The sequence below is a fragment of the Molothrus aeneus genome, chromosome 1 (assembly GCF_037042795.1).
Source record: "Molothrus aeneus isolate 106 chromosome 1, BPBGC_Maene_1.0, whole genome shotgun sequence".
Lineage (NCBI taxonomy): Eukaryota > Metazoa > Chordata > Aves > Passeriformes > Icteridae > Molothrus > Molothrus aeneus.
Genome location: NC_089646.1, coordinates 144150010 through 144271905, shown reverse-complemented (window position 1 = coordinate 144271905; position 121896 = coordinate 144150010). Strand labels below are relative to the sequence as shown.

General features: G+C 42.0%; 1 protein-coding gene across 5 annotated transcripts; it reads left to right on the top strand.

Moving 5' to 3' along the window:
• The first annotated feature begins 1009 nt into the window (after positions 1–1009).
• CYRIB (CYFIP related Rac1 interactor B) lies at positions 1010–97796 on the top strand. 5 transcript variants are annotated; one of them, XM_066566406.1, is made up of 13 exons: positions 1010–1125; positions 55440–55518; positions 67356–67392; positions 80582–80664; positions 86439–86560; positions 88265–88370; positions 89387–89523; positions 90150–90227; positions 90319–90435; positions 91561–91640; positions 92763–92889; positions 94458–94528; positions 96923–97796. In XM_066566406.1, exons 4-13 carry the CDS (start codon positions 80592–80594, stop codon positions 96984–96986), a joined length of 975 nt encoding a protein of 324 aa, XP_066422503.1. In that variant the 5' UTR covers positions 1010–1125; positions 55440–55518; positions 67356–67392; positions 80582–80591; the 3' UTR covers positions 96987–97796. The 5 variants fall into 5 exon arrangements, with proteins under 5 accessions (XP_066422503.1, XP_066422521.1, XP_066422512.1 ...); XM_066566424.1 differs by lacking the exon at positions 80582–80664 and adding an exon at positions 79473–79555; XM_066566415.1 differs by lacking the exon at positions 1010–1125 and adding an exon at positions 22005–22125.
• Positions 97797–121896: the final 24100 nt, after the last annotated feature.

Sequence of the window (121896 nt, the reverse complement as noted above, 5' to 3'; positions counted from 1 at the left end):
CCATTGTGACAAGACCTGGGCCTTGGGGGCTGCAGAGTGGACCAAAGCATCACAGCCCCCCACCAGTGAGTAAAGCTGGGAAGCAAAATGCCATTTAGAGAAATTACCTTAAGACGTGTTACCCACACCTAATCCCTGTCCCTTCCTGAAAGGGATTGATGGTGCAGGAGAACAACAGCATCTGTTGCTGGAGGGAGAGCTTCCTGAGGAGCAGATGGAGAGGCCGTGTCCTGTGGGGACCCACACTCCTCCTGCAACCAAGATGTCATCAGTTGTCAACAGGATGGAGAAGATGAAGAAGGAACAGAACAAGGTGTCTCAGAGATGTCACAACTGCTCTGGACTCTGAATGTAGCTCTAGAGATGGAAGGAACTCTTAGGGTTTAAAGGAGAAATTAGTCTTGATGAGTTTTTCTTTGATCCTCCAAAGCTAGTCTTGCAGACAATGTCTCACTGAAGTGGCTTGGCTGCCAGGCTGGATAACCAGGCCCTGACCATAGCAGGGACACCACCTGCATTTGGAGTTGCCAACAGCCCTCTCCCAGGATGTCGCTCCTTCCCCGGGCACAAGCCTGCAGCCCCAGGTGCTGCTCGGGCCGGGGCAGCTCCAGCAGAGCCTGCAGCCAGGAGACCGGTGGAGATGGCTGGGTTTTGTTACACACATTTGAAACCTGCAAGGTGCTCCGGCATGTGGCTGCTCCCTTCCCCTGGCTGCAGAGCCTCGCCCGTGCTCGGCTGTGCTGTGTGTGCGACCCGTGAGGGCAGGGCCGTATCTGGCTCCTCACGAAGGGTCTCTCCTGGCCCCCCGGGACGGATGTGGGGGCTGATGCCAAGGCTCTGACCTGCCCCCATCCTTCACCCCCGGCCCGGGGGGTGAGCGCCCCAGAGTGCCGCTGGCCCGCGGGGGCTGCCCGGGGGAGCCGCGGCCGCTGCCCCGGGGCGGCGGGGAGGGAGCTCGTGAGGGGCCCGGGGATCGGGGCCGGGCGCGGCGAAGGTGCCGGGGCCGCCTCTCCCTCCCCCCGCGCCGCTTCCTTTTATATCGATGCGGCACCGCCGCCCGCAGCCACAACCTGCGGCCGTGACGCCGCCGGCAGCCGGAGGGACGAGGCTGCGCCCCGTGCCCAGGTAAGGGCTGCCCGCGCCCCCCGGGCGGGCGGAGCGGGGCGCGGAGGCAGCGGCGAGGGGCGGCTCAGCGGGAGCGAGAGGGAGATGGGGATCGCCTGAGGAGCCGGGAGGAGCCTGAGCGGAGCCGTGGGGTGGGCGCCCGTGGGGAGCCGCGGGGCGGAGAGGAAGGGGGAAGGAGCCGGGGCAGCCCCCGCCCCGCTGTCCCCCATCCCCGGGCGGGAAGGCGCAGCCCCCGCAGAGGATGCTCAGCACTGCCCGGGCAGCTCCGCGCCTTCCCGGCCGCCTCCCGCGGCGCAGGGTGTCTGTGGGGCCGCGGACAGAGCACCAGGGCGGCCGGAGGCGGCTCTGGCCGAGCTCTGCTTCCCCCAGGGCACGGGGACTGCGAGGCCGCCCGGGCCGGGAGGGGCCGAGGGGGGTGTGCGAGGGGTGATGGGCCGGGCACGGGGTGTCCTGGCAGATCCAGCGAGCGCTGTGACAGCCCTCACACCAACCCGCACCATCTCCAGTCACTGCCGATGGAAGCCGAGCAGCCGGGCTGGCCGGCCTCAGGAGGAAGCCATGGCTCGGTCCTGTGTGCCATGGGTGCTGTGTGTGGCCGTCCTGGGCTGGGAGCAGCACCGACCATGTTAGATAGAGGCTTTTTGTACAGATGCTGGGTGCCAGGCCGGAGACTTATCATGCGTCCTTGTTCATGCAAATCTTGTGCCTAAAAGTTCAGCCCAGCAGGCAGAAATGTGCTGGACTGGCTGGTGAGAGGGTGAGCGTTTCTGCTTTGGGGGATCTGGTACTTCCTCATCTGGGAGGAACGGTGGTGTGGTTGTGATCATGACTCTGTGTGAAAACTACCCCGCTCTTGAGCAAGCTGGCGAGTTTCAAAAGGGTTAGTGCTTAAGCAGAATAGCACAGAGTAGCCCCTAAACAGTGAAGATTACCTGGCTGTACGGTTTGGAGCCAAGCTACCCTTTTGCAATTTAAAAATGAACTCTTATCCCTAATAACCATTTTTAATATACATAAAAATGTGTACATTCTTTAATTTAAGACCCAAACAGCCATGAGGATGATGCTTATTCAGTGTTTTGTTAGTGATTAAAACAGTAGAAAGGCCTTTTTTTTTTTTTTTAATTCAAGCAAAGAAAACCCTGCATCTGCACCCCAAACTGAGAAGTGCTTTGAAGAGATGTGGGATTTTGGTTGAAGTTTAATGTCCTCTTTGTTTCAGAGCTTGACTGAAAATGAGGTTGGCAATGGCTGCTGCCTGTTTAATGTTGAGGAGGAGAGAACTGATGCTGTGGGGAGGTGGGGAGTGTTCATGGTGCCTACATGTGCTCTGAAGGACTCTCTCAGATGCACACAGATGCACACTATCTCTGATGCACACCCTGGGTCATTTCAGTTCTTGGCTGTGCTCAGGGTCATCTTGCCTTAGAGAAGGGCAGCATTGCCTGCATGGCTCCTGCTGGGTTCCCTGCTCAGCAGGGATCAAGAGCCTGTGCCTGTCCAGGATGCTCTCAGCTGCTGTTGCAGACAGCAGTCCCTCCCTGCTGCTTGCTCTTGCTCTCTGGAGCACTGCTCAGGCCGGGGGCCTCACCAGTGCATTCTCTGAGAGGTGTCACCGTTTGCTTTCCCAGGGTGGGTGATGTGGTTTCCTCCATGGCTCAGCAGGAGCCCCTGGCATGAAGGAGCTCCAGAGCAGGTCTGAGGCAGTGCTCTGCAGGGAGACTAGGAAGCACAGCATACAGTAGAACAGTTGTACCAACAGGACTTTTAAAGACAATTCCAATAAAGTCCAGAGCATCCTTTTCTCTCTCTGAGATCAATAGTTCAGACTGCTCAGCAAAGAGTGTGTGTGATGGATTTTCAATAATCAGCACAGCACAGCTCAGGCTTGAGGAAAAAATTGTTAGGCCTCATTCTGTGCCTCTAAATGTGAGTGTGCCCAGCAGGAGCACTGGGAGAGGCTGATGCACTGAGGGGAGTTATAAAACGTTAATACTGCCTCTGAGCATGGAAGGGCACAGCCACTCTCAATTCCTATTTATTTCTTTGTACTCAAAGGTATCAGAGGATACACAGTGGCTCACAAAAATAAAGACTGGTATTTGAGATACTTCCTGTGCTTGTTGGAGGAGAACAAGGCCCAGAGTATTTTGAAAGTAAAAGCATATTTCCTGTGAAAAACTGCTGAAGTGACGTGCGAGATTGTTTCGGAGCTGGAGGCACAGGCGATGATTCAGGCCAGCAGCGTTGGCAGCTGGGCTGGTGTGGGGCTGAGGGGAGGGTGCTGAGCACCAGCCTGTCTAAACCTGCAGACAGGGCACAGGTACAGCCTCCTGTGCTCCTCTTGCTGCCCTGGGAACAGGAAGACAGGCTGTGTCCTCTGGTTGCAGACAGCCTCAGGGGCTTGATTAGGGACTAGAATTTGGTCTGCCAGCAGGTATGAGCAGACCTGCTCTGGTTGAGTAAGTACATGCTCCAGAGGCTCCATAGAGAACCAGTGCAGGTCTCTGGGCACAAAGGTGATTCCATTGTGGTATCAGGACTGCTTCTGTAAGCTGAAGATCATTCCTGCATTGCTCTCTCTACCCTGACTTAGAAAGTCTTGTCTCTGAGGTTACTTCAGTCCAAGAGCTGTCCTCCTGATAGTCTGGTTTAGGTTTTCATTTAGTGCTTATCATGGCTGCAAGCCTGCTTATCACTGAATCACTGCCCCCATGCAGACCTGCACGGTTCCACAGGGAGCTGAATCCAGCTCTCTGGCTCCCAGGAGCCTTCTCTCCCCTGCAGCAGCTCAGCTCCAAGGGAGGAGGTGGCTGGGAGCAGAACACAGCCCTGACAGTCTGCTGGAACACAGTTGCTGGAGCTGGTTTTCAAATCTGCAGCAGGGCTGTATCTCACAGTGGGTAGGAAGCACTTTGCACGGTGTCTGCAGTTACTCAGCTGTTGGAAACCTTTGTTCTGTGCTGCTCTGTGTGGAGCTTGATATAGCTTGGATTTTTTTGGTTTTTTTCATTGGTGCTTGAGTTCTATTACTGTCTTTGCTGGGTGTATTTTAAAACAAAAAATGCACACATGAATTTATTCCCTGGAGGTCTTTCTGCACTAGAGATGCTCAAAGTGAGTGTGTGACCTTGTGGTAATAGGTGGGATAAGTCTAATAGGTAGCTTTGGTTTCCATTCCCAGCAGTTTTTCAGGCAGTGCAAGCTGCTTTTCTACCATAAAAATTCATTTGTCCTAAAAGTTCTTTCTAGAGCTGGGTTTGCTATCTGTTTTGCAACAATGCTCTATGATTGATCTACCCCAGGGTACCTAGTGGACAAACTCATTTCTCAAAGGCTTGCTGGATAGAAAGGGAAAAAAAAACAAGTCTTCTGACTACAGCAGAAAACCAGGCATTTTATCTGAGTCTTGCTAAGACAGTCTTTGTCTCAGCTGAGAAATAGGACCCCCCCAATCCCAAGCATCTGCCTTGTTCCCAATCTCGAGGTCAAACCTCCTGGCCACAACCCTCTCTATTTAAGAAAAAGATGTAGACACAAGTTGTAATCTGTGCTATGAAAATCTAATCTGTGACCTAATTTGTTGTGATACCATGAAGAACCTGTCAGCAGCAATCATCGTAACCCGTGGCACGGATGCACTGCCGGCTTTCCAAGAGAGCTTGCTCGCCCTAGCCCCAGAGGAGAGGTGTCATGCCCAGTGAGTACATTTAGGCTCCTCCACTGACAAATCTGGGAATAATACAACTCTCAGGTCACTTTTGTTATTCTTTTAAATATGGAAATGGTATGGGCAGTTTTGCTACGAGTGAAGGGAACCTCTTCTGAGGATCCCTGTGGAGCAGGCTGGTTTGAAACACGTGGGAAGGAATGAGGTGTAACCAAAACTGGACAGTTTTCTGTGCATGCCATAATAGCTGTTTACCTGTCTGTTGTTCATTCTCCATGGCCATGGCAGCAGCTTGGATGAAACCAACTCATTGGGTGAGTGGTTAGAGGAGGGACCTGTCTGAATAACTTCTCACCAGTGGGAGCTGCGGTTGCGTGGGCTGATTCTCACAGGGCAAAACTGGCTGGCTTCTGTACAGCCCCTTTGGGCCAAGTTAGTTGTCCTTTAAGGAGAAAAAACAAGATCTTTTTTGGTGTACTGCTGAAAATACAGCACTGTCAATCTTGCTCTGCAAGAGTAGAGAAGGAAGGAAAGGTTTGCAGGTCAGGAATGCACATGTAATAGGCTGAAAAACTGGCAACTGTACTCCTAGGTCCCTGCATGGCTACATCTGTCAGGGAAAAATCTTACCTAAGAAACTACTGCTGTATCAGAAACAACAGAGCTGGGCTTCCATTTTGATTGTTCTAGAAATTGCTGTTTGATATTTTTTTAATATTATCCTTCAAATGCTTTCCTTGAACGTACTAAATTAAAATTTACAGAGTCATGCAGTCTGTTGACAACTGCTAAAATCCATGTCTGGTTAGAGAGACCATCAACCCATTTGGATTTTGAGATCCAGTAACCTAGATCCAGTAAAATGCATGTGCATAATCTGCTGCCTCCCTTTCTTGCCCTCACTGGAGCTACCTGTGCTGCTGTTAAGGCATTAGCTCTTAAGACATCTTCTTTATTTTGAGCCTCCCCTTTATTTTCAGTGTTTTGTTCCCTAGCATACGTTGGGTGTATGTTAGCAGAGAATACTTGGATTCTGGTGGCAATTTGTGTGTTCTTTTTTTTTGTATTTCAGTGTACTTTTACCCACCCTGAGCACTCAGAGCTCAGGTTTCAATGTGTTATTTGTTGATTTTTGTTCACTCCAGACTTTTCCCTCCACCCACTCACTTCCTCTCACAAATGTTTCCTCATTTCACCACTTTTTCACACCCATTTCTAGCACAGGGTTGCCTCCCACTGTGGGCAGGCTCAGCACTTCATCTACCTCAGCACTTCATCTACTGTTCACCTCTGCAGGAGATGGGTGACAGATCCAGGTGTGAGGGGAGGAGCAGAGGGAAGAGAAGGTGTTTGTCCATGTCAGGGGAAAGGCACAGTGGCAGGGAGAGGAGGTCTGGGTGCAGGTGTATTTTTGGGCTGCAGGACCAAAGGCATATAAGCAGGGTGGGTGTATGGGTGGAGGGAGTGAAGGTAAAGAGTGCAGGTGGTTTTATGTGTGTGCTCTTGATGGGGCACTGCACAACCTCTGTGTATGAATAGCTGGGAGACAGCTGGGCATGCTGGGCTGGGACCTCTGAGTTTTGAGGAAGGTGCATCTCCAGACCACAAAGCAGCCTGGCCAGAGGCCCTCAGCAAAGCACAGGCAGCTGAGGTGGCACTTGTGATAGCTTCAATTTTAATGTGCAACTTTGTTCTGTCTGCCTTTTATTTTTAACAAAAGGTTTCTCACCTCCCCTTGGACAGCACCAATTTCTTAAACCACAAGGAGTGCATCTGGCAGCTTACAACCTGTTAAAAAGAGGAAAATATACCATGATGAAAATAGCATGTCTGTAGTTTTAAATTAGGTAAGGGCTAAAATTAGTAGGAACAGGCCTGTCTGTGTCTGTACAAACCAGCAGAGAATTAACATTCATCTGATGCTGAGCAAGGCAAGCAGAGGTTTGCAGCTCACACTTCCTTCGCCTTGTCCCACTCCTGTCCTTGCAGCTTCGCTTCCCCGCAGGGCTCAGTCACCAGTTAGCAGAAAGCTGTGCACATACCACTAACCTTGTGCCAATACTGAGTGCTACTTTCAGCACTGTGAAGTGTTAGCAACAGCCAGAGCATTTTTGCCACACTCCTTTAATTTCTTTGCTCAGCTGCTGTGAGTGCAGCTTTGGATGCATCATGCTAAGGTCAGAGCCCTGGATGTGGCCTGAGTCCCATGCTGGGGCCCAGATCCACCCACCATTTCCTCGGTGAGATAGGAGCCCCCAAGACACTTGTTTTCTCTTCCCAGCTGTGGTTTACTTTCCTCTTCTGTAATTGTGTTTCTGTTAACAGGGCCGCAGTAAAAAACAGTTGCTGAATTATTTACCTCACTAGAATAACTCTCGGGTGGTTTGGCTCTTTGCAGACTATTTTTCATCTCACACCTTCATGTCGTTTTCATTCGCAGCATGACCCATGCAAACAGGTCTATTGGTGCAAGCTAAAGTGTGCAGCAGACTGGTGGGGTGATGTATTTGAGGGAGGGAGAACAGCCAGAGCCTTCACCTCTCCCCCTCCTTCCCTGGCAACTGCCGTGCTAGGCCCTGTGCCCACTGCCTAAGTCAAACTCCTGGGAGTGAATATTCTTTCCCCCCTAGCATATCCAGAGGAATCAGAGGTCACTTGGAAATCAAAATTAAACAATGCCCTAGTGCAGCTTTGAAAAGTTTACTCAAAGGGCTGGCGTTGCTCCAGTGCGGTGAAACTGGCGACCTCCCTCCCATAACAGCTCCAGAGAGGTCTCTGGTTTGGCTCTCAGTGGCCAGAGGTGGCTGCTGAGCTTCACCCTGGGTGGCAGGGCTGGATTCCCACTCCTTGCACCATGCTCCCAACCAGAGTATGCACAGTGCAAAACCAGGGAGGGCTGGACTGCATCAGGCTCGTTGCTGCCCAGAAACCTCTTCAGGGGTTGTAGTGGAAGCTTGTGAAGTGTCCAGGCTGCTTCAGGCAAGGGACAGGGACCATCCCCAAATAGGAAAAGGCATAGAAGACCTGGACTTGGCTTGTTTCCCTGAGTTATGCCTCCTGTGAACTACCCCATGGAGGGACAACTGGAAGCTGTCTCTGCAGGCCTCACCCAGCAGCATGCTCCTGGCAGTGGACAGCTATGTGATACATGATTTATGTTCCACCAACTTTGTGTCTTGACAGAGACAGGGGACAGAGTGTGATGGGGAGTATCTCTGTGGTCTGCAATCTCCATGATTTGGGTTTCCATGGTGGTTTGTCTGGATCAGTCCACAAAACTCATAGATAAAAACTAGGAGCCCAATTCCCAGGACTCTTCTGGCAATCCCAGAACTGAGGAGAGCAGATGCTCCATTACTCCTGTGAATCCTAACTCTCACTGCAGGACTTGCTGATGACTAAACTCCATCTTCTGTGCTTTAGTGGGTATGTCAAGCATCCTGCTTACACTGAAGCATTTCTTACATTAAGAAATATTTACTGTTCATGTTAGTGTTCTCTTAGTGCACTCTGAGTGTCACAGATATGACTGGCAATGGCCTACTGAAATCCCTCAAATGTGAATGAAGAAGCCACTCCCATCTCTATTTAAGGACTGGGACCATGTTTCTTTCCCAGGATTACTGCCTTGAAAAGAGATGGTCTTAGGAGTGCCTCCAAGCTGCAAATCTTATACCAGGACTTCTTGTGCCAAGGATTCACAGCTGATACATCCTGGTTACTGGTATTACTATAACTGCATTTATGAGCAAAACTTGCTTTAGGTCCACTTGCACCCATTCTAGGTCTGCTGCTATCCCTTCTGCATGTCTGGACATGACATGAATCACAACACCTCTAAAATAATTTATGCATTGAGGTATAAATGCACCTAAGACCTGTAGCTGCTGTTCATACCAAAAAAAAAAGCCTTTCAAACTTTGTGAGGTTCTGTTCCGTCTGTCATCTGTTTTATTAAAAACTAAACTACCTGATGTGAGGAGCACTTGGTGGATGTACTCAGAACTCTTGTTCTGTGGGAAAAGGCCTCCTGTGTGGGGACTGTGTCACCCCACGTGCTTTTGCACAGGGCTTCCAGATTACATAGCTGGCACAGGAGCAGTAAATTCTTCCTCCTGCAATACCAGTCAGTTTGAGGAAGGAAGAAAGGAGAGCAGGGATCCAGAAAGACAGTACTATGTTCAAGTGAGCACGTAGAAAAGGACTGATCCTGATAACCTTGAGTGCCTGCTGAGCCCACTGGCAGGCTGGAGCACTTATCCAGAGCCCTTGGAGAGGACCATCTGATCCAAGGCAAACAGATCATGCCCTATCAGCACATTGCCCAGTGCTGCATGGGTTTGGAGCTGTTCCTGGGAAGTTTTCATAGACTTGAATATAGTTATTTGCATGTTGAACAGTGTCTGGGCTTTTCCTCTTCCTCTTAGCTCTGTTGGGCACTGCTGTACAAGTGTCTGCAAGGGAAGTTGTGTTCTCAGTCAGTGCCCAAATTGGTGTAACTTCCCCTGGACAGTGGCTCCCAGAACTGCAACCCTGTCTGCAGTAGCCCTGCTGGGGAAGGGGAAGAGCAGAGGCTGCTCTGCAGGGGGACTTTGGTGAGGAACTTCCCCTGTGTTTGTTCTCCTCCCCTAGTTCCTCATGCATGAGATGATCCGAGTCCTCATGTTCCCCGTCAGGTGACATTCACCAGCTGGGGTTTCTGCAACAGGGGATGCTCATGTCCCCTTGAGGGGAGCCATGGGCTTCCTGTGAAATGCACTGTGGAAATAACAGCACACACCCCACCCACATTACTGCCCCTGTGTCCTGCCTGCCTCAGCCTCTCTTCAGCCCTGCTGCTGGGAGAGCTTTGGGGGGCAGTTAGAGGTGTCCTTGCTTTCTGGGGGAAGCCAGAGCCAGCCCCTGCTGGCCCTGCCTGCTGGGGTTCAGCACAAGGAGCCCTTTCACTCCCCTCTGATGGGAGCTGCAGCACCTGCTCAAGTCCAGGGAGACAGGAGGGAGGTGAGCCATGTTTCTGCCCCCAGTGCCCTGCCTGCAGCCATGGCAGTGCCCCCAAGCCTTGGTCCAAGGGCAGGAGGTGGTAGTTCACACCCAACTCTGACCCACCAACTTGCCAAGCTGGTCTTCCTTCAAAGTTGCTCCATATCTGCTTTACCCTCTTCTGCAGGATGGAGCCCAGACCAATATTCAGGCTTTGCTGTGTTCCCTCAAGGTTTGACCTACTCACTCTCTGTCAGCCAGTTGTGGGTGTGTTCTAAATATTTGTTTAGTTCATCCTTCTCATATGTGCTGAATAGTTTCTGAGCTGGAAGAGCTGGCAGAGCATTGGCCTGGGAACAAATTAAGCTACCCCCTCTTGCTATGTTTTTACTTTGTTTTGTTTTCTTTCCTGCACTGTTTTGTTGGGCTCCAATACTATGAATTTCACTGACATGAATAAAACACTGACAATTTCCCCAGTGGATCTCAGCAGGATCAGAACTCTTTGGAGATGAAAGCATATCAGATTGTGTGAAAGACATATTTTCAGAGGTCACTGAAATTTGGTCCCTTGTTCCAGAGCCTCCTTTTACCTTAGACACTAATATTGCACGTGCAGTAGGTGAATTTAGGTTCCAGCCCCATGAGAAGATACACTAGTTAATACAGAGAACTTTAGAAATTGTCCTTACTCTCTCTGATGTAATTTTTATCCCTTGAGTGTACAGAGATTAAAAGATAGTTGATGAGCATACTAAACATTCATTGCACATTTCTCTTCCAGTATCCAGCTGACCTCAAATCTAGAATGAAATGAATTTGCATTTGTTTCTAAAAGTATCTTATTTTGTGAATCAAAATGTCAACACATTTGAAAATGGTCCCACATGAGACATTTGTATCTCTTGGAGTCTAAATTGCTGGATCAATGTCCCATTAATACTAAGGGTGTTTAAAGGACAAATTCTCTGCCTACTGCAGTGAAAATTTACCCCGAGGTATGACATTTCACCTGCCACTGAGTATAAGACTGTTGAATATAATGGACCGGAATAGCAAGATCTGCACATGCTGCCAGCAAAAACGGGTGAGCAGCAGATCCCATTACAGAAACCTTCCTCTTTTTTTTTTTCCTCCTCCTTTTTCAGATATTTAAACTTGCATGCTCTTTGCAGCCTAAATTGCTGCACTATTCAGAAGCTGAGTACAGTTTAGTCATGTAACATATGAGTGGATAAAGAGATCCCCAAAAATCTTCCACTCAAAAAGATGCAAGGAAATGAGAGCACCTGGGTGCACGCAAGGTCTTATGGCACAAAGCCTGGCTCCAGCCAGAGCACGGAGCTATGAGCCCCATCACATGCTGTCCTGGTGGCAGCTCTGCTGATAGACAGGGCTTTGCCACAGCTCATCCCTGCCCTCACCAGGGCTCTGTTCTGGGGGAGCAGAGGACAGTTGGCAAGTCTCAACCCCCTCCTCCTCACATGAAATACAGAGACAACTGGACAGAGCTATCAGCAAACTAAAGCACTGCAAATCCTCCGAAGCCAGGGGCCCAGTGAAGCTGAGCCTCAGGCCAGGCATGTTTACCCGAGGAAGTGCCAGCATAGCCCAGGAGAACATACCAGAAAATTGCACCACACTGTCCCTCCCTTGCACTGCCACAGAAGCCAGATGCCAGGATGGAAAAGCACCAGGAGATGAATAAAAAAGCTTCAAGTGCCAGAGAGCCCTGCTCAGCCCTACCTTCTGCTGCAGGCCATCTATGCTTCCCAGCATTCCCTGGTCTCCTGCCAATTCCCATCAACAGCTGTGGTTTGTGGTTGTAATGCTCAGCATTTGTCTCCTCTTTCTCCTAGCAGACCTGCCCAAAAGCTGGATGTGCAGCATGTAGCAGTTCAAAAGTCCCAGGACTCCTGGGATTGGCTTCTAAGTATGAAAACAAACCTTTCTTTACTCCTTTATCTTCTCCAAGGCCTGAGACATTGTAAGTGTGGGTTTGTAAGGCTTCTGGGTCCTTCTGATGGCGTTTGTGAGGAAAGGTTACATAACACAGTGCTTTACAATACATAATTTTCATTCTTTTAAAGAACAAGAAAGTGCCAGCAGTAAACCTAAAGCTGGATTGCCAGCCCAGAAGCAGCCTGCTTACTGCATTTAGCAGATGAAATGTTCTTCACTCCATCATGCCTATTCCCAGTTTCTGTGTCTGTGTATTGCTGTTGAGGCTGCAGCTTGGGTAGGAACGGCTCCAAGATGTTAGCAAGTGTCTGTTAGGAATCCCACTCCCTGTTTCAGGAGGCCCCAGAAGTTCATTAGATGTTTAATAGCTTCCAGCCACTGCTGTGCTGGATGGACCTGAACTGGTGACCGAGGGGGGAAAGGTTCTCTCACACATTTACAAACCCTGAGGCATCTGCTCCCCAGACACAAATTTGTCTAATTCCCCTAAACCACTGATGATCTGCCCTGAAATGATACTCCCATTCCCTTAGGAAATCCCTTGGGTTGATATCAAGTAGATAGTTATTTTTGGATTCTTTCCCAGAGAGAGTGCACTGTATTGCTCTGAACCCTACACACCAAATAAATATATCATCCTACTGTAGTAAAGGTTCAAAAAGTTTTATTGAAGGGGAAACAGATTATTAATAATTAAGGGTAGTTCACTGTATTGGTTTTGAGCCAAGTAAAGCTAATAGAGCTTTTTTTTTAAGAGCAGAGATAAACGTGTATAATATTGAGACTGAATTGATTGCAGCATTTAATGCAACATAAAGTCAATTAATGAATTTCAAGGGTTAACTCTGCATTAAAGTGAAACATGAAGCCCACAAGCAATGTATTAAGCATTTTTAAAGATTAGCAAAAGCAGACAAACAAAAAACAAACCCACCCCTTTTTGATTAGTAAATGCCTGTATTTTTTTTCTTTCTGAGGGAGAAACTCATATTACCAATTTTACTTCTTTTATCCTAAGGCTCTGGGTTATTATATGTATGTGTGTACTTTTCCCTCACCGCCTTTTAGTATACAATAAAGCCTTTACAAGAAGGTGATCAGTGATTAATTCTAACAAAATCCTCCTACATCTCCCTGCAATATTCTCGGGATGGACAGGGGTGTAGAGGGAACAGTATTGGAAAACACTTTTGTAAGAAAGGCTCTAAATGTGGAGAGTTCTAAACCGCTATGTGTTTGGACCACCCCATGTTGTTCACTGTCTACCCAACACTAATTTCTTAATTTAAAAGTATATTTTCTATTTCTCTGCAATATCAGAAGAACATGACATGGAAAAGAGAAAACAGGATCACTGGGTGATTAGCTGTACTAATGAGGATGAGGAAGGTTTTAAAACATTCTGCACTGAACAATTTCAATGTTTATCACGGAATAAACCTGCAGCCATTCCTTTTCACTGACAGACATTATATTGTAATGTTGTCCCTTTGCAGCCTTTCCCAAACCATCCAGTTCTTCTGAAACCTTTGTCCAAGTCCTAATATGACATGAGGTCTTTTTCTGCACCATGGTCTCCTACTCTCTGCCTTCTTTCTTGGTAGCCATTCAGTCTTCCAATGGGCACACATGCCCCTCTTTGCCATCTGGCCACATTCAGGTCCTGAGTGCAGCCCCCTCTGCACTAAACCCAGGCTTGTCACACTCAGCTGCAAAACCTTTCACAAGCTCAGGGGCAGAGTCTGTCATCCAAGCAGCAGCATGTTGTGCCTTAGGACAGAAGTGACCCCATTAAAACCATTTAGAAGCATGCACACTTATGACTGGCTCACTGCCCTTATGCCTCTCCTTGCTCTCACATGGTTCCCCAGGCCCTCTCACATTCCTGCTTAAGCTGGTCTTCTTTGAGCAAACCACAGAAATGTTGTATTCTCTACACTGCCCCTACCAGCCTTTTAAAGTAAAATTCAACTGATAAACAATTTAAGATTAAAATAATAATGGCAACATAATGGGAGCATGAAGGAGGAGGTACCATTTGTCTTTTTTTAGAAGAGAAGAAAATATAATTGAAAAATAGAGTCCTGTGAACACTGTAACTAATGAATTGTAATTTTCTACTGATTTGCACTCCATGTGGCCTGCATTTCCCACTGGATCTTTTTCAGTGCAAAACTTCTCTGCTCCTCCCTGTTTTCAGCTCCCTCCTTCTCTGCTAAGTTCTCAGTGCTTCTTCCACTGCAGCTCCCCTAGTGTCTCTCTCACATCTTGCCAGTCAGGCAGGAGATGACCCAAGCAGGTTAACTGGGCAGTATACACGTGTTGAGTATCAGCACCACAAACCTGATTTCCAGGGGAGTGCAGGCTGTGTGTCCTGGGACAGGAAGAATGGCTACCTGGCATAGGCCAGGGGCTCACAGGCAACCTGGAAAACAACTCAGAGTGATCAGCCTCACTGCACAACACATTACTGTGTGAGACACTGTACTGCTCTTTTGTGCCCAGGTTTGTTGGTTTAGGACTAACTTGGTTGTAGAAAGTGTGTACAGCAGATCTCAGCACTTGTGTTTTCCTCTCATTTACAACTTAGTCTGCAAGCTGCTGAGAGCAGGAATTGCACCAGTGTTTTTTTAAGGCATTGTACAAATATTTCCAATTTAGCTTTTTGCATATGAAATTACTAAAGTTTAATGGCATCATTTTAGGCACTTAGAAGTTTTCAGAATGGGAGGTACCACTGCCAGGCTTCTTAGCCTTCTTGCTTAAAGTCATATGAAAAGTCTGAGGTCAGAAATATGGTCTAAGCTTCAGAGTTACAGCCTAGCACCTCACAAGAGAAGACTATTTAGCTTCTTTCAGGTTTTTAGCTTGTTCACTGTCTGAGACAGGAATCATTTAGAATCAGGAGAATATGAGCATGTATTTAAAAAGTCCCACTGGTTTGTGATGCAATCCTGCAGAGGTGGTGTGGTCATGGGGAAAGCTGTCTAGTCTGATCATTAACATAATAGGTACCTAAGCTGTGACTCCAGGAACCCAGATGTCTCAGATGGGACTGAATCCAGATTGCTATAAACAGGCAGAGAATGTTTCCCAGCTCATGCATGGGGTTTATCAGCTGGACATAAAAAGTATCATCTTTTAATCAATTGGGAAAACTCAGAATAAGTTTAAGCAATTACAATGTGCAATACCAGCTTTACTGTCTTTTCTTGCTAACTGAATATTAAACAGCTGTATCTGGTGCTATATTTAGCCCTAGGTGCCATATTCCTGCTCAGGAAAAAGGAAGAGAAAGACGTCTGGTGTGCAGTGTTACAGCTCCTCAGCAGAGGAAGTGTTTAAGTGCCTGCCTAAATGCTTTGTTTCATGGAAGTGTTCATCTGCACCCAGTCTGTCTCTCACAGATTACAGCACAGGAAAGTCCTGGCTTTCCATTTCCTCTGCTAGCAAACTCTTCCTTGCAGCTAGAGGGACTTGTGCTTGTGGGACCAGTAAGGACTCTATTTCTGTCCCTCGAGCTACCCAGGCATCTTAAAATGATGACATCTTAATTGTGCTCAAAGATTTTTCTTCATAACCCAAACATGCCTACCATGAGGGTGATGGGTGACTGGGAATTTCTTATCCCACAGAAAAAGAGTGCTATCTAACCACTGCATATGAGGTCATGGGAGAACCTGCAAGAAAATGTGTGTACTGATGAGAAAATGGCTTCTTCAAAGTTCTTTACATTCAGCAATTTGTTACACTAAAATCATATTAATGTCTGCTGCTCTTTGGAGCATATTGATGGCATTGTGAAACAGCAGAAGTATAAAGGTATACAACAGATGACTGCATCAAAACAGTGTAATTTTAAAGAGGTAGATGCAGTCGGTGAGCTAGTAACTAAATCATAGTCTATTTTTTCTCTCATTATTCAGTAGCCTTGTACTCAATATCACTTAGATCATACACAAAGATAAATTTGGTTTATAGAAGTTCAAGTGAATGCTGCAGAACCAGTTGAGGTTTTAATTTACTAAATTGAATTCTAGTTTTCAGATGGGACCAAACAGTCAGGTCCTTTCAAACTGAAATAGTGGTACAAGGGCAGAACAGCAGCAACAGTGACACTGCAGTGCTGTGAGGTGCTGAGCCCCTCAGCTCGTGGTTGTACCACTGGAGCTCAAGGAACAATCCTATGGGGTGCAGCCTGAGATGCTGTCCTTGCTCATGTCTTGCCCAGCAGTGCTTAACACTGTTCCATGAAGTCCATGTTTACTCACTGAATTTTTTAATTGTCCCCTGAGACTGGTGCTCTGCAGAGCCCTTCCCTGAGGTGCTTTCATTAAGTTACCTATTTCCCCAACAGAAGATTGCAACTTCCCCTGTGATGTGAAGAGGAAACTAAGAATAGCTGTACCAGAGGAAACAGCTGAGGCAAAGTGAAATGGTCTCTTGACAACATCCCTTGGTAACACCTAGACACAGCCCCAAAATCACTTATGAGCCAAATGCTGTTCTGAGAGCTTCTAATAACAAATTAATTAAGCACTTTGGAGAAAAAGAAAAAAACAAACATTCACCAATAAACAAAATCCCTGCAATGATTACATCATGACAAAGGATGGGATCAAAGTAAAATACCAGTCTCATGCTCCTGAGGTAAGCAGAAATCTCAATGAGATCAATGAATATTTGTTTCCATCAGGGCAGCACAACTGTGTCAAAAACTCCCAAATCAAACCTAAATAAAAAACTGGGTTCTCTTCCAGAGAGTCATGAGACAGTTTAACTCTCTGGGACATTGTCTTCCCTGTTCTCTGAAACATTGATTCTGTCCATTAACTGAATACTACTATGCTGCTGATCTGAAAAATTCAGCGGGGAAGAGAAGAAAAGATAATGTTTGTGAGAAAGTTCCAGTTCAGATATATATTTTATTTCCTCCTGTGGTCCTGGGGGTTTACTTTGTTTAATAAACTGGCTTGACTGGGGCTAAAGGGAGGTCAAGTGAAACTCTGCCACTCTACACCACCTGATTTGCAGCCTCTTCTGACTTGGTGAAGCCCTCACTTTTAAGTAGCACTGACTGCTACTCAGAGTGAATAAATACAGTGACATTTAGGAGTTTACAGAGACATTTAGGAGTTTTGCTGGAGAAAGGCACCTCTCAAATAAGCAAAGGTGATGGCCCAGCACCTGCCTAGGTGATCACAGCTTTTCCACTACTCCAAGCACAGACACACAGGTGCATCTGGGACTTTTCCTCCAATGAGTGCTGTAAGTTCAGAAGTGCAGTTTGTGGCCATGACCTCCTAAACTTGGTGATGCTGGATTATCTGAGTTGCTTAGCAGGCCTCTTCCCTTGCCAGTGTGCTACCAGCGTAGGTTCACCACTGCAGCTACTCAAAGGCTTGTCAGTGCAATGGAGTCCATGTGGAGATCACGGAAGAAATTCTGTATTTCACAAACTTTTATAAGCAGCTTAAAGATCTCAGAGTCTAATACTGTGTTCTGCTCTATTCTGCAGTAGGTCTACTACTCTAATTTATCTTTCTATTTTCCAGTAGAGATAAAACATGATTAAAATAGCTGCAGTTCCTCTTTCCACCTTCCTCTATGCTTATTGGTCTGTAATCTTCTTCTAATGCAGGCTTAACACCTGACATTTTCTCTTTTTCCTTCCTTTTTCTTCCCTGTCTCTCATATAGATGAGCTATATTTTTGAGGTAAGGCAGCAAAATGTGAAAATGTGAAAAAAAAAAGCTTTATTTTGTAAAATCTCCATTATTCTTGATCATAGTACAACTGACATGGCACTGAACCTTCCTGTGTTATTTTACCTAAGGAAGTATTCATTAATTGAGAGCATGCTGTGTGTTTTAGCTGAGGCTCCCCACACGAAAGGGAGCTGATCACAGGAGGAACAACTGCATCACCAGATGAACAAACTGTGAAATAATCTTGGACCTTGTAATGGCAGAAGAGGAGATGACTGATGCAATTAGTCACGTGAAGTGACTGGGGCATTGCATGAGGAAATGACAGAATTTCACCAGGCCTGTCAGGGTAAAAAGATTGAACTCCAGAAGCATTTCAGTTTTCCCACTTGCCACCCAAATATCAAAATGACCTTTTTTTGAGGGGCGGGGGGGGAGGCATTCTGAGACTGTGAGTGTCTGTGTCCATGCAAGTATAAAACATTCTAACTCTGGCATGACAGTATCTGGAAGCACTTCAGGGATCCTTATGAAGTGATTTGACCTTGGCTTTTTGTTTTGTCTGCATTTCTGGAAATTTATGTAGATCGTTCATGTTTTGTTACAACTGTTTATATTCTGAAGAGCGACATTCATATCAGAGGATTTGTACTATCTAAGTGAAAGCCCTGGAGGACTCTGTGGTATAAATGCGACTGCCTCTGCACTCTACTACTGTGGCACTTGAGAACGTGGGGAAATCTGGGCAGGGGAGGGCAAAACCTGACGTTGGTTTTATCTGAAGTGAAAGGTGCTATGAGCCACAACCCTAACAAGGCAGCCCTGCAAAGCTGCATTTCTTCCATTCTTCACATTTCCCATAAGAAATTTCATCTTTAACCATTTCTTTAAAAGAATAATCTTTAGCCATAGGATGTTTACTTTCTATTTTCATCCATGTAATGGAAGAGCTATTGCTGTCCTCCCCCCCAGAACAAACAGGGCTGCTGTCAGTGGTCAGGGCACTCTATTGTCCCTGCTGAGCACACATGGCACAGGGTGATGGTCACTTCTTTTTCCCTTTGGACTCTCTCCCCTAGGCTACCATTAGGTTGAAAAGCAACCCAAGTATTCCAACAGTGCATGGCACCTAAGGGCAGCTTTGCTCCTGTGGCTTTACTTGTCCATCTGGCCATCCGTATATAAAGTCAAATCATCTTTTGTCACTGATATATACACACAGATATGCAATACAAATACATCCAAGAGTAATTTTAGAGCTTATTAATCTCTTCTTAATGAAAATGCTCTGATATGTTTCCTTTCCTGTCAGATATACCTACCTGGCACCAACTATCTAACAAAATCCTCAGGCATTTAGCAGCATAGGAACAGTCATGTTCTGTTACCACTCTTTTATTCTATATACTAACCAAAAAATATAGTCTTTAATTCTATTTTATTGTTGTTGTTTTGGGGGTTTGTTTTTTTGGGGGAGAGTTTTAATATTTATTGCAGTGATAACCTGCAATAAATATAAATAATTTTAAATAATTTTAAAATATTTTTGCATTCAGAAGAAGCAATTAAGAAATTAAAAGTTAAGGCAGAACTAAAAGAAAATTGCTGGGTTTTTTAGTCATACAGCATTTTCCACAGTGTTCAATGATTTTTTATGCTTCAATTATTATGTGGGATGTGGATGTCTTAGTGTGCAACTGCTGTTAAAGCATCAGTGATGCTCAGCATCTGGGCATTCTTGTACTTATTAAAGATGTGAGATCCAAATCAAAGGTATCTTACAATTTTGGAGAACACTAAGGACTATATATTATGATAAACCTGCTCATGGTTTCAGTAGGAAATTTTCTTTGTCTAACCCCACCCTGCCAAGCCCCAAGTGCTTTATAATGTTATGAGCAACAACAACTGCTCATCCCTGAGGCTGGTTGTGTGTGTGCTCTTTAGTTCTGTGCAGAAGGACAGAGCTCGATAGTACAACAGGTGAGGCTCCTGGTTTCTATTAACCCCAAATGGTAACAAGTCCAACATTAATTCAGAGCACAATCCTGCTTCCCTTGAATGCAGTTCAGTGGAACCTGGATCATCTCCTTCCTGGCACACAGACCTGTAAAGCCCTGTAGACTTTAGAGAAGATGAGGATGTGGTGCCTCATCTCAGGAAGGAGTGTGCATCGATTCACACCTCAAAATTTGTATCCACTGCAAAAAAATCCTTTCTGTGGCAGAAGTGAAAAGCCATGTCAAGCATTTGTTCAGCCACTACACAAATCGCACGCAGGCAGAACTGGAACTTCCGTCATTCTGCTGAAGGTGCTGCTGTGAAAATCTTTTCTCATACCTTCTTCGACATCTCCTCTGCTTTCTCCAGTCTGTACGAACCTCCCAGAGCCTCCAGAGCTTGTCTGAGCACTCCCTTCTCCCTGCTTAGGTGAAGGCAGTGGGCAGGTATGTGGTGCACCAGCCCTGGTCTTGCCTGACTGCTACCCAAGGACCAAAACTGTGGTGATTTCCTTTGAGTTCACCAAACAGGTTTTGCAGCTGAACTATACTCACAAATTGCTTCCTTCATATCCCAGGATACTCTTTTAGCTAGAATACTTTAAAGTTATTATAATCAAACCAAATATCTTGAATCCTAATAAGTTAAAAACAAACTAAGTTTATCAGATTAAGTTGACATATATGTAGGTATGATAATAAAAAGAGAATTACATTGACATATAAATAAATCTCTGAGCTATTTTCCATTTTTGTGCTTTCTCAGTGGGCTTAGGAGTACCTGATATTCACTAATATTTGTCACTTAACAAACTGCTATCAGGCTTTGAAGAGGAACTAGTAGAAGTGGTTGGACTGTGAGGTGGTTGGTTTGTCTCTTGCAGACTGAGAAATACCCTTTGATTAGAGCTGTGTTGATAATGTTTTACTATTGGAGGGTGCAAGTTTTGCACTGCCTGGCTGTCGCTCACTTAACGAGCTGTGAACTGCCCTTGGTGTGAGAACAGCTCAGTGTGAAGGCCAGGTGAGACTTCATTGCAAAATTTAGAAAAGCATTGTGTGGATTCCAGGTTACTTTAAGGAAAAAAAAAACCCAAAAAACCACAAACAAACAAACAAGCAAACAAAAAACAAAACAAAGGCAAAACAACTTTTAATCGTTTTCTAAGTAGGTCTACATGGAATTTTACTAAAGCAGCAAGCCCTGAAACAAGGTACTTGTGCAATCCTTCTGCTTTGGCAAATTTATGCACAGCAGGAGAAGGAGTTCAGGGTGTGCTTTGTCCCTGTTTGAGGATACCAAAATCCAGGGTGAGATATAGAAGGTGGAACCTTCATAAAATCATAGAATCACAGAATACGCTGAGTTGGAAGAGACCCATAAGGAAGACTGAATCCAAATCCTGGCCCTGCACAGAAAGCCCATAATTAAGTCCATGGAATGTTCTTAGAATATGTTTTTGTGTTTGTAGTCATTTAGAATTATTTATGCTGGAGAAGACCTTTCAGATCATTGAGCCCATTCATAAGCCCATAACAAGGTCACTACTAAACCACAACCCCAAGTGCCACATTTACATGTATATTAAACTCCTCCAGTGATGGCAACTCCACCACTTTTATGGGCAGCCTGTTCCAACGCTTACAACCCTTTCTAAGAGGAATTTTTCTTCCTCAATATCCAATCTAAACCTTCCCTGGTGCAACTTGAGGCCATTTCCTCTTGTCCTGTCTCTTGTCACTGGGGAGAAGAGACTGACCCCCACCAGCTCCTGTCAGGGAGCTGTAGAAAGCCATAAGGTACCTTCTGAGGTTCCTTTTCTCCAGGATAAATGACCCCATAACCCCATGTGCGGTTTTGTGATTTTTCAAGATATTTTGTGTGTCTTTTGCATTTTCGCGGAGATGGAGGTAGAAAGCATTCCAGGATCAGCCTGAGCGCAATGGTATGGGGTTCTGGCAGTGCTCACTGAGGGATGGAACTTTCCACATTTTTTTAATAATTATTTACTTATTTGTGCTTTGATCCACCCGGCAAGACATTTCTGAACGGCTTTGAGTCATCAGCCCCACTTTTCCCAGAAAAGGAGCACCCCATCTCCCTTCCCAACCTGGCTCTGCTAACTGCAGACACTTCAATTCCCTAGCCCGGCCCTAGAAAAACCCCAGACCCACACAGCGGCTCAAGCACCGATGGCTAACGCTGATTGCTGTATTTGATAACCTGTGCCGAGGGCCGCAGGAGGACAGCGGCCCCTTTAAGGGGCTGCCCCATTCACCGCCTCACCCGCCTGCCCGCCCGCCTCTCTTTCGCTCCCCCGCCCGTGCCCGAGACACTGGGAGTCGAAGCAGGTGCATGCGCAGTGCGCTGGCGGCCGGGCGCGCTTGCGCAGTCACCTGCTGCTGGCCGCCCCCCCCCGGTACATCCGGGTCAGCGCACGCCCGCCCGCACGGCCGGTGCCCGCGGTGCTGTGCGGCCGCTCCCCCCCCCCCCCCCGCTCCCCCCCCTCCCCGCGCGCGCTCCCGCCGCCCGCGCGCGCTCCTGGCGCGCTCCCGCCACCCACGCGCGCCGCTCCGTCGCTGCTCCGGCCGAGCGGGGGAGGCGGCGGCTCCGCTCCCGGTCCCGCTCGCGGTCCCGCTCCGGATCCCGGTCCCGCATCGCCGCGCGCGGGGCGGCTCGGTGAGTGCCGGGAGGGCGGGAGGGGCCGGGCGGGGCGCTCGCCGCTGCATCCCTCGCGTTCCCTCGGCGCCGGCGGCGCGACCCCCGCCCCGTTCCCGCGGGGCCCCCGCTCCCCGCCCGGCTCCAGCTGTTGCTCTCCCCGCTCCCTCAGCGCTTCGCAACTTCTCCCGTCCCGCCGCCGCTTCCCCCCGCACGCCGAGCAGGGGCCCCAGGGCGCGGGGAAAGCGGCGGCCGCTGCTCCCTCGCCCGGGGAACCACGCGGGTCACCGGGGACCGGCCGCCCTGCCCTGGGCTTCCCCGGCGGCTCCTGCCTCCCGTGGCGGGCACTGGGTCTGGTTCGCGCCCGGTGCGGGCGGCTCCCCGGGATGCAGGTAGTGCGGCGGGATGCGGGATGGAGTGACAGTGTTCATGGATAACGGGAGGAGAGAGCTCCTGGAGGGACATCTGCAGTCCTTGGGAGTGCGGCTGAACATGCAGCGGGTTAAGCGGATACAGGCATTTGGAACACAGTGCCAAATTTGTCATGGTTGGGGTATCCTGCAGGTATCCTGCAGGTTTGTGTGCAGCGCTGTCATGCTGGGGCTCTAATTCCAGGTGGGGTTAAGGTGAATTTGGAGTCTGTAACAAAAGAGTGTTGTTTCTAACCTATTCATTATAAACCCGATAAAATGAAATTTTAATTCCATTATAATTTTCTCCCATGTAATTCAATGATAAGGATGCCTGCAACTTAATTTATTGTTACTTTTTAATCTGGTGTCATATCTCACTTGGTAAAAAAATACAAGAAGTTTATTCACAGAAACATTTGAGACCCTGAGGAAAGCAAGAGACTGTGTGTTATGAAGGTTTTTGAAGTTTTTTTTCTCTATCTGTTCTATAGCATCAGCATCCTGGATCCAAATGTCAGCAACAGTGTGACAGCTGTCATACTGCTGTGATAGTGGAGTATTACTAACATTTAAAATCTGTCATTCTGAGTTTCTGGTAACATAATATGGAAATACAAGCATACATTAGCATGTATGTTAATCTTCAAACCAGTAAAGCATTTTCTAGATTAATCTGATAATCTGAATTCTTCCTTATCACTGTTTGTAGTGGTAAAAATTGCAAAGTCTCTTTTGCTCAAATTCTCCCCCCCTCACTGATGTAGAATTTTCTTTCTTTGTGCTCTGCTTGGACTTTAAATGCAGCTTTTAGTTAATCAGCATTTTCTGTTGTAGGTTGTGTGTTGGGCAGCCTGAGATTACTGTTGTCAAAGTTGGAACATGGGTTCAAACTTAAAAGCCTCCTCCTGACAAATATCTTTGTTCAGCAAGGTGTGTTGTTTTGCAGACTATATCTTTGGTTCTGTGTGGCAGGCTTAACAGCAAAATCCTAAACCACATGAATAAGATACTGCTGTTACATGAAGTTGGATTGTTTCTTGCCTGGCATACAGAGAGTATTCTATTGTTGAAACAGAAGCTTTGAGTAGGAGAGAAGATAGCTTTTTATCCCAGTCAGACTTGTCAGATTTGTTATTGCATATATTAGCTGTCTGAGAGCAGGGGCTGTGAAAGAAGTGATCCCAGGATTGTTTTAAAATATCCCTGTCAAGAAATACCATGATTATATGAAAGTAAGGAATGAATTTGATCCCATCTGTTATACAAGTTCCATTTGTCATCAGGTGCTCTAGATTTTCTTCCTTGTTTGCAGTTTAGCTGGGGCCACCTGAGGGGACAGATTATAGAAGAGTTTGTCTTCTGAAAGTCCCTGCCTCTTCCTGTGACAACCTTCCCTGCTCTGGCTGTGGAAACCTGGTGTCAGCCAGTTCTCTTCTTGCATACAAAACTATCCTGTCCCTTTATCTCTTTATCTGGGTTTTGTGTGAATCTTTCTCTTGATAAAGAGAAAAAAAGGAATCCATTTTTTATTGTGTCTATCAGTAGTTATATATATTTCCAGAAGAATCAATCGTTAAATTAATTGAATGCAGTAGTTTAAAGACACTAATGGGGGCACCTTAAGGTATCTGTCATCAGACCTCTAACAGTGCTTACTAAACACTTGGAATTAATACTGTAAAGAGACAGAAGGGCAGGGAATATTTGTATTGCAAACTACTGAATTATTGAGTAACACAGTAACAGAAATTGTCTCTGTCATTTGGAAAAGCATATGTAGGGGCCACTTTGGATTTCTGCAGCTGCCTTGTCATGGTAAACATAAATGCAGATTTTTTTTCCTCTCGCTGTGTATCTTGGAGAATACAGACACGCAAACAGCCTGCAGTCCTCTTTTTCTTGTTCCTGCCTGCCAGCTGGGGGCATAGATGGAACCAATGCATGTCTTGATGTAGTGGAGACAGGCAAAATTAAAGCCTGTGTGCAAGGAGTTGGATTTGTTTTTTAAGCAGGTTTGTGTGTGGCTTTTGTAGTTCGTTTGGTTGGTGGTTTTTAGGAAATGATGGTACTTGTGCAAGTCAAGGTTGTCACCTTTGCCTGTCCTACCTACAGGCTTGTTCTCTTTAATGATACCAAGAGTTTCTGTCTTTGATGTAGATCGGCATAAGTTGACAAGAATGACTCCTGTTCGTTAAGGTAATGTTAACTACCCTGAAGTACATTACAAATCAGTTTTATGAGACACGTTCATTGTAAAAATGTTTGAAAATATATCTTCCTAGCTGAAATATTTTGAGTGTTGTCAAACTGCATCTCATGGATTATCAGCTGTCAAGCAAATGTGCTACAGGCAAGGCATGCAGCTCATGTGGATATATGTGCTGAATCCACACAAGGCTTGAATGTCAATGCCAACTCCTGTGCTTAGAACCAGGATGCAGAGAGTCATCCTGTTGGTCATTTTGGTCCAACTGAATCCCTCCAGTCTGTCAACGTGGCTTCAGAGGTGATGGGAGTGTGGGGACTGGGGATATGAAGGCAGCTCTGCTTGGATTGGAAAGAGTTAAGCACTGGGGATCCTGAAGCATTGGTCCTGCTTACTAGCTGTGGCACCTGAAATATGTGCATCAGTTAGGCAGGGTAAGAGTTATTTCAAATAATTTTCCAGCTTTTAATGTTGGCCACTTGTACCATTTGAGTCTTTTCTACTCCCATTTGTTTGCATTTATTGAGAGCTCTTTAAGTAAATGGATGGTCTTCTTGCACACCTCTTAAATTTTCCTCTATTATTAATCTTTGACTATATAAACTTTACTAAGGAGTATCAGTATTTTCTTCCTTGTGATTGTGGAAAATTTAACACCTCTACCCAGTGTAGAGAAATCTGCATTTCTCTTCATGTTTACAAAGACAGGGACTTACTTGATTGCCTTTAATTTCAGGATCTCTTATAAAATCACCTCAGTTTCCCCCGTCTGTGATTCAGGAATGTTCTCTCAAGTGCCACAAGTTGGCTGCTGCAGCTGGCAGAGTGTTTCCAACTGTCTAAAATTTGCTGAGAGCAATAGGCTCTTACACAGGCACTGTTTTACATTTACAGTTCCAGTGCTTACTGGGGATACATGTTTTGCAATCATATAAACAGCAGAGCTTAACAGAAACCAATGACAAACAATGAGCAGTTTTAGAATTGACTAGGTAAAGCTGAAAGTATTTTTAGCTGCAGCACTTTCTCCTGTGTTCCCCATCCCCTGTGGTTTTAATTGCATTCTGCTTTTTAGAAATGGCAATTTGTCCTCCCTGTCACGTGAAAGCCTGATGTACAGAGAGTACCTTCACTGTGGAAACAGTGAGACTAGTTACTGGCAAAGCATAATTGAAAGGTGTAAGGAAAATGATACATTCTTTGGCCTTTCACTCATGATCATTTGAATTTCAGGGTAGTTGTAAGACAGTCATGGTTGTGAGGTAAGGACTGACCCTGTCCTGCTCAGTATGTTCATGTAGCTTATGAACTAAGATCTGTTGTTATAACCTTTGTTGTCTCGTTATGCTGCCCTCTTCATTTACTGTTGCTCTTGAATATGGTGATATTGATGAAATGTTTAGGAATTGATTTCTGGTTAACTCTGACAATGTTAATGTTGTTCATGTAATTGATTTGTAAAAGTATTTTTGGTTTCAGACTTATTATCTTTGAATGTTCTTTAGGATTGCTTTTTCAGCCCCTAGAAAAAGAATTTTTATGATTCTAGTACCAGACTAATGTCAATACCTAAAGTGTTGACTAATTTGTGTGTGTGGGAAAGGCTGTTTTTTACCTTCTTTGCACTAACGTAAAGTTCTGATGCTGCATTTGGGGAATGGTATCTGACTGACCAAACCTGACTTTTTTTTTTTCTACTACATGAAACCATTGCAGGACTGTAGGAAAAACTGGGGACTAAATATCTCTGAAATGAGGAGATGGTACTTACGTACAATCTTCAGGTGTGTAAAAACTAGTTTTCTGTAATAATGTTTGTATGGGAGGATATATTTTTATTCTTCTACTCCTGTTCAGTGAAAATGCTGTATGGTTTGTGGTCTTGATTACTAAGGGTTGGACTGATTCTCTGGCTTATATCTACAGTGCTTGGGATTCCCAGGTGGTCCCTGTGCAAATAGTGTGACTGGGTCTGGGACAGCTTAGCTTGTGAGATTTGAGTGCTTTCAGTTTGGTGTGGCTGTAGCTACAGAAATAGCTTGCCTTGCAAAACAGGCCTTCTGTCTGCCACCCACACCAAAACCTAAAGCTTGATCCTGTAGGCAAGTTAATACGTTTATCTGGGAGGCTGATTCCATCAGCAAATGCTTTACCTGAAATTGGTGTCCACCAGGCAAAAAAAAAAAATCTTATGTTGGTAATCACTTTATATATAAGAAAGTGCAGCAGAACACTGTCCTAGATACATTTTTAAAAGCACTTTTTACTTCAGACTACAGGGCTTAAATGTTCCCTGGTAGCAGGAGGCAGTTCTGTGAGCAAATTCTGTTTAACTGGCGTAGTTCAAAAGACTCTTAAATTCAGCCAAGAGGCAATTCTGGTTCTCCTTCAGTCCTAGATGATTAAATTAAATGGAGTGTTAGCATGAGTAACTTTTTCTGGTGTACTACACAAGGTAATAGATGAGTTCCTAGGAGCCCTAGTTGTAAATTAGATGACTGGAAAGCCCCGTTTCTGTGTCTAGTGGCTGTAGCAGTTGAATAACTTCAAAAGTTGGATCTAATTGCGTATTCTCCTAGTCAGGTGTGGCACTGGATGATGGCTCCTTCTCCTTTTTATTACAGCAGTCTTGAGGGTAACATCCTCAGGGAAACGGATTTCTTGCCTTTTTGTGTTGCACAACAAAGGTGTTTGTTTCAGCCTCTGATGTACAAATCAGTTTGACCCTCCATTGAATAATAATAAAAAAAACCACAAAAAACCAGACAGTCTTCTGAATTCTAGCACTGTTATTCTGAGGGAAAAAAAAGCTATAAGAAGTAATAAGAAATACAATCATAGCAGAGGTTTTTGTTATTTTGTGGGTGTTTGGGGTTTTTTTTTTTGTTTGTTTTTTGGGTGTTTTTTTGGGGGGAGATGGGTTTGTTGTTGTTTAAACAGAACCTTCCTGTTTAGTGTCCTTGAAAATGAAAATTCTTAAGCAAAATGCATTCTGGGCATGAAAAGACAGTTAATTTCTTGTTGTATTTGCACCTTTTATGTGCTGAGACATATGGTTACTTGAAACTGTTCCCTTCAAAGGTGGAAGTGAAATAAGTAACCACTAGACTCCATGAGGCTTCATTTCAAAGATAAAATTGCTGACCTTTTACATAAATGAAGATCATACAGACAAGAGAGAGCATTGTGTAAGGGTTGCTTATGGAAGCAGTTAATTGATTTGGAGTTTAGATTTCCTGCTTCTGTGTGAGGAGATGTGAATTTGTCAGCTGAATGTACAATTGAATTGTATGGTGGTTTGAAATTTTTTGCTACCGCTACTTTGCTTGTTCCCATGTATATCTGACTAAAGTCATGTTCTCCTAAGCACTAAAATAGTAAATGCTTTATCTGTTCTTACCTTTGCATTTCAGAGTTCAGAACTAATTAATTCAGAAATAATTTCTTAGCAGGAGTAACAGAATAGCATAATCTAGTTGAAGAACCTTGAAGTTTGGAGGGCAATCCTACAAGAACTTTCAACTAGTATAACAAAGCCCAAGTTGTTTTCTTATCTCTTCTGAAGTTTATGGTTTTAGGTGTTCAAAATTTTTATGGGGAAATTCACCATTATTCTGTAACTCTGGCTTCTTAATAAATGTGGGGTAGAATTGTGTCCCAGTAGGAAACTCACTGTAGTTGTGACTGGCAGTAGAGTCTAGTAAATGGCAGTGTAAGACACTATTGATTAAGACCTAATATTTTGAATGTGACATAATATTGATGTTAATATTGTGTCAGGTTTTCAAAGGAATTTCAGTCAAACTACTTCAGTAACTGCCAAAAGTGAAGCTTGGGAACAGATGTTGTAATGGGAGTCTTAAAATTTGACAGCTCTTCAAATAACTCTAGTGTGCCTCTGCTTTAGAGCAGAGTGTTTTTGCAGGGCTGATGCCTCTAGCTTTGCTTTTCTTCCTGTTCCTAGTCCAGAATGGGCCTCAGTTTGACCCCATTACAGTCCTATGAAAACTCATGCTCTAATAAACATGTATCCAGGCATGGAAGAAGAAATGGGTTTGGATGGTGAGGAGAGATGGCAATTAACTAGGAGGAGGAGCAACTTGCTTTGAGTTGAAAGCAGGGAAGAATATGATTTAGGATCTGGGACTGAGTTAGGCCCAGGTTGATGATAATCTAGCAGAGAGGTTGGGTTGTGAGCTCTTTGGCTCTGTGGAAAGTATTGGTCAGTACTGAGGGAGTGTGTAGGAATGATGCTGCCTCTCACCCAGCATCTTGGGGACATCTAGGAAAATGAGGACTTGCTGGACAAAGAAAATACGTAAAAGAGAGCTGATGGGCAGGGAAAGGTGGACAGGAGTAGTAAGGGTAAAAGCCAGGATTTTGTAAAGAAGGCAGAGAGGTCTGTTGGACAAGGAATTTGTGAAGATTAAAGTAGAGTTAGAAAATCTGTAAGGAAGGGACTACAGTGAAATAAACAGAATTTTGTCCATTGCCATTAGTATCCAATGTGTCTTTACCACTTTAGCTTAATATGTATCTCTGAGTGGTAAAAACTGGTGTTGTGAGCAAATGGTTCTGATTCTGGTCATGAGCTATGTAGTTACAAGGATGAATTATCTGGGCTCATCTCTTGGTTAAGAATTTATACTATTCAGCTGCAAAGCAGTGCTCAAAAGTCCAGAAGTTGCACAGAGCAAGCAGCCAGGAATACATATTTGTAGGCCATTTCTTCCATTAGTACCTTGCTTCATTGCCCCAAGTGTCTGGTGCTAGTTCTGTCAACACAGTGTTCAATAGTATGTCCATTGCTTCAGGCTGCACCATGTTCTTGCTAGATTGCTCCAGAGAAGCACTTAATTTCCTCATGGACAGTGGTGCTGCTTTCTGTAAAGTTATTTATTATCAGAATGGTCTAGTGAGATGAGGAAGTAGTTTGCTTCCTATTTCACAGGGGGAGCGAAGGCACAGAGAAGTTCAGTTAGTTTTGCATGGTTAGAGATGACTGTAACCTGACTTTTTTTTGACTGCTTTACATATTGCAGTCACATCCCCATAGAACTTGCTACTTTTCTCTTACTGATATTCCCTTTTAATAATGAATTCTAACATCACACTTATTTCTTGTGTCTGTGGTCTCTTTGGGCATGTAGCTGCCCTCATCGAACCGGACAGCAAGGCAGTGCTCTAGATCCTGGTTGTTGCAGCTGCAGGACGTGGCCATTCAAAAAGGCAAAGTTGTTTCTAGTTTCTTCTTTTGTAACTATGTTGCTTGCTGAGAGAAATGAGGAAGTGTTAATTCCGGCATTGGGTGACTCTAGAGAATTTGTACCCTGGTGTTAGTAGCTCCTTGAAGCATTTGGTATTGATGCATTCCTTCTCTGTTCACACAGCTCTGGGGCCAAACTGGCACATGTTGTGAAAAGACACCTACTTGGTGTTTAAGTGTTATGGAGAAGTTGAAGTGCTGTTGCAGCCTTATTAACAGAATTGTGAGCAATGAATTTCTCTGCTTCATGAGGAGGGAATGAGGGATGAGCTGTTTTTTCTTTTTCAGGTGGGAGTCTCTCAGTTGTCCCCATTGCTCAACTTATCTGTTTAATTTGACAGACAGTTCTGTCCTGCTGTCACCACTGCACTCATAAGTTCTTTCTGTTTGGAGACCCTTGTGGCTTCTTCAGTTTCTCTATAGAAATGAAACTGTATCAACCAAGGTAAGAGGTATAAAGCTGCTGTTTCTTCTGTCAGTAGAAGGAGTGGTAAACAAAGTTTTTGCTACCCTTTTGTGGTTTTTGACGGTTTGTTTTTGTGGGTTTTTAATTTTTTTTATTTATTTTTATTTTGAATCATGCTCATCACTCAGTTTTTCTTGGAAGCTTCTTTTTCAAAGAGAAATACTATGAATGAAGTTCATTCTGGTTAGAAAACTATATAGTTAAAAAAAAAAGAGAAAAAAAGGAATAAATGTTTATTCCTTGGTAAAGAAAAGACCAGTAGCCTCTGCTGCTAGAGTCATGGTGTTTTGCCTTTTCTTATGTTGGCTTATGTTCAGTTAATATTTGGCTGACCAACTTTTCAGCTTGGAGGACTAGAAATACTTCTGCTATAGAATAAATTTACTGGAAATTTGCACTCTCTTGAAAGTGTGGCATTTATTGGTAACAAACCTCTCTTCAGTCTTAGGTTAGAGAAGGGAATGACCATGGGAGTGCTTTTGATCTCAAGAGTCAGTCTGGGTTTCATAGAAGCACAGCTGGCTTCTGATGTGATATTGGGAATGTGACAAACATTGGTCTTCAGACCTGAGGTACTTTCATGTGGAAAGGGACACATAAACAAAGATTTTAAACAATTAGAACCCCAGGTGCTGTTTCTGGCCTTATGTAGGCTTTTTATGTGTTTAGTTATGTGATCTGTCAGCTCTGCCCACCTTTGCCTCTGTGGGTGGATTTATTCAGTTTAAGTCTCTCCAGTTCAAGTAAGAATTGTAGTGACACTTTATAAAAGAACATGAACTGCAACATGCTGAAGCACAGCTACGTGTGGGTGAGTCAGGAGAGAGCTGGAGTAGCAGCACTAGAAAGAAAAGGAAGTACAGTCATGATAAAACTTCATTTTAAAAGGGGGAAAAAAACAACCAACCTAATGAAAAAAAGCAAGTCAAAAGCCATCTGTCTCCAGAGGATGGAATGCAATAAAGTGATATAGTTTGTATCTTGGTTACTCTCTGTGTGCATAAATCTGTAACACCACACGTGCACCCATTGCTTGGTGTGTCTGCACACTGTGCAGGGAGTCAGCTGGATTGTGTCTCCAGACACTACTCAAGCAGGGCACTTTATGTCTAAAGCAAATTTGAGCTGATGTAGAACCCACATGTACTTTTAAGAAACTAATATTTTAATTGCCGGTCAAAATACTTCAGTGATTTTTAAGCCCCTATTTTGGTGTACAAGTGATACAGCCTTTGCTCATGTTCCATCTGTTGAGGGCAGGTCCTCCCAGCCAGGGGACAGGCATGCACACACTCCCTCATCAGGGCACTTTGTGTTGCTGACAGTTGTCAGGAAATAAAAAATGCTATGTACAAAAAAATTCAATTTCTCACAATGTGTTGGATTGAAAACACTGCCAGAATGGTTCAGTACTGCATAATTTTGTGGTTTTGATGTATATGCCATAGCTTCAATGAAGGAACTAAAAATCACTCACTAAGTTCCAGTAATTTGTCTTTAGCTTCCACAGTTACATGGCTTTTACTTCCTCAGAGAACATGTCATCTTTGGTCTTAGCATTTTAGCATGTTAAAAAAAGAAGTTGAAAGTCAAATGCTTTCTTTAAAATGAAAAGCACAATTGTTGTGCTTAGAAATGGTCTATTTCCTGGTTCTGAATCAGTGTTTGACAAAAAAAAAAGCCCAACAAAAAAACCCAACCAAACGTATTTACTTGGTAAAATGTTGTTCTGCAAAAGGATTGGTGTTTTGTTTGTGTCATGGGTTGTAAATGAGCACAAATTTCATTTCACAGTTCAAGATACTTCTTCATAACTTAATCATGAGAAAGATAAGCTATTTTATGTTGGTACTTCAGGGTATCTCTTTTCAAGGACAGTGCTCTATCTTATGCTACAACTTCTTGAAAGTCCAGAGACAGAAGAAAATTGAAGACAGTGAGTGAAAGCCTTGTTTGATATGTCTGAGCAGTCATCATAGGGCTTTATAAATACCCTAATTCTTTGAAGTACTTGTGTTGTGTGTCTTTTTTTCTTGATTTAAAGCTGGTTTATTTAAGGTATTTTTTTTCTCCTTGCCTTAGGCAGTCCCAGAGTATGAATTTCTACACTTCATCTGCTGCCCTTCACTGCAGGAGGGCACCTCATAGAAGTATTTTCTCTCTTATCAGGCGGTTATTGTGTGTAACATCATCTCTGCCTTGCTGCTGTCAGCTGTGCTCTGCCTCAGGAATTGCTGAGGCTGCTCTTGCAGGGCTGGCTCCTAGAGGAAATGTGGAGGCTGTGTCCTGCCTGCAGTGCTGTAACACAAGTCACTGAAGGTGGGGTTCATGCTCCTGTTTTAGGTCTGCTCAGATAGTTTCACTCTCACTGCTCTGTCCTTCCTTATCATCTTTTATTTAGCACTTACGTAAAAGGCTCTTCTTGCTTGTACTTCAGGAAATATCTGACATAGATAACATTCTTTGTGTTTTGTTTTGCTCTTACCAGCCATGCTTTTTTCTGCTTTATGCTTCCCCTGAATGCTTCTATACCAGAAAGTTTAGAGTAACTAAAAAAGCTATAGTAAAGTCTAATTGAGTAGTACAGTAGGTCTGGTTGTTATCCTACTGCTTCTTTTGTTTAGCATCATTAATATTTGTAATCAAAGCTGAGGCTAGAACTGCCTGAAAAGGAAGCTGTTTGAATTTTTCATAGAATCATAGAGTGCTGTGGGTTGGGAGGGACCTTAAAGATCACCTAGTGCCAAGCCCCCTGCTCCTGATGGAGAACCTGTTTATCAGCTCTGAAGTCAGGGTCAGTCAGGCCAGGAGTCCAGAGAGGTTTTCTTGGAACTGTGTTTTGGAATTGGGGATGGCTTGTTGAATAGGACAAATAGGACATGGCTTCCTTTCTTTTTTTTTTTTTTTTTCTTTCTTCCTTTATGCTGGTTCTCAGGGTTTCTCAGTACTTGTAATTGGGGCAGACTGTAATAGTCTGGTTTGCATTTCTGACAAATACTTCTTTTGGGTCTGGGTAAAGTTTATAGTGCAGAAGCAAACTTTTCTTCTTTGTAAGGAGCCATGAGACACTACTCTTTTCCAAAGCAGTGCTTCCAGGGGAAAAAAAAATACTTTTGCAGTGAAACTGATCTTCAAGGTCAATACTTCAAACTTTTCTAATATCATTTGAGAAGAACTAAATTCAGTATCTACTGCCTGAGATTTTACATTGGAATACATTTATGCATTTCTTGGTTATATGGCAGGAATTCTAAAAATCTGTCTTGGCCTTTGTAGTTTTTCTTGAGCAAGTTTGAAAAGTTAGGCTTTTTTTTTTCTTAGGTGGAATCAATATCCTTCCTCCTCCAAATTTTGTAGGTTGCTTACAAAAAGAAGCCTGTAGGTGAAGTTTGTCTCTGACACAGGAGCCCTGTCCTCAGCCTGGAAACTTGGTGATAGTTTCTCCTTTGCCTATAGCACCTGTGACAAGTAGTTGACTCTCTGTACTTTATGAAGTGGGACTGATTTAATCTTTAAATAGAAACAATATGGTCATGGTTTTGAAACATGCTGCATTGTTGTTTTAATAGCTAGCTGCACTTCAAAGAAATTATTTTGGAAAACACTTGTAGAGGTTCAGCCCCAGAACTATCCCACCTTAGTGAGACTTGCAGCTCTTGCTATTGAATTACATGTATTTTATCTAACCTGTGTTTATAGAAAACTGCAGCACATATAAAGATTGAAACAGTAATATTGGTACCTTTGACTTACCCAGAACAGAAAAGATGGAAATGTGTTATCGAGCCTATTTGCCTGGTAATAGGGGATCTGTTCTATCTGCTTATCATATTTATAAGAAAATTATTATATTTGCATTTGTCTCATGGACCAGCTTCTGACTCGCTATGCATATTCTATTACATAATACTTGTAAATATACTATTTATAATACATCAATATAAAATATACATTTAAACACATGATATTAAATACTCTGGGATATGCAAATAATTTTTTCAGAATTCAGTAGATGGAGTATGCAATAGAAACAGCTGCACCAGCTGATCTGAGATTTTTTGTTTTGGTTTGGTTTCGTTTTTGTCGAGTGAGATGCTCTAATCCCAGTTGCTTAATTGTTCTGGTCATACAGATGTGCAGGGTAGGTGATTTGAAAAGGTCCATCTGTTTCAGTGTGATGAAAAGAACTGTAGTTGTCTATTGCATAAATAGAAGTAGTCATCTAAGCTTGGACTTAGCTAAGTTCACAGTTCTGCTTGCCCCAGCCTGTGTACTGGTTGGGCCACACAAAACAGGCTTGTGAAACTGGTCCAGACTTCAAACAAACAACTTGTGGGCTTGTAGTAGTTTTAACCAGTCAACTTAGCCATGTTAGCCCAGTGGTGTTGCTGTTGGTAGAGCACAGGAAGTAAGGCAAGAACTGTTTCATCTCTGGCAATCCTGGCTTAAAATATTTTATTTAAAGTGCTAGAGAGAGCAAAGGAAATAAATACACATCTTAATTTTATACTTTTGAACTTGCTGTGTAAAAAGGCTTTGTCTTTATAGCTAGTTGAACTGTCTGCTTTCTCCCATGTGAGGGTGGTTGGGTTTGTTTTTTTTTTTTATTTTAGTTTAAATGCAGTAAATAGAGTAATTTGTATTCCAAATGAGGAATTTGTCTGCATTATTCACTCATAAATGTTAACGCCTTTCATTTATCTTGGAAATCCTTTGAGAAAGTTGTCTGGCTGTGAAGAACATCAGGTTTTGCTTTGAGCAGGAAAAAAGGTGTGCAGTGCTCTTGTCTGACACAGCAGAAGATGAGCCAAAGAATTGAGCTGTGGCCTTTAGCAGTTCTGTATCTTCCCCTGAATGCAAGGCTTTTCTGTTAAAGGGTTTTGTTGGTTTTTTTTTTTTTTTCTTTTACCATGGTTTTTAGCTTTCTAAAAGGAGACCTAAGGATGTGACTCAACCTTGCAGAAGGAAGGAAACATGAAATGTAGGCTGCTCTCCTGTTCTGAACTTAGAGCAGACCTTTGCAGAGGGCTCTGTATTGTTGCTAAATAAGTGTAGAGCTGCTGCTCTACTGTGCATGGCAGACAGGGAGAGCACAGCAGTGTGAGTGTTCTGCCTTCATGGGAAAGACACTGCATGTAATGACATCTTGTGTGTCACTACAACTAAAGTAACCTACCCTCTCATTTAAATCATCTCAGTCCAAAGGAGTATCAAATCCCATTCTTCCTTCCCCATGTTTTTTTGGTTGTGGGAACAAAATGCTCTGTATCCTTGCTGGTGTGAGAGGAGAGTTTGAGGTGGTGGATTAAGGTGTGCAAGCAGGAGAAGTGTGGATAGGAGGATGATAATACTGCTGGTTCTCCATTTTTATAGATACTTTAATCATTTTGTCACTTAAGAGGTCTGAATATGATTATTCCTGTCGTCTGTTCCAACATAAATTTGTATTCAATACAAATTTAGAAACCGAAGTTGCTATCATAAATACTAAACTTCTTGGTTTATGGTAGTTTTCTTTGTCTAAAATAGTATGCTAGCTAAGGAACAGAAGATGTCTTTCTTTTCTTTATTCCACTTTTTTTTAATATAGTCCATAGCCCCAGGAAAGATACCTTCTTCATGGCATTACTCTAACTGGTTTTGTTTTCCCCTGACTGGGGGGATGGACAGTGTACTGAAGTAAAGTTTTATAATAAGTAAAAAACCGAGGAAAAAACTCCAAAAAGTCAGCACAAATCACAGCTGGTGGTACCTCTGAGCCAGGGTAGAGACTTGCACAACCACACAAGCAGTTTCTCGTGGCAACTGAGGCCAGTGGCTATTCCCAGTACTTTGGTAGTAGGCACAAAATTTTGGGAGGCAGCTGAGACCTGGTTGATGGCTGATCCAGGGCTTCTGCACTACATTCTTGCTCTTGGTCTGTTGTGCTCCAAGTGGAGCTACAGGGTAAGTGAACAAGGGGAGACCTTCAGGGAATTGAGATGAAGGAGAGCAGGTGGCAGAAGATGGACTTTGTTAAAGCTGCAGCCTTGTGGGCTCAGTGTTGGATTAATGATGTGTTCAGGTGCCATTTAATAAAGTACAGTCATCCTGGGCTTTAGGAATAGATCAGAGAAATTCCTTGAAGCTTCTGTAGATCAGCCTTGTTCTAATAAAGTTGAAGAGTCCAAATGAACCAAACTAAACCCTACCATACCATCACTGCCTTTTTCTGCTTGTTTGCAGAGATTGTGTCTGCATGGATTTCAGTAAATGGTTGACCTGGTTTCTTGGCTAGCAAACTAACATATATATCTGTTTTCTGTAAAAGCTGGTTATAGACCAAACTGATGTGTAAGGTGATTGGAAATCTTAGCATGTAAATGTAGTTTACTAAACTGAATACCTTAGACCTTGATTTTAAGGAAATTGAAAGGCAATGTGGTAAAGGTGTATTTAATAAATTATATAGCACTGGCTGACAGAATCAGGAGCTTTTCTTCACAACACTGGAAGTTGGCACCCAGTTATCAGGCAATATCTGTAATATAAATCAGGCTGTTTTTTCCCCCTCCCCTCATACAGTACCTAACTGGGCTGTGGCACTTGCTGTCACTATTGGTTGGAGAGGCTGAAGATGTTCATATCAAACGTGCAGGGGTAACTTGTAGTTCAGGCAGTCTCTGCATTACCTCTGAAGTGGTCCCAGGGATATTTCCCTAAATACCTGCTGGTGGACTAGGTGAGCACTTTGTGTGAATCATTTTGACTGTTTATACATTGCAAAAAACACCCATTTGCATTTATTACATATGAGTGTAATGAGTAATAGTCTGTGCTCAGTGTCAAGGTCCTTTAACATTTAAAGAGAAAATTCAGGGCTTTTCTTTGTCTTAGGATTTTAGCAAGTATTGAGACAAAGAAAGGATATTCCATGAAAAAATCTTGTTACAATGAGGATATTCAGATTTAAGTAATGCTTGAGTTTATAATTTTTGTAAAAACAGGACGATGTCTGTACTTTTTCTTGTATCAGTGCTGAAAATCAATGTGTTTAAAGCTAGTGGTAGTACTGTTGTGATACTGATTGTGAGATGTTTTTGACACCAAAGAATAGAGAGGGAAACCAATCACCTTTTGTTATTAAAGGCTACTAGATACAAAATCCTGTACCTTGAGAGCTGTTTCTGAAGTAGCCCTAAGTGAGGATCTCATATCATTCCTGTGGTAGTCTTCATTACAAAGGATGTTGAATGATTATTCATGTATCACTTTTCAGGATGGAAGGTGATTTTCTAAAGCTGCTGATGTGGGGCTCTAATCAAACTCCTCATCACCTACATACTGTCATTAGTCAACTTGTTTGCATTTCTGCTCTGCAAATCCAAATTTTGTGACTGGGTTAAGCTTCAATTGGATTTTTTTTTTTTTTGCTACTGTGTTCAGCAGGAGGAGTGGGTTAACCTGCTGAATGGAAAAGAAACAAGTTCTCCCTCTTTTGTTTGTGTGATGCTAACAGTGCTAAAAGTGGAGGGAGAGAAGGGCAGGAAGAAAATACTTGTTGATTAACAGCTACTGTAATTTTCAAACAGAGCTGCACTTACCCTGTTAGTATTGTTTCGTATGGAATTGTACAATTCTGTATAAAGGTAGTGCTGTATTTATTTTGTGGTTACTTTTTCATGCCAGTAGTGTTTTCTTTCTTTTGTGAGAATACTGTAAAAACTGAATTGTTGATACTGATCTGCACGAAACAGAACTTGATGGGTATTGCTGCATGAAAGTGGGATTTTTCTGCTACCAGATGTAGTTCGGGGTTTTTAGTTGTAGTGATTCTTGTTTGTAGCTAAAATATTGTGTAAACTGACTTTTTGTAGCTATTTTGGTGGGTTTGCTTTTTTTCTGACATTAATAGCCTGTGTGTAGTTCAGCATGCTACATGACAAAATGAAGAGTAAAGGGAGTAAAGGTGCAGCAAAAACTTAAATAAAATAGCACAACCAACTTCCCACTACACCACAGCTTCCTACCCATCCCCAGCCCCCCAAGCTCCACCTCAGGGCTGCTGTGGGTTTGATTCCCCCAGCCCGGTGCTGGCTGAGGGAGCCCTGCACTTCCTGTGTGGTTTTGGAAAAGTGTGTTATGCTTTCCCCCCACTCTTCTCCAGCTGCCAGGCTGGGTCAGTGACAAGGCTGTCAGTGATGGCTGATCCCATCACATCTCCTGGGGTGCTCTCCTCATGGTATTGAACTGCTTGAGGCTCAGGTCACTGTGGGAGGTGTCAGGGATGCTGCAGTCAGCAGTGAGCAGCTCTGGGCAGTGAGGGCAGGCCAGTGCTGTAGTGGGAGATGCCTCTGCCAGAGCCAGTCCCATGGGGACATTCCTGGGAGCATCCTGGCTGACCAAGAAGCACTCCAGTACATCTCACTGGCCACTGGAAGGTCTCCTGCTGGGTTCCCAATAGCTTGGATGTGGAGGGCAGCACAGTGTCTGAGTATGTTGCTGCCCAGAGCAGCATGAGTTTCAACAAGGACAAGTGCAAGGTCTGGAACCTGGGTCCAGGCAAGCCCTGATATTGATACAGGCTGAGGGATGGAGGGTTCAGAGCAGCCCTGAGAGAAGGACTTGGGGGTGTTGATGGATGAGAAGCTCAGCATGAGCCACCAATGTACACTTGCATCCCAGAGCCAAAGTGTCCTGGGCTGCATCCCAGGGCCAGCAGGTCAGGGGAGGTGGTTCTGTCCCTCTACTCTGCTCTCATGAGACCTCATGTGGAATACTGTGTCCAGCTCAGGAGTCCTCAGCACAGCACAGACATGGACCTGTTGGAGTGAGTCCAGAAGAGGCCCACAAAACCAGAGGGATGAAGCCCTTTTCCTTTAAAGGCAGGTGGAGAGAGCTGAGGTCGTTCAGCCTGGAGAAGGCTCTGGGGAGACCTTAGAGCACCTTCCAGCACCCAGAGAGAACTTGTGAGACAGATGGGGCCAGACTTTCATCATGGGCCTGTTGCACTAGCACAAGGCCAATGGTTTTAAAATAAAAGAGGTCAGATTTAGACTAAGGGAGAAATGTTTTACAATGAGAATAATGAAACACCAGCACAGGTTGCCCAGGGAGGCAGTAAATCCCTATCCCTGGTAGCATTCAGGGCCAGGTCTGAACAAGCTGATTGAGTTGAAGATGTCCCTGCCCATGGCAGGGTGTTGGACTAGATGATCTTTAAAAGTCTGTTCTAACCCAAGCCATTCTGATTCTGTGCTTCTTGGCAGGAAGTGATGGCTTGGGAAAATCTGTTTTGAGATGTTTCTCTGATCTGGTGATGTGTGTTGGTTTTGCCTTATGCATTCGTGGTCTGAGTTCTGTTTTTGTTCTGTTGAGTAGTTCAGAATCAGAGAAACAACTTAAATCAAGTTAATTTTTGGACTTGTCAATGTTTTGATCTGTTGTGTAGCTTTTGCCCTCCTTTACTATTAGGAAAGAAGCAGTAGTTGCATAAACACATAGTTTAGTCTTCTCAACTGGGAGAATTGAAATGAACTTTTCTCCAGCTAAAAATGATGAACAGTTTGGCCTAATCTGAAGTCCATCAGAGGCAGTCAATGACATGTTGTCAAGGAAAGCTAGAGTTTAACTCATACTCCTTATGCTTTATATATTCTCTGTGCTGTCAGGGAAAGTAGCTTGGGAAACTGTAGGCATATGTACTGCTGGCAGTTATGGAATATCCTAAAGATCCAAGATTTTGTTGATTTGTATTTCATGTTAAACATGAGTCCTACCAAGAAGTTAAGCAGGACATCCTTCCGGGATCAGATTTCTTTCAAACCAATGCTGTGCTTCTGATCCTTTCAGAAATCTGTTCCAAATGTGACGTGTCTCTGCACTGTAGCCATTATTTAAGACCTTGCTTTACTAACCTGTTGTCTCAAAGCAAATTTGTGTTAAGTACTGGTCTCACAGATAGTGCTGACAGACTGTTCTGTTTAAATAAAATTGGAAATCACAGTCTTTGTAGTTGTGTCATATTCTCAAAGAAACACAAACTCTAAACTGTATCTTAGTATAAAACTGGTTTAGATTGTGCATGTAACTGAAACAATAATTTTGCAGTACTTGTAAGTGACTTTTTTTCAACTTACAAGGATTTTGATTGCTGACTAACAGCTTTTGGTGCACGTGTGTAAAGATGAGCAGGAAATGATGGCTGTCCCAACTGCATGGCAGCACATTTTGCTGGCTACTGTTTAAGTAACTGACACAGTCCTGTAAAAGGTGTCTGGGGAAATGAAAAAAAAAATTACACTTACCAGCAAATTCTTTTTGCTGTTATCTGTGTTGTACAAGGAAAAATACTTTTTTCTTTTTATCTCAGTTTTCATTAAGCACCACTTGGTTAGACCTGACTTTAGACATCTACATATAAAACTCCCTCATGAGAATGGACTGTATTTTTCTTCCCATGATACAGCTTGAAGTGAGGTTAAGTAGGAGGTCTAGTAGGCCTCAGCTGTATGAAAGATAGGTTAGAAAATAGATAGGTTAGATAGGTATGAGGGCTAGAAAAAAGAGAAGGAAACCAAGCTAAAGCTCAGCTGATAATAAATCTCTGGCATGTAAACTCAGAAGATAAGACAGTCTCACTGTGTAAGTGTTCATGGTGGCAGAGCTGAGTTTTATGGGGAATTTCTGAGTACCTGACAGTCTCTGTGGTGTTGCAGTCTTTAAAGAGTAAAGCCAATGGGAAAGAAACCTTGATTTATTCCGAGGAGTTGGGAGGGCTTGTGTTGAATAAACATGAAAAGTAAAACTGAAATCTGTTTGGGTATGCAACTGTAACATGTTGATTGACTGTCATGCTTTTTGTGTCAAGGGCTGTGTGTGCTTGGGGTTGGAGTTAGGCTGAGGCATTGGTGTGAATGGCAATGCCTTTGGAATTAAAGGTGGTTGAAGTTGCACTTTTAGCTCTAATCTGTAAAGAAGAAAGTTGAGATTCTTTTTAATGGTTAGATGGTGGAAAGGTGTAAGTGTATACAGATATTAAATCCTGAAAGTATTTGACAGGCAGAACTCCTCTGTTGTATCACAGACATTGATGGAATTTTGACTTTGGTGAAAAGACAGGCTGCTACATAACCCATAACTACAGCTGCTTTCTTGGAACCAGTTACATCATTTACAGTATGGCTTTAACTGTGTTCCTGGCATGACAGCCTTCCCCCTCCTGATTTTTATATTTTTTTAAAATTTCCTGCTTGCTCAGAGCTAACCTTTCTGTGCAGTACAGCAATAAAAGATGTGTCTTCCTGCCTCCCCTGGGAGATAATGGGGACTGGTGATAAAGTGGTTAATATTGCCTCCTACCACTACCTCTGTCCAGTTGCTCCTTCTCAGCTTAAATAAATTTGTAGTAGTTCTGTTCAGAGTTTATAGTTCATTATTTTAAATTTCAGTGGTTTTAAGTCTCAAAACCTTCTATCTCAAGGCTTTTCCTCTGACAATATCAGGCTTGTAAAGAAGTAGCAATAATTCTTACTAATCCAATCTCAATAAATGGTTGTCAGTGACAAGTTACTTGTGAGGACCTGAATGCGTTATGTCTGTAACTGTCCTAAGAAATTCCAGCACCCTTCATGCTTTTAGATGTTTTTCAAAGAAAGAAAAAGCTGGTAATTCAGGCCAGTTAACCTTATTTTTGTTGGGAGGAGAAGTGAGCATTTTCAGGTCTGATGACAGAACAGATCTTTAAGGTAGGAGCCACTTACTGTCTTGCAGATACCTTTTATAGGATATCCTCCCATCAAAGTTGTGAAGGCAAATGCTTTAAATAAAAACTTGGAGATAAATTTAATCCTGTGATCTTTGTCACAAGCAATCTTCACTGTCAGAGTAATTCAGGAGTCACATGAGATTGATTGCCCTGATGCCTGCCTTTGAATTCTGTACAGTTGTGCCAGTTTAATATTAGTTTTGTATGTACTTTAGAATTAAATGGGAGACTCCCTTCACCTACAAGGAGGTATTGAATTCATCCTTTTTTTTTTGCCTGCTCATATATGTACCACAAAATTGCCTTAACAGTTTGTGTGCTATCTCCTGAATGAAAGCTTCCAGGGATGGCATTCCTTGATTTTTATCTCTTTTCTGCCATGGAAAAGAACAAACTGCCAAGACTTCTTTGACAATTAAAAATACTCCTCTGCATTTCTTTGTAATTATAGCTACCTAGAGACAGTGTAAATTAAAGTATCTTTAACAGTACATGTACATTAATCTAGACTGACTGCACAGATACTGGGACTTGCTTAACTTCCCCTTTTAGTCAAGTTACAGAGGTAAGCTGAAAGCCTGCCTGCTCTTAACTGTGATACAGTACAGCTGTAAAAATTAATGTTTGGAGTAGTTCCGAGTTAAGAGATTTATAAGAACAAGGCTGGTAGCTGCAGATACTTCTTCATTTTCCCCTCAGGTAAGTGCAAAGTTTATTCATATTTGAATAATTTGCCCAGGGGCTTACTTCCATATACAGAGATTTCTCCCAGACTTGTACTATTTGGCCTGGTCTCTTCTCCTCAAATACTTGTAGGACATTTTTTTTGTCTTTCTTAACTAAGCTGTGGATCTGGAGTTGCTTGCTTTTTAATAGTGTCTGTTTTAGCCTCTGAGTATCAATTCTATAAATAGGGAAAAGTAGACTTGGTTAGAATTTTTGAAAGCGGAAGCAAAGTCTTAAGCGTCAGTCATTTCAGAAGTGCTCATTTTCTATTGAAATATCCAGCTAGGCATTTTTTAAAGAGTAAACAGGCCAAAAGTAAGTTTTTTTTATTCTTCAACACACTAAGGAGAAGGCTGAAAGCTATGAATTTGCATGTTGGGAATGGTGTTTATGGTGTTGACTTTAAACTGTGTTGCAACCCTTGAGTCACATGATTGAATATGCCTGATAACAGTGCTTGCACACCAGAGGAGCCTGGTGAGGGTGAGTGAGCAGGCAGCCTGGTGGCAGATCCAAAGTCATGAACAGTCACATAGGTAATAGAATGTATTAAAGCATTATTAATACTGTCAAAAGATTTCATATGATTTCTGATGAAAGGGGGCAATAGATTCAGGTTAAAACACTAAACTGTTCTGTTGCTCTCTGTAGAACATGTTTCTCTGTGTTAATTTAGGAAGGGTGCTGATGTGGCTGAGTGTAATTTAGAGCAGTTTTTATGTAAAGAGTGCATGATGTTGAGGGTTCTTTGCCTCATGGTTTTTTCTCATTGTAAGTATCTAAAATGTAGTGTAAGATGTGAAATGTATATCCTGTATTTAAGCATTTTATTTACTTACAATGGAAGTAAGCATTTTATTTACTTGCAATGGAAAATTTGACAGCCATAAAATTGATGGTATGAAATATTAATTCAATTTAAGCAAGAAATTTTAGAGCTATCCTTCTTTTGTGGGTGCAAGACAGCAGCTTTGTAGGAATGCAGAGTGCAGTAACTATAAAAGTTTCCTTCAACAGCAGCATTCTAAAGAGTAGAATGTATCAGGTATAAGCCATCTGTATGCTGCTTTCTGGCTGTGTCTCTTTTTCTGTCCCTTTCCCCCAGCCCTTTTTTGTCCCTATCTGGTCTTAAGTACACTTCTTCTCACCTTGTGGATCTTTTGAACTTCCTGTTGCTCTGTGTGTGATGTAATTCTGCCTGAATTTGTGTGCTGAGGAATGGTCCTGTTTGCCATTCCCCTCTGCTCTCGCAGTTACACGTCTCAGAGGAAGTAAAGTCAGTGTTCTGCCTTTGGGCTGGCAGAGTTAGGGCTTATTATGACAAAAAGTAGGAAGAGCTGCAGTTGGAAGGAGGTTGAGAATCACTGCCTTTAAGCAGTAGCTTTTATTGTCTAGTAGAAAAGTTACAGCTCTGTTTTCTGAAATAAATCTGCTTCAGTGGCTTGGCACTACCCCAATGTACCTTTTTGGTACAGTGATCCTTGACATAAGTGAGTGCTGAAGCAGCTCTTTCCCATTCCAGGCAGAGTGCTTGGTGGAAGAAACTAAAAGTCTGTAAAATACTGTTTGATAATTCCTTATGATAATCAAAACTTTGGTAGTGAGTACAAGAGTTTAAGGTAAGGAAGACATTATTTCCTCAGAGTTTATTTTCCTACCACGTGTTGCTCTTGTGGTGCCATGTGTGTGCACAAAGGCAGCACATGAGGGTCCAGAAACTGCCTCAAATACGAGATTTCTCAGTGAATTAGTTCTTGTTATCATTGTTTTCCAGTATTACCCGGATGTGATACCTCTTGGGGCAAGGTCTGTGTGCCTGAAGTTACAGGTCTTGTATCTTCTCTCGTGATACATTGTATTTGCTGGTTTCAGGGTAGGCAGGGGAACACAGCTGCTCATGCCCTCTGCCATCTGTCAGGAATGTGACTTGGAACCAGAGTTAGTGATGCCACTTTTCTGAACTATCCTTGTTTCCTTGCCTGGCTTTTGAGAATGTTTTTCATGGTCTCATGAACTGCTTAATGACTTCTCTGTTTTGTCATAAGCATGGTATTCATGATCACAGAGGATAGTCTGGCTGACTAGCAAAACAAAAAGCTGGTTTTACTTTTCCAGGTGTGGTTTATTCTTTACTAGTTCTATAGACTTGTTATAGATTCTTGTTGTATGAGAGAGGATAGAATTTGTGGATCTTGTAAATGGTCTAAGCACAAATTTCTTTTGCTTGAAGGCTTCTTCCATGGGAGCAGCTTATTCTATAAATTAAATACACTTACTAAACTGCAAATTGTACATTTATGGTCATTTTTCATCTTAGGAAATTGTCCCAGTGCAGGTTCAGTGTTGTTTTTTAAGTATGTTCTAACTACTGGAGGTATTATGACACTCCTCTCTGATAATCCAGCAGTAGCCACTGTTGAAGTTGGTTGATCTGGATGAAACTTTTTTCTCCTCAAGCACATTGTTTAAAATGTGCATCCTTTCCCTTTTTTAAAAATTATTTTTGTTATCTTTGTGAAAGGATAGTCTGATCAGCAGTTTGGAGCACTTGAGTGATTTTATAATTAAAATAGTCTTAATAAAAGATTTTTTTTTAACTATGACATGCGTATTTGAAGTGAAGTTACTGGTTATGTCCAAGATTAGACTGGACTATCTCAAATGATTAGTTAACTTCTTACTGTCTGTCAGGCCTTAACTTAAAGGCTTAAGAAGCTCAAATTTTCAGCAGTAAAACAGTAACTTCCATTATTTTTCAGGCTGATGGATGAAAGTTTAACATGAATATCTGTGCTGGATTGGAGTGCAGTTTCTGATTTTTGGAGTCTGTATTGCTTCAGCAACTTTTGTCTGTAATGTGATATAGTGCAGAGATTTTGGGGGTATTCTGCGTGTGTGCTTCACATAGAGTATCCTCACTGACTGCCTGGGAGTCACTAAACAGCCTCTTCTGTGCTTATGCCTTTATCCATTGCTGCCCTACCAGCTCTTGCTGTAGCAGAATTCAGAGACAACACACCTGGCTAAAGTCCTTCTCTTAGTGTCGAATGTTTGGCCTTATCATGAGGGAAGATAAGATAAGGAACTGAGGTATGGCAGTGTTAATTACCTGGAAGCAAATAGGAAGTCATAGTAAAAAGCAGGGATCAAATGCATATTTCTCTAGTTACTGCAGCAACTGGACTGAGTTTCTGTAGCTGAATGACTCCTCATAAAACATGTTTATAAGATAGAAGCAAAGTTAGTAATAGGATATGGGACTCCTTTAGTTTGTCTGCAGTGATACATTAACTGAAAGTACATGCAAGTGAAACCTTTTCGTACTTTCAGATCTGGAAGATCTTAGTCATTGTTGGTGGCTTTGTTTTTAATATTGTTTTTGCTGATACTTGTATTTTTAAGAAAATAACAATTTGCACAAAAATTAGATGGAGGCCCTGAAGGCCATTTCTAGATTTGAGTGACACAACAATGAATGAGTTAATATTTGTCCTGTTACTAAATTATTGAAAGCCGGATTATTTTTTATTTAAAGACAAGAAAACTACTGGAAGCCTCTTGTTCATGCAAAGGGGTTTTGCACTGCTCTTTGTGAAGTCAGCCCTCTTTTTGTTAGTGAGCTTTCTTTGGTGCTTATGACAATACCATTAGGCAAAAGAAATTTTCTAGTTCAGTCACAGTGAGAAGCATATCTTTGTTAACAAGATTTGTCCTTATGTAAGTCTTCATACTTCCTCTGTCTTGTTTTTGTCATATTCCAGTATTCAGAGATTGCTGGAAAATGTCTGTTGTTGGAAAGGTCCTGCTATAAGAGATTTCTGCTATAAGAACACCCATAAATCATCCAGTTCTCTGGCAGTGTCTTTGCCACATGAGATGTCCCTGATAAATTGTGTGAGTTCATGAATGGCAATACAAATAATTCCATAGTAGGTAATGTTTGTTTTAGCCCATGCTGGGCATGGTGACCCTCAAACTAAACATTGTGAAAGTTAACTAGCTTTACTTACTCTGAGACTCCTGAGAGAGATATAGGAGCTTTCTGCAGTTGCACTGAGCAAGGCCAACAAGGCTCAGTCAGTCCTGTTAGAGCAGATGATTTAACTTTTCTGAGTGCTCCTAATTGTCTGTGTGTGTAGCCTTCTTCTGTCAGCAGCCAGACACATATATGGTGTGCAATTAACTTTTGCATCTGTACTAAATCCAACACACCCTCTAGGCACTGAATCACAGTCCTTGGACAGAGGAGCACTGCAGCACCATGTGATGGATGCAGCTCCTTGCTGGAGTTCCACATCCATGCTGTGTGTGCTTCCCTTTGTACCTCTCCAGGCTGGAGCTCGTGCTGGCTTCCAGCACACAGTTCCTGTCACACTCATCGCATTCCTGCCCTTCTGAGGAGCTCTGGAGCCTCTGCCTTAGGTTTGGTTGAACATTAACCTCGTGTGTGGTGCTAAAGGGCCCTGTGGCTTTCTCATGGAGGAGAGCCTGAAGCACATTCTGCCTGTAGAGCAACTCTCTCATCACATGGTTTGATGGAGTCCCTGATCTAAATTTGGAGATTGTAGAAGCCAGGCACCGTAATTTCAAGTCTGGTTACACATACTAGTACAATTTATCCCTGGTTTTCAGTGATTTCAGGACTTTCTTAAGGATGCTTGAAGTGCTTGTACTGATGATACTCTTGTTGAATGTGCTGGCATCTGCCTGAAATTAGTGGTAATTGGATGAAGGGAAACTGCTACCTATGCATGTCTGTTGTTGGAGTTTTACTTAAATACAGCAATTTCATGTCTGCCAGAATTATGCTAGCCCTGATTTCACAGTTTTGTGTGATACAGTTCCTTTTCTTCATGTATGGATTTAAGTTAGGTTTTTGGCTGTATTCTTCATGGAAAGTGGTTCTTCAGAATCTGTTAGTCTGAAGTAAGTCTTTCTAGCCTTAGAATAGCAAAAAAGCTTTGTAGTGTGACACATCTCTAAATAAAAAAAAATTGTTTAGTTTTTTGGGGTTTTTTTAATTCTTATTTGACTTCTGTTCCACGGTAAAGTTTGATTTCAAAGCATGAACTAACTGCCTTGCTGCAATCTCTAGAACATGTGTATGAATATGTGAACATTGGAGTTTGTAATTTTGCTTAAGCAGAAAGACTTGTTCTTGAATGCTTCCTTTGTTACTCCAAATACAGGGTAATATAGAAAAAATTGTTGTGCTCCTGTTTTGACTGAGGTTGTAGCTTCCACATTAAATGTAGGAAAAATGCCTCTGGAGATGATGGCATCTACAAGTACCCTTTGAACAAAGATCTTGTGCTATCTCAGTACAATACAGTACATGAGAGGATGTGGGAGTGTAAGAATGGCTTGAAAATTCATCAGATTTCCTGTTGCAGAAACAGGAGTCCAGTTGCCTTTAATGTCTTGGTAGTGAGAAGCGGATGTAAAAGCTGAGAGTCAACAGACAACCTTGTCAGAGTGAGACTTTCTACTCAAGGTCTCAAACATAAGCTTTGTAGTTTCATTTTTTTTTCTTTTTTTAACAAATATTGGATCCTGAAAAGATCATTCAGACTGCTTAAGCTAAGAGCTTAAACTATTTACTCATCAGATAAAGTTAGGTACTGTAAACATCACTAAGAGCTGCAACTAATGCCTGCCTCTCTGTGGACTAGATAACAAGCTTGTCTAAATCCAGCTGATTAGAAAATAGGGAGAAAAAGGATATATTGACCAACCACCCAGAGTAAGGGCTTCATAGCATCCTTCCTAGGTTGTCTTCCCCTTTCAGAATTTTTAAATTACAGCCTTGTTGGCATAATGATGGGTAGAAGGGATACCTGACTCTACCCTCTATTTAAGGACTCTTAAATTGATTGTTTGCCTGAGGGCCAGGCTCGTGCCTCCCTCCCAGCTGAAGCTGGAACACTTTCTAAGTAAGAATATGAAGGACCCTGAAGCTGGGACATGTTATGAAAAGGGGCTTCAGGTGTGTATCCAGGAAAGACTAAGCACAACAGAGCCTAGTGAGAAGGAATTTTTATGGAGTGGGAAAGTCTTTTGTGTTTAATCTTTACTTAGGACAGATCTCTGTCCAAGGGAGATCTTAAACTGATCTTGCAGTTAGGATATGCAGCTTCTATCCTATAATCACAAGCCTTAACTTACTGAAGAGTTTGTGTAGCTTGCTCTTAACTGTAACAATTAAAAGCTCTTAGAAAGCAGAACTGGTCCACTGGCTCTGGTTACAGGAGGATCTTCTTTCATTGTGCCTCTGTAGGCAGTAGAACAAAGCAGGACTGATCTGATGATCAGTCCATGTGTCAATTCCTGATTTCTATAATGTCATTCAGTGCCTTGGTTGAGTGTTGTGTATCCAAGGAGAAAACACTAACTGAGATCTGAGGTCAAAAAATTTGTGGCATCTGTACTTGAGAGTGAAGAAATATTCCAGGTTGTGCCTTGTGCCTGTTTCTCTGTATAGCAAAAAGGTTTTATGACAAAAGAACTGCTCCTGACATTCATTATAAGAATTACCAGACTTTCTGCAAGGACTCTGCACTTTTGACCAAGTTTCTGTAAGTTACATTCTATGAAATTAATTGTCCTCCTTCTTTGTATTTATCAAGAACATGCTCTCATTAGAAATAGGAAAAGATTAGTCCTGTCTCAGTCTGTCTGTATGTACTTGCCCTTTTCACCCTGCTATGGAAACCTGCTCCATTCCTAATCTGGACAACATGTCATCTGTGTCCTGCCTCTTCATCTCTGAGTTGAGTCACTCTAGGACTTGAGTCACTCTCAGAAAAGTAGATCTGTTTCAAAAGGGAACTGCAGAAAACACTCAATGTGTTATTTCATGTCTGGCATCAAATATATTCTTCTCCGCTCACAGTTAAACTTTAATCCTGTCTAATATAAGAGTATTCAAATGATTGGCATATTTACTGCTTCCACATTTGTCTTTGAAACAGAGGCATATGCTTATTGTATGGCTAAATAGAATAAGTATTTAGCAGTTTCAGTTTAGTTGTTTTTTTTACGTAAGAGCTATTTTCTTATTGCTGCATTTGTAGTAAATGCAGATATAGGTTCCTGAGCTCCAAGAAGCTGAGTAAATTAGGGCTTGAAGGTCAGTAATAGTCTGGTGAGAGTCAGAACTTCTGCAGTGTGAGCAAAGTCTACTGGAATTGGAGCATATACTATTTCCAGTTGTAATTAATAAATAATAAAACAAAAAGTGATAAGGATAGTCATCTACTAAATGTCAGTCCTTCTGTAAGACTTAGTTATTTTGAAAACCTGAATTTTTAAGGGAAGTTGCTAAACTGTGCCACAGTACTGAGCTTGAAGTACCAAATCCAGTGTTTGAAAGCTGCAATATTGCACTGACAGGAGAAAGTGTTCACAATTGGAAATCCTTTATATGACTTTGGTGTAATTATTGGAGGAAAAGCTGGTCAGTGTTCTGTTTGGTAAATTGCACTTCAGAGAATACATTGTGTTGGGCTGATAGTACTTTAAACCTCTGCCAAATGTTTGCCATAGGACAAGGGAAGGTTATGTATGTTTTCCATCTCTGTCTTTGCAACTCTTAGTTAACTGGGTGATCCTAATTTACTCTCAAAATTAGCTTCTAGAAGTACATTTTTAACCATAGTGGTTTTGCAGCTCAAACCTGTAAGGACTAGCATGCTTAAGTCCTGTAACTCATGCTGTTCTGATGAATGAAAAAAAAGGAATACTTAGCTGTTGAAAATGGTGTCACTAGAGTGCTCCAGTGTTACATGGAAGCAGAGCTGCAGGCTTCTGGAGGCAAATAGTTTTAACCTTGGAATGTGTCTTTGCATCAGTGTTATTAACTGTATGATGTACAGTTGAAGCTCAAACTATTGAGTTTTAGTGTAATTATTTGATCTTAAACACTTGGTTTCATTTCTGTCCTGGAAATAAAAGGAATGACAGCTTACTTTCTCAGCTGTGCAGAAGTGAATAATAGGGGATTTTTGAATAGTTCTCAGACTACCAATTCCTCAAATCACAGGAGAATTTCCTCTTTCAACTGAAAATTAAAGTTTTGGCAAAATATATTCATAAGGGAAAAAAAGTAGCCTGTATCATTTTAGCAGGATATAAAATTCTCAAGTTTTCTTGTTGTGGACCTGTTAGTGAGTTCTGGTATTTTTATGTTTTCCTGTTTTTGTGGCACACTGGTTTTGTTGCTTTCTGCCTCTTTTTTGACTTAGCTATTTACTATGAAGAGTGGCCTGCCAGAAGCTCTGCAGGGGTTATTTTGACTGCTCAATGTGTGTGCTGTCTTAGTCTGACACCAGAATGGTTTGTAAGCTACCATAAGCCTTCTGACACTTAGTTATCTTTATGGATCTTTATGGCTTATTTTTTCTTCAGCTCATTTTGTATACTCTGAAACATACATGCATTTCAGATGTGTCTTAGGATGGGCTGTTGTATCTAGCAGTCTGTTGTGATCTGTGTTAGGGAGGATACATCACCTTAAATCCACATTACTGTCTCCTGTGCTTTCTCTGTTTTGGACTAAGCAAAATCAAGTGCAGTCAAAGATGATGTGTGTTATGTGATTTTTAAATGTGGTTTATATCTATACAACAGTATACAGGCTAGGTGGAGGTACTACTAAATGGAATTCAGAGAAAGCTTTTGAGCTGAAATAGCCTGCATGTTAAGTTGTGAAATCTACATTTGCCTGGACTTTTGAAGATGCTATGTAGATTACCAAATAAAGAGGAAATGAAATGGCACCTGAGGCTGCCCCACATGGTCACTTCAGTAGTGTCCTTGGGATGTGATTGTGTGACTGGAGCAAGGCAGAGACCTGGAGTGTGGGCTATTGGGTCAGCAGTTGAAAGTTTGGGCAGAATTCAAGGACAGAGTGGCCTCTGCATCTGTTTCCCTCTGCATCTCAGCCCTGAGTCATTCCTCTTACCTGCTTGTGAAGACATGTAGCCAGTTCTGACACGGGTCTTACATGGGCTGTAAGGATCAGTCTTGCTTTAATGGTGGCAAGGACTGAAAAATTATTTAACTTGAAGCTCTATGTAGACACTGCTATATCTGACAATAACTGCCTGTTTTGCCTCAGTATTTCAGCAAACTGTCTTGGATGGAATGCCCTGAATCCCTCAGTAAAACCAGCTAAGCCCTGTGTTAGTGGCTTTACCCTTTGCTCCTGAGGACCTAGCCATTAATAAGTTTCTCAGAAGTTTTCTTCCTTGTAGCTCAAATGAGTGTGAAACTTGGAGGCTTGAGAAGCACTTGCTGTGCTTCTGCCTGTTGAAACATGTACCCAGGGAAAAGCAAACACTGCCATTCACAGAAGGCTTTTTGCATCTTTATGGTTAATGGTCTTCTTAAGCATAAATTTTGTATGGAGAACAAGATTTAATCAGGTGCTGTGCTAATTCCACCTTCCCCTTAAGTGACAAAACTAATGAAGTAAGGGATGGTCGCTTACATCAAGAGGTGAAGTCTCCCGAATTTAGCAGGAACAAGTGGGTTTATTGTCTGCTTCCTTCTTTTGAATTCATCATCCTACAAAGCTATGCCAGCACAGTTTGTGGAGGGCAGGGAAGGATATCTCCTGGGAATGAGCTTTCTCTTTTGTTGTTCACCTGCTATTCTCATTAGCCTGTCAAAGAAACAGTGTTAATTTACTCCACAAAGGTCTATTGAAGTAAAGAAAATTAGTTTGTGAACAAATCTTGTCTGTAAACTAAGATGGCAGCTAACTTGGTTTTTCTCAGCTATGCTATTTATACTGTAGCTTACAGTTTGAGGATGTGTTATTTAAAAAGAAAAATAAATCTCTCTTGACAGGTTTTATGGCCTGAATGGGATTAATCTAGATCATATATAAGGAAATGTTGTAGAGCTGTAGAGATCTTCCAAAGGGGCCATGTTTTCTGCAGCTTTTTTCTGCGTGTGCTCCTCCTTCAGCAGGCTTGTCCTTGCTGTGTGCAGTGCTCCTGTGCAGCAGCCTCCTTCTTCTCCAGCTCCTCCTATCACACCAGGCTTCATTCTTTGCCCTGTGCTGGCAGATGATCTACTTCCAGTGCTTTTCTGGATGTTTCCATTATCTCTTCAATCCACTGTAACATGGCAGTTCTGCCAGGTGGGATTCTCCCATCCAGAATTGCCCCACAGCTGTTGCTGCTGGCGCTGGCTTCCCTTTCTCCTGAAGCCAGGCTGCAGGAAGGGCTTGTCAGGGAGGAGGAACAGCACAGGAAATGCTGAGCAGCCAAGAGTGGGAGCAGTGCAGGACTGGAGAGGGCAGAAGGGTCTCCAGTGAGCTTAGGTATTCTTTTCAGTAAACCAAAATCCTGCTTGTGATTTCAGTAGTTACAAGGAGATTTAACCATTCGAATTTGTCAACGTGATGCCATGTGTCCTGAGAGTGGAACAGCAGAAATATAACAATTTTCCTGTTTAATGAAATGATCAATCATGCTTGAAAAAAAATCCATTTTTGGTACTGAATAAGAAGCTTTTCATACTGCAGTGTAGCAGGGTAGAAGGAAGTGTTTTTGATTAAGTGTATTGAAGGAACTTGTTGAGTTTCTTAAATGGTCACTCGGGCAGCAAGACTTTCATTTCTGTTATGGACTGTAGGCAGTGCTAGAACTGCTATGCTGTGCACTTGCCAGGCAGCATGAATGAAAGGATCTTATGGCTTCCATTCAGTTTATAAGATAATTGTTAACCTATACAGTTGTCTGGCAAGAGGTCCATGAATGAAGGGGACTGAACAGAGTGGTGGAACAATTGTTTAAACAAAGCCTATGCATTAATGGAGTGAATGTGCTTTGGGTGATTTTTAGATTTCCCCTTCTGCAAGAAAGAGAAATAGTGCTTCTTACAACATTTGCAGGAAAAAAAACCCAAAACACCAACATACTAACTTGACAGGCAGTTGCTTATCTTAGGTACTGCCTTGATACAAATTGGCAAAAGTTATCATTAGTTAATATTACTCTTTTTTGGTTTTGCTTTTCAGCTGTCTGTTGCAATTATTTGCTTCGATGTAGCTGTGAATAGAATCCCTTGGTTTTATTTGGCATAGTATCTTTGAGTCCTTGCCTTTTCTTCTAGCTGTGCTCCTCAGGTTGCAGGTTTTTCCTTTGCAGAGAGGGCAGGAGGCAATGGGTGGCATCTTTTGGATGGTAGTTTTCACTGTGACTAAAATCATTCCCCAGCCTCAATACTTTATAACTCTTCCCTCCACCCTTCCCAAACTGGGGCGGATCAGTAATGTTATGGTGTTTGTGATTATATATTTAACTGCAAAGCAACATATTTTTGTTAAATGCCCATTAATCAGGATTACCTGATGTAAGAGGAACTGCTGATAGCTGATTAAATACAAATTAATGCTGAATATTTCATGCCTTTTCAGCTGGATTTGAAATGACATGACAGGGATTTTATATTTCTAAACCAAGTTTGTGCTAAAAACAGACATGTTGCAGAATATGCTTGACTTGGCTTTAAGAAGCAGAAAGAGAATTGGAAGACAAAATGGGAAGATCACTCTTTAAAAGAAACTTTGAGATGTGAGATACTAAAAAGAAGGATTCTGGTGCTAGGAATACCTTTTGCAGGAGCAGCAGTGTTTTTTCTGGATACAATTTAAGTGATAACACTTAAGTACTTAAACACTTAAGTATTTAAATTAGCTGAAATCCTTGAAAGAGAAGCAGCCTACAAAACCCCAAAGGGCAAAGATTTATGAGCCTTTCACCACAACAGAAAGGTATCAGTTCTGGGCAGTTCATCACCCATTTACTGTACTAAAAAAGGTAGGCTGCTTGCTATATAAATCTTCTCCAAATGAGCTGAAATACCCTCCAAGTGCTTGCAGTGGAATCTCAGTGCTGCATTTCCATAGGAAATGCTGTTTTGTCTGAGCATACAAATACTGATTTTTCTAAACCAGAAGCTTAATTTTGAAGCAGAAAAATCCTAGTAATCCTAGAGAAGTTCAGATAAGTAAAAACTTCCATTGATGGCATTTTTCTTTAACTGATGAAAACCATAGCAATCAAGTGCTTTTCCCTGTGTGCATTATATGTGGCACTGTAAATAAAGCTTGAACTGAGACCTACTTTTTTCTGCTGCAATTATGTGTAACTCAGCTCTGTAATGCAGAGATGTAATGCTCTATTTTTTGTGCTGTAACTATATGTAACTTGGTAATGCTGAGCTGCAATGCTCTATTTCTGATGCTTGTGATTATGGCTAGCTAATAGCCTTACTGACTCACAGAAGAGGTTGTAAGGATGCTTCTCTGTTTGCTTGTAATGTCAATTCCATAAAATCACCAAGTGTTTTTGAATTCTGCATGTCTCATTTGCATTCCTAAAGGATTATGTAGGTTCCTTGGCACTGCAGGATTAACTTTGATTTACCCCTGGCACTGGTTTATGTGATTGAAATACCATGTATTGTTTATGTTTAATGGGGTTCTTCTGTTCTTTCAGATTGTGAGGACGAGCTGCTGCATCAATAATCTGAAGAAGGGAGTTCTCTGTTAAGACTGCAAGAAGATACTACTAACTGGTAAACACTTGCTTGGGTTTCTTTGCTTGTACAATATTTCTTTGTTTTCCATAATATTTTAGGCCAAGGAGTACAAAGTATTTTGATCTGTTGAAAGCAGGTAGTTCATGCAACATTTTTTCTTGCTAACTGTCTGTAGCTCACCAGACAAAAGACTCAGTAGCAGTGGATAATGTGTGGGCATTTAAATTGGAATACAAATTGATTAAATTCCTGGTCTCTCAGTGGAAGAAAAAAGACTGTTTTGTTTTTTTTTTCCTGTAATGACATGTTAGACATAGTCTGTTTGCTTTTTTAGCTGAGACAAATACAATGTGTCTGTACTGTGTTCTGTATAAATACTATTTGAAGTGTGATAGTGCAAACAGTGTAACTTGACATATAGTGCTTCTGAGTCTGTAGAGAGACAAAGGGAAGCCTTAACAGAAGTCCACATGCTTTGGAAGATGCCATTAATGTGCTTGTAGTTATTCAATGGATGTTTGTTGAGGCCTAATTTTCACAGAGAATAATGTATGATAATAAAAGTAAGGATGTCTTGTGATTCCCAGACACACCAAGTCATGTGCAGGCTGCTTTTGGGTACAGAACAATAATAGGATCATCAGTGAGGAGCTATGACCACTTAATAGCAGTTTGCCAGTCCTTGAATTAAGAAGATGTTGAGCTAGAGTATTACACAGCAATCACAAGGAAACCTGAGAATTTAGGACATTGGAATGTCTTGACATAGGTAAATCATGGGCACATTGATAGTTGGTACCAGAGTTACAGCTCACTTCTCAATTACTTAATATTGTAGATGAAGTAGCAGTTTTCCTCTGTAATTATACCTTTCTATACAAGAAATTATACCTTCCATCAAGCTTGGATCTCACCTTTCTGTTTACTGCTGCCACTTGAGCTGCAGGGCTCATTAAATTTGTGTTGAGAGGGTTCTTTGCCCAAATGGGGTGATGTGGCTGGGTTCAAGGAAGAACATGGAAAGAAACACATCCTAGCCAAGAAGAAAACATTAAGCTTTCATGACTTAAGCATTTACAGATGCTTTATTAATCTTCACTTGCCAGTTCATTTGCCTAAATTTTATAAGCAGTCAAGGATAACTTTATAAAGTTCTTTTGTGTAGCTGTTGCAGAGAATATTAAAATGCTTGGTTTGGTTACTCTGCCAAACCTAGATTAATGATAGGAAAGTTTTGAAAGCTTACAGTAGTCAGCAATGTGCATCTGTCAGAATGACATAGTAAAAACAAAGTTGTTTTAGTTTTTTTTAATATAAAGATGACTTTCATAGTACAGCTATTTTTGAGCGATAATTTCAAGAGTTTTGATGCCTGTAAAATTGTAGTTCCTGAAGCTAAAATACATATGAGACTCATTCCTAAATACTGGGTTTGGAAGTGTATGACCTTCAGCTTTTAGGAGAAAAAACCTCTGGCATGTAGTGTGCCACCATTTGAGGTACCAAAGCACTGTAGTGCCACCATAAGTTTTGAACCACATTATCATTATCTGATAGTAACTTTTAGGATAATACTTTGTATTATCCTGATTGTATATGATGCGAATAAGTAATGTGTGTCTTTCACTGAATTTGGGTGCATAGCTTGCTCTGTACAGAAGACTGAAAAGCTCATTAGTCTAGAATTGAAGTCTTCTGTCTTTTTCCCTACTTTGGCTTCATTTTCCAGCCCATCATCTCCCCATCTCTCTTGGAGAGAGAAGTTTAACAGGATGGTCATGCTGAGTGAAACTGGGTAGTTCTATGAAGTAGTTCTTTGTCTGCAGCTGTGGTAAAGTATTTATCTTAATTCAGTATTTCCTTTAGGATCAGTAAGTCTTTTTTAGCTTGGGGTAGTGCTGCACAAACTTGGTTTCACTGTTTCCAGCAGTAACTTTGTTTTGGAAAGGCAGGAGCTGAGAGCCTGCTGAGCTCTACTGTGTTTTAGACCTGACCCAGGTTCTCAGCACAGGCCCCCAGCTCTGGGACTGTGCTGGAAAGAGAATGTGATACTTGGGTGCTGCATCCCTTGGGGCAGTGCCTGTGTCTGGGTCTTGCATGACTGGTGCCAAGATAAAAATTCTAACCCAGCTGGTCCTTGATGTGGTGCAGACCAGCCCAAATGGTTGTGGAAGATGTGCATGCCCATTTTATCCAGGTGGTGTTTCTTTTGCTTATGATGTTTCAACTGTCCATTATCACAGCCACTGAAGGATGAGTAACATTTCAGTGTTTGCCCTATTTTTCTTGTATTAGCTGTTCTTTTTCATTATGCTAACTTGTATGGGATTATTTTTCCAGAATATCAGTTGTTCAGAAAAGATCTTAATAATTGTCTTCTGCTTTCACATATAATCTCTGATAATTATTCACTCTCATTTTAGTGTTATCTCTTACATGCAGCTTGAACTTGTCTGCATGCTTGAAGATTTAAAAATCTTTCCATGCAACATAGAATTGTTCCCCTGTAATGATGATGAAGAGATGTTTTGAGCAAACTGATTAACATGTTGTGAAGTCTCTGTTCCAGTACTGATATTGTGGGTGGATTAACAGGTTTTTCATTTATGCTAATTTTAATAAATATGAAAACACCTTCAGTATTACGTTTACAAAGTGAAAGCAAATGCATACCTGCCATTTTCTTATTAATTTTGTGAACTCTTTGTTGTGGCTTGTATAGCTCTTATGAAAGTAACATTTGTCTGGCTGACACATCTTTAAATGTTTTGCTTCCTCCTGTGAAGAATCTTTAAAAACTTCTTCAGTAACAATGTCAGTCTTTTCGTGCAAATCCCTTGATATGTGTTAAACTTAAAAAGAGAGGGAATATTTGTTGTCTTTACACCTGTGTGTGTAAAAAAGGGTTTGAGGTGAAGGATCTCATGCAGAAGAGATACCGTATTTGAGTAAGGCCCTATTCCATGTGTTTACAGAATTCTGTTTGATTTTGACTGGTGGGAAAGTTTATATGAAGTCAAACATGCTGCAAGAAATATAAAGCTTGGTTCTGTTTTGTTTTGCTCAGTGCTAAATGTTTTCTCTGTTAGATAAGGAAATAGGTTTTATAAATGTGTAGCTTTTAATGGCTCCTTTCAGAAAGGTTTGTTTGTTTGTTTGTTTGTTTGTTTGAGGAAACCTATGTAACCAACACAGAAAGTGGTGACATTACAAATATTTCTAAAAGCTTTCAGTGCAAAGCCCACCAGATACCAACAGCAGGGTAACGTGGGAATATCAGGGATAAAAGAAGAACCTGCCACAGTGATGTTATAGAATGTAAATATGTTAAGAAAAATTGTCTTTCTGACAACGGAAACCACTTGTACTTCCCATTTGTGCCACAACTTAATCTCCTTTGATATTGGTGCTCTAAATATATTGTTGTAGGTTTGTCTGTAAATTCAGCAGAGCCTCTTGAATTGATTTCTCATTCATGTAAAAGTGGGTTTGTGTTAAAAGGCTCTTAGTACATGGAGGTTAAGTACTTGTTGTGATTTTGACACTCAAGATAATGTGGTAGAAATTCTGATCATGATACTGATATTCTACCAGCATGCATTTATTTTGCATTAATGGTGGTGTCTAAGGCAAAAAAAGAGGAATGGCTGAATTGTTTTAGGCTGAACTGAGCTGTCTTGTACTTATTTGCTGTATTTTCTCTTGGAGTTTGTTTACTGTGCCTCGCTGCAATAGCACAGGAGTAGATTGAGGTGTTAGAAGCTTTTATAAAGTGCTGTGGTTTTTAAAGTTTAATAGTGTTTATTACCAATGTAAATAATGTGCCTGTGCTGAGGGAACATAATGTGGTATCTTTTTTTCCACAGTAGATGTAAGTAAGTTAAACCTTGAACAAAGATTGTAGTAATCTGCAGATGATCAGTGACAAGGCTTTTTCGGTGGAATCAAGTGGAATTCAGTGTGGAGCTCTTCCAAAATATCTTTCCTTTACATGTAGTAGTCCTACTGCAGCAGTTAATAGAGTAGTTTAAAAATAAGTGAGTTTTGAATTTGGTTTAAAGACTTATTTAGTAAACTGTGCTCTGCTTGAGACTTCAGCCATGCTGGTTTGTTTATGAAGGTAAAGCTGCTATTTTTCTTTACCTGTAAATAGTTGCTCAGAACAACATGAACTGTTTAATTCTGTTTGTCCAATGAGCCTTCAAATCAAAGGCATTAATTTAAGGGTTGTTTTGACTTTTTGAAAAGTCACTTTTAAACAGGGGAGCAAAATATATAAACTTTTCTCATCAGAAAGACATTTGACCTGAAAAGCTGTGCTTGTTGAGACAGGTGACTATGGAGGTTCATATTCAGTTTTATGCAGTCTGTTCTATTAGGTTAAGGTCAGATGTTGCTTATTTCACTTCCTGACTTAGAGAAGAACTCTAAAATACTTATTAAAGGACAATTCTAAGTTTTGTGGAGAGAGGGTTAGTTTTTTTTAACTCTGTAAGCACTTGAACTATAGACCTAAAGTCCTTTAGTTCTTGTTAGTGTTCAGCTTACTGCTTGACCACATAACTGCAGATCTATTATTTAGAATCACAGAATGTCTCAAGTTGGAAAGGACCCACACAGATCTTCAAGTTCAGCTCTCTGCTCCTTTCAGGACTCCCTACCACTAAATCATAGGACTCAAGAGCATTGTCCAGATGCTTCTTGAGCTCTGTCAGGCTTGGTGCCATGACCAGTTCCCTGGGAGCCTGTTCCAGTGACCAGACACCCCCTCAGTGAAGATTTCCTTAATGTCCCATCTGAACTGCCTCTGATGCAGCTTGCCTTCCTTTAGGTGATCATGGAATTAATTTGAGAAATTATTGAAAAGAAATATTGTGCAGCTGCTGAGACTCAGTGCCATTAAATTGCAATGCAGGAATTAAGACCTTGTTGTATAGCTGCTGTTTTTTTGGTTTATTTTCCTGCCTGTTGGACAAAGCTGTTGAATACACACAACAGTCCCTAGGAACTGAACCTGGGCATTCCCATATTATCTCTCTCATGTTTGTTACCCTGTATTCTGTAATTCTTGTGTTTTTCCATCTCACATGCTACCCAATAAACATTTGAGATCCCAGGTTAAAATATCATGGTTAGATTCTTCCTTTCTGGACAGCTAATGATTGATACAATTGCTTTTAGTATTCTAATAATCCATGTTTTTACTAGAATGATTTCAAAACTGTATTACTGCAATGTATAGCTGATTGGAAAAGCTTCTTCATACCCTGCCCTCTTCTGTTTTCTAAGTGTAGCTGCAAAAATTATTGCAAATATTTGTTTAGGTGGAGCTCACAGAGCTCCTGGACAAGCTGAGTCCAGGAGCTCAAGAGTCTCAGTGCTCTGGGACAGTTCCTCTGGCAGGAGCAGAGCTCTTCTGTCCTCCTTGACAGAAATTGCTGCTTGTCCCAAGGCTCTCTTGAGTCACCCTTTGCAAAGTCTTGCCTCCTTTTGTGGATGAGTTGGAACTGGAAGGAGCTGCCTCTGCTGAGATTTACATAGTGGGGCAGCCCTGGGGGAAGGAGTTCAAGTGAACTGCTTGGCTGTCACCTAGAAACTGCTCAGCCCTGAGCCTGTGACAAAACTTACTGCTGCTGCTGTCCATAGGAAGGGCTTTTCAGGCTTTTAAAAATCTAAACTGTGTTTTTAGCAATCTGAAATAAACACATCCATTGTCTCTGAGCAGCAGAGATGCTGTGTGGGATACTTCCATAGCTATAGCACAGTCAGCTTAGGTCAAAGTTCATCCTAGAGTTTTACCTATCAGAGGGGTAACTAGGGCTTCAGCTCTCAATTTTTTATTACTGTTGATGAACAGTTGATGTTTAGAACTCACTAAAACAAATAAAAAGATCTTATAGGTGGTGAGTGACTTCTGTGGCTGTTTTTTTTTTTTTGTTTGTTGGGGGTTTTTTTGAGTTATTTTTTGTGGTAGAAATTCCTTGCTGTTCATATGACCTAGTACAGTCCTGAGGAAAGTGTTTGTTGGGGTTTTGGGGGGGGTTTTATTCTTACCCTGAGAGTAGAAATCTAGATTATAAGGAATAAGGACTCCTCTGTTCAAGCATTAGGGAACAGGGCTGTGGGTCTTGGCATTGCTCAGAGCTGCTGCTACACCACTAATAATGTGAATGGGAAAGCCCTGCTGGCCTTTCCTTGTCTTACTGTTGGTGTTTGTGCAAGTGGATGAACACTGCTGCAAACTTCCTGGGACAGGACACTGTTTCATTTCTGTTTTGATGGTATTGAGCCAGAACTCTCTGTTAAACTCTGTCATATTCCTCATAAATTATATCATCTGTATATCTTAGATAAATAAGCTGTTGAATCACTTGAGTGGTATTCAGGAACACTTCACAACTGGGTGTTAACACCATAAAAACAAAGGAAGCATCTACTGTGGCAAAACAGTGATGCCAGGTAGTCGTGGGGAAGTTAAACATGCAGTGGCAAATGCCAATGCCAAATGCCAGTGTCATTAAAGGTGTAGGAATGATATCCTGTATCTCTTCCTACCTTAGGACTATTTCAATAGTTTTTTGAGGAGTGAAAGCCTGAATTCTTGAGAGTTCTTAAAAATTCTGCTTTTGTTGTATATCCAGTACTAAAGTACTAAATCACTCCAGGGTTTGGATTTATGAAAGTTCAAAAGAAATACAGGAGATAATATGTTACCAGGAGTAGAAAGTTCAGTTGTCTGAGTAATTGACTATTAGACACAGGACTTGCTTTAATAATTCTTGCAGTCTTTTTAATTTTTTGGGTTTTTTTTTTTTTTTAGTAGAACCAGCTGTGTCATCTGGACTAAAGTACCACAGCTTTACCCTCTACTCCACTACCAAAAAAAGCAACCAAACACAAACTAAAACACAACTCTAAATTAAACAGCTAAAGAAATCCCATCTCTGCTTTACTAAAATTCCTTACTTGTCTTCTGGTTACCCAACCTTTTTTTTCCTCAACTTATTTCTATAAGTGAAAAAGTTTATTTGGCAATATTTAACTTTTTGATCTGGTTAAAAAAAATCCCTTGTAGTTGATGTTCAACTTGCAGGGTTTTTTTCTGTGTAGAGCTTTGAGATGCAAAAATGAATATTATGATAGTTTATTTTACTGTTTCCACTAAGCCAAAGTAATGGTTTGTCCTGGAAACAAACCATTTTGTGTAAGTGGATAAAAATAAAAATTTTCATGCTGAATACTAGTTTTGGGTGAATATCCTCTTCTGAAATACAAGCTTCTCAAATATCTTTTAGTTTTCCCTTTTTTCTTATTTCTTTTCTGAAGTTGTTGGAAGGGGGGTATGTGTATAAAACCTTGTGTCCCTCCTATTGGTCTACAGTGCAGAATATAAACTTTCCTATTAACTTTCAAGGATTCTTTTAGGTTGGAACAGGCATGCAAGGTCAGGTCCAACCATCATCCTCCACTGCCAAGTCCACAACAATATAATGGGATACATTAACTACAAAAGGTATTAAAAAAAAAACAACTTGAAATTAAGATCATATGAAGTGAAGCTGCTATGCAACAGTAACAGCTTAGAGATAATGTATCCTGTGAAAGTATAATAATTAGGGAAAATGAAATAAGCTTGAAAAATTATAATGGAATGTAGACCCTCTGATACATTCACAGTCCATTTCTATCATTAAATTACAAATTTAAAACATGGGTTTGAGTGTAGCAAGTAATATTAGGTACTGTGGCAGCATTGAGAAATTACACAGGATAGGGAAAGATTTAATATAACATGTGGACTTCTAAGATGCAATTCTGCCTCACCAAGATAAATGAAAATGAATGGAGAAGAAAGATTTGAGCTGGAGCTTTACAATCAGAAGTCAAAAAAGTGGTTTTATAGCAAGCAACCAGTACATTTGCTCTTTGTGAAGAACTGAGGTCACTTTGCAGTAGTGGTAGCCTGCTTTGCTAATCTTAGTCTCATATACAATTGCCATACAGATAGAGAAGGATCTTTGTCTACAATCACTGATGTTAAACACCAGAGTTCATCCATTTAGCATTGAGCCAGGGGTTCATCTGCAGATGCCCTGAAACTCCCTTTGAAATATGATCCTAGCAATGAATTATTTTTTATAGCTTAGACATCTGTTATTGTTACTGAAGTAAAAATCAAATTTTATTACTAAACATTTCTGAGTTTTCTCTTTTTATTACCCACAAGATGTGAGATGTATTTGACTTGTGGCTCTGTTTTGGACTGGGCTTGGTTTTTATGTTTTAGTGGGTGCTTCTAAGGGTAGCAAGTTTTTTTAGAGCTGTTTCCACAAACTTTATTTCAAGTCTAAAACTGAACCAAGAGAGCAGGAGCACCTAAAAATTGCCAGGGCAGGTAGACTTTGAGCTAGATCCTGTTCTCTTCTGTATCCAGGGGCCGTTAGCATGAATCAACTGAGAACATCTGTGCCATAGTCCACAGCTGCTTCACATGGATTTCAAGATGGTGATGCTTACCCAGAGGAGTCCCAGTGCAAGTTTGAACTGCAAACCAGGAATTTAAACATTTGCTCTGTCACAGTAGCAGTCTGCTGTGTTTTGAAAGCAGCTTTAGTCTGGGTGCCCAGTATTTCACATAGACTACATGAATCCCATGCAAGCTTTTGCTAGTAAGTGTTGTAAGCTTTGTGATGTTCATACTTTCTGAAGTTCCCTGATGAGCTGAGATACCAGTTGAGTAGACGGAAAGTAATTTAGATTCTTGGTGCAAAGTTGCTGATGATTATTTCTTACCACTCAGTGTTTTCAGAACGTGAGTGTTGGAAAGCCTGAAAAAAAACATCATTCTTGTAGCAAATCATGACTGACAGTCACTGACAAGTCTGTGCCTGAGAGTAGAGGCTCCTTAATTAGTTCAGCCAGAGCTGGGCAGAAGACAGTGGTTTCATACTGGAAGTTAGTGGTTAGCTGTTCTCATGTGAAATCTGTTTTCATGTATTGCTGAGTTAAGCAGCATCAGTTCAGTATGAGGTGGATGCCCAAAGCACAGAGCTTACTCAGTGGTTACCCAGTTTTCATTGAGGTTTTTTCCTCCAGTTTCATCATTCACAATGATGCCAAGTTTACTTACTGCATCTTTTTTATCTGGGTACCATTTGACTTGTCAGCTGCAGGCTTTTCCTCTGACAAACTGAATGATGCTTGGTTTTGTTTCTGTTATGCTACAGCTTAGATGGTTCACTGTCCCTCTCTGATGGCTCTAGACAGTTTTCCATTTTGGTTCTTCAACTGTTGTGACAATTCTTTGAATTTCTGTTGTAGTTGGCCTGAGATACTGGCATATGTTTTGGCCTCTTTCTGCTGTGGTGAAGTTAGGCTGCAGTTCAAGGGAAGGAGTTGTGTGTTTAAATGAGATCCCTGGGATGGGATGCATTAATCTCTCTGCTGTTTGACTCCATGAGCTGTAACCCATTGAGTAAAGTTAATTTTCCTGCCAGAACTTTTTTTCCCTGTAATGTAGCATTAAATATTTGACTACCTCAGAATCACAAGAAATTGAAAAATGCTGGGTATGAGTTACTCAATTTTCGCTACCTATTAAGTTGTATAGTTTACATGTCTCATCTTGTGCCTGTTTGTGGTATTTCTATAATAATCTGTAGATCTAAACCTTGAGGATAATTCAGAAGGAAGCTCAGAGGTTTTGCAAATCCTCTATTCCAGCATGAAAACCCAAATAGTGCATGTTGAACCTGAAAGGGTTCTTCATTTAGAAACTCTTTAGTCTAAATTAAGGTGTATCCAAAGAGCAAAAATTAATTCTGTAAAGAATCCAGTTCACCAATCATTTCACATCTATTTTTAATGCATCTTTGCTGGTGTTCCTCCCTGACTAGAGATCAGCAAGTCAATTTCTTATCCATTTAGGCAGTGCTTTATTATATTGCTCAGTGCTAACCTCTAAATTTAAAATACTGTGATGTGAAGTCACACTATGTAAAAAAATCAAATACCTGTCAGCTTGCCAGGATAAACCAAGCATCAGCAGTGCTCAGTGTGAGCTGTTTTGCTCAAAGGCTTTTTCATAGGTACTAAAGGATAGGAAACCAGTTAATGGATTCCTGTGCTAACATCCCTCTGCCTGTTATTGATGATAGTCCAACTGACCTATAATTCTCAACTTTCCTGGCTGCTTCCCTTTTGCCTAACGGCTTTGCTATTCTCCTCCTGCCTTCATTACACAGGAGTCCTAGAAGGCTTTGTTAATTATTAACTTCCACTCATTCATTGAAGCTTTCAGGACAAGCCACCTGAACATCAGCACGTTGTTCTTACAGGTGGTAAGTGCTTATGTCTCTATGTGTGCAGCATTGTGTCCAGAAAGATGGAAAGACCTGACCTCATTTTTTTCCTAATAATTCTATCAGTTGGAAATAGATGTATTTCTGTAGAAATGAACTAGTACCATTAGAGGACACTTTTAAAAAAAAAGTCCCTAAGCTAGCAGCTACATTGGGCTTTTTTTCCTTTCATTTTCAAATTTATTTCCATAGTCTGCTCATTCTAATGAATTTAGGCTTCTTGTTTTTGTTTAAAGCTCAGTCCTATCTATTTCAGTTATATCTATTTCACTCTTTTTCAGGAAATTAGCTTCTTAGAGTAGTGTTGGGTGGCGCTTTGGTTTCAGTTTCTCTTTGCAATGCCATTTGTGTTCAGCCCTGACCTGCAGGGGACTAGCAATTTCCAGAGTTTTATTTTTGTTGTGCTGTCTCAAAGCACAAATTGAGCAGTCTGAAGTCATGAGAAGGGAAAAAAAAACCCCATATTTAAAATATGCCCAATGAGAGTGGGTGCATTTTAGGGAATTGCAGTAGCTCCTACAAACACAGTGCTGTTAACCATTTTTCTTGTACTGGCTGTTGCTTATCTCTGAGAAAGTAAGGGGAAGCTGAAGTCAATAGGAAAAAGGCAAAAGCAGCTGCTACCCAAACTTAAGCCTGGTCAAGGGGAAAACTTCTTTGAGAGAGATGTGTGCACTGAAAAGAATGGAGAGTTAAATTTCTACAGTTGTAACTGTGTCTGATGGTCATGGTTTTGCTTATGTTCAGTTCTCTGGGCTGTGAAGAGTCATTCTCACTAAAGTCTCCACTCTGCTTCTTGCCTGTGCTGCTGTGTATCTTCAGAGCTGTCCCTAGCTAATGTTACACTATTGTTTCCTGTGAAGCTTTCAGTTACTGTAATACTCCAAACCTTCTCCTTTAAACTGTACTATTAACATAATTATTTCACCATGTTATGACGGTGGTAATGATGTGTGCAGCACACTGAGGCTGTCCAAGAACACTAGTTTTCTTTGTTAAGCAAATGGTTTTCAGTGACTTGAAAATGCCTTCTCTGGAGGTCAGCATGCAAACCTTGAATTTTTTCAAGTGCACATTTGTGTGGTTGGATTAGAATCTTGTGTGATTTTCTTGTTAAAGCAATGTGAAATGCAAACAGAACAGTTTGCCACTGGTATTTTATTGCAGCTTTGATTCTTTAGTTATTAAATTTATTCTGGAATATATGTGTTTATGCATTGTCTAATATGGCAGCACTTTTCCCTGGAAGCACATTCATTGCCAAATAATGGCATTCCCTATTTATTTGTATGCCTAGAGATAAAACACAGTTCTGAATTACATTTTCTTAGCATATTTTTAAAAAGTCTTGGTGGCTTATGGATCCAAGACTGTGTTTATGAAGTAGATACATAAGAACAGTATGTCTGGAACAGATGTGTGTTTGCTTTTCCAAGGTCACATTGCATTGCATTTAAGGCTTTTGGTGTAAAAGAATTAATTTCCATAATCTCTTTTTTCTTTTTAAAACAGACTGGAGGCCAAGAACAGAGTGCAGCACTGGCTGTAGGTAAGAATTGAAACTTAACCTGCTTGAAAACTGCTGACAAATAAGCAAAATTGTAGTATGTTGAAGGACAGAAAATGGGACTCCTTCAATATTAGTCATTTTCCCTGCAAGAACTTGCTTTCCCTCTTTTCCTTCAAGAACTCTTGAAATTTGTGGTGTTTTCTGGGAGTCCTGATCCCTGACAGAAATTATGCCTCTGTGTTTAAAGATGCTAAACCAGGCTGCAAGGATTTGGTTTTTGCTTCCACAGGGCCTCACCACAGAGCCTGGTGAGGCTGATTTTGAAAACTCTTCACCAGAGCGATGTGAAGTCTCATTACTTCAAAGAAGGCATTTCCATTATACACAAAGTGGTTTGGCCACTTGTGTGAACTTACCCTAGAAGACTGTGCAACTTCTTGAACTATTTGAAGGAGGAGATAATGTTTTGGTGGTTTCTCTCTGTCTTTTTAGTAAAACTACTGTGTAGCTGAACCAGATCTCTTATGCCAGGAGCCAGTACTCTGAACCAGCTTGTGAGAGTGAAGAGGTAGCACATGCTCATGTGAAGGTTTTAGCTCTTAGTTTTATAACCTGCTGCTTGTCATCTAAGCTACTGCATAGTGTCTGTGTTACACTTCATGTTTATTGTGCTTTGCCAGCACAGCCATTAATCTTCTGTTGCATTGGGAAGGTGATGGTACCAAACGTGAGGTAGGATTTATTTTTATTCTCTTATTTGTTTTTATTCTTCTCAGTTGGAGAAGGGAGACAAAATACAACAAAAAGCTCATGGATTGAGATAAGGGTGGGGGAGATCATTCACCAGTTACTGTTGTGGGCAAAACAGACTCAGCTTAGGAAAATTAGTTGAATTTATTACCATTAGAATTAGAACTCCTTCCCCCCACTCCTTCTTCCTTGCTAGGCTCAATCTTATGCCCATTTCTTTGCCTCACCCCTTCCTGCTCAGTCAGGGGAGATGGGGAATGTGGGTTACAGTCAGTTCATCACAGGCTGTTTCTGCTGCTGCTTCCTCCTCAGGGAGAGGAGCCCTCCCCTGTTCCGGTGTGGGATGTCCCTCCCACAGGACACAGTCCTCCAGAAACTTTTCCAACATGAGTCCTTCCCAAGGGCTACAGTTCTTCACAAACTGCTCCAGTGTTGGTCCCTTCCATGGGGTGCAGTCTTGCAGGAACAGGCTGCTCCAGTGTGGGTCCCTCACAAGGCCACAGGTCCTGCCAGGAGGACCATGGGTCCACCATGGGCCTCCCACAGGGTCACAGCCTCCTTGGGCATCCACCTGCTCCAGTGCAGGGTCCTCCAGAGGCTGCAGGTGGATCTCTGGTCCCATGTGGGAGTAGCACTGGTACCTTTTTCCTTTAATAGCCTTTACTTACAAAGTCCTTGAGGGTATTGTTAAAGCTGCAGTTGGAACTAGTGCAGACTTTTAATTTACAGCATTGTGTGCATTTACAAATTAAACATTATAAAAGTTACAGAAGTGAGTCAGACCATGGGTCCATCTAGGCAAGTCCAGGCTCCAGGATCACCATCTTTCTTCCCTCTGCATGTGTGCACTTGGTTTTGCACATCTTTTCACAACTTCCACTTATTCATCTATTAGAGCAATGCTGCTTCCGCTTAGGAAGGTGAGAGTCATCCAGAAAAGCTGGGAAAACTCAGGTTGCATTGCTGGGAATGATACTTCCTGCAGGAAGAAGAATGCTGTCCAGCAAATGACTACAGCACATGGCAAATCACTTCTGTTTTCTTTGAAGAAACTGTGGACCAACAGTGTTTCAGATATTGAAGGGAGAATGTTTGTAAGTCAAGATGATGTGGTGTCCAGTTCAGCAGAAACTGGGGTGTCACTCCTGATGCTTTCAACTTCTCCAGCTATGCCAAGACAGAGTTAGCTGTCAGATGTTTGATAGCATCATAAACCATCAGGGAATCACCAGTGTTCAGAATTGGGAGGGACTGACCAACCCTACCCAAGCAACACGTAAAGAACTGAAGACTATGGAAGAATTTGGTAAAGTTTTAAAGAATGGACAAACTGAATTAGATGTTGCCATTGAATAAGGTTAAAACCTGAAAAAAAGCTTAATATTCAGTGAAATCTAAATCTTTGTGTGAGCAGGTGCTTAAGGAATAGTAGGAACAGGTATACCATGTATTTGTGGTTCTTCTAGTATGTATTTTCAGCTGGAGTATTTTTCAGAGCCACATATGATTATTAAAAGTGTTCAGTATTCTTAATGTCTTTCCATTCTGCCTATGTACCTGGTTTTCCCCAGGAACTGCTGCAAGCTTCTTGTGAGATGAGATGAGATGGACCACTGCAGAAAATCATAACTCTGCATGATATTATTCTGTGTATGTGTTACTGATCTTAATGGATTTCAGGTTGTATGATATCACTGAAGAATAGGAAATGTTTCTCCATATTTCCAACAGGTGGATGGAAATGAATTGTCTTATATTATCTTAGCCTTACTGGGTACCTCTGGTTTGATTTTAAGATATAATAAAATTTGAGATGATGGGAGAAATGGAAAATGGGATAAAAAATTATCATATTTGCACAGATATATAAATCTGGACCAGAAATCTGTAGCGGACCGCCAGCAACAGAAATCTGACCCAATCTGGTCAAGTGGTTTTTTTTTGTTTACTTGGGATTTTTTTAACACTTGCTTTCCAACAAGAAAAACTATCCAGGTTCAGTAAAAGTAGTTGGTGGTCTTTTGAGAGGATCTGAAGAAGTAACTTGATGTAACAAAGATAGGTGGTAGATCTTCAATCTTGCAAGGCGTCACTTTTGAATAATAAATAAACAACCATGTAGAGACCAGTTTTATCCCTCTGCCCTGCCTAATGCCTGTCTGTTTGTAACTGTTTCTGGAAACAGATGGGATGGGAAGGAGCCATCATCCTGCTACTCATCCTCTGTTGTACCATCATCATCTTGATGTGCTTCATTAGCCTTCTGTATCCTGCAAACATACTGTGTCTGACTGGTGTCTCAGAAAAGGAAAATCCACAGAATAATCAGAAAGCTGTCCTGAAATATGGAAACCTGCCCTTCCAGCTCCATGATTTGGAAGGTCATAGGCCTTCCTTTCCACCTTGATATTTCAGAGCTGCTGTGTCACTGAACTGAATTCTCAGATGGACAGTCAGTGTAAGGTTCATGCACACAAGGTTTGTGGTTTAGCACTGTGACATTCCAATAGAAGTCCCTTGAGATGGAATTTGTTAATGGCTCTTTATATCCATCAGCTTGATGATGAGATAATTTGCCGTGACATTGTCAGTGCAGGATTGCAAGCCAAGGGATGCAAGATTTGAACTGAACTCTGAGAAAGCATTTTACCTGAGTGTTGCAGAGTGATGTGGGTGCTTGTACTCCTTGTCCCGGTGCATCGAATGGCAGCACTGCCAAGGTTGTGGGATCCTCAGTGCAGCTTTGCCCAGCTCTGATACTGACACGTGTGGCAGTCTGATGGGTGGGAATTCAGCTCCTCTGAAAGAAAAGAATTTCCAAATCAAGGAGGCTGGAAGAGAAAGTGCTGTTTCATGTGTGAAATACCGAATGGAAAATGGCACATCAACTGGACTGGTCAGGAACTGAAACGTACTCCTTTCAGTTAGGAACTGAAAACATACTTCTTTTTTTAGCATTTAGATAAAACTTGCAGGTTTGGTTTTGGGGTTTTGAGGCTTTTTTTTTTATTTTTGGTTGGGGTTTTGCTTCTTTTCTTTATACAGGGGTGATTGGCAGGAGAAGGACTTACTATACAAAATACTGTTGGATTTGGGGTTTTTTTGGAGATGAGAGCTTGAGGGTTCTTAAATTATAGGCTGACATCCTGGAAATATGAAACTTTCTTAGTAATGTGGTAGTATAGCACAGTTCTAAATCCTACCATCTTTCATAGTGTGAGCAGCTTTTTCCTAAAAGAATAAAAAAACGTGTAAATCTGCCACAGCTCGTACTAAATGGGGAGGGGTTTGTATCTTTAAGTACCTGATAAAAACATTCCCAGTTTACTTTGAGAGAAGGCAGATTCGAGATCAGTGTTTCCAGGATAATGGCAGTATGAGAGCAGTGTTTGGGCAGAGGGTCGGGGGTGCCGGGCGCCGGGAGCCCGCCGGTCCGGGCTGCCCTGGCACTGGGATCTCGCCGGTGCTGGGATCCCGCCGGTCCGGGCTGCCCTGGCACTGGGATCTCGCTGGTCCGAGCTGCCCTGGCGCCGGGATCCCGCCGGTCCGGGCTGCCCTGGCTCTGGATCCCGCCGGTCCGGGCTGCCCTGGCGCCGGGATCCCGCCGGTCCGGGCTGCCCTGGCGCCGGGATCCCGCCGGTCCGGGCTGCCCTGGCGCCGGGATCCCGCCGGTCCGGGCTGCCCTGGCTCTGGATCCCGCCGGTCCGGGCTGCCCTGGCTCTGGGATCCCGCCGGTCCGGGCTGCCCTGGCGCCGGGATCCCGCCGGTCCGGGCTGCCCTGGCGCCGGGATCCCGCCGGTCCGGGCTGCCCTGGCGCCGGGATCCCGCCGGTCCGGGCTGCCCTGGCTCTGGGAGATGCAGCGGTAGCGCAGCGCCCTCTGCTGGGGAAGCGCAGCGCTGCAGGCGGCGCTGTGCCTCTCCGGCGCTAGAGGGAAAAGCAGAGTGGGAATTGCCCTGCAGTGGAAACGTCCCTGAAATGAATGAAGAGGGTGGTTTTCCCGATGGCTGTGATGGAATGGAATTAAAAAGAGCATTTTGCAGAATTAAGTTAAAGCATGTTGGGCTTGTGTCTTTTTGAAAAAGGAAAGGGCATGTAATTATTTTTTAACCCCAGATTCATGCTTGGAAAAATTGTGCAGTTACTTGTTGAAGAGTAAATCAGAGCAGACTTTTGGAGCATAGTCTCTGCCCTATTCAATACCAGTTCTGTTTTAAAAACAAGCATAATTCTTCCAGACAAATTGGGTTTATTCCAGACTTGTGTGAGCATGCTTAGTTATTTTATTGTAGCCCCTGTCAAATACGTTATTCAGTGTCAGCTGTGCACTAAAATGTTCCCAAATTAACAAGGCTCTAAGACTACTTCTAAAGAAACTGTGGATTCTTCAGTGCCTTTCCCTTGATTTCCTCTAAGAGGAAAAATGGACTGAATAAACACTCCTCTGACCGTACTTTACAATTCTGGTTTTGAGGAATGTGAGTCTATTCACTAGTCTGTTTTCCCTGGCAGACCTCCATCCTCCTGATATGACAAGTTTTGAATTCAGTTTTGTTCTAAAGGAGACTTTATTGATGATGTGTGATCTCAAAAAAAAAAAAACCAAAAAAACCAAAACAGCTTCAGCTAAAACAGGTTATTGTATCAAAGTCAGTTTAGCCAAATGAATGGACATCAGAGGCAGCTTCAAAAAGCTTTTCAGTAGTCTGAATGCTTACTTTTCTGTACAAAAACATTTCTTATCTGACTGTATCGTTTGTTTTTTCACTTTTCAGATAGGATGCTAATGATTGAAGCCCAAATAATCCAGTGATATAGGCTGTTTTAGGGGGTTTGGAGGGGGATTTTTGGCCTGCATATATTTTACTCTTCTTGTGATTGGTTTGCAGTCCCTGGTTTGTGGCCACTGGGTGTCAGCAGTGCAGAGCCTGTGGGTCTGGGCGTGGGTTTGGACTGGGAGTCTGTCCCAAAAGTGTCTGTAGAAACTGCTGAAACCTTAATGATTGCTTGAAAAGCTTGTCCATCAATGAAGGAAAAGTGCATGTTTTGTGCAGAACTGGGGGTGGCTCTGGCACTTCACTCGTGTGTTTGATTCAGCAGATTTACACAGGGGACACAATTTGGGCTGTTACCTTTAATATTAGTGATGATACTAGAGCTGTGGTGAATCCTGAATATAAAACCAGTTATCTAAAATATAACTTGCTTCAAGCTAATGGCACCAAGCTTCTACTTCCTAAATGTAATGGTGATAATGAGTGATAGCTACTATTTTTTAATATTGGCTCTAATTATTTATTCTCTCATATGTATGATATTACTTTGGCATTTTGTATCATGGCAGATCTTTATTACTTTAAAAAACCACTAAAATCAATAGATGAAATTAGAATGTGTCAGAAGGCATCTCTGCTGCTCTAGCACTATTCAGAATAGAAATAAATATGCATTAGTCTAGGAAAAACATGCTTGTATCCAGGGAGAATGTTGGAACCATCAGAAAAGAGGGATTCCTGCAGTGCATTTTACCAGCCTGTTTCCATCTCTGCAGCAATCTCTAGCATTTCAGGTTGAGGGCAGAAATGTTCTCCCTGGATGTGAAGCTTTGCTGCCTCATTGGCAGAGAAAGGCACACGGGCTCCCATAGGCTGCCAGGCTGTGATGCCATGTGTTGCTAAGGGCTGCCTTGCATTCAGCTGATCTGGGCAGGCACCTATGCTCTGCCTCATTTCTTTCTGCTTTTCTCTTTTTTTTTTTTTTTTCTTTTTCTTCTCCCTGTTCATGGCTGGATACTGTTCAATAAGCCTTGAAATAGGCTGATAGGATTATCCTCCTAGAAAAACAGTATAGAGAGACACTCAGTAAGTGTTTTGTTTATGTAGTAACACTGCAAGTGTTATATCATGGTGGTATTCCACTATAATGCTAGATTTCTAATGCTATGCATGTTTTTTACTTACTATTTTGCCAAAAATCTTTCTGAATTGGATGTTTATTGCTGCACTTACATGACCAGATGAAAATTTTAAGCTCAAATCCCTGGAACAAAACCTTTGTTGCTTCATTAGATGTGCTTTCCATATAGTGTTGTGCTTAACTGCATATGAGGTTTTCAGGGAGTTTTTCATACTGCAGTTTTCAGTTTTCATACTGCGGATTTTAGTATTGGGAATAGCCTATGCATACATGTCCAAAAGGTAAGCTAAAGCAGATTTTCGTCAGGGATCACAAACAAATGTTTTAATCTATTTATTTAACTGTTTTTTAAACTAGTTTGAAAGCATATTAGGCCTGAAATAGAAAAAAAAGCAATAGAAAATATCACTTATGAACACCTTGGTAGTGTTTTACCTGTAATGAGAGTAAGTTCTCCAGCTACTCACCAGTTACAAGCAACGTCTTTGTTAATACAATTTTTCTTCCAGGTCTGAGAGGGGAGATTTCTTTGGTGCTCAGATGAATTTACTTGCATTGAGTATTTCTATTACATTTCCCCTAGGCTCAGCCTGGGGGCTGGGGGGCACTGAAATGTGTTGGGGATGTTTTCCACAGGAAGGGCATGCGTGCAAGGCTTGTTTTGAAAATATGCCTTTGCTTTCCGCTTGTCTGATCAGGGCTCTCCACGCAGCATCATCCAACCCCATAAGGCTGCAATGGGCCAGATCACCCTAATCCAATGTGGCATTCCGTATGTCTTCCTCTGCAAGTAGGTCAAGTTTAAGCCATGTTCCTGGCTTGTGCTCCCATTTCCCATAACCTGCTCCACGTGGCTCAAGTGTTGTGCTGGAGTGCAGAGCATGCCAGCAGGGATTCTGAGCAGCCTCACAGGGACAATCAGTTTTTGGACAGAAACTAGTGGTTTTGTTCAGCTCTCATCTTGTGATGTTGCTTTTGTGGCAGGAGAAAACTTCAGTGGCTTAAATGTGTGCTTTTACTGAGACTTAGGCTGTTAGTTTATCTAATGAGTTGCCTCTGGACACTGCATTATGAATTTTTAAAATGAGTAATACTTCTGGGAGAGAAATTGGTTTGCAGGTTTTGAAATGTACTGTATTCTGAATGAGAATACCAAATAAAATTGGATAGAGGTTGGTGCTCTGAAGCTGTGGAAAAACAAATAGGTAGTGACCTAAAGTGTACTTCAGGCTGGACACATGAATATTTTGATGTTAGTGATTGAAATATACAGAATTCTTCTTGGTAAGAATTACAGCATCAGTGTGCATTTTTTTCCATGTGTGCTGGAAGAGCTGTGAGTGAAGAGGTGGTTTAGCACCCACAGAGGTCACCTCCAGTCAGTGCTCTAAATTAGCTATTCAGCTCCAAAACAAAAACCTCAGCTACAGGACCTCAAAATCAACAGTAGGGGCTTGCTGATGGCTTTGTTATTCATACAAGCTTAAGTCTTTCTTGAACTGGAGCTGATTGATGTGGCAATGTGCTCAAGAAAGGTGCAGTAAGTGCTGGGAGATGTTCTTCACTAGTCAGTGGAAGCACAGTGTCTGGGCTACCTAACTGGAACGACATCTGACTTTCTAAACTAGTAATTTTACTTACTCAGATGAAGTTGTGAACTTGCAAGGAAACTGCAAGAGAGCTTGGTAAATTAATACTGGCTGGGCATGCCACTATGTGGTTAATTACCAAGGTAATTCACAGAACTACCAAAATCTTCCTGCTGGTGATGCTTTTACAGGGCATCAAATAGCAGAAGAGGTCACTGAAGCTAAATGTCAATAGCTGGATTTGTAAACGGCTTCTCATGCTATGTGCAAATTGTCATCATCTTCAGTATTAGATCCAGTAGCACTTTAATCTTCCATGTGTTCAGTTTTTTCATGTGTTTTGGGCCCAGAAAAATTGCAAATGATAAGCCACCTTGAACAAAACATGAGTCTCTAGTAAATCTTTTTTATGTCTATCAGGGGCCTGGTGCATCTCTGAGCTAGGTTGCTTTACTCTAGATTGGTCCAGGTATTCTGCTTACACAGCACCTTCTCAGAAAGGTCAAATTTGATTTTCCTCTCTGCAGTGTTCCCTCAGAGTACAACAGGTCAGCTCTGCCTGCTGCTCATCTTGCCTTCTGAAGGAAAATAATGCACAAAAGTGAAGGGCTATCTAACCTTAGCTGTGGCATATTGACCTGCAGCTGCTTCCACAAATCTGGAAAGTTCCACAGAGGGCACCATGGCCTTGTTTCTAAAAGGTCATTTCAGAGCTCAAGAAGGGCATGCTTAGCTTTGCCAGAAGAGTAGATTCTGACCTTTTGGCTCTTGCATTTATTACCTGGAATACTAAGCTGAGAGAAAGCATCCTCCAGAAAAGTGCTTGAGAAATTAAATTGTCTTAATATCTATCTAAATTGAGTTTTCAAGCTCTTTGTAGCTTAAAGTCTTTTTGGATTGTAGCTGGGAGAAATGGTTGTTTTTACAGTTCTTAAAACACAGGAGGTTTTCCAGTTTTAAGGATGCTTGAGATCCTCAAGTAAATGTTACAGCGCATCTTGATTGAAATTTCAGAAATACTGGGTTTGTCCAGTTTCAGCTAGATTTCCATGCACTCCATAAAACCTGAGTATACAGTGGCTGTTTCGCTGCTAAGAAAGCAAATGTGATTGCAGATCTTGTGTGCAAAACTCTGATGTGACTAAAATTTATCAAGATTTTTTTCAGTACAGTGAACACACAAAGGGAGAAGTTTGTTGGGAACTTCATTATGAAAAGGTGTTCAAGCAGCTTTGTGTTCATGTAAATTGAAATACATTCCTATAGCACATCTTGTCATCTGGCTGCTGTCATGGTTGAATTAATCTATTATCATCAGATTCTCTCCTTTGCTCAGGGAGGCTCTTCACTGAGCTGTTTGTTACCTTTAGATCAATTGCATCTTCTGCTTGAATATCACATTGACTGTTCCATTGTAGTACCAAAACTTTTATTATGCTTCTCTATTTGTTAAACTTAACTCCTGGAAAAGAAACCACATATTCTTCCTGGCAAACTTTCCTGAGGGATGAAGGTATTTGTATTGCAAAACCGAGTCCCCAGCTCCCTACTCGTATTAGGAGGTGGTAGGTGCTCAGTGAAACAATCTGTTCTGCTGTGCCTCTTTGCTCTTCTGTGAACTTAGCTTCAAAATATTTCAACCCCATGAGCATGACCCTGCTCTGACCTTCACAAGTAATGTTATCCAATATTTAAGCCACGTGCATGAGCCTGTAAACTCTTTGGAGTCTGGTTAATATAAAAAAAGAAGGCAAAACCTACACAGAGGCTTTTTTTTTTGAGATATGGAGAATATTTTGTTGGAGGAGGGGATGGTGCAGCTGAAGCACAGCAGTAATTGCAGGTATAGGAGTTCTCTTTAGGCCATTATCACTGTTCACTGCCACATGTTTGCTGCTTGATGATAATGTTGGAATTGAAATATGTAATATGCTGTTCTGAGATTGAGGTTTGGTTTTTAGACCGGAATCTGTAAACTGGGTCACCATTATGCAGCTTCTACTTCTGATTTTTTATTGGCCCTGTTGAAAGTATTTGTTTAAGGATGCCTCTGTCTGCTCCTAACAAGAAGAACATTCATAATCTGGAAAACTCTGAAATACCAAGTGGCTTATTCAGTCCTGTTTTACAGAACACGCTTGAGAGATATGGAAAAGTAATTTCTCTGCTTTCTACTGCTGTGTGTTTACACAGCATTGATGCACTTGTAGTTTTGAAAGAGTTTGCCATGCTATGGGATAGGAGATCCTGGAGAAGCTGCCTCTTTGAAGATTCGTGTTTTAATGGATTTGTTTTTTGAAGCATCTCTCAGCTGGACACTCTAATTTAAAAACTCCCTGACTTAATAGGTACTTCTCACAGGCTGAGAAGTCTGATCTGAATTTCTAGGAAACAAGTCGAAGTTATTTGGAAGCAGGTCTTGCATTTCCTTGAGTTTCAAGAAGGTTGAACATGTGAAAAAGCCAGCACACTCCTCCTGGTGACTACTGTGTGCAGAGTCCCCTGTGGTCACCTGGGTTACACTCCAGATCACAGTGCTAAAAGTCTGGACTATAAACAGTCATTTGGTCATTGTGTAGAAGTTGTGAGAGCCAAGACTTGGGTTATTTTCAGCAGTTTTGGATTAATTGCCCCTTCCTTCTCAAGCTTTGTTTGATTGCTGAATCTTGCAGATCCCACAAAATAAATCATATGCTGTTCTTAGTTTTGACCAAGAAATCTGTCAACACAGGTTCCGAAAATTTGTTTTGCCAAACAATTTGTTTTGAGTTCACATTGTTTCAGTTTCCTTGACTCCTAATAAAGTAATGATTCTTGGTGTCATGCCATCTTCCTTCAGGTGAACATGATTCTTCAGTAAAAGGCAGGAAAAAATAGAGAATATACTTGTTTGTTGGTATAGTTAGACTAATTTGAAAATTGACGTTTTAAAATATTTTTTGTGCTTGAATTCAAATGTCAGATTGTTCGTGGCTTATTCTTAAATAATTTGAGATGAGATTTTTGGGTATGTCTTGCTTGTCTTGCAGCAGCACCCTAGTGAACTCTTGGCATTTCAGAGCAATGTTTAGTAGGTATATTTTCAGCCTCTGTAAAACATGGGAAGGTTAATGAAAAGGTGGCTTTGTTATGGCATGCAGTTTTCATACTCCTACTGCAGGTATTGATTTCTGAAACTTGTGGTAACATTTGAAACTGTTTTGATAATTTATCTGATTTCAAGTAATCTAACAGCTATTTAATTTTTCTTCCACTTTTCATTTCTTTTAGCTGGGATGTGACAGCAAACATAAGAAGAACTGTTGCAACTTGATTTTTCTCCTGGTTTTGGAAAAGTCTAGTTTTTGTTTTGCTTGTAACTCTGTGATTTAATGGGAAAACTGTTCATTGGCCACAGATGACTACTAACACAGATGAGAGGCTTTCCAAAATCTGTTTTGGATTACAGTGAGGTAGTAAAAAAGTGTTATGATGACACCAGTTCCATTTGAGGTTCCTTTTGTCCTAAACAATAATGGGTTTGTCTGGCACTGAGTGCTGCAGTTACACAAAACAATTGAAAACAATTTCTCAGTCATTGTAGGTCACTTATTCTTTATATGTATTAAAGAGAGATGAAAAAGAGACAGTAATTCACATCTTTATTTTCCTCAAAGATTATAACTTTTCCAGTTTTTCAACCATCACTGCTCTCTAGGAAGAAGGGGCATGGAAATGCACTGTACAGTGCACAGGTTCTGCTCCCCACCAGAAGTGAATCCAGAGTGCAAAACGCAATGGGAGCCCTGCTCCAGTGAGACCCAGGCGTATACTTAAAATAGGAAATGGTTATTGGAACTAAATTATTTTGCCATTTTTATTTTTAGGTTTGCTGGCATGGGTAATCTCATTAAGGTGCTAACCAGGGACATAGACCACAATGCAGCACATTTTTTCTTGGATTTTGAAAGTAAGTCTCTCAGCCCTTCACAGCTGGTGCATTTCAAATGGTAACAGTAGGGTTGCTTATACCTGCTGCAGTGAAGGCCAGGGGACTCAATTGCAAAGTTGGAATTGGAAAGACTTGCATGTAGATTTTGTGGGTTTTTTTTGGTTTTTTTTTTTTGTTTTGTTTTGTTTTTTTCCTTTTTCCCCTCTTCAGTAGTAGCCAAGCCACCATCATGCTGCTGTGTCAATTTTCTTTCCATGTGCTTAGTCATTTCGGGTCTCTGTGGTCAGTGATGTCCATCCATCTGCCTGCAAATCAAGTAATCATGAAATGAGAAATTCTGTCAGTATGCCATAGTAATCTGTGCTGAGCAGTTGTTCACTGTAATCCTCTCATACACAAGAGTGAGTGCTAAATCATTCTTGATCCTGCTTTGGTCATTCCTAGTGCAGTTAATGTGGTTTTTTTTACATCAAAAAGTCTGAAGTGAAACTGTCTGAGTTTCACAGATGTTTTAAGCATCTTGTGTGTAAAAGGTCTGTGGCATTTCTCTGTTAGCATTTTCTGCACACTGAAATGATGTATCATGATGTGTTTTCTGTGATGGCCTTCTGACACAATTATAAGGGCTGACAAAATTAAAGCTCTTTCCTTCTGCTGTCCCATCAGGTTAAAATCTAGCATGGCTAATGCTTTTCAATCTGGTACTTGGCCCTCAAGGCAGTACTCCTGCTCAGGACACTGGTGCTAGGGTGTACTGGGACAGAACAGTCCCTGGCAAAGGTTTTGGTTGGATTCTACCCCTTTCCCAAAGGGGCAGCTCTGAGGATGTTGGTGACACAGTCACTTCTTCCAGGAAAGCTGCACTGCTGGGGTCCCCAGCTGTGCCTCCTCGAGGTGGGGATGTCCCTGCGCCCAGCCTGAAGGATGGGTTTGTACCTGATGGAACTCTCTGGTCTTTTTTCCCCACTGCTTCAATCAACTACATTTGGGCTGTTCTTTCTTATAAAAAGAAAATTTTCTTTTCTCTCATTCTTGTCTTGGCAGGTACCTTAACATGGGGAACCTTCTAAAAGTTTTGACATGCACAGACCTTGAGCAGGGGCCAAATTTTTTCCTTGATTTTGAAAGTGAGAAGATGATTTTATATATCTATTACTCTTTGCCTGCAGTAGACTGCATTTGTCTTGTACTAAATGTATGTTTTCATTTTGCCATCCTTCTAACTGCTTTGCATGCCTGAGCTATGGATAATTGTTCAGCGAACTTTGGTAGAAAGCAGTAACCTGTTCTAAAATGTCCTCAGGTCCTAAAATGTAAAATCATTATTTCAGAAAGGGTTTTCAAATTACATTTGACTGTTGAAACCTGATTTGGTTCTTCTTTTTTAAACCAAAATTCTGCCTACTTTTAATCAAAATGTTAAGAATAGGTGTAATTATTTGAAGATTTACTGAAGTTGCAACTGACTTACTCAAATTGGTAAGTTTTCCCATGCTCCTTAAAGGAACAACTGAAAATGAAACCTGATTCTTATCACTTCCAATGTGAATTAATAATGCTGCATAGACAGACTGGCTCACAACAGCTATTCATAGCTCCAGCATCATCATGTCAAAGGTTATATGTGAACCTTACTGGATCTGGCACTGAAATTTAACCTTATGCCTTCTTAAAAGGGAGTCTCAACATGTACAGAGATTAAATTGATTTTGAAAAGAAGAGACATGTAGCTTGTCTGATCAATGCCAGGTGTTCTAGAAGGTTCACATATGTCAGTATTTCTGCTTCTGGTTTTTGTTGCATGATACAGTATAGCCTAAGAATGGCAGGTAAGTGTTGCTGGCTTCTGCTATGCATGTTTAATTACTTTCTTTTGGGATGTGCTGTTTCTTTAGCCAGCTGTACATCAGCAAGCACAAAACAAGAAGATTAATGTTCAAGTACATTTTGACCATGTAATAGAATACAGTGGAATAATGTAATAAAAAACTGATGAAGTATTATGATATGGATAATTTGAGGTGCATTAAATCTTTTTCCCCTTAATTGTTTTTCAGTTGTTTGATAAATTAGTAGCAGTTTTTTATATTAGCTATAATATGTAAGCAAATGCTTGAAGAAATATGGTTTTGCTTTAGTGACATTTAAAGTTACAACTTCTCTAAGCTCTTACCCTGTTGTGTTGATTTTTACCACTTGTCTCTTCTGAATATATTGTTATTGGAAGATGATAGCCATACAAATTATTCATAAAGGGAAGATTATCAAGGCCTGTGTTCAAAAATCAGAAAGCAAAATTCGACTAAGACCAATTCTTGCGTATCATCATATTAGGTAAAATCTAGTGAAGTGGGAGAACTCACGTATGAGGTCATTGGAGTTGTAAAGCTCCAGCTTAATCTGCAAACATTGAAAATTTAATTGGAGTAAAGTAAATGCACGTTAGCTGGATAGAAGAGTCATGGTTCTTAAATTGCAATAAAAATGCTCCTTTTTTCTTTTTAAATACAGATTTTTTTTAGCTATCAGTTTTGTTTTAAAATGCATGTTTTGAGCATGAACAGGATTTGGCATGAGAGTAAGCAGGTTGCTGACATGAAATGCTTTCATATGCAGTCAAATTAGGTGACATATTATGGCTGAATTGTTAGACTGTTCTTTGTTCGTTTTGGACCCTGTTCTGCATTTGTTTCTGCTGCTATACTGTGTGTCCGTGCTTCTTTCTCCTCTGTTTCAGATAGCTTGCCTTGACAGGATCTTGGCTTTGACACAGCCAAGATCTTTCTTCAAGACTTGGCACTTAATCTTGTGATACTTAATGTTGTGGTTTTGTGTGGAAAGACAAGTAAGCTCTGTATTAAAAACAAATTTGCCAATTCTCTGTTATGCCTGACTCAATAATAGGCAGTTTGAAGTCTTTTGTTCTTAAATCCATGTATGTGAGCAGGCTCCAATGTTTCTTACATAGTACCTTAAAGAACTAAAACCTAATGTTCATAAAGCTTTGTAGTGCTAGAAACTTCAGATTTTAGACTTCTAACCATTATTATTCCCCAGATGTTTATCTTGGTGCTAGATACCAGTGATTGGTGTGAACTGACTATCAGAATCCCATGTTAAAAATATGGTGAGCTGTAGGCTTTTCCTTGCCTCTGCACTGGTTAGGCTTGTGCTTTCTTTTGTCATTCACCTTACCTGTTTGGTAGAAATAGTTCTCCTGAGTATTCTTTTAAAGTCTGTGCAGTACCATCAGAACACTAGCAAAGTGCACAGATCATTATTGTTTACATAAAACAGCCACCTAAAATGTGGGAAACTTACAGCTCAACTTTTACATTGGTGTCTTTACTGACACAGTTGCAAATCTTTTCCAAATTTACTGATTGGAATAGTAGCTAAAATACAGTGTACTTTGAGATGGTGATATCAAGCTAGCGCTGACAGTATCCTGCATTATCTCCAGAGGACTTGGCCGGGTTTCAGAGGAGCCACAGAGACAGCATTCTCCATAGTAATGCCAACAGAGATGAATAAATTATTTCATCTCCAGCAGTCTGGCGTTTTTTCCCCTTGTTTGTGAGTTTTGTCCCAGACAGTTTCAGATGACTTGATGTGTTCTTCCTTGGGAAAAATCTCAGCTTAAATAGTTTGCTGTGCAGTGTAAACTTTTAACCCCAAATTTCTCTCCCTACTAGTTCTGTAGGCTAGCCAAATATTATTTTAATAGTCACTAAATGTGTGTGTTCCCCGCATGCAATATGTTGTCTCACTTCTGTAGTATTTAGTTCATATAACAGCGTTTGTATATTGTTCAAGTGTCCTCTTCTGTCTCTAATACATTACTGTGTGAGCATTCTGAACTCTAAGTGTATATTGCATCTAGTGCAGTAACATTCTGATTAAACACAAATTAAAGATGAACTCCCATTTCTTGCAGAACCTCAGTCTTTTCTTACTATTGCATTAAAAATAGTAAAGTTGCCCTAAATAACCAGGGCTCAGCTGCTGTGGCCACAGTATCAAACCTCAGAACATCTGGGTGAGCTGTGATGTGCTTACTGGGTTTGTTCTTTCTATGGAAGCATTGCTGATAAAGGCACAGCCTTGTTGTAACCTTGTAGGAGGAACTTAAATGGACAGGGGAGAAGTGAAATCCATGAAATTGTGTATCTCCTTCATCCTTCTGTTTGGATGCCTGGCACTGCTGGCTGCTTTTTCTTAGCTGCCAAGGTAACTCCAGAAGTGCAACTCCCTCTCCTGCTCTGTGCACTCCATCTTGGGGAAGAGGAGTTCCACAATTAGTGATTCCCAGGTGAAGGTCCTGTAGCTTGAGCCCTCAGGTACATACTGAGGGGTGCTATTCCCATAGGATGGGAATGCTGCCTCCATCTATTCAAGATGGTAACAGTGCTTAGGAAAAGGGACCTCTCCCTCTTTTTTCCCTATGATGGGCTTTCAGAGTACAATGCCCTGAGCAGCACTGGGAAGCAAATAAACCAATTTTGCTCTGGGTCAGCCAGCATTAGGCCCCGAAGATCTTTTATATCATGCCTTTTAACCCTATTCTAATAACATCTTAAATGTTTCGTGAAGGGATTATAGAATAATTTAAATTTGCTTTTTAAGTTTGACCTCTCTTTCAGAGATGGCAGAGGAAATGAGTTGGGACAAATCAGGTTTACAGATGTTTTTTATTGGAAAGGAATAGGTTGACCAAAAATGAAATACATACCAAAAGAAATAACTCTGTACCTACTTGATTTTCAATTAGATTGATGTCTAGAAGTTTGTAATAATCGAAACAAACAAATAAAAAACCCCACCACCCCAACAAATTAAGTATCAACCATTGATTTAAGTTTCCTGGAACATTTTAAGGAAATTAAATACAGTGGTTGGCTCTTTACATCCTACACTAAGAGAGGTGATGATGGTGTTGATTTGCCTAGCCAGCTGTCCAGTGAAGACCACTAAATTTGTATCTGGGAGATGATTTTCATTTATAAACATGGAGGGTCATAGTACTTCAGCTGTTCTGCTTGGTGGTGGGTTTTAAAATGAGGAGCAGGAATTCTTTTGGGCCATTCTGCTCTGCCCCTCCCAGTATTGAAAAATGAACTCTCCTTACTACACAGGGTAAAGGAAAAAGTGGCATGAAAAATTAAATAGGCAGGAGATGTTCTCAGTGTGAGACAATCCAAGTGACAAGTCTTGATTGCATTATTTAACAGCACAATCTGGAACGCTACAGAGCTTCACGTCTTAGTCTGTATTCCACTGTAACATTTCATGTTCGTGCATGAACTGCTGCCAGTCAGCTGGTGCTTCCCTGTCTGCTCTTCTCCCTCATTTTTTGTCTTCATTTCTTACAGCAGTCTTCAGCAGCTTTCAAAATTATGTGACCTTTGTGATGATCTGAAAAGCACTGGCCACTTTTACTCGATGCCTAATCAATGTGGTGCTCTTTTATTTATTTATTTCTAAAGGAGTGACCAGGTTCTTTTTAACCTGTGCTAATTCTTGATGTTTCTCAAAATATCAGTTAAACTGTTGCAAGGTCTATATATAGGCATATTTGCTAATAATTACTACTTTTTATGCATTAAACTATAAAAATAAGAGGTATTATGCAAAAATTACAGCAAAATCCAGACAGGCAATGTATATGAAATTTATTTTCTCCTAATACAAACTTTGTTTTTTCTTGTGTAACACTAAGATACTGTGGGAGTTTTTTTTCAATTGTAAAGATGTATCTAACTTCCATGGGAAGTTGTACATATGGATCATGGAAAAAGCATGTCTAAAAAGACATTTTCCAGACTCTTCAAAATGCACAAAGTCATGAGGATATATTGTCCTTAGATAGTTTCTGTCTGTCCCTATAAAAAATAATCTATTGTTAATACCCTCATTTTTGGCATTGGAAATAATGGACTAAAATACAATGATATTTATTCCATAACATATTTTGCTCATGTTAACAGAAGAGCTTTAGTAACTAACAGTTTTTTGGTTTGGTTGTTTTTTTTTTTAATCTGAGTCTAAAGGGAACTAACCTTATAGCTTCCATCAGCATTCTAAAAGAAAAAAAATTGGTTCAGGTAAACAACATCTGAGATACTTGCCCTAGGTGATTCTTTTTAAAGGTTAAAAGTTTTTGTTGATTCTTCTCAAAACATACTTCTTACAGAATCACATTTCTTTAAAAATGTGCATGTAGCTGTTTGAAATTATGACCCAATATACTTTTTGGGAAGCCCTTAGCTAATTAGAAGAAAATGGGAGACAGCTTATATCTTTAAAGACAGGGGACAAAAGAAAAAAAGCCTTCACAGGCTCACACTAGATCTTTTTGTTCTCAATTCTGATTGTGTGATGAGACAGTAAAGAATATGTTTTGAGAATTAAATATATTTAGAAGAAAAATACATTACTCCTTTCCCAAGCAGTTAAAGATGAGGCAGACAAGATGGAAAATAATCTGATTCAGTGTTTTTAGATAATAAGAGACATGGACACCTCCTGTGCTATCTGCAGTGAGTGTGTCTTTTGAGTGCTTACCTAAGTTTCTTCCAGTGAGCCTCTGCTGCACCCCAAGGTGAGATTATATGATAGTCATAAAGACAACTCATCAGGATTTCTTCTCCTCACTCAGTTTTAAATAAATCAAGAAGATAGAATCCAGGTGAATTTTTGGGATGGTAAAAGAAGAGACTACTGAAATGAATACAATTAGTCTCCTGGAGTTCCTTATACATTGTAGTAGCTCTTCAGAGAATAAAAATTCTTGATGAGTTGCTGCATGAAGAATTTGTCCCTTAGGTAATGGTGTGCCTGTTGAATTCCATGTTGTTGTTAAAAATAAATATATATACATTTAATATGTTCTGCTGTTTAGATGCCCAACCTACAGAATCTGAAAAGGAAATTTATAATCAGGTGAATGTAGTGTTAAAGGATGCAGAAGGAATACTGGAAGACTTGCAGTCATATAGAGGAGCTGGCCATGAAATACGAGAGGTGAGCTAGAGCTTTTCAATTGTGCACAGCCTGTGGTTGTTCATTGTCTGATCCTAACCAAATACTGCTGGGGTTTAACTTTGCTTGCAGGAGCTGTTTTGGCAGAGCATGTTGTCCTTTAAAATCACTGTCTTGAATTTCTGCTCTGGAATGTTTCTTTTTAACAGCAAAACAGATGTTGCTTGTTTCAATCATATTAATCCACATATGTAATAGCAAATGATGCTTCTCAGAGTTTTTGGGGTATTATGAATATTGATTTTTCTTTGTGTTCCCACATAAGCTCTTCTTGAGTTAATAGTGAATTTGGAAAAAGTGTGGTGTGACTACAGTGCAATACTGAAGAGTGTTGACATTCTCTTGTATGGTAACTGGAGAAGCCTGGTTTGGTAATCCTAACACAAAAGGCATCTCATTTTCACTCCCTTTTAATTGGCTTTTATTTACTAAGATGTTTGGAACAGAAGCAAAGTTCCTGTACAGAATGTCATTCAAATTTTCCTTTGTTTAATAAAGGGTGGAATAAATATTCTCCCAACCCCCTTTCTTTCTTCCTTCCTCACATGCAGCAATGGGGGCTGCTTTGCTCATGAAGGAAGGAGTTACTCACTCTAACATATCCTTAAGAAATAGTATTAGATAGGAGGAGTCTCTGTTCACTCCATAGCAATTTGAGATACTCAAAGCCATTCACCTTGGAAAGTTTTTCTCTCCATGGAATGGATAAGGTAGGTTTAAGAAGGATGACTGTGTCACACAAAACCCTTAGGAGGGGAGATAGCTTACTGTCCATGTTCAGGGACAGGCTGTAGGATCAGGCAGGAATGTATGTGTGCAGATGCCATAGAGAAATGAGAGATACTCCTCTGAGAGGAGGTAGACATGGCAGGAAGGAAACTTTCTAGGACCAGAGAGGAGTGTGCTGCAAGCCACAGCCCATGGTTGACTGAAACAGTTCTTGAAATCAAGAACTTGACAGTGAAAATTCTGCAGGAGAGTTGTGAGCATTTTTATTTCTGTTTTCTTAGTATATTTTCAGTTGCTAACTGGAGAGGTTGAATTTAAGGTATTAAATGTCTGGGAAGTTTACTGTAAAGACAAAGTCTATAAATATATCCTTCAAAGCTGTGGTATATGCTATGTACTGGTGGTGCTTTATGTTGTTGATTATGCTTAAATGTTCCTGCTGTAATAGTTAGCCTGAATTTCACAGCAATTTCTTTTCTTTGCAAATTTGGGAATTAGTGCTAGATGCCAACATTAAGATGAGGCTTTGATCACTAATTTTTTTTTTTTTTTTTTTTTTTTTTTTTTTTTTTTTTTTTTTTTTTTTTTTTGCTTGGAGTAAGCACAGTAAAGTTGTTAATTTTAATTAACTAGGTCTGGTTGTGTAAATTTTCTTATCTGACTTACTTGATTTTTAACCATTTCTTTATACTCTCTCCAAGTTGTTTTCCTGTTCAGGATGCTTACTTTCAACACAAATTTTTAGACCTTTTTGGAACAGACATGGGTTAGTACATGCTTGTCTCTCAACTGAAAACTTCTTAGTAGGTAGATATTTAATTATTAGCTCTTCAAACAATTGTCTTGCATAGGTGTTTTGGTTTTTTTTGTGTTTTGTTGTTTGGGGTTGTTTTGTCAGCAGTGCATCAGTTATTCCCAATCTAAGCATATTTTTCTCCTCTCTTTTTCCAATTTAAGGCAATACAGCATCCAAATGATGAGAAGCTGCAAGAGAAGGCATGGGGTGCAGTTGTTCCACTAGTAGGCAAACTAAAGAAATTCTATGAATTTTCTCAAAGACTAGGTAAGTGGAAAGGTGTTAACTTGGGGTTTTTTTTGTCTTAATTAATTAGTATATTTGGCGTATTCAGATGTGATCACATCTAGATCAGCTCCTTTGTGGAAAAGAGCTCATATTGTACAGATTCCTCCATACACTGGATGACAGCAATCTTGCTTCAGTGGATATCTGAGAGGGGAAAGAGAATGGGATCATCCTTGCTGCTCTTCCTCTACTCCTTTAGTAACTCAGGAAAGCAGTAACCAGCTGATTGACTGGAAATTAGTGAACTAAATAATCAGGAATTAATTCTGTCAGTGTTTCTGATACCAAGAGTACTTAAAAGAGACTGTATTATTCCTCCCTAAACACCAGAAATAATTTGCTGTGTGGAAATGCATGATCTTGGTTCATACACATGCAATACTTGAGATGGGGCTTCATGCCTCTTCTGAAACTCGCTGATGTGATGGATATGCTGATAAAACCTGAGACTTGTTTTTTTACCAGCTTTCTGTTGTTATCTCACTTTCAATCAAATTTATTAATGTAGCTTGTATAAAATGTGTTTAAAACACGGAAACTTGTTGCAGGCAAGTTCTGCTTTTTAAAATGGGTGAGGTGTTTTTCTCAAGAAGATGAACAGGAAGCTGGATTATAAATTTATCTTAAATAAGTCATGACTTCTGCTTACAGCTATGTGCCTCTTGAATTCTATGTTCTCCTAAAGGCTGAAGTCTGCTAACACAGGTTATTGAAATATGTTCTACACAAATGTTACAGACAAAGCTTGAGTAGAACTTCTCAAGAAGTTTTTTTTTGTGCCTGTCATTGCTGATGTGACCTGGTCTGTGCAGCAATTTGTACATAAATATGACAACAGTTGACACCCAGATGAGCAATTCATGGAGTCCCTTTATTATTAATCACCATGCATTTTGGCAGCTGTGTATTTTAAGTCTAGCATGCAGAATACCAGGCAGTGCTGATGCAAGGGGCAGGTGCAGGTGTGTGTTGCAAACTCCTCTCGTGTGTTGCAGAGGCCGGGCTGCGGGGCCTGCTGGGCGCCCTGACGAGCACTCCGTACTCCCCAACGCAGCACCTGGAGCGAGAGCAGGCTCTTGCTAAGCAGTTTGCAGAAATTCTTCACTTCACACTCCGATTTGATGAGCTCAAGGTAAGAGCTTGTGATCAGAAGGGCTAGAAAAAGAAGCCAAGTGTGTTTGCTGAAGCAGTCTGGGTTGTGTTCTGCTCTGGAATAGAATGTGCAGTGGATACTCAAATATCCAATATGCTTGGCTTGCTCTTGTGACCTAGAGTAAGATTAAACTGGAAAGCAGATGAAATATCATACTAGCTTTAGGCACTTGTATTTCAGTTCACATTAATCATGTTTCTTCACCCAAATTTGGCATATCTCTTGGGATAATGCTGCTGCTTTTAGCTTGTGCGCACCCATAGTCCAGCTATTTTCTTGCTATGTGCAAAGAACTAAGCTGAAATGATAATTAATTTGCTGGTCTGATCCTTGGAATCAAATTAGCAAAGCAATTTTTTTCAACCTACTAATTTCCAACTTGTATTTAGAAGATTGTTCCCTTTCTCATTCCTGTTAGAGCTTGTTCTGAATCTGAGAAACCAGAAAGCTTTATGTTGTGCTTACAAGTTCCAAACATGACACAGGCCTTTTTGCTTCACTTCAGGAAGTTGAATATATTCTTGTTGGGTATATTACATTTTATGAAAACTTGTCCTTACTTTTCTTGAATTTGTTACAACTCTCTTGCATCCATATCTACATAGATGACAAATCCTGCTATACAGAATGACTTCAGCTACTATAGAAGAACTCTGAGCCGTATGAGGATTAACAATGTCCCGGTAGGTAACCCTTGGATAAGATGAAATTAATTCTGCTACCACCTCTCTTCTCCATATACAGAACAACTAAACCCTTTCTTCTGTTTTTTAGGCAGAGGGAGAAAATGAAGTAAATAATGAATTGGCAAACAGAATGTCTTTATTTTACGCTGAAGCGACGCCAATGTTGAAAACCTTAAGTGATGCCACAACAAAGTTTGTGTCAGAGGTAAGAGTATAAATTTCTGACTTGGATAATGTGCTTCACAGCACTGCAGGGCCAGACATAATGGGCAACACAACCTCCCCCAGGCCTAAACTGGCATCTAGGAATAAAACTTGGGGTTTGGAGGTTCAAGAAATGTAATGTGTCATTCCCAGCTGCTGTAGAGTTAGGGACTCCAGCCAGGCACTTTGTGTATGCATCCCCAAAATTTAATGAATATTGTCACATCAGCAGTGATGGCTTTTCTCAAGCAGGGAGCTGGAACAGGTATTTTGCCTGCACTGTGGTGTGGTTTAGAGCAGAAATTTCAGAAAATTGAAAGGGAAACAGCTTGATTCTCTCTGCTTGAAATAGGGAATGGAATTGAAATGTAGCTTCCTCTTCTCCTTCCCAAGACTCTTTTGTTACTCTGTGTAAAGTCAAGTATACTACATTATTACAAAAGAGAGAGGGAACCTGAACTGGAAAAGTATTTCAGCATGTTGACACATCCCTATTTATCCTTGACTACCTAAGTAAATACTGGTTGTAAAATCCAATCACTGCATGTACTGTGCTTGCCTTCTAGTAACTGTGATGATTTTTGGTTTACGTGCAAAGAATGCTCACTATTTCTTAGTAGAAAATAATTTTACATTACATGATTCATGCAAAGTTACATCTTTTATTTTTTTTTCTTCTTCTCAGTTCAGCTTTATGCTTGAAATGCCTTAAGAAAACTGTCCTCTTATTTTACATTTATTTGTGATGGTTGTCTGCCACAATTTTAAGTTTTGCTATTACAGCAGATGAATATATTTGACTATAGAAATTTTTGTCTTTGAAGAAGCAGGTTAGATGATGATTCCTTCAAAACTTTCCAAAAGTCAGTCATGTCAAGGGTGTAGTTCCTTGGCTACAAACAAGCAGGCAAAACCCATATGGTAGCCTTCACTCTGTGAATTGTTAATCTATACAATAACATTAAAAAAAAAAAAACAGTGCAAGACTACTGGACTTACCATAGTTGTGTTGATTTTTTTAATTGCTCCACATTGCTATGCCAACAGATAACTGATTTGACTTAGGTTTTGTAGCATAATATTTCACAGTAATTGAGTTGTGGCAACTGTTCACCTTCTTTTGCAGAATAAAAATTTACCGATAGAGAATACAACAGATTGCTTAAGCACCATGGCCAGTGTGTGCAGGGTCATGCTGGAAACCCCGTGAGTACCAACACTGCTTGGGTTGGGTGTGAGTCAGAGTCAGAGTCTCTGTTTCAGACCTGACGTGTGATGCATGAAAGAAATATAATTGGAGTGATTAGGAGCTGTGATGTTTCCTTTTTACCAGCCTAGTTGTTTACACTGACGTGAAACCACCGTGTTTCGTTTTGCCAGCCACGGAAATCGTGCGGTCTGCTTCTGTGAACATATTAATATTTAAAAATAGAATGGCTATGGAAGCTAGGCAACCTCTTGGCACTCTTCATAAGTGGTTTTCTCATGTATTATTCAGAGAAATAGGCTATTTGAGCATGATTGCCTAGGGTCTCCTGAAAGAGGGGCTGTGGGCAATGCCCTGGACGTTGTGTCCTTGCTGACTGGCCTGGCTGATTGCTCTAAAAAATGACAGTGCTCCTCTCAGGGGAATTAAGAGACAACTTCTAGGCATGAAGGCAGTCAATTGTCTTCTGTTTATTTGAGAGGCACTGGGAGTATGACCAAAGTCACACTAATCTTTGGTTATTTTTTTAAATCTGTTTCTTCTGTGTTCTAAATAGTTTTCTGTTGGTAAAATTACTGGGGCATGAGCCATGTCTTTTTAAATAAGTTTCTGTCCAAATACCACAGGACATTTGTTTTGGAGTACGTTAAGAGCTCCAAGCATTTATACTCTTACTCTTCTTAGGAATTAATTCCATTTTAAAAAGCAGTTAAAGGTTGTCCAGTCGCCTGCCCTTTTTTTTTTCTAAGTCAGAAGTTTGGTTGTGTATTAGAAGGTGGCAGAGAAAAGTGTAGGAAGCACTGGAGACCAAGTTAGTATGTATTGTTTTAATATTTTTCAAAATTAATTTTTTTTTAAATTTAAGAATTTTAGAAACCTATTGTTTTAGGTTTGAGAATTTCTATTAATCTTCAGGTAACTTTGTAAACAATCATCTGACTTTTGAAAGGAATAAAGAAAATTCAAAAGTTTGGGGTTCATAGATTTGGTTGGGTTGGTTTGGTTTTCTTTTCTCTGAGGATTTATTGTAGAATTTTTCTCTTTAATCCTAATTTGGGTGTTACTAGTATTTACTATTATCTTGTGCTTTATAGATAATAAGCTGTGTTTTTACATTCCAGTGAATATAGAAGCAGGTTTACAAATGAGGAAACAGTATCATTCTGTCTGAGGGTAATGGTGGGTGTCATCATACTCTACGACCACGTGCATCCAGTGGGCGCTTTTGCCAAAACTTCAAAAATTGATGTAAGTTTACTGTTGCTAAATAATCCCCTGAGTGTTAAAATTGTGTGTAGGCTCCTTTTCTGTCTTGCAGATTCTGGTAGCAGATGTATACACTGGGTTGGTGCTAAACACATAGCTGTGAGCAAAGATGTATATTTAAGTAGTGAGAAATACAAACTAGGCCTTTGGACATGTAAGTGGGTCATGAAAAATCTGTTTTTATGTAATGCAGGTAGTGTCCAGAAATACTTGTAAGCAGTGGTTGTGATGAAAGATCCAGATCAGAAAGTAACAATGGCCCTTGGCTTGTTCCTCACTGATTGATGAATAGTTCAGTTCACCATCCACCACACTTTGAGTTTCTAACTTTTATTGTTGTTTGATAGTAAGCCTGTGAAATACATGGTGTTACTCTGTGGTTTTGTGGTTATTTCAAAGGGAGTATTATCCCACTGCATTAACTACAGCTGATCATTATTTCACTGGCTGAATGAAATAATTCTTAATGGATTTATGATAAACATGTATTTTTGCTCACAGTTCCATATTTTTTTTAAGGCTGATAAAGCAGAGCTTGAAAGTTGCATTCACTAAAGTTATTGTAGAATGGTCTGGGTTTAGAGGGACCTTAAAGATCATCCCGTTCCAGCCCCCCTGCCATGGGGAGGGACACCTTCCACTAGACCAGGTTGCTCAGGGCCCTGTCCAGCCTGGCCTTGAGCACTTCCAGGTTTGGGGCAGCCACAACGTTCAAAGCCATTCTCCCTCATTTTATCACTACATGCTCTTGTAAAATGTATCTTTCCAGCTCTCTTGTAGCCCCCTTTAGGTACTGGAAGGTGCTCTGAGGTCTCCCCAGATCATTCTCCATGCTGAGCAGCCCCAATTCTCTCAGTCTTTCCTCCCTGGAGAGGTGCTCCAGCCCTCTGATCGTCTTCATGACCCTCCTCTGGACTCACTCTGGCACAGCCATGTCATTTTTCTGCTGGTGACACAGAGCTGGGTCCAGGTAGGGTCTGAGCAGAGCAGAGGTGGAGAATCACCTCCCTTGCTGTGCTGGCCACACTTCTTTTGCAGCCCAGGACAGTGTTGGCTTTCTGGGCTACCAGAGCACTTTGCTGGGTCATATTGAACTTCTCATCCAACAACTCCCCCCAGCCCTTCTCCTCTGGGCTGCTCCCAGTCCATTCCCTGCCCGGCCTGTGTTTGGGCTTGTGATGCCCTGATCCAATTGCAGGACCTTGGAGTTGTTGAGCTTCATGAAGTTCACAGGTCCCACTCTCCAGCCTGTCCAGATCCCTCTGGAGGCCTTCCCTCCCCTCCAGACTGTCAGCCACACCACTCAGCTTGGTGTCATCAGCAAAGTTGCTGAGGATGCACTTGATGCAGCTTTTTAAGAAGCTAAGCCAGTCTGTGATAGGAAGATGTAGTGCTGAAAGCTTAATTCCTTTTTAATATCCAGAAAATGTCTTTACACTGCTGCTATTTTTAAATACTTATTTTTGATCTTTTACATACTGAATATAAAATATTCCTGTAAACTCAAAAGGTATTAACATGGAAAAAACTGTAATTTTTTTAACTCCTAGATGAAAGGATGCATCAAAGTTCTTAAAGACCAGCCTCCTAACAGTGTAGAAGGCCTTCTAAATGCTCTCAGGTACTCCTTTTTGTTTCTTGGGTATTTTAATGTTTTGATGTGAGTTTTCATTAATTGTCCTGGTCATTTTCTTTGCAACAAAGTGTTCAGTGACTGTTACAGGGAAAGGTGAATATCATTATTGCAGGCTTTTGTTCTAATGTGTCTTGAGACAAGGATGTGTGAAGAGGCCTCTGTGTTTTAACAGAGTTGTGAATTTTCAGTTGCTCATTCTAAGATAACCTTTTCCATGCATGCAGGTTAAGAATGAGTCAGTATGGCATGGTAAGTAATAGAAATTGTTCCTTTTCAGAAAGAACTAAAGGCATGAGTCTCTGCTGTAGAATAGATGAGACAAGAATTTGCCACATTAATTGGAGAATTAAAGAAAAATTAATAATTCAGTATATTAAATCTAAAACCTGCTGATTTGGGTTGTAAAGCTGTATCTTTAGTCAGTCACGTGTTCGTTGTGTGGGTGTCCAGCATGGGAGAAGTGGCAAAAAGTGCAAAAATGTGATAGGCAGGTGAAGTCTTTGTTCTTATCCATGCTTGGAAAAGTATTATTACTTTGGTGACAAATAACTGGAACTGAGTGTCATTACTCATGTTCTTGCTTGGAATGTGGAAGCTTTAGTTTGTCTAGTCTGAAATTGTGCAGTTGTGATTTGTTTTCCTTATCTGTAGTGAAGCTGCTTTAATTTCGTTTGCCCTCTTTTTATTTTTTGTGTCATGATGTGGTAAGGAGTTAAATAATGTGATATTGTAGGTGGGTTCTTTTGCAAAGTTAGTTCAGATTATTAGTTAAAATTTAAAAAATCCATGCCTAATTTGAAACTTCATGTGATTATTTCCATGCTAAAATCATGTTCATCTCTGAACTTCGTAACATGAAGTCTTTGAGATGGTGATCAGTAAAAACACAGGCTTCCAGATGGAAAATGCTGCATTAGTATTTATTTCTGACTAGTTTATTGTGATTGCAGCTGCCATTATCACCAGTCTTTATTAGTAGCCCATTTTTCCCATCACTGCTGACACTATGAAAGTACATGGAAGGTGTACTTCAGGTGCTCACTGCACCAAGCAGTGACATTAACTTTTAGTTAATTAGGCAATTAACTTTGTGGTTAGCAGTGTAAATCCAGTCCATGCTCTCAAGCTGTGCTTTCCCTGCTCCAACCCTTTCCATGCATGGATGCTGTAACAATCCTGGTTTTGTACATTTGATTACTCTCTGGGTAGGATATCTAAATCTTTTCTAAACCACCTTTGGAATTGTTAGGAAGAGATGCAGGGGTGAGCTGCTGTGTGTTCATGTGAAGAAAACAGGTTCAAGATGTCATTGTGACAAATTAAGTCCAAATCTAAGTCTTTGATTCTGGAGGATGGAGAAGTCCTTGGGTTTTCCCAAGAGACAGATAATGTGTTTCAAAAACAAATGGAAGGTGGTATAGGGTTTTGGAGGGAGATCAGCTCTTTGTAATTTCAAATTCATCTGAGTATTGTAATCATGTTCAGCTTTTTCACGTGGGCAGAATACCAAGTGCAGTAACTTCTCAGGATTTCAGAAAACCTTCGGCTGCCTGTTTATTGAAAGTATGAATTACCAAAAAGTGCTGAAATCTAGAGTATTATTAACTTCCAAACTAAAAAGTCATTATCTATTTATCAAGTGAACAAGTGAAATAGTACTGCAGTTGTGGATAACAATGAAAGTGCTAATTTAACATGTTAAATTTAAATTACAAAGTAAGTTTTATTTGCTTTTAGATTAGTTAGGAAGGAAGATAAGGAAAATTAATCACACAAAAAGTCTGCAATGAGGATATCTTCTAAAAATAGATATAGCTGGGTTTTTAATAGTGATTTAAAATGTGCTATTATCCTAGAGAATTTTGAAAGGGTAAGGAGCTGAAATAAGCACATGTGTATGCTCTTCAGTTTTAGCAGCACAGTCACTTAACTAAGCAGGAAATTAGGCTGAAAAGTGATTAAATCCATTGTCATTGAGGGATCTTGGGAAGGTTTGGTCACTGGAAGTTTTGATGAAGAGTTTCTCAAGCTGTTTTATTTGAAGATATTTCCTGTGGGCAGAGCCCTCAGAGTTGGTCTGATGGATAATTACCTGTCACCAGTGGTACTGTGAGCTTACTGTGAAAGGCAGTGTCCAGCTGAGGATTATTTTGAGGTCCCTTTGGTGCAAGGCTGCCTTATTCTAGTTCTGATTGGGAAGATCATTTTCTGATCAGAATGTCTGACTTGTGTTCTCAGTGACCATGGAGTGGGTGGTGATCCATGGCTGAGGGTTTTGCTGTGGTACGGTCAGGTTGAGCCATAAACAAAGAAATTGCATATTTGTAAGCTAAAGTGCAATAGCATTTATGCTCACCTTGACTTTATTTCTGTGTTTAGGTACACAACAAAGCATTTGAATGATGAGACTACCTCCAAGCAAATTAAATCCATGTTGCAATAACAATTACCTGGAATTCGCACCTGCTGTAGACAGTATTCTGCAATGACTGAGATGCACAGATTTTTTTTTTAGTGATTGCAACTACTATCTCGTTCATTCTTGCTTTTTATTTTCTCTCTTCCTGTTTACTCTTTTTTTTTAATCACTTCCTTGTACCTAAGTAAGCTCAGACTTCTTTTCTGTGCCAAATCAATGAAAATTATCAATTCTGGAAAGTATTTCTACTTTTCAGAATAGCCATCCTAAGTGGCAGCTAATTATGCGTTGCATTTGGATTTCTCTGTACTGGGGAAAGATTTGTGACTTGAACTAAATATTTTTAAACTTGTGGTTTTTTTCTTTTTTTGAAAAACTAATATTTAATATTGCTTCTTCTGCATGGCAAGACTGCCTACTTCTGCTATTTAAAAATCCCTTGATGACTTCATTTTCTATTGCAGCTTATTTTCATGTGCAACCATGAGGAAACTAAAAGCAGATTTGTTTAAATTAACTGTGTTTGTACAAAATGGTACCCAACACAAAAGTTTTTTTAAATGAGTAAAAACGGTTTTGTTTAAAAGTTACGTTTGCATTTTGACTCATTTTTGTAAGGATGTATGTTGTATGTTTAACCTTTAATAACTAACGTTAAACTGTGGTGTGTGCGTAGCAAAATTACGTATGCATGTTCATGTCAAATGATTGGCTGTGGATAAGATAATAAAATCAGCTTTCATTTTTCTAAGTGTGGTTTGATTTACCAGTATTTTGAGTGAGATGTCTTCGTGCTCTTTGGATTTTTACAAAAAAATAAATTTATAAATTTTATATAGTGAAAACTCTGCTGTTTCATTACCAGTAACCAGTTGCCTAAGCCACTGATTTAAGCCTGGTGTGTTTTAGGGTTCTTGCTCTCCACTTGGTGCTGCTTCCCTCTCCCTGAGAGTTATTACTCAGGTAGGGTTTGTGATGAGGAACTTGGTGCAGTCCATATAGATCCCAGTGGACATTGCTGAGCAACCTGCATCTGGGCTACCCATGCTGCCTCCTCATACAGCCATCAGAAATGACTCTGCACATTGGTATCTCTCCACACCAGGGGTGGGAAGATGAACTCCCCTTGCTCTGTACTGATGTGTACTCCTATGGATCTAGGTATTTGTACTGTGTAAAATCTGAATAATCACTGCATACTAAATAATGGTTCTTCTTAGGGAAACAATTTATAGCCACAAGTCTTACATAGGTTGGTGAAAAAATTAAAGCTCTTTTGGGAGGGAAAGGATTGAAGGGGAAAAGTTGCAGCTCTTCCAAAGGACCTTGGCAGTTTGAAGAGATGGGCAAAGAGGAACTGTCTGAAATACAGAAAAGGCAAATGCAGGGTCCTGCACCTGAGGAGGAACAGCCCCAGGCACCAGCAAGGCTGGGGACTGACCTGCTGGGAAGCAGCTCGGTGGAGAAGGACCTGGGGGAGTGCAGCTGTCCCTGAGCCAGCAGTGCCCTGGGGCCAAGGCCAGGGGTGTCGTGGGGTGTGTTAGGAGGAGCACTGCCAGCAGGTCAGGGAGGTGATCCTGCCCCTCTGCCTCACCTGGAGTGATGGCTCCAGTTCTGACCTCCTCAGGACAAGGCAGACTGGGAGCTCCTGGAGTGGGTCCAGCACAGGGACTGGAACATCTCTCTCACAAGGAAAGGCTGGGGGAGATGGGCCTATTTGGCCTTGGAAAGAGAAAACAGAGAGGGGCCCTCATCAATGGCTGTCAGTGTCTGTAGGGAGCTGTCAGAGGACAAACCAGACTCTGCTCAGTGGTGCCCAGCAATAGGAGAAGAGGCAATGGGCAGAAACTGATGCACAGGAAGCTCCACCTGAATATGAGGAAGAGCTTTACTGTGTGGGTGACTGAGCACTGGCACAGATTGCCCAGAGGGGGTGTGGAGCCTCCTCACTGGAGATATCCATGAACTGTCTGGACACAATCCTGTGCCACGTGCTCCTGGATGACCCTGCCTGAGCAGGGAGGTTGGTCCAGATGACCCACTGTGGTCCCTTCCAGCCTTACCCATTCTGGGATTCTGTCAGAACAGGAATCGACAACGACTAGAAAACTGGGAAATGGCATGTTTTGCACTGATGAGCAAACATGACCGCTCCTCATGTGTGGCACCGTTGTGATTATGCCTAACATGAGTTGTCAGGTTCTGGAAAGAAGACTTGAGAGACTGCAGGCAAGTGTGACAGCCTTCAGCTTTATTTGGTGGACAAGTAATGTTTTGTAACTTTGCATAGCATGCTGGCTCCAGGTAGAATGTGTGACCATGCTTGATTTTCTATGGATATTCCTTCTGCACCATGAAGAAATGTTTTCCTTTTTATCTTCTCTTTGTTTTGAAAAGATCTGCAAAATTGTAAATCGTGACACTTGAAGACTTTGGAGGAGGTTCAGGTGTGTACTGTGTGTATCTGTATGTCCATCTCTCTTAGGGCAATACATTTTTTTCTTTCTGGCCAAAGATGCTTAGCCAAGGTCTCTGTCACAGAGAAACCAACCCATGTGCTTTGCTGGCCACGGGAATAAAATACTCTTGCCTTGACATGATACTTCTCTAGTCCTTTTGGCAATATCACAGTTGAATCAAGCTGAGGAAAGACAAAACTGGATTTGTTTGGGGTTTTTAAAAAGGGGAGGGGGGCAAAATCTTTCCTGGAATCATGTGAATGCTACAGACTGTATACAACTTGACCCCTCTGCAGGGATCTGAAAGAGAAACTGTCCTCATCAGTTCATCACACTGAAAAAAAATAATAATTTAGTGTCAGCCTTGTTGCTGTGAATACAGTTAAGGAATAATAATCCCAGGGGGAGCAAATCATGCTCCTTCCAGTATTACTTTTTGTAAGTAAAGCTTTCTAAAGGAAAGCTTTACTTGCAGAAAATGGGTTTTGAGCACAGCTTTCATATTTGACAGTTTTTACTTCTGATTTGATTGAAAAACACTTGAAACAGTAAATCAGGCCTGAGTGCTGTTGTGGCAGAACCAGCCATACAGCAGATTTCTTCTTTGTCTTGCCACAGTGGCTGCTGCCTAAAACAACATGATTTCTTCAGTCAGCTGTTTTGGACAGATCTTCCTTTCTGCTGCCTTGATGGCATCTTTGCTTTTATACATCGTTGTTCTTGTGGTCTGAGAATAATTGGAGCTTTCCTTTTTTTCCTCTGGCATTTGTGTTTTGCAGTTTCTCTGTGTATGCAGCTGGGACCAGAGATTAGAGCTGGCTTGCCTTGGAGTTGTCTGGCCCACTGCTCCACAAGCTTCCCCACTCAGGATGTTTCCAAGAAAGCAGCAGGCTTTTCCAGTGCACCAGGCATCAGCTGTTTGAAGTTTTGAGCTGGAACTGCTGTGTGTTCCTGCTCAAGCTTTGGTGTTTGTTCCTTGCAGAACCATGCTTTAATCTTGCCCTCCTTGTTTTATCTGTGCCAGTGGACAGGAGAGCAGCTGGCAGACCTGGCACTAAGTATGGGTCACTAAACAGCTTCCATGTAACTTCTGGGGGGGAAATTTGCACTGTTTGGATGGCACCACCCTGTTGTGTGTGATAGCCTGTAATTTTGGGGGGCTGGACTGGCTAGCACTCAATGGTTAAAATAAATGCTGTGCTCAAATTAGCCACCCTCCCTGTGCTGTGAGCTAGTGTAACCAGCCTGAGCTGTTGTGGATGAAAGGCCTTCTCATGGTGCTGTGTCTCTGAGTGTAAATATTATTGCTCCTTTCTTGCAAGCTTCAAATTCCAGGCACAGATGGGTCTCTGGGGGAAACATCTGCAGTGCTGTGTGTGATGTGTGTCACAGACAGTAGAGACTGCATGGCTAACTGTGTGCCATGATTGGAGCAGATCTGGAAAAGAGGACCCTGAAATGGGCTTGGAGCATTCCTGTGCAAACATCTCATTCTGGATGAGCTGTCCTCTGGCTCTTTCTCCTGGCTTGCACAGCCAATGCCAGCAGGTAGTTGGAGCAGGGATGTGATTACTCTTCACACTGCTGCTTCACTTGAAGGTTGCTCATCTTCCTTTTCCTTGGGTTTGCTAAGCTTGGTGTTATCTTTCTGTCCCTCCAAAGACTCAGACTGGTGAAATAACTAGCAAGGAGTAGTTAAGGCAGTTGCTGTGAGTTTAGTTAGTTGTGGGATTTGAGGAGTGTGTCAGTGGGAAGTTCACTGTGATGGTTCCCTGGGTGCTGCAAACATGTGCGGTCACAAGTCCTTTTGGATGCAGGAGGCATCCCTGAGGGTGCCTTTTTTGGCTGTGCTGATGGGATTGCTTATTTTTCAAAATCTTGTGAAATAACTCTGTGAAGCAGCTTCTTTTGTCAAAACAGAAAACGAGCTCTAAATTACCAAGCTGCTTGCTCTTTCTTGCCCTTTTGGACTTTTTACCAGCTTAAGGAAAGTGTTTTGAGCCCTTCTCCCAAGCCCAGTAAATGCCTGCTGGCAAATCAAGAGTAGCAGCTCAGGGGCAGTGGAGCAAGGACTAAAGCAATCCCAGCATAAAGTTCATGGGATTGATTTGCATATGAATTTTGTAATGAATTGCTATCCCACAGGATATTTAAAAACTGGATGATTGCAGCCAACTTGGTGTGATCTGGCCAGTGGTCTGCTCCCCCCTGTGCTAATGACCCTTTCAGGCTGGTTTCACCCTCAGTTTTATTATTGTGGTAAAGCTGGCTGGCCAGGGTTGCCTCTTCTGTCAAGGTTACAACAAAGGGCTGTACCTGATCAGGTATAAGCTGACCCTGTCTCTCACATCTCTGCAATGCTGTGGACTCTGTCACGGCTGGAGCAGTGAGAAGTGGCCCTTTGTGGGGTTCTGTGGGCCACTGGTGAAGTTACCAAGTTACTGCTTGTGTGTTACAAATTACAAAATTTGGCCAAGTGATAGAATCAAGTTTTCTCAAGGAGATCTGCCAGATTAAGCACTGGTTTTTCTGATCTGAACATATACAGGGATACCATGTGCTGCAGAAAGATGTCAGATACAGCTGACACTGCTGAATCACTTGAACCTTTAGATGTTTTATTATGTGGATTCGCTGCTGTAATTATTTCACCAGCAAGTGCTCGTGTGCCTGGTGGGCTGGTAACAAGTTACACAGACTTGGTGTGTCCTGAACATGCTTCCTGAGGCTGCTGTTGTATGTCAGTGATCCTGGAGCTCCCAGGGCCACACTTGCAGGCTTTCCTCAGTTTCCCTGCTCAGTCATGTGTTTTACAGCTGCAGCTTCACCCAAGACCCTTTGTTTTCCTTTTGAAAGCATTCATGTTACCTGTCTTATATATGCACATGTGTTGGTGCTGTCAGTTATCTTCCATGTGCTTCTAAGGAATTATTGAGGACAAGTCTTAGAATGGCTCATGAGACCTCAGTTTGTGCAAGAGGAGTTGGAGAAATTCAGGAGGTGTATCTGTCTTCTTCCCCTCAGCAGTGTGCTGTGAACTGCAGCAGTCTGCTACCCTCTGCAGGCTCCTGCCCCAGGGCCCTGCTCCTGCTTGAGCCTTGTCCTGGAGTCAGCACTACTGCAGGGAGCAGAGGTGTGCAGTAGTTGAGGGGAGAAGTTACAAGTACCTGGTGACCATGATGGTGAAGTGAGATATAGGAGTGCTGTGCCCTGTCCTGGTTCCTGCTGTGAGGTTTCCTCATTAGAGGTGACAAATTCCTGTTTGGAAAATCCCAAGAGGAGTGGTTCCTCGCCATTCAGGGTGTGTCACTGATGTCCCCATCCTCAGAAGCAGGGAGAGCTCCTGCTGCAGGTGACTGAGGTGACCTCTGTGGTCATGGTAGTCTAAGACAGCCCCAAGTCAGAGCTGGTCTGGCAAGAACTTCTATCTGGCCTGGTCTGTGGCCTGCCCCATCTCTTCTTTGGATGCAGGCAAGGAAACAGCTGAGCTGCTTATTTTGTCCTTGCTCCCTGTGTTCCTGCATTGTGTGATTTCACATGTGCCTATTGTGTCAGAGTGGCTGAATGATGGGCCAGATTCCAGGCTTGGGAAAGGAGTCTGTGCACACATCCAGCTCATCCAGTGGGCTGGAAACACACCCATCATGTGAAGGGGCACACGAGATGTGTCCAAGGACAGGGTAGAGAGAGATGAGATGTTGCAGTATAAAACTGATGTCCCCATAAGCAGCTATGTGACCCCTGCTAAGTATTGGTGTAATTGAACAGTGTGAGAGTGCTTTACTGAAACATGTGAGCTTAAGTAATGTGGCCATCCTAGCTGTGCTCTTTCTGGCTTTAAAGCCGTTGCCTTTATCCTCTTTAGTACCCTTACTGTTGTTTTTAAGGTGATAGATTCTACCTTCAGAACTGTACATCTTTGAAATTACTTGTAGTGCTTAAATGTGAAATGCCACTTGGAGGCCCAGGCTAGAGATGCTTTCTTTTTGTGGCAGCTGATTGACTCTTCTGGCTAGAAGAGTGATGATTTAATGTCATTGGAAGGAAAGTTGGCTGATGTCACAAAGAGTTTCCTAACACTTCTCTTATGCTAAAGTGAACATCTTGCAAAAGAACTGTAAGAGGGTGGCTCCTCAGAGACATTCAGTCTGGATTGAATAAAGGGCAAGAGGTGTCCATTAGGAAATGTTACTGCATTGAAGTGGCCCAGACTGACTGACAGGTCTTTTTCATCTTAAATGGAAGTTTGCACTGGAAATTATGTTTATGAGGTGTTCCTGCGGTTCGAGATGTCAAAATCCAGAAGCTGGGAAGCATTGGACCAAAACATCCTCCACAGAGCATCAATAATAGCTGAAAATGTAACTTTGGCTGGAGTGGCAGGAAGCTTTCTTTTGTATTGTATAAACCAAAAACTGCTCCCAGAAAAGCTTCTGCATGTTGGGAAAGAGAAAGCAGCCATCCTGAAGATGGCAGTGATGCTCTTCTGAAACAAGCCCTGTGTGCTGGCTGGAGCGTCGCTGTTCTTTGAGAGCAACCGTCCCACCCGCAAACTCTCCCTCCTATAAATTACTGCAATATTGCTTTTCCCTTCAAAGACTCAGTGATCCATTGCTCTCTTTATTTCTCTCCCCATTTTGACACATTAACACAACTTGCTTCATGCTCTGGCTTTGCAAATGAGGAGCAATTGAAGCAGGAACATAATTGTGTGTCTGCTCTCAAGGAGGGAACGCGTTTCGGAACAGAATGGTCCTGGACTCCAAACTTGTGCCTCTGCTGATCTGCTGGTCTCCAAAGGATTTTGAAATATGCTGTTAATCAAAAGCTAATTAAACATTTTAATTAGTTTTTACAGTGTGGGTTTTGTTATAGAAGGCTCTCTCTAGGTTCTTGTCATGGGTAGCTCTTGCTCAGGAAGCAGAGCAGGAAGGTTTCAGTCAGTTGCTTAGATGAAGGACACTCAGCCTCACAGGCACCATCATCTTCAGTGTCGGTCCCTCTTCACCTATAGCAGGGAGAGCTGTCTCTTGTCAGTGAGGCTTTGGGAATGATGCTGTTCACAGTTCATCAGCTGCTTCCCTCCAGCTGAATGTTTGCTCCATACTTGGCCAGCTCCCAGCCCCTCCCACGCTTTGGACTCATATTTACCCTTCAGGTCTGAGTTCTGGTCTCTGCAGCCCCAAATAGCTCCCCAGCAGAGGGATGGCTCATCTGGGGCTTGGATCTGGAAACCCGTAAAAGAAAGACCCAAAGAGGGAACAAGCCCACCCCATCTGCTCAGGGGATAGATTTATTCTGTAGTCTAGGGAAGCTGGAGATCAAACCGTGGGAAATTTCTGTGGTCTGAACCTAGATCAGCATTTGCAGTTACTACTGTAAAGTCCTCTGTGCATCTGTGTGTGTATATCTCTCTCATCACCACCTGTGCTGCTCTTGTCAGCACTGTAAGGTTACAAATAGACCTGTGCTGCAGGTAAGGGAGGAGCTGATACTGGGCACTGCAGGGATTTCTTTAGCCTGCTACACCTCCCTCCCAAGCCTGCTACACAAGACCCCCTTGGCTGGGGCTTTTGCTGGGTTCTTATTCCCCAAAACTGTTTGGTTTTTTGGGGTTTTTTTGTGTTTTAAATAATGTCAATAACAACAGCCACAGCTTGAGACTGCATAGAGTGCAGGGAAATTTCTGATTAGCCTGAGGCTGGGAATATCCCACACTCAATTTCTCCTGTAAAGGAAGAGTCCTGCTCTCTGAATCCTCATTGCATTTTCAGGTCTGAGCAAGCGGCCAAGGCTGTGCTGAGACGTCCAGAGAGTGACGGGAGGGGCTGCGTAAGGGGATCGGAATTCGCTCAGTCTGAGCCGCTTCCTCCTCTGCAAGGCCTTGGAGATGAGGGAGGGCTGCTGGAGCCAAGCACTGGGCTGGGTTCTGGGGACACACTGAGGAGTGCCAGGGGCAGCAGACAGCCTGAGCCCCTCTTCAGACACAGCCTGATGCTTTGGTAAACCACACAATGACTGAGCATCAGGGAGCAGGGCCCTGGACCTCAACCAATGTGTGACCAAGTCATTGATGAGATTTGAGACTCCCTTTTTAAGGAGGTTTTTGGGCAAGGATAACAGATATGCTGATAGGCACAGATATGTTGTAGGTGTAGGCTGTAAGGGGGGAAGCAGACAAATCTACATTGCGTGAGTTTCTGAGGATGCTGATCAACCTGTATTTCTTCTTCAGGAGTGATTTGGCTACTCAGCACTTCTGTCACCTCCTCTAATCAACAGCCTGTTGCCTGAAATGCCCATTTTTCAGCAGGCAAACAACATCAGTGCTTGCTGAACATCAGGTTTCAAGCTCAAGATTTGAATTTGGGCCAGGAGGAAGAGCTTGTGACTCTTTAGTAGCATCACTGGAAGATCAAACCAATCAGGATGCAGAGCAAATTCTGCTTCCCACCCCATCAGTGTCTATTAGTGCTGCTGACCACTAGGTGCCATCTCACAGAGGAGGAGTTTTTCAGGGAAATGCACAAAAATAGTCTGAATTTTTCATAGGGAGTCTCACACAGTGAACAGCAAACCAAAGGGTCTGCCCAGGATTGGTGTTGCTAGGTTTGCTGAGTCCCACAGGAATCACCTTCCTCTCATTTTTTTATTTTGCTCTCTGAATGCAGCTACCAGAGCAGCTCATTAGGCTGGCTCAGCCTGAGTGCAAGTGCTGCAATGGGAGTGTGTTGTGCTGCATGGTCTGTGCCAAAGTCAGACTATTGCTCCCAGCATTCCAGCTGCTGAGGGGTGTGCCCAGCCCCAGCTGGCTGGCACCACTGCTGTGGAGACAGTGGCACATCATGGTGGCATTGTCAATGTGTGTCAGTGCTGCCACTGTACCCCTTGTCTGCTGGTCCTGGCACTGCCTGGAGTGCTTTGCTTGCCATGCTTTGATCAGCTCCATGGGCTTGGTGGATCCCAAAGAAACCTGTCTTATCCTCCAGTTCAGCTGTGGCTCAGCAGGGCCCCAAAAGGAACCCCAGCAGGAGCCCCAACAGGCACATTTGACTGGGCATCTCTGCTGAGGCTCCCTGCTCTCTGTGTTGGCCCCTGCCTGACCTGCCCAGCTTGGGCATTTCTGCACCTCCTTCCTGCAGAAAGAACCCTCTCACCCTTGGAGGGACAGTGGCTGTGAATCTGGCACAGCCTGCAGCACGTGGGGGCTCTCACTGGTCCAAAATGCTGCTGTGTGTCACTGGACCAGCACTGGCTGCTCCAGCACAGCTGTTCTGGCACCTGCCCTGTGCCATTCTGCTGCTTTAGCACAGAATCACAGAATTGTTTGGGCAGGAAAGGGCCCAGTTCAACACCCCTGCCCCTTCTGCTAGACCACGTTTCCCAGAGCTCTGTTCAGCCTGGCCTTGAACACCTCAGGGCTGGGGAGTTCACAAACTCTCTGGGCACCTCTCTGCCTACCTGTGGCTTTCCTCAGCTTGCACCTTCTCCAGGTGTGAGGGGAAAGATTGCTGGGCTTTAGCCTATAATACTCCAGAAATCACTAGGTGGTGCAGACAGAAGTTTGTGGTTTATCATCAAATTCCTTTGGTGACTTGTTACAGCAAAAGAGCACACATTTGGGCAGGAGCTGGAACCATCCTGTGTTGAGGTTGTGCATCTGAGGACCATGACCAACCTTCACAACTGTAAGGAGCATCTTTTGGCCCTCCTCTGTATAAAACAAAACCAGCTGCTTCCACAATAAAGCACTGCCCACATTCCTGCCTGGGCAGGCTGAAAGCAGAAGGGGCTGTGACCTGGGCACACACAGTGATGTAACTTTGTGTTACATGACTCATTTGTGTTGAGGGACCCAGTCAAGGCTGGACAGCTCTTGCTTTGGCTCTTACAAAATGGATGGTGAAAATTCATTGGGGGAAAAAAACTCAAAACAATAAATGGATCCAACACTGTATGGAGGAAAGAGAAGTAAAGCAGACTGCACATTAATAATTAAATTTCCAGAGAGGTGAATAGGTAATATTGTATATCAATGAGTCCTATGGTCTTCCTGTATTGCTTTACACAGTTGACCTGTAAAAGTGTTTAAACTTGGATCCCCTGCCATGGGAAGATCTTTTCTCATTCTAGCTTTGTTATATGCTAGAAAAACACTTTAATACAGTTTTCAGCACCTAATTTGTATACTTATATGAGGATGTATACATATATGCATATATAAAAACCAGATTTTGTAATGAACAAGCCATTAATTACAGTTCCTGGGAGAAAAAAGAAAAGGTAGCTATGGTAATGTTTTTCCTGTAACAAAACATCTGGGTTTAGATAATAATATATTTCTATAATTACTGTAGGAAATCAAATGTTTGTAGCAAGCAAAGTATAAGTTACATTTGCTTTTCTAGGAATTTAGGAGCTGCTAAGCTCCCTCAGACCTGCAAGCCTTCTAGCCCAGGATTTTGACAATGACCAGAACAGAGCAGACCAAGGGTGTTCCAAGAAACCCTGCAACAAGCAGTTAGGTTATCCCTTATCTCAGAAAAGTTTCCATTCCTCCCCTTCCCTCTGTAATTGGAGGTTAGCTAATGCCTCTCAAATCATGAGAGTTTACATCTTTCCTGAGACTTCATTTCAAAAATAACATTAAATATTTACTGCTGTAACTCTGGTCATGCTCGTTGCTCATCAAAATGTCTAATCGTGGTTGGAGTCTTGCCAGGACTTTGTTATCTTTCAGCTTCATCCCATTTTCCTCTGCATGATAATCCAAGGATGGGTGAGAGCTGTAGAATGACCAAATAAAGAATGGTAAGTTTGAATGGTGGAAATTACTGGAAAACAACAATTTTTTTTCTCTATATAGTTTTTCCATGTATAGTTTAACATTCTGTTGCAGGAGCACAAAAGCACAACACCACCCCATTTTGGGGTTTTTGTTTTCCATCCTGATAACTCTGTGTGGGTGGCAGTACTTAAACATGTTGCCCAGAGGTGGCCCTTTGAACTGGGAGCTGCTGGCTCAGAGCCTCCTCAGGTGCTGAGGTTCAGGACCTTGGCTGGACCAGCCCCCTCCTCACCCTCCTCATGTGCTGGGAGTGGTTCCTGGGGGCAGAGCTGCAGCTGTGGCCCTGCAGAGAGCAGACAAGGGGGCTGCTGGTGGCCCAGGCACGGAGCTTTTGGGCACAAGGGATTTTGTAGGGCCTGGGCACAGCGTGCTGGGGAAACAGTGCCAAATGAGGCAGGAAAGTTGTGCCAGGATGGAGGCAGATGTGTCCCTTGTGGGTGGCATAGGCACCTTTGGCATAGAGGAGAAGCAGAGTCAGACACAGAATTCAGCTTCATGGAGATGCACAGTGGGCTGGGCACACCTGGTGTGCCTGGGGATGTGTCTAGAGTCAGTCACCAAAAATCATCCTTGTGCTGAAACGGGGCACAGAACAGCCCCCAGCAATGTCTGATTTTCCTGTGAGCCACAGGCTGGGGCTTTGTGTATCAGGTGAGAGCAGCCTCATTCCAGCCTCAGGAAGTGGTTCTCTGCAGCTGGCAGCTGTGGTTCTCTGCAGCTGGCAGCTCTCTGGAGCACAGAGCTCTCTGAGACCCCCTGGTCCCTCTGGGATGAGCCCCATGGGGCTGGGCTGGTGTCTCTGCCCAGGCATGCTGGTACTGGGATGAAAGCAAGGCACTGGGGAATGAAACAGGGCTCTGGTGGGATGATCCCTTATCACTGACTCCCTCTTTGGAGTTAGTGATGGATGAGATCCTGCTGATAAACTGTCTACTGTGATGTTATCAGGATGGATCTCAGTGTTGAAAGCTGATTTTTGATGTGGTGGATTTTAGTTTCCTTCCTACTCCTATCAGTGATAAGACAGTGATGGTTAGCTGGGATAAATACTCTGCTGGATTCTACAGCCAGGGCTTTCTTTTTCCCCCCTCATTTGCTTTAATAGCAGGCATTATTATAAATGCATTACTGTGTTCAGGAGGGAATTGTGAAACTGGCAGTTGAGAATTTCTCAGTCTCTCTTGTTAAAGGGAGGCAGCTTTTGCTCAGGTTGAGTCAATATTTAATCTTGGATCCATCCTTTCCTGTATCTGCCTCCATGGTAAAAAGTTGCTGAATAGCAGGGAAAACACATTTTAACTTCTTTTGGAAGTTCAGTGAACACTCAGTAAATATTCTATTTAGTATGGAGGAAGCTTTGCATTTGGAAGAAAAAATCATAGGCACTTTCCAATGTTGATAGGTGGATCTTCAAAAAACAAAGCATCTTCCTAACACTCTATTAATAATAGTGGTGTTCTTATTTGTATTTGAGTGAAAATGAAGATACCTCAGAACCTTTGATTTAGAGATTGAGCACTCACAGTGCTAGAAGCTGTAGAAAGGGATAAAAAAATAAGAGACCAGCTGTTCTGGTGTCAGACCAATGTAATTATTGATTACAGATTGGAATACAACATGGAATAGAAGAGACAAATGAGCTGGAAGAGCTGACTGGTCATAAAAGGAAGTATTTCAAAAATGACCATATCCTAATTCAAAACTTAGTGGTCCCCAGGTGCCATGATTTACAGTAGGGCTGCCCACATATAAGGGGCAGAATATAATTTATTTTCTTGCTGTGGATTGTCGTCCTGGTTTTTTTCAGTTTTTCTAAGCCTTCTGAGGTTTACATTCTTGTAACAAATTTTTCTTCACGTAAATAACTTATTGTTTTGCATTATTTTATGGAGGAGGAGAAATTTGATGAACTGTTGGTTTGTCCAGTGTCATTGGAGAGGTGGCACTGTCATCCTCCAATCCACTGTCACTTTTGGAAATCTATAAATGTTGGAGTCAGAAATTAAATGCTCTCTTTTTTACCTTGGAAAGTCCAGGGTCCACGTTGTTTTATTTCGTGTCCCAGAGTGACAGTGGATGCTAAAACCATACAGTGGTCACAGCCAAGAATAACAGTTTCCATTCAATGGACAAAAAGGTAAGGTGTGGTACCAAAGAAAAGCTATAGGGGGGCAGGGCATTGAGAACAGGTCTCCCAAAACCATGTCAAACAACCCTAAGCATTGCTTAAGATCACACTTGTCTTAAGGATTTAGTTACTGCTGCAGCAGCAATTTATCCAGACAAGCAAAGAGCACCAGGCTCTTTTCCTGCAGCTGATTCAGATCCTGCTGCTGTCTCCAGCACTGTGGAATTGCTCTTTGTCAGATTCATGGCTGGTGCTTCCCTGCACAGGGGCTGATGCAGTGAAGTGCAAGGCTTTGGCCTCCACCCCCAGCACTCCTGGCAGAGTGGCTGAGGTAGCACATAAACCCATCCTCATGCATTTAGATGTCTTCATCAGCAGAGAGAACCGTTCGGGAAGGAGACATTTAAAAATCTCTTTGTTGGGTTTATAGGTTCTTTAAAGCCACTTAGTCATTAGATAGCAGGTTAAAATTAGTCCATACAAGATGAGGCATCAACAGAGTCTTTTCCCAAAGCTCCTTATTAGCATTGATTTTTCAGTCAGAGAAGAGTCGGGTATGGAAGATTAAATTAACAATGCTGTGGTCGGTACGGTTTGCCGGAAATGCCTGGCATCTTGTGCAGGCATCTCCTCACGTGGTTTTTCATGATACAAGAACTAAAGATTCAGCAGCAAGAACACATAAAGGTCACTCTCATTTTAGGGTGTTATTTTGACTGTGGTGAAAACTATTTTTCCCCCTCTGTCTTTCATTTCACTAATAGATGGTGGATGACATAACATGATCCTCATTTTTCAGAACTTCATTTGGAAAATTTCCAGGTGATTCTGGTCTTCAAAATCATCCAAACACTTAGAAACAGTAAACTGATTCTTTCAAGAAAATCCAGTAAGAATTTTTTTTTTTGTTATTTGGTTGGTTGGGGTTTTGTTTGAAAGCCATGTGTGAGGGAATGCTCTGCAAAATGGTGTGCTGGAAGGAGGGGATGCATTCCTAGTCCTTGTGTTTCACTGCTTGGCTGTTGCAGACCAAAGGGCTGATGCAACATCTTGAAATTGATGGGACTTTTTCCCCTGGCATCCGTGGGCAGCGGAGAGGCGGGATGGGAGGAGGCAGCCTGGCCAAGGCTGGAGCATTCCCTGGCACCTTCAGTATCTCTCTCTCCTTGTGACTATGGTGGCTGGGGTCAGGTGTGTCAGATCAATCTGCAAAGGCACATAGTGATAAAAAAGGGGGGAATGGCTTTAAACTGATACAGAATAGGTTTTGATTAGATATTCAGTCAGAATTCTTTAGTATGGGGGTGGTGAGACGCTGGAACAAGTTACCCAGAGGAGCTGGGAATGCCACATCTCTAGAAATGCTCAAGGACAGGTGTGATGAGGCTCTGAGCAACCTGGTCTAGGAGGAGGTCTCCCCGTCCATGACAGAGAGGTTGGAACTATATGATCTTTAGGATCCCTTCCAACCCAGACCATTCCAGGATAATTCTATGATGATGGGTTTATTGCTGCTATTTTCTGAAGGGCAACACTTGAGCCAGCACAGGTGCAGTTATAAACTCATGGCACAGGCCCTTGGGTTGTAAAGTGTCTGCAAGACAAGGAGGTCACAAAACTCCTGCAAATATATCCTGAATTTTCCGTTTTCTTTTTTTTCTACACTGGAAGCAGCAAGGACTGGATAGTCTGAAGTCTGTGTACTTGTGGTGTTAAGTGATTGGACCATAGAGCTTTATTAAGAAAAGCCTGCAGGCTAGTTTGTTTTGCACCAGTGAAATCACCAGAACTGTAACCCTGTGGAAAGCTGTAATTAAAAACTGCTTAAATGAGAAACAATGATAATAATAATGATTTTGCCTGACAATTGACTGGTTAGCAGTGTTCTTCATAGGCATTGTCAAAGTCCTGCTGATAAGCGAGAAATCCTTTTTTTGGGATTGTCTCCTGGAATCATTTCACAGAGCCATTTTCCATTCCACAGGCCAGTTCCAGCCCATACTGGTTGGAGCTCACCTTGCAGGCTGCAGACCACTGGGGATTGGAAAGTGCATCATATGGGGGGGAGATCTCAGAGGCTGTGGGGGGACTGATGAGGTGACTCCTCTGAAGGAGCTGGCCTGAAGGTGACCATGGAGGTGACCACAATAAGGAGCCAGCTCTATTTATTGATGGTCAGGGTGGTGTTGATGTGCTGAGCCCTGTGGGGGTGATGGCCTCTCTGGAGAGAGGGGACAGTAGCTAAGGAAATTTATGAAGGAGGGGCTTGAAATACCAACCGTATCTCCCTTTTTAGTTATTTTTTTATGTCTCTAGAGTCTCTTTTAGGGGGATTATGCAGGTTTCCAAGCCTAAATTTTGCCTTGTGCGAAAAAATGTGTCCTAATTTTTGTTTCCTTGGGTGCTAACGTGCCAAGCTGGGGTCTTTGAGGAAGATGTAACCCCCTGCCACAGCAGCTTCTTTAGCTCTCCTTCTTCCTTTCCCCAAAATCATGTGTTTGAGCACTGCAGAAGAAGCCATCAACACTAGAGCAGCCAGTTGCTTTATTCCAGTTGATGCCATCATTTCATAAATTAGATCAAAAGACAACACTGGGTCATTCTGTTCTGACTGAAGTGATTAAGTAGATCTGTGCTATTAACTGCAGTTATCTTCTGAAATGTCGGACTTCCTGCCAAGATCTTGCATAGTTTTAAATAAGCATCTGCTGGCTGAGGATTCAAACTCCGGATTGGAGGCAATAATTTGTAACTCCCAAGTGAAAATCTGTGGATCAAGCTGCCCCCTTGGACCACAGGATCCTTCATCCTTGCTGCCCCTTGGTGTTGTAGTTCTGCACAGAAAACTCCTGTGCCTAGCAGTTCAGTATCATCTTTATGGTTTGTTTCCAGCTGAGATATCACACAGCTGACAGTTGTTTATTGAGAGAGGCAGCAGTGGGGAGAGAGAAGTTCTAAGAAAATTAAATATTCTTTTAAAATGGCAAATCTTTTTTGCATATTCACTCTGTTATTTCAGTGGATCCCCTGGACATCTGGCAAGTATTTTGGCTGTGTCTGAGAGATTTTGGAGAAAGAAGGAACCTTGGCACCGGCTTTAAATGCAGTAAGACATAACCGAGAGGAGAAGAAATTGCTGCTCTAAGGAGGGAGAGAGCATTTGCCGCATTGCAAAATGGCACAGGGAGCTTTTCCTGCAGGCTGAGATGGGATTAACATCCCTGCAGCAGTGTTTGAGCTGCCTCCTGAGTGTCTGGAGATGGCTCAGGACCTGCTGCCCCCCTGCCACGGCAGCGCCGCCGTTTGCATTCTTCATCCACAAATGGATGCTGGATCACACGTCGGCCTTTCATAGCTCCCTTTAGGAGCTGAGCACATAAAACATTAGGAAACTTGCAGTGCTGTAATAAAAGCCACTGGGGATGTTTGGTAAGACAAACTATTAGAGGTTTCATCCTGCATAAGTAGTCTGTGTGTGTATATATATATATATATGTGTGTGTGTGTGCGTGTGTGCGTGTGTTCATACAATGTTTGCTTCAGAAGAAGTGCACAGACAGAAAGTCAGAGCTTACTGCCCTCTTCCAGTTCAGGGAAAAACCTTTGATGTTACTAACATGTGGAAGCACAATTGATGCTGAATTTTGTGTATTGGGTTTTATTGTTTTCTTAGGATTGCTTTGCAGCAGAAATAAAATGCTGAATCTCTACAACTGCAATGCCCTTTACATTGACAGTGCAAAGGCAAGACTCCCAGCTTTTATTTCCCTTGGAATTTGAAATGTTGTCTTGCCTATTGCACTAAACTCCTCCGAGATCCAGTTAACTTTATTGCTATAACAGGAATATTCCCTGGTGCTCTGCGGCTGCAGGAAGCAGGTCAGACTGGTGGAGCAGTAGGGGAAGGACAATGGAATTGTCTGGCCTGTGCCTGTGTGCTCACCAATGACTGTTCCAGGACATTTGCTATGCTTACCATTGCCTTTGCTTCCAGTGGAAATTCAGAGCTGTGGGTGTTTGGAACAGTGTGCTCACTTGCAGGCTCTTGGGAGTAAGGTCACTGTCACTCAGCTCCTGAGGTGGTTTAATGGCAAGGTTCAGCTGGGTTTGCTGGGTTCAACATTGTGTTTGGGTGTCTGCCTCAGCAAAGAAAGAGCATCTCCTGGCTCATCACTGCCAGAGCACCTCAGCTTTGGAGCAATGACTGTGGGGCCTGGGACAGATGGGGATGGTAAATCCTTGAGCCTGCATCGTGTTAAGGGAGTTCTTCCACAATTCCTACACGATTGTCCTCTCTCTCCAGGTGAGGATTTTCCACTTGTGAAGGTAAGAGTGCTGAACTGTGCAGGGCACGTTTCTTTCCTGTTAATGCAGTGCTGTGCCAGGAGAATTGGCCCCTGGTGGGCTGGTGTCAGTGGCTCCGGGCATTTCCATTCCTGGAATGCTGCAGCCATATGGACACAAGGACACATGCTGCTCTCACAGCTGGTGGTTTGGCTGCAGCTGATCTTTTTTTCCTTTAAACTTTCAATTGCCTGAGACAATACTCAAGCTCAGAAGCAGTGTGGCTGTGATGATCCTTTGCTTGTTGGCTGTAAGAATTTATTTGCTTGTTTATCACCCACCCTTGTAATACCTTAAACTCAAGGTCAGGACAAGAAAAGATTAAAAAGCCTATTTTATAGTCTCATGTAAATGCCAGGGCCATCAGAGGCATTATCCCAGTAGGATGTTAGACCTCAAATTCTTATATTCTTGTATTTTTGCATAACTTTGTCAATGTTCTCTGAGAGTAAAAACTGTTGTGTCACATCCACAGCTGCTACAAACTGGCACAATGCCAGTGAAGTCAAAGGGGAAACAATAATTTACATGAACTGAGTTTTCTGATATTGTGAAGTGGTGAAGAGGGGACCCAAATTGTTTCCCCACATGCCCTATACTGAGTGACCTGCTGTGTCCAACTTCTGCATGGCAGATTTATCATTTTCTTGTGCTGCTTGGCAGTTTCAGTCTAACCCCATTTCTGTATTTCCTTCTGCCAAAAGCAAAATAAAAGAAATTAGCCAGGACTCCATCACTCTGGATGTATCTCAAAATCCCTTGGAAATAATGTCACTGCATTCTAGTAATATTTGGCATGGATTTTTTCCATCAGTGGTGTATGGCTACTAATTATGGGCTTTTCAGGCAGTTGCACAGGGCTGTCTGTGGGAGTAAGGAGTACTCCATTCATCTCCATTACAGTTTGGGGTGGCAGATGTTGTTTTGTGAAATATGATAAAGAACCCCAAAGTTCAGTATGGAGATGGGGTTATCATTTTTGCATTAGAGGTTTTAACAAAGAAGTGAGTATATATATATATATATATATGGGTGTGGGTAATATAATTTTTTTCACCTGTTTCTCTGGTTTATCATTTACATATAATCTCCAGTAAATTTCCTGTAGAAACTTGTTTCTTGACCATGGAATTATTTTAACCACAGATTTATTTTCTTAAAATAATTTGTCTACCTTTTTTTTTTTTGCTGCATCCTCCCATCAATTTTTTTTTTTTGCTTGCCACAAACAGAGTCATTCCCAACTTCTAGTGTTCAATGATATCCAAGTGTAAGTATGAGTTTGGTGCAAATTTTCCAGATTACTACTGTTTTCTCTGACAGAGGGGATGGAGAACATAACTCATGAGCTGTGAGTGCTCTTTAGCCTTTTGTATGGGTAAAAGTGCTTTTTTGTGGGTCCAGGTACCACAGTGATGGAGCACAGATGGACACATAGGTATGAAGCAGGGAGCAGTAGGGGTGCCAGCATCTGCACTTTACCTAAAGGCTGTTGTTGCTCTGCACCTTAGTGACAAGTTCTCACCTCTTTCACACCAAATTGTGTGCCAGTTAAAGGGAAGAGCAAAGATCTTGTTTCTCTCAAGCTGCTGGTGTCAAATATGGGACCTCCCAACATTGGGCTGACAACGGGGAGAACACATGGCCTCAGATGGGGTCAGGCAGAAGGTGAGGCTGGGAGAAATCTGCTTTATTTCAGCCTCTCTTACCTGGTTGATCCGAGCCTCGTCACTATTTCAGCTGAGAGATTGAGACACAGTGAAACATTGTATGAGAACCTGAATCTCTCCAGGTATCTTTGTTGAAAAAAAGCTGCAGTGTTTCCTCCTCAAGCTCAAGTTGACTTGGGGACCCACCAGTTCCAGATATGCTCAGCTTGTGAAGTAATGAGTTATTTCTTTGCATTCAAGTTGTGTGCTCCCCATATGCTGTGGGAGAAGAGAAGGCAAGATGTGCTGGGTTTAAAATGCAGCCTTTTCACGTGCTCCCTTCCCTCCTCCTGTCCTGTCCTTTCCCCAAACTGGGAGCCCTTTTTACTCTCCTGCCCTTAACCTGAGCTCTGTAGGACACCAGCTAAGGGAACATACTTGCTTTGTATGGTGAATTAATGAGTTCAAATGGTCACCTTACACAGCAGAGATGTGTGGGAAATAAAACCTGTGTCAATGTGAAACATGTGTGTGCCTGTCCAGAGGATGAGGCATCTGATTCATAAATCAGTGGCAGGGAGGTAAGGAGAGATGTGTGGGTTTGGGAACAACTGTCAGACTTAAATGGTGCATTTTATTCTTTTTCATCTTAAGTCTCCCAAGAAGAAGATCATGTTTTTGACTTACATGTTTTCTCTCTGGTGCTGGCCAGAGTTTAAAGCATCCAGAAGGTCAGTGTGTTCCTATTTCATGTCATCTTGTGATTCCTGGTGATGCTATGGGCACACAAACCCTTTCAGGACCTGCAGAGTACTCATTTGGGGAAACAAAAGCAGGCTGCAAAAGCTGTCTGAGAACTGTGTCTCAACCCTCTGGGTGGGTTGAAACTTGGAGTGTGTTAATGCTGCAGTGAGTGGCACATGAGGAAATTCAAAAACTGCCTATCTGTGCTGGAAACATTTCCAGCAAAGACACAGGAATATCTTGTAGGGGAGGATGCAGAATGTATTGTTCTGCTTGTATCAATTGGTCCTTTAATAAAAACTCTGACTGAATTTGCAGTAGCAGGAAGTTTTCCCATTGCAGTGAAATCTATAGCCCGTGAAAGAGCTCCCTGGGGCAGGCAGCTACTGGAGATGGGGTCTGAGACCAAAAAAATAGCTTTGGGACTGAGCCTGTAGTTGGCAGAATCTCCTCTTCCCTAGTGTGATTTCATGTTACTCATTGTAGCTGTGGATGTTGGGGAGAGCCCCAAACCTGAGTGCTGGACTTGCCTGTGGAACCAGGCTAAGGTAAAAAGAGCTGGTCTAGGTCAGAGAGAATATAGATGGAAAGAAACCTGTCCATTTTTCCAGAAGACAGCAATTCCATCTGGTATTTTAGAAAGGCCTCTGCTTTTATCCTTGGGCTATCTGCATTAGCAGTCCCTGAGCTTTGCCTTCTGGGCTGAGGGAGAGTGAGGCTGTGCTGAAGTAAAGCACATCGTGTCTTCTTCCTCACTGCAAAGGTCAGGCTGGTCCTGCCACAGCTCTGCAGTTCCTGTTTACGCCATCCATGACGTTCCCAATCCCTTCAGCACTTGTGGTAGTGTTTCTGCAGCTCTTCCTTGGTAACTAACTCCAACTGGCACAGCTGAGGCATCAGCAGGATGAATCCTTGGAGTGCAGCCAGCTCTGGCTTTGATTTTGCACTCGTGTCACTGATGTCAAGCCTTTGAACAAGGCCCCTGCTACAGTGTGGGGCAGATGCATGCAAGAAGAGCATTCTTGCCTTGTGGGGACACCCAGAGTCACAAGATCTCAAATGGGATGCCAGAGTGCAAGTGTTTGTTGTGGTGCAAGCCACGACTTCTTTCCTCCTCCAGTGACGCAAACTTGTGTCATTCCCGTTTGCAGGCTGAGCGCGTGCAGGGGCAGATGCTGCCCACCCCAGCATTCCTCCACTTGTGTCTGTGCAAACCCAGAAATGAGGGGCTCCCTGCAAACATGACTGGCTGGGGTCACTTGGTCTGTGGGCTGCTGGAGCTCTGAACCGAGAGTTGTGGGTCTGGAAATCTCTGAATGAAGACTGGCAGAGTGTGGGGTGTGTAGCATCTCATGGAGCTGAGACTGGCAGGGGCTGGTCCTTAAACTTCTCCAGCTGCAGTCAAGAGCTTCCCAGCAAGAGCTGAACATTTGCCATCAACATCTGTAAGAGCTGAGGGGAAGAAAAACATACTCTTAACTAGTCTGTGACAATAACACCACTCCTGCTCCTTGGTTTTGTTGTAGGTGTGTGTTTTTTAGGGCAGGACTGTGTGTGAGTGCAGCAGCTCTGGTGGACTTGCATTGCCTTACAGAACACTAGCAGTGGAAAATGCACCTGCATTGCAATGCAAAGACATTTCTAATGTTGAAGAATATTCTGTGGAAGTGATTATTTTCCAGGGGACACTGATTAGTCCTTTCCTTTTCCTGACAATGTGTGACTCCTTGAAAACATTGATCTGTTTCTGTGGTCTTCCCACTGGCCAGGTGAAACAACCTCTACAGAAAAACTTTCTGATTTGGAATGACAAAGCTTTTTTCTCTGTGAAAATCAAAACTTTCGTATGTGTAGATTTTCCAAAGGGAATTTATTTCTTTTATTTTTATATTTTTCCCAGTCTTTCCTTGTAGTGGAAACTTTCCTAATGTTTTACTGGTTTATTATGAAGATTTCTAGATGCTACAGCAATAATGGAATTTCCCTTCCTTTATTGTGTTTTGTGTACACAGTTGCATGCAAACTGAAGGTCTGACTTGATATCCTCAGCAGGACATGGGACTAAGTCAAAGGCCTGTTAAAACCCAAGTGGAGCTATATGTCTGAGATATTTGGCCCTGTCACCTGCAGCTGTGAGGCTTCTGTGCAGAATAACTCCAAAACGCTGAAGGGGATGTGGCTATGTCTTAAATAGCTTTCCCAATAGAAACCTTTGCTCTTATATTTGGGAGAGAATGTTTCTACAGAGCCAAAGCACCATATGCTTTGCCATTATATGAGGTGGAAAATATAAGTAGAATTACATAATGTTACATAAACATTTTCCTTGCCTGACCGATTCATTTTCCCCTACACACACTTTAAAATATTGGGGGGTTATTGCTTCAAGTCTCAGATCTGATATTTGAAATAACTTTTTTTTCTGATTCACAGAGGTCATAAAAAATTAGATTCTCTGCTATTATAAATTAATTAAATTACAGAGCAGACCAGAGAGTTACTACAGGTGCAGAAAGGCTTTCTCTGCCTTCCTAACTTCTCCAGTGTTATTATGTGGCATGACAAATTTCTGACAATTGACTTACCAGCTTTCCAGCAGCTATGGCCAATCATTCTTCTTAGTGAAAATCAGACAATCCTTTTTTAACATGGAATTAATGAAGTGATGAAAATTTACATCAGCGAAGGATTTATCACAGAGCCTTACTACTGAATTAAAGGTACTTATGCTTCCATAAATACCAACCATTGTTGCTAATCCAAGACTTGAAGTCTTAATTCTGTCACTTTATAGTTAAGCTAGTAGAGAATAAGAATGAGAGAGATATTTTTCCAAATTTAGTTTAAAAATGCTTATTTTGTTCCTCCAGTAAAGAGAAATGATTACTTGAGCAAAAATTACGATCGTGCTAATTGGTGATCTAAGAAATCTAGCAGATTTATGCAGAAGGTTTTCATTGTGTGCAATAAAAAGATATTCTGATATCCCTAAAACTTTCTTTTGTCTTTGCATCTGCTATACAGAGGAATCAAGTGTCAAATGCCGATATTCATAGGGCCAAATGGGCCAATGAATCCTCCTCTTCTTCACTCACCCTGATGTCTTCATTTCACTGTAACAAGTGAAAGTCAGAGGTAATTCTTATGGTCTGACACCTGACTAATCACCTATAGTTTAAATGAGACCTTGAAGAACCTGTGTGGTCATTGTGAACCTACTCAGGAAGTCCTGAGTCCCAGAAATAGCATTCCTAAAATATACACTGAGCAATTATTCATTTTTTTCAATTGGATGGGTGCATGCTGTGAGGTTGCTATTGTAAACTGTTCACAATTCTCCCCTGTTGTGTTTTAAAAACCCCCACACCTGGATTTGTGCTCTTCCCATTGGATGTTGGCAATGTCTTTGTAAAGTATTTTTTGGAAGAGAGGGGGAGCCTGCAGGTGGGCAGTGGCACAGAGACCAGGTACTACCTGCACTCTAATGAAGCCAGATCAGGAGACAGTGAGTGCTTCTGTACACATAATCAAGGACAAGTCCCAAATGTTACCACTAAACTATTTCTCGTCTTCTTCCAAGGAGAGAGGACATACACAAAAATACATGGAAACTTACTGAGAAAGCCCTTCCTATAGGAATGAATGTCTGTTATTTTTATATTGGGGTGGTGCTCTGAAAAGAAGCTTCTGGGTGCCAAGAGAAGGGAGGATGATGTGGGAATATACCTACTGGCAGCCTGAAGTAACTTGGAGTGTGATAGGGAATGCCTGGTCTTGACTGTGCAGAGTCTCGTGCAAGTTTCCACTGCCTCACTTCCTTTTTCTTCCTCAAATAAAAGCAATCACTCTTCCTATGAACACATGTGATTAGGGGTCAGTATTTAGCAGCATTAATTCATGGTCTTAGTGAGAGCTCATTCCTTCCTCACCCCACCCCAGAGCATTTAAACCTTCCCTCTGCCAAAATATAATAAATGGCAGGTCTGGCCCCTAACGATTCCTCACCCGGGAAGTCAGGGATGAGGGCAATTTATCTCCTAATGATTAAACCTGCAGAAAAAAAGGGTGAATTGCCTGAATGAAATTACTGCCCATGCATTATTCAGCCCCCTGTGGGGGGTTCTGCAGGAGAACAGAGAGGGGCCAGCATCCCAGGCAGGTGGGCTCCCCTGGGATGGGCAGCCCGTGCCGAGCCCCTGGGGAGCCGTGGGGCTGTAGATGGCAGCAGAGGCTGTGGAATGGGAGGGCTCAGGCAGAGCTGGTGTCAGGGGCTCCCAGGGGGATGGGTGGTGGTGCAGGATGGCTCGAGCTTGGCAAGGCCATGGGGAGAGGAAGGGTGCTCACCCCAGGCTGGGGCTGAGAAGAAAACATTAGAGAGGATCCATCCTGCAGACAAGAGGAATGGGACAGGGAGAAGGGGAGAGGAGAAGAGAGCTCTCTGCATTGGTGTGTGCTTGACTGCCCTGTCTGGACTGTCCAAATCCCACCTGTGCTTTGCTCTTATCAGTGCCTCTCTTGGCCCACGTACAAGGCTGGTGCTATGTGCAGTGCTTTGGGGGGCTTTGCTTCCCCCCAGGTGCAAAGGGACTTGTCCCCTGCTCAGGGACAGGAGGGGACAGTGGAGGAGATGCAGCAAATCATCTGTCATGCTGCTCTACTTCGATAGTTGCTAAATGACTTTTTTTCTCCAGTTTTAATTATAGTACCTAACTGGATACACAGATGTTAAAATTTTGGTTGTGAGTGCAAGTTATGGAATCTC

Bases quoted from the DNA above. Each gene is read 5' to 3' on its own strand.
- CYRIB (XM_066566442.1), top strand. From the start codon at position 80,224: ATGCTTTTCAATCTGGTACTTGGCCCTCAAGGCAGTACTCCTGCTCAG. The intron at 89,524-90,149 runs GTAAGAGCTTGT...ATATCTACATAG, and splicing joins TCCGATTTGATGAGCTCAAG to ATGACAAATCCTGCTATACA. The intron at 90,436-91,560 runs GTAAGAGTATAA...CTTCTTTTGCAG, and splicing joins CAACAAAGTTTGTGTCAGAG to AATAAAAATTTACCGATAGA.